The sequence below is a fragment of the Hypanus sabinus genome, chromosome 12, assembly GCF_030144855.1.
Source record: "Hypanus sabinus isolate sHypSab1 chromosome 12, sHypSab1.hap1, whole genome shotgun sequence".
Lineage (NCBI taxonomy): Eukaryota > Metazoa > Chordata > Chondrichthyes > Myliobatiformes > Dasyatidae > Hypanus > Hypanus sabinus.
In genome coordinates this window covers 19,480,506-19,624,684 of record NC_082717.1, presented here as the reverse complement: position 1 = coordinate 19,624,684, position 144,179 = coordinate 19,480,506, and the positions used below count along the sequence as shown (strand labels likewise).

Sequence of the window (144,179 nt, the reverse complement as noted above, 5' to 3'; positions counted from 1 at the left end):
AGAGGGCACATTTGTAAAGTAATGGGGGGAAAGCATAGGGAACGTCACAGGTAGGTTTCCTCCACATAGTGATAGGTGAATGGAAAGCCCTGCCTGGTGTGGTGGTAGAGACAGACACATTTAAGAGACTCTTAGATAGGCACATGGATGAATGAAAATTGGAGGGTTATGTGGGAGGGAAAGGTTAGGTTGGTCTTGAAGTAGGCTAAAAAGTTGGCACAACATTGTGGGCCAAGGGGCCTCAGTACTGGGCTGTTGTGTTCTATTTTCCATGTTCTATGTTCTGACCTCTGGTGCTGTCTGTGTGAAGTTTGCATGTTCTCCTTGTGATGATGTTGGTTTCTTCCCAAATTTCATGGGTTGGCAGGTTCATTGGCCAAGAAAATACCCCCGATGTGTGGTAGAATCTGAGGCAGCTGGTGGGAAATGAGGAGAATAAGATGAACTATTGTAACTGGTCTTTGTTACCAGAGAGCGCATGGCAATTACACTCCCTCAAATATTGCCTCATGTTAACAGAACTTTAGTGTTGCTGGTCTGACCCAGAGTTTGAAGCCCACCAGTCAATATCCTCAGGGATCAAACTTTTCCTGTGTGTTGTCTATGTGTTGCCCCAGCCCAGAGTACCTGCTGGTCTTTCCAGAAATAAAGTCCTGAACTCTGGCAATGGAGATTGTCCGTACCACAGCAACTGAGGAAGATGTCTGCTCACCAGGTTAGAACATAAGACCAGAAGCAATAGGAGCAACATTAGGCTATTCAGCCCATTGAATCTGTTCCCCCATTCCATCATGGCTGATTTATTAAGGCTTTGAGCCTCATTAAGCTGCTTTCTCCCCGTAACTTTTGCCGCTCTGACAAATCAAGAACCTATCAATTTCCACTTTAAATATACCCAATGACTTGGCCTCAACATCTATCTGTGGCAATAAGTTCTACAGATTCACACCCTCTGGCTGAAGAAATTCCTCCTTATCTATGTTCTAAAGGGATATCTTTCTATTCTGAGGCTGTGCCCTTTGGTCCTAAAAATCCCCCACTATAGGAAACATCCTCTGCACATCTGCTCTATCTAGGCTTTCCAATATTCGATATTTTCAATGAGATCATACCTCATTATTCTAAACTCCAGTGAGTACAGGCCCAGAGCCATCAAACGTTCCTCACACATTAACCCTTTCATTCCCAGGATCATTCTAGTGAACCTCTTCTGGACCCTCTCCAATGCCAGCACATCTTTTCTTAAATAAAGGTTGCAAAAATGCTCCAACTGCAGTCTGATCACACTTTAGGGAAGGTTAGGGAAGCAAGTGATGAGAAAGGCATGCTGGACAAACTGAGAACAGTTCTGAGTTTTAAAAAAGCCATCTACTCATCACTAGAGGTCTCATTTTTGAAGAGGGTTGAACTTATGGGCTTCTTCCCAGTTTGACATAAGACTCGTGAGAACTACAGAGGAACAGCAAAAATGGTAACCTCCCTGGTTCTTCTGCCAAAGTCTGGATAAGCAGGAGGTTTATCGGGGTGTTCCTGCTGCTGCAGCCAACCACTAGCTGAGTGTGCCAAGCCTATCTCCCATCTGTACCTCCTTCTTCCAGAGGCAGGAGGAATCAACCTTCATCTCTCCTTGGCTGTCTGGATACACAAACAACATCTTATTGAAAATTATATTTGTAATTGCGATGTATAAAAACAGAAAATAATTGAAGACATCAAATAAAAAATAATGTGAATAAAGAAGCTTGCTCTTGCTTTGCTTCTCATCTGGAGACCTGGGATCCCTACTACCCGGTGTGAGTCCTCAGGAGCTGAGGCTTGCCTGCCAGATCACCTGCCACTCAAACCAGTCCACTGATGATGTCGTAAGTTTGCACCTAGAAAACTCATACACCAGCATGTTGTTCATCTACTTTAGCTTGGCGTTTAATACAATCGTCCCTCAAAGGCTGCTGGGTAAATTGCCCTTGTTAGGAGTTAACACCACTCTCTTTGATGGGACTTGGAGTACAATGACCACAGTCAGTTCGAGTTGGCAGCAACATCTCAAGCTCCATCGCGCTGAGCCCTGGTGTCCCCAGGCTTGTGGTCTCAGCCCATTGCTGCTCACTCTGCTGACTCACGACTACACTGCCAGATCCAGCTCAAACCACATCACCAAGTACGCTGATGGTGGTTGGCCCCATCAGCAACTATGTTGAGTCAGCATACAGAGAGGCTTGTCAAATGGTGCAGGGAAATGCAATCTGACTCTTAAAGAGAACAAGGCAAAAGGGATGATTCAGGAAGTCGCAGGTCGGCCACTCTCCATTGGCTCAGTCGTGGAGAGAGTGAAGAACACAAAGTTCTTTGGTGTGCACGTAACAGGTGATCTAACCTGGACCTTCAACACTCTCTCCCTAGTCAAGAAGGTACAGCCGCTTTTAGACTTTCTGAGAAGATTGATGCTTATGAAGCTCTCCGCCTTCCCCCCCCCCCCCCACCCACATTTTAACAACTTCATATGGGCGCCCCTTCGGGCACGTCCTGACTGTGCATCGTTGTGTGCTACGGAAGCAGCATGGCATTGGACCGCAAGACACTCCAGAGGACAGTAAGACCCACCAAGAGGTTTATCGGGGTCTCCCTCCACTCATATTTGTGAAATCTACCGGGAGTGTTGCAGAGGAAAGGCCTGAAGCATTGATGAGGATCCCTACCACCCACGGGGTGGAGTTTGTTAGGTGTGTTCAGGAAGGTTTCCTGACACAATATGTAGATAAGCCTACAAGGCTGTACTTGATCTAGTATTGGGAAATAAACCTGATCAGGTGTCAGGTCTCTCAGTGGGAGAGCATTTTAGAGATAGTGATCACAATTCTATCTCCTTTACCACAGCATTGGAGAGGGATAGGAACAGACAAGTTAGGAAAACATTTAACTGGAGTAAGGGAAACATGAGGCTATCAGGCAGGAACTTGGAAGCATAAATTGGAAACAGATGTTCTCAGGAAAACGTATGGAAGAAATGTGGCAAACATTCAGGGGATATTTACGTGGGATTCTGCGTAGATACGTTCCAATGAAACACGGAAAGGATGGTAGGGTACAGGAACAATGGTATATAAAGGCTTTTGTAAATCTAGTCAAAAAGAAAAAAAGAGCTTACGGAAGGTTCAAAAAACTAGGCAATCATAAAGATCTAGAAGATTATAAGGCTGGCAGGAAGGAGCTTAAGAATGAAATTAGGAGAGCCAGAAGGGGCCATGAGAAGGCCTTGGCAAGCGGGATTAAGGAAAACCCCAAGGCATTCTACAAGTATGCGAAGAGCAAGAGGATAAGATGTGAGAGAATAGGACTAATCAAGTGTGACAGTTGAAAAGTGTGTATGGAACTGAAGAAGATAGCCGAGGTACTTAATGAATACTTTGCTTCAGTATTCACTACGGAAAAAGATCTTGGCAATTGTAGGGGTGACTTACAATGGACTGAAAAGTTTGAGTATGTAGTTATTAAGGAAGAGGATGTGCTGGAGGTTTTGGAAAGCATCAAGTTGGATAAGTCACTGGGACTGGATGGGATGTACACCAGGCTACTGTGGGAAGCAAGGGAGGAGATTGCTGAGCCTCTGGCGATGACCCTGGCATCATCAATGTGGACGGAAGAGGTTCCTGAGGAGTGGAGGTTTGTCGATGTTGTTCCCTTATTCAAGAAAGTGAGTAGGGATAGACCAGTGAGGCTTACTTCAGTGGTTGGTAAGTTGATGGAGAAGATCCTGGGAGGCAGGATTTATGTACATTTGGAGAGGTATAATATGATTAGGAATAGTCAGCATGGCTTTGTCAAGGGCAGGTCTTGCCTTATGAGCCTGATTGAATTTTTTGAGGATGTGACTAAACACATTGATAAAGGTAGAGCCATAGATGTAGTGTATATGGATTTTAGGTAACCCATGCAAGGCTTATTGAGAAAGTAAAGAGGCATGGGATCCAAGGGGACGTTGCTTTGTGGATCCCAAACTGGCTTGCCTACAGAAGGCAAAAAGTGGAGGCCAGTGACCAGTGGTGTGCCTCAGTGATCTGTACTCGAATCCCTACTCTTTGTGATTTTTATAAATGACCTGGATGAAGAAGTGGAGGGATGGGTTAGTAAATTTGCTGATGACATAAAGGTTGAGAGTGTTGTGCATAGTGTGGAGGGCTGTCAGAGGTTGCAGTGGGATATTGATAGGATGCAAAACTGGACTGAGAAGCTGCAGATGGAATTCAACCCAGATAAGTGTGAGGTGGTTCACTTTGGTAGATCAAATATGATGGCAGAATATAGTATTAATGGCAAAACTCTTGGCAGTGTGGAGGATCAGAGGGATCTTGGGGTCCGAGTCCATAGGACACTCAAAGCTGCTATGCAGGTTGATACTGTAGTTAAGTTGGCATATGGTGCATTGGCCTTCATTAATTGTGGCATTGAGTTTAAGAGCCGAGAGGTAATGTTGCAGCTATATAGGACCCTGGTCAGACCCCACTTGCCTCACCATAGGAAGGACGTGGAAAGCATAGAAAGGGTACAGAGGAGATTTATAAGAATGTTGCCTGGATTGGGGAGCATGCCTTATGAGAATAGGTTGAGTAAAATCAGCCTTTCCTCCTTGGAGCAACGGAGAATGAGAGGTGACCTAATAGAGGTGTATAAGATGATGAGAGGCATTGATCGTGTGGATAGTCAGAGGCTTTTTCCCAGGGCTGAAATGGGTAGCATGAGAGTGTATAGTTTTAAAATGCTGGAAGTATGTATAGAGGAGATGTCAGGGGTAAGTTTTTTTTTATGCAGAGTGTGGTGAATGCATGGAATGGGCTGCCGGCAGCGGTGATGGAGGTGGAAACAATAGGGTTTTTTAAGAGACTCCTGGATGGCTACATGGAGCTTTGAAAAATAGAGGGCTATGGGTAAAGCCTAGGTAGTTCTAAGGTAGGGACATGTTCGGCACAGCCTTGTGGGCTGAAAGGCCTGTATTGTACTGTAGGTTTTCTATGTTCTATGTTTCTATCCCACAATCTCTATGACCTGCTGTCATCAGGAGGGAGCCATAGGAGCAACAGAATTAGGACTGACAGCCTTCCATAGTAACTTCTGTGAGACTAATACCCTGCCACAACTGAGATCTTGTCACCAGGACAACAATCTGTTTACTGTTTAACTGTGCTGCTCTTCATGCATTTTGAATTATATTTTATGACCTTATTTAAGGTATAATATTTTGGTTTACGTGCTGTGTGTGATATATATTGTGTGGATACACTGTGGTCTGGAGTAACATTGTTTCATTTGCTTGTATATATGTACAATCAGATGACAATAAACTTGAACTTGAACTTGAGACAAGAAAAGATATAACGGGGTTAAATCTGGGAAATCCCTGCAAGACTGTGCCTGTCTGTTTCACTTCTGGTGACACAGGATGATGCAATAGATAAGTTGTCAGATGCTTAAACAGAGCCGGGGCCAACAATCCTGCAATGTGATTTCAAATACAAATTATATTAATAATTAGATGCATAAAAACAGAAAATAATTGAAAGCGTTAAATAAAAGTAAAATAATTTAAATAAAAAAAGTTTCCTCTCACTTTGCCTCTAGTCTGGAGACAGACCTGGGATATAAATTGTTCTTGTATCAGGACTCCCACCACCAGGTTGAGGAACAGTTATTACCCCACAACCAACTGGCTCTTGATCCGAAGGGGATAACTTCACTCAACTTCACATTCCCCATCATTGGAATGTCCCCACCACCAATGGACTCGCTCTCAAGGATTCTTCACCTCATGTTCTTGAAATTTATTGTCTATTTATTTATTATTGTTATCATTATTATTTTCACTTTTGTATTTGAAATTTGTTGTCTTTTGCAAATAGGGTGTTTGTCCATCCTGTTGGGTGCAGTCTTGCATTTATTCTATTATGTTTCTTGGATTTACTGAGTATGCCCACAAGAAAACAATAGTCGAGGTTGTATGTGGTAACGTATATGTACTTTGATAAATTTACTTTGAATTTTGCAATCCTGCTTAGGGCATTTACTAATTTAAAGAACCTGATTTTTATTTGGTATTTATCTGATTATTTATATTGAGTCCCGACGAAGGGTCTCGGCCCGAAACATTGACTGCTTCTTTCAATGGATGCTGCCCGACCTGCTGAGTTCATCCAGCTCTTTTGTACATCTTGATTCGACCACAGCATCAGCAGTGTACTTTGTGTTTGCCTGATTTTTATGATTTCCCCAAGGACTAGCAAGTAGCTAATGCTGTTCTTTTATGCAAGAAGGGAACCGGAGATAATCCTGGAAACTGAGTGGTAGGGAAGTTACTGAAGAGAATGCTTAGGGTTAGGATTTCTAAACATTTGGAAAACCATGGCCTACACCAAGACTCTGAGCAGTAACAGCAGTGTACTAACACTACACGACTGAAGACATATGGCATGCTTGAATTTATTCATTGAGTTATTGAGTTCAAAGATCTGGGAGTTATATTTCAGCATCCTAAAACTCTACTTAGGCCACATCTGGAGTATTGCATACTGCTCTGGTGGCCCCACAGGAAAGGATGTCAGGGCTTCAGAGGGGGTGCAGAAGAGGTTTTCCGGATTAGAGATTGGACAAACTTTGTTCTTTTTGTGGTGGCAGAGGCTGAGGGGAGATCTAATAGAGGTTTATAAGATTCTGATAGGCATAGATGGAGTAGACAGGCAGTACCTTTTTCCTAGGGTTGGAACGTCTAATACCAGAGGGCATGGAGTTAATGTGAGAGGGGGTAATTTCAAAGAAGACGTGAGAGGCAGATTTTCATGGGTGGTCTAGAGGTAGAGACTTTTAAGAGACATTTAGATAAGGACATGAATTTGAGGAGAATGGAAGGACATGGGCATTATGTAGCAGAAGGGATTAGTTTAGTTGGCTATTTGGTAACTATTTAATTGGTTTGGCACAGCATTGTGGGCTGAAGGGCCTGTTCCTGTACTGTACTGTTCTATGTCCTATGATCACAGGCTGATGGATATTGTTCAAAAACCCAGCTGGTTCATTGATGCTCTTCAAGTGAGGAAATCTTCCATCTTACTGCTTTGGTCTGTATGTGAGGCTCTAAGCAATGTGAATGATTATTAACTGACAACTATGCTACTAAATTGCCAGAAATATTCAAGAGGGTTCTTCACTGCCACCTGCTCAGAGGCAATTAGAGATGGACAGCAGTTACTGGTCTCAGCACTGATATCCACTCTCCGTAACTGCAATCAATATATTGAGATTCCAAGATCCAGAAGGGCAGCTTTGCCGAGATGAAGAAATGTTCTCCACCAGACAGCCACAGAGGGACAGTCACTGAATATGGTCAGGACTAGATTACTAGAGCTTTGGTTACTCAAGTGATCTAAGAACACAAGTTTTGGGCTGGAAAATGGTGAAGGGGTATGATTTTAGGAAGAGGCAAAGTGAGGGAGTGCACCTGCTTCTATTTATTATGTTGTTATATCAGACTAAACCTTTTAAAAAACCATTTTAATGATTTAATATAAGAACGTAACATAAGTATAACTGCCTATTTCAAACAAGACCCATGAAGAATGATATGATGCTGAACAGAATTATTTAAATCACAGACAAGACTTTGGTGTTGCATTTAAAATACCCCCTGTCTTGTTGAAAATGCTAAGGCTTTGTCTGTTTTCTTTCGAAACATTTCCTGCCTTTGCTACATAACCCAGGCAAAATGAAAAGAAATGTGTGGCAGTCCTATTTATAGTCATAGAAAGGAAAAAGGCTATGAATTCAGCAGGATGGACTAAGTTAGGAAAGAATAGGAGGAAGTGTGACAGCACTAAGCCAAGCAATCTGGAGCCAATACAGCCCACAACAGTTGGAAACAGTATGCAGAACCCTCTGTGGAGTTGTGATATGTGGGTCACCCTCTGGACCGAACTCTGACCAGACTGTGCAGGGGCTTCATGGTGAATTGGGACTTCAGGCTGACCTGAAGAGGTTGCCCCACTGTGCTGTGAAAAATTGGACTGAAACTTTGGAAAACTTCTGAATATTGGACTGGATCTTTTACCACCAGTGAACGAAGTAAGTCTCAGTTATATTGTGTTGTGTTATTTTGAAAAGTGAAGGTGGGGAAGTGTGCATTGTGAGTGGGAGTCTCGACTTAATACTTCTCAATGTATTCAAGTTACAAGTTTGCCATCAGGTACAACTGAGACCAACACACTCACACTCACATCCAGACATTTATACAAACACACACACACACAGACATACACACATGCATCATACACACATCTAGAAACACACACATACTGTATGTGAAGGCAATCACTGTCAAATTACAGAGCAACCCTTGATTTTGTTACGTTCTCTTGAATTTGTTTATGGAGGGAGGAGTTGATGGACAATCAGCACAAGGAAAATGTTAGCCTGATCTGTTTGAATAAGGTAGTTGATAAAGCGCACAGTTTGTCCTGTTGTTGTGTAACATCTTCCCCAACTAGACGTACAATGTTCACTCACACAGTGTGAAGTTGCACACTCAGCTGTGGTGGTATCCGGCTACTGAGGTCCCATATCCTGTAATTTTCACGGGCACCATTAACTGGAGCTAGAGAGCTTGGTACGAACTGTTGTTCTTCCTACAGCCCACAACAATTGGAAACAAGTGCACTTCATTGACTGTGAAAATCTCTAAGGTGCCCCAAAGCTGTGAAGGGCTTTGTATAAATGCAAGCCCCTCTTTGTTTTTTTGACATAAAAATCTATCCACGTCCCTTTGCCTGAGATTACACCCCACTAGTATATTCACGACTGTGTAGACAAGACAGCACAGCAGTGTCTGCTGATGCTTACGGCTCCTGGGAACTGAGTTCGATCCTGACTTTGTGTGCTATCCGTGTGGTGTTATTACATTCTCCTGTGAGTCTCTGGGTTTCTGCCGGGGGCTCCAGTTTCTTCCCAGCTCAGCCATGCTAATAGGGTAGCAGATTAATGTGAATTATCTCTTAGTGCAGGTAATAGGCCAAATGAAGCAAAGTGTACCTGAGAGACACAATGTGGGCACTATGGAGTGAGGAGGGGGGATGAGAGTGAGGGGGTGACTGTTGGCATGGACCCAAAGGGCCAAACAGCCCGCAAACACTACCTCACTACTTTTTAGTTTCTATTTTTGCACTACTTATTTAATTTAACTACAGTATTCAGCTTTTTCCCTCTGTTGTTATGTATTGCATTGTACTGCTGCCACAAAGTTAACAAATTTCACAACACATGCCGATGATATTAAATCTGATTCTACACTGCACTGTAGGAAGTAAAAGCTAGTTTACAGGAGAAAGGAAGTGATTTTGAAGTAGCATAATTAACAAAGAGAATTTTCCACTGGTCTACTTATTAGGGAGTCTGAGTGAGCCAATGGTCATTCCCCAGATTTAGGGATGGGTCTGTGGCCAATGTAACATCAATCCCTGTATCAATGGGCTATTTCTACTCCTATGTCTCACAGTTTAATGGCCTTATCAGGCCTCATTGTTTCTATTGCTATAAAGCTCTCACACAGAATGGCCTTCTGCCCTGGTGTGCATTAGTAAAGTGACCATCTACTTCCCTATAGTCTTTGTGACTAAATCTCCCCTGTCAGAGATAGCTTTGTTTACAACTGTTGATGGGACAAGTCTGGTTCCTGGTGCTCATGTGGGAGGAAGGGCTCTTAGATTAACACACAGCACGAAGGATCATGAGATTATGGAGAAGGTTCTGAGCCCTCTTCTTACACATAATGGGACAGTACCAGGGTAAAACCAACCCTTTAATTGGGGCAGCATACTGTAAGGTCAAACCAGGATTATAAGTGATTGTTGTGCTCACACAACACGATGATCAGCATCGTAGCTGTATACTGTCCATGTCTTCCATCTCGAGGAGGAAGTGACTACTACAAACTGTGAAACCTTTGAAGGAGGAAGTCGTTTTTTAACTCATAGACATTAAGTGCAAGTGAGATTGTCACCTGCAGGTTGCAAACGCGTTGATCTGATGTGAAAGAAGTGATTACATTCAGCAGCTGATAATCTTTCACGTTTAGTGTCAGTGGCAAGGATCATATTCCTCACTGGAGCTTCTTATTTTGGAGATTTAGAATCACTTTATATACCAAATTGAAAACAATGGTTGATTTGTTGAGAGATTGGTTTCAGAATGTAACAGTCAACAATAACAAGACCTTGGATTTCCGTAGCCCCTTTTACATAACAAAATGGCATTAAACACATCACAGGAATAGCTTTAAAGAAAAAAAAATCACAATGAGCCAGGGAAGGTGATAATGATGAAATGTTATTAAAGAATTGGTTGCCAAGGGAGATAATCAGAATCAGAATCAGAATCAGACTTTAATCACCAAGTACCTGTGCACATACAAGGAATTTACTTCCGGCAGATGTTGTCTCTCTGCTCATAACAATAATAATGATAAATATAAATGAAAATACAGATTATACATACAGGTAGTGCAATCCAAGTAATAGTTAGCCGACAGTTAACCGGTAGTTAACTGTTCAGCAAAGTGACCACAGTAGGGAAAAAACTTCTCCAGTGCCTATTAGTCTTAGTCTGGAGGGATCTGAAGCGCCTACCAGACGGAAGCAGTTCAAACAGTCCGTGCGCAGGATGGAAGGAGAGGAAGGAGGAGGAGTGGCTAGAGGTGGAGAAGAAAAGATGGAGGGATTTCTGACGAAGGGTCTTGGCCCGAAACGTCGACAGCACTTCTCCCTATCGATGCTGCCTGGCCTGCTGTGTTCCACCAGCATTTTGTGTGTGTTGCTTGAATTTCCAGCACCTGCAGATTTCCTCGTGTAGGGATTTCTGGACTGAGGTCCGGGCAGCTGAAAGTGTTAATTATAAACACAAGAGGTTCTGCAGATGCTGGAAATCTAGAACGACATGCATAAGGTGCTGAAGGAACTCAGCATATCAGGCAGCATCTATGGAAATGAAAAAGCTGTCGAAGTTTTGGGCTAAGTCTCTTCATCAGGACTGGAAAGACAGGTGGAAGATGCCGGAATAAGAAGTGGGTGAGGAGACAGAGTACAAGCTAGAAGGTGATAGGTGAAGCCAGATGGTTGGAGGAGGGTATATGAAGTAAGAAGCTGGGAAGTGATAGGTGGGAAAGGTAAAGGGCTATAGAAGAAGGAAGCTGATAGGTGAGGAGAGTGGATCATAGGAGAACGAAAAGGTGGAGGGGCACCAGAGGGAGGTGACAGGTAGGTGAGGAGAAGAGGTAAGAGGGGGAAGAGAGTGTGGAAATGAAGAAGAGGGAAGGAGCATGGAGAAATCAATATTCACACCATCAGGTTGGAGGCTACCCAGGTAGAATGTGAGGTGTTGCTCCTCCAAACTGAGAGATGCCTCATCAGGACAAAAGAGGAGGCCATGGACCAACATGTCAGAATGGGATTAGGTAAGTGGAATTGAAATGGTTGGACACTGGGAAGTCATGCTTTTGGCGAAACGAGTGAAGGTGTTCGAGAAAGTGGCACGATAGCGTATTGGTTAGCACAACACTTTACAGTACCAGTGACCTGGGTCCAATTCCCACTGCTGCCTGTAAAGAGTTTGTATGTCCTCCCCCCCCCCCCCCCCCCACCCCCGTGACCACATGGCTTTCCTCTGGATGTTCGGGTTTCCTCCCACAGTCCAAAGACATACTAGTTGGTAGGTTAATTGGTCACTGTAATTTGTCCCATGATTAGGCTAGCACTAAATCGCTGGGCTGTGGTGATTGAAGGACTGGAAGTGCCTGTTGCACACTGTATCTTAATGAATAAATAAATTAATTAATTAATAAATTCAGCAAGCATTCCCCACTCTACGCTGGGTCACACCATTATAGAGGAAGCTGCACTGGATACAGTGGACAACCCGTCAGATTCACGGGCGAAGTGTTGCCTCAGCTTGAGGCACTGTTTGGCATTTTGAGTGGAGGTGAGGGAGGAGGTGAATGGGCAGCTGCAGCATTTCTGCTGCCTGCAAGAGTAAGTGCTGGGAGGGAGATTACTGGGGAGGGACGTAAGTGTTAATTGCCGACAGAAGGGTAATATTGATTGGAGATTTACAGGAAACCAGAAATATGGCAGAAGATTGCAGAGAGGCAGAGAGCTAATGTAGAAGCAATGATGAACATAGAGTATCAAACAGTACCGTACAAACCTTTGGCCCATGATGTTGTGCTGATGTTTTAACTTACTCTACGATCAGCCTAAACTTTCCCTCCCACATAACCCTCCATTTTTCTTCCATCCATTAGCCCGTCTAAGAGTTTCTTAAATGTCCCTAACGTATCTGCCTCTACCACCATCCCTGGCAGTTTATTCCACGCAACTACCGCTCTCTGTTTAAAAAAAAATCTCTAATATTCCTCCTATTCTTTCCTCCCAACACCTTAAATATAAGCCTCCTTGAATTTGCTATTTGCCTCTGGACCATAGTGCATCCACAATGCATATATCACACACAACACATAAAGCAAAATATTGTCATAAATAAGTTAATTCAAAAAGCAGGTAGTGTACCACACGGGTAAACAGTAGACATCTCACTGTCCTAGTGATGAGACCTCGGTGGTATGCACTCGTCTCACAGCCAGAGGGAACAGAGTGTTACCCAGTCTGGCAATCCTAGTCCTGATGGTAAGTAGATCAAAGAGATTTTGTGATGGGTCATAGGGATACTCAACAATGCTTCAGGCCTCTCCTCTACAACACTCCCAGTAAATGTAAAATCAGGGCATGAGAATCCCTGGTGATCCAGGGTGATTTGTAACTGTCCTCTGTCAGGCCTTACAGGCTGATGCCTCACAGCTTCCGAACCCACACTGATGCAGCCAGACAGGATGCTCTGATGGTGCTCCTGTAGAATGAGGGTAGGGAGCCTTCCAAGCCTCAGTCTCCTCAGAAAATGTAGATGCTGCTGTGCCTTCTTGCCTAACGAGGAGTTGCCATGGGTTCAGGTTATGTGCACTCCAAGGAACTTTGTGCGCTTCGCTCTCTCCGAGGCAGAACCATGGAGAAGCAATGGAGAGTGGTCGACCTGCACCTTCTTGATGTCTGCAATCACCTCTTTTGTCTCATCCACGTCGAGTCATGGATTATTGTCTCAAACCATTTGACAAGCCCCTGCCTCCTCTCTGTATGTTGCTGATGAAGTCAACCACTATTGCATCATCAGTGAGCTTGATGATGTGGTTTGAGCTGGTTCTGGCATTGCAGTCATGAGTCAGCAGCATGTACACAGGCCCGGGGAGCACCAGTGAAATATTGCTGCCAACTCAGAGTGACTGGGGTCTTTCTGTTTAGATGCTCAGGACCCAGTTACAGATACAGGTGCTGAGTCCAGCTGAGGACAGTTTATTCACCAGCCTCTGAGGGATGATCGTGTTAAGTGCTGAGCAGAAGTCGATGAACAACAGCCTAGTGTATGAGGCATCATTATCTCTGTGGAACAGGGTGGAGCGGAGGGACAAAGCTCTGCCATCATCAGTGCACTGGTTTGAGCAGCAGGCAAACTGGTGTGGGTCCAATGCAGCTGGAAGCTGGGACTTGATACAATGCATTATCAGCAGATCAAAGCATTTTGTGATAGTTGAAGTCAATGCCACTGGTTGGTTCTCATTTAGGCCAGATACCGTTGCTCTTAAGAATATGTATTTTAAAACTGAATTACTGTGTCACCAATTGCATTTGTTGGTTCATGAGCATAGGGTAACAGGGATATTGGTGGCAGAGTTGAAGATTTGTTGGAGAGTGGAACGCTGTCGGTCAGCTGGGGTAAATTAGAATGTTAAGTATCAATAATGGTAGGGTTTGGATGAGGGATTCAAGAGCATCTGCTTAGGCTGAAGTAGAGTCAGTGATGTTCTGGCGTTGAAATAGCCAGGTCTCTGTTATGTTGAAGATAGCTTTATTCCAGATTCAAATATGATCCTGAGGCACTTCAGCCTCTGAGAATCAGCGGGTGAAGGAATAGGTGGAGGCCAAGTACAGACTGAGCACAATGGCTTTGATCTTCACAATTTTATGTTGGAAGAAATTCTGTCTTACCTAGTTCTAGATGTCTGGCAGATTAGAAGGAGCAGGTGGGGCAGGGATGGTGAGAAGACCGAAGAGGAAGCTGAGGTTTCTTTTGAACAGATTGCTGAAGGGCAGCAGGTATACAATTAAACACAGTGGATCATTGTGGGACTCTGGTGTGCAATAGTGGGAAGGGGAACTGTTAACAATGATCTTTTAGACATGACTGAATGTGACTGGTGTGGTCTCACACGTTTGGGCAATGGTGGGGATGTTGTTTGAAGAAGGCGCAGCCAACGATGTTAAGCACTGCATGGATGTAGCTATTTGTGCCTTCACGTTTGTGCCCTGATTCATAGCCTGACCACTTCCAGTAGGAACAGTAAAGGGGAAGCCTATTATCTGAATGGTCAAAGATTCCAGAGCTCTGTGAGGGAGAGGAGTCTGAGCGTCTTGTGTAAGGTTTGTGAAAGGAAAGTTAAACAGATAATCAGGAAATCTAACGGAATATAATTGCTCAATGCAGAAGAACTGAACACAAAATAATGAAGATGTGATATAGCGCATTGGGGAGATCTTATCTCTGTACACGTTTAGTCTCCCTGCAAAGGAGGGATATTGTTGCATTGAAAATGGTTCAGAGAGTGTTTCTAGACTGATATATAAACCATAAGATTATAGGATACAGGAGATGAATTTGGTTATTCAGCCCATCAAGTCTTCCCTGTTATTTGATTATGACTGATTTATTTTCCCTCTCAACCCCTTATATGGTTGTATAGCGTAGACTTGTATCAACCAGACTTTAGAAGGGTGAAAAATGACTTGCTTGGAAGATCCTAATGAGTCTTGATAGAGAAGATGTGGAGAGAATGTTTCCACTTATGAGAGAATCTAGAACTAGCAGTCACTATATTTTCAAAAAAGTATGGTATTGACCATTTATAACAGGGATGAGGTGCATTTTATTCTGCCATATCCCTACCATCCATGTACCCATCTAAACGTCTCATAAATGTTGAAATTGACCTCACATGGACCACTTGTGCTGGCAGCTCATTCCACACTCTCACGATTTCCGAGTGAAAAAGTTTCCCCTCAAGTCCCCCTTCAACTTTTCACCTTTCACCCTTAACTCATGACCTTTGGTGTATTTCCACCCAACCTCAATGGAAAAACAAACAAGTGAAAATCTACAGATGTTGGAAATCCAAGCAACATATACAAAATGCTGGAGGAACTCAGCAAACCAGACAGCATGGATTCAGTAAAGGCAGATCTTGTTTGACAAACTTACTGGAGCTCTTAGAGGATATAACAAGTGCAGTGAATAGAGGGAAACAGATGGACATTATTTACTTGGATTTCCAGAAGGCATCCGATAAGGTGCCAAATAAAAGACTTATCCATAAGATAAGGATACATAGAGTTGAGCATAATGTATTAGCATGGACAGAAGATTGGTTAACCAACAGAAAGCAGAGGGTTGTGATACATGGGTATTATTCTGATTGGCAATCAGTGGTGAGTGGGGTGCTGCAGGGTTTGGTGCTGGGCCCGCAACTGTTCACAATATACATTAACGATCTGGAAGAGGGGACTGTGTGCAGTGTATCTAAGTTTCTTAATGACACTAAATTGAATGGAAAAGCAAATTGTGCAGAAGATACGGAGAGAAGGGATATGGTCCATATGCAGGTCGATGGGAGTAGGCAATTTAAATAGTTTCAGCATGGACTAGATGGGCTGAAGGGCCTGTTTCTGTGCTGTACTTCTCTATGACTGTATATTATCAATGAAGATGGAAGGTTCCTAAAGATTGTCAATGAAAGGAGTTCAGAACCCTGAGTTGACTCAATTTCCTAACTAAGATGTTTATCCATGATGTGTATATATCTTCCAATTCCTTACTATGATTAGAATTGGAAAACTAAATTTGGAAGACCTAAACCAAGTAGCAAAGAATGTCCTAAATGTAAACTGCCAAGCTGACAGATAATATGTTGAATTAAGATGAGCTCAATCAGATGAGCAGATCCTTCCAGTTTAAATTAATCTCACTTTCCGCCAGGATTAAGATTCCATGTGTTTTTTTTATATAACACGATAGAAAATGGATTATACAGTTGTTAGTTGTTTGATGGCATGTTCAGATGTTGTGGATAGTGTCAACTGATTTTGTATCACATTAGAGCCATCTGAGTTGTAGAAATCCAGCCTTACAGAATTCATAACTTCCTACCCAGAAACATTAGATCAGGAATTTTTGTGAAAAAAGTGAATAAATCAAAATCTCTTAAACCAATAAAAATTCCTCTTTTTCAAATTGTTTCTAGATGTCGGCACAGATAATACAGCTTTGCATTATGCAAATTCACATTACACCCGTTCTCCTGGGATGCAACTCTCCCACAAAGCAAGGGCTCCTTGTAATGCGCTTTTCCTGAACTTCTCCATTCATATGTACTTCATTCAGGCTTCCTGATGGGGGGATAAAAGTTACTTTCCATTCTAGAAATTAATTAGTGACTCAACATGTGGGAAACATTATTTCCTTTCCTGCAAAAACCTTACCTCACTGGATAAGGCCTTCCCCATCACTGAGCTCGTCTACAGGGAGTGCTGTCGCAGGAAGGATATCATCAAGGACTCTCCATCCAGGCCAGAGTCGCTCCTTGCTGCAGCCATCAGGAAGGAGGTACAGGAGCCTCAAGACCCACACGACCAGTTTCAGGGACGGTTATTACTCCTCAGCCATAAAGCTCTTGAACCAGGGGGATAACTTCACTCACACCAGCACTGAACTGGGGTTCAATCTATGGACTCATCCTTAAGGTCTCTACAGCTCATCAACAATCTTCATGGATTTGGCTCTCTGGTCTCAAAGCTTTCCGGAAACGACTACCTCACAGCCCTTGGCACCGCTCTCCATGATGAAGCGGAGATCGCCATGGCAGGCTCTTCATTCAGCCAGTCCTCCCAGCAGCTTGTAGCTCAGAGATTCGGCCTGTGCAATGGCACCAAGCCCCTGAGTGGCAACCTTCTCAGCAGAGAGCTCAATACTTCCTTCAGGGAAAGCAAATCTCTTCTGAGTCTCGGAGTCAGCTCACGGATTCGGTGACCTTCCTCACCAAGCACATTCTGAGTTCTGGTGGCCGGGTTAGGGTGACACGCACCTCCACGCTGCAGTAGACATCCTTGGCCAACTCGCGGGTCAGGAACTCATTAAGTTCGGCCTTGAAAATCCCATCCACGATGAACTTCTGCTTCTTCGAGATCTGGGCCACCATCTTCCGTCAAGGATCCAAGGCAAAATTGTGCTCAATTCTGGTCGCCTCACTATAACAAGGACATGGAAGCCATAGAAAGGGTGAAGAGGAGATTTACAAGGATGTTGCCTGTATTGGGGAGCATGCCTTATGAGAATAGGTTGAGTGAACTTGGCCTTTTCTCCTTAGAGCGATGGAGGATGAGAGGTGACCTGGTAGAGGTATACAAGAAAATGAGAGGCATCGATGATGTGGATGGTCAGAGGCTTTTTCCCAGGCCTGAAATGGCTAGCATGAGAGGGAATAATTTTAAGGTGCTTGGAAGTAGGTACAGAGGAGATGTCAGGGGTATGTTTTTTACACAGAGAGTGGTGAGTGTGCGGAATGGGCTGCTGCCGTAGGTGGTGGAGGTGGAAACGATAGGGTCATCTAAGAGACTCCTGGATGGATACATGGAGCTTAGAAAAATAGAGGGCTATGGGTAAAGCCGAGGTAGTTCTAAGGTAGGGACATGTTCAGCACAGCTTTGTGAGCTGAAGGGTCTGTATTGTGCTGTAGGTTTTCTATGTTTCCAACTCATGTTCTCAATATTTGTTGCTTATTATTACTACTGTAATTTTTCTTGTTTTTTATTTTCAGCTTGTTGTCATTTGGTTGTTTGTCTTTTGTGCATTTTTTTCATCGATTCTATTGTGTTCCTTTGTATTTTTCTGTGATTGCCCACAAGAAAATGAATCTCAGGGCTCTATATATTGTGGTCGATATGTACTTTGATAAAAATTACTTTGATCTTTGAACTACAGAGTTTGTATTTGAGATTTTTAGCATGGGGGTGGGGGAGGGAAATGGTATGGTAGCATAATGGTTGGCACAATGCTTTACAGCATAGGTGACTCGGGTTCAATTCCCTCCACTGCCTGTAAGTAATTTGTATGTTCTGTCCATGACCACGTGGGTTTCCTCCCACAGTCCAAAGACGTACCAGTTAGTAGTTTAATTGGTCATTGTAAACCATCCCATGATTATTAGACAAGGATTAAATTGGGGGGATTGCTGGGCAGTGTGGCTCCAAGGGCCAGAAAAGCCTACAGTATTCCGCACTGCATTTCAATAAATAAACACACAAACAAGTAAATAAGCACTGGAAATTGAATGTTGCTTATTTCATGTTGAACATTATATGTTGAACGCTCCATTGAGTATTTAATATAGATTATTGAGTGTTGGTGTCTTTATGTTGAGCATTTATTTCTCGTTATGAAGTGTAGCTTCTGGTTTTGATCGCACAGTATTAGGTTTCCGTCAATGGGCATTGAAATCTGGTGGAATGAGATCATCCAAAAGTCCTAAGGCTAAAATCTACCCATTAATGCTGACTCGTACTAGCTTCTTAACCGAAAATGTGGAATTTAAAAACCCTGCTCTTATCTTCCAGCTCTGTCCTTGTTTTTGTTGGTTTCTGTGGCCTTTGACAGTCTCAGATGTTCTCTATAAGCTTCTATTCCTTTGCTTTCATTGGGTTATTTGTGCATCATGACTTTTCTTCACAACAACATTAGTGGTACAGATTTTCAAAGATTCAAAAGCACGGTACTTATGAAAGTGTTATATGTATGCAATATACAACCTTGAGATTCATCTTCCCCACAGGCAGCCACAAACAGAGAAACATCATGTCAAAGAAAACATAAAATGCCCAAGGTGCAAAAAATAAAAAGAACAAATCATGTAAATTGCAAAAAATGAACAAGAAACACACAGAATATCCATCCTCTTCTTGCAGTTTGCAGCTCCACTTCGCTCACCTTATGGAAAAATTCTCTGCAAATTCATAATCTGATCAAGTTCACTTTCTTCAAAGTTGCTCTTCTATTCCTTATTCATATTGACCAAATGTTTGTTACAGTATCTGCCTCCTATGGTTTATGGTGGTGAGCTTGGGGGAATTTTAGAGGAATCAAATTCAGGTTTAATATCACTGGCATATGTCATGAAACTTGTTATCTTTGCAGCAGCAGCACAATGCAATACATAATAATAGAGAAAAAACCGTGAATTACATTAATTATATATACAGTACATTAAATAGTTCAATTAAATAAGTAGTTCAAAAATAAAAATCAAAGAAGTTTTGAAGCCGTGCTCACGGGTTCAAAGTTCATTCAGAAATCGGATAGCAGTGGGGATAAATCATTGAGCATGTACTTCCTCCCTGATGGTAGCAATAAATAGAGGGCATGTCCTGGGTGATGGAGGTCCTTAATGAAGAATGCCAACTTTTTGAGGCATTTTTCCTTAGAGATATCCTGGATACTACAGAGGCTAGAGCCCATGATTGAGCTAAGTTCACAACTCCCTGCCATCTTATTTCAATTCTGTGCAGCAGACACCTGCCCCATACCATTAATGCAGCCAGTTGAAATGCTCTCCACAGTACATCTGTAGAGATCTGTGAGTGCCTTTGGTAACATACAAACTCTAAATGAGATATAGTCATGCCTTTGAAGCTGCATCGATATGTTGGGACCAGGATAGATCCTCAGAGGTACTGACACCCAGGAACTTGAAATTGCTCACTCTCTCTACTTCTGGTCCCTCGATGAGGTTTGGTGTGGGTTCCTTTGCTTACAGTTTCTGAAGTGCAGAATCAGTTCTTTGGTCTTACTGACGTTGTGTGCAATGGTCATTGTGTAAACTGGATATATTTGTTGCTGTAATGACGACCAGGTGTTTGATACAAGTTCAACATTTACAACTTGCTGACTGAGGAATGCTTGCTACTGTCTGTTTGATGTTTGGACATTTGGTACCAGCAACAAATTATTTTATGTGCTGCAGTGGATGTTTAAGGCAGATCATTGGATCTTTGTTGGATATATAATACCAGATGTTTGCAGCTGTAAATGAGACTTTCATTCTGTCTTATCCATCATTTGATTGGTATTAGATAACTGAAACCAAAAGAGAAATACTCAGCAGGTCAGGCAGTATTTATGGAAAGAGAAATAAGGATAACATTTTGGGTCATCCATGCTTCACCTGAAGCATCTTCAGCATCTTGAGGGTTTGGTTTGTAATTGGGCATTAATGCTCTTTACAGTTTGTTGGCTGCTATTTGTTCATTATACAATACATGTTTAGCAGAAATGGCTAATATGAGAGGCAATATTTTTAAGATGATTGGAGGAAGTTTAAGGGGAATGTCAGAGGAATGTTTTTTTTTATACAGAGCGGTGGTGCATATGGGTGGCGGGGTGAAGGCGGGGTCACCTTTGGTCAATGTGTAGCATCTGCTTAACCCTCTGGTCAGGGTCACAGGAAGCCATGGGAGCAGGTGGCGGACAGTCGGATGAGCAGCCGGTGCACATCACAAGTCCTGGTTATGCGACACTGACACCAGGCAGATAATCCCTGAAAAGCTTTGATCATGGCTGGGGTCACCCACATGGTAAAGACACTGTTCAGAAGAAGGCAATGGCAAACCTCTTCTGTAATATTTGCCAAGAACAATCATGGTCATGGAACCATGATCACCCACGTCATACGACACAGCACATAATGATGATAATGATGGTGACAATGGTGGGCACATGAAACATGTTGTCATGTATGGTGGTAGAAGTTGGTACATTAGGGACATTTCAGCGAGAGGCACATGGATGATAGATAGGTGGAGGACTATTGAAGAGAAGTGTAAATTGATCTTTTTGTAGGTTAAAAGGTAGGCACAACATTATGCACTGTACTGTACTCTTCCACATTCTATGCTCTACATTTCCTTCCTCTCAGCCAAAGGACTGATACACCTTTGATTCTCTGTAATTTTCCCATTGTCCCATTGCTCTGATAGTTCTGCAGTGCAGGACTGCTTTGATAATGCAAACTCGAGAATGTTCAGGGAGGCTGCTACCTATGGCAACTGCATTAACATCAAGGAAAAAGTGGATTCTGTGACCAGCTACATACGGAAGTCTACTGAGGATGTTACCATCATGAATCACAGCCAGTTGAGGGCAAATCAGAAGCCATGGGCTTACTGTGGAGATCCATGCCAGGCTGAGGGAACGCGGTGTTGCCTTTAGATTGGGGGAAGCAAGAACTGTGTTCTCCAGCTCCATCAGCAAGGTGAAATGGGAACATTCTCAGAGAACTTACAGCCACTTCTGCGATACCAGACACACGAGGCGCATGTTGCAGGGAATTCGGAGGATTACAGACAACAAGGCTATCCTGCGCCAGGGTGCTTCACTCCCTGAGAGGCAGAACGTCTTCTATGCTTGGTTTGGTGTGCAGAACAAAATGCTGGTGAGGAAGGCACCCTTCTCCTTAGAGGAGATGCACACCATTGTCTGAAGCTGAGGTGAGGAAGACATTGGCCTGAGTCAACCCATGCAAAGCTGCAGGGCTGGATAATATACCAGGTCAGGTTCTGAAAGACTGTTCTGCCCAGCTGATGGCTATATTCTGCATCTCTCTGCAACCTTCCATTATCCCCTCGGTTTTCAAGGCAGCAACCATCACTCCAGCACCAAAGAAGTTGACAGTAACCTGCCTAAATGTCCATTGTCCAGTGGCATTAACGTTCACCATTATGAACTGCTTTGAATGGCTAGTCATTACAGCCCATCTCCCGGCTAATGCCTATCACTCAGGTTGATCCACTGATGATGCAGTAGCCCCTGCCCTCCACTCTGAGGGGTTCACATATACCAGACTGTTGTTTATAGACTTCAACACCTTCATACCCCAGAGACTAGTGGGGAAACTGTCCTCGCTGGGTCTTAACACCCCTCCCTCTGTAACTGGATCCTGGACTTCTGAACAGAAAGGCCACAGTCAGCCCATGTGGGCAGCACGTCTCTCATCCCCACGACACCAAGCATTAGTGCCCCCCCACAAGGCTGTGTGCTCAACCCGCTGCTTTTCACACTGCTGACACACGACTGTGTCACAGGATCCAGCTCAAACCGTCTCATTGAGTTTGCGGATGACACAACAGTTGTTGGCCTTATCAAGAACGATGATGAGACGGAGTATACAGAGGAAGTGGAGTGACTGGTGGATTGGTGTGAAAAGATCAACCTAAGCCTGAACGTGGAGAAGACCAAAAAATCATTGTGGACTTCAGGAAGCTTCAGTCGAACTATTCCCCTCTGAGAAAACATAGCTCCTTTGTTGGGAGAGTTAAGTGCACCAAGTTCCTGGGAGTTCACATTATGGATGACCTCAAATGATCCCTTAATATCACCTCTCTGAACAAGAAGGCACAGCAACAAGAATACTGAGGCAAGCAAGGCTCCCACCCCCACCGTCACTGTGGTTTACAGGAAAACTATTAGCATCCTGATAAGTTCCATCTCCATCTGGTATGGGAGCAGTGGAGCATAAAAACAAGAATGGTCAGGATAAGAAACAGTTTCTTCTCCCAGGCCACTAGGCTTCTGAACTCCGGGCCACATCTTTTTTGAATTGTCATTAGTTAATCTGTTCCGTACCTTACAATATTTAATATTAATGCACTTTAGTTTGTTATTTACATGTGATTCAAATGTAGATTTTACCCTTAGCTTCATAAGTTATTGTGTGTTATGTGTACTACTGTGCTTTATACCCTGGTTTGAAGAAACATTTTGTTCTATATACATTATATGGTTATATAAGTTATATACATGTACATAGTTGAATGACAATAAATGTGACTTGACTTGGCTTGATTAGGAATTTGTGTCTGAATTCATAAAAGAATTTATAAGAAACCTTTCTGAATATTTGTAGGACAACAGGACCAAAGTGAGTGAGGAGCTGAGAGTGATTAGAATCAGTAAGAAACCAGCAATGGAGAAATTAATGGGACTGGAAGTCAGTAAATCCTCAGGACTAGGTGAAGTGCACCTCTAGATTTTGAAAGAAGCAGTTGATATACTGTCATCTACAAAAATTCGATGGAACCTGGAACCAAGTCACAGATGTAATCCCATAATTTAAGAAAGCAGGAAACTACAGATCTGTTTGCTTAACATCAGTAGCAGGCAAAATGTTAGAATTAATTGCTAATGAATTGGAATTAGAATTGGTTTATTGCCACATGTACTGAGATGCAGTGTAAAGCTTGTCTTGCATACTGTTCATACTGATCAAATGCATAATGCATTGAGGTAGAACAAGGTAAAACAATAATAATGCAGAATGAAGTGTAACAGCCTCAGAGAAAGTGTGGTGCTGGCAAGCAGAAAAATGCAAGATCATAATGAGGTCTATTGTGAGGTCAAGCGTCTATCTTATTGTACAAAGGAAGCATTTAAAAGTCTGATAATAGTGGGGTAGAAACAGTCATTGTGCCTCATGGTACGTGCTTTCAGGTTTGTATTTTCTACTCAGTGGGAGAGTGAAGAAGAAAAGTAAGGGCTCTGAGGTATTTCTAGGAGCATGCTGGAGAGTGTTGTAGATTAGAGGGACCTCGGAGTAGAAGGATGTGATTCAAGCTCAAATTTATTGCCATTCCACCATACACATGTATACAGCTAAACAGAATATTGTTCCTCTGGGGCAAAGGTGCAGAACATAGTACATACAGTCACACACAGCACAGATAGTTATGATCCACCACGGGCACTCACAAAATAATTTTTGCACGTCCCTGAGTGGTACGGCTTGAAAATTGATGGTGCATGGGATGTTGTCCTAGAGCCATGTTTCTGCAAGAACAAACATGAAGCAGTTCGTCATCTTGTGCTGGGTCAGCTGCAGAAGGAAATCTGATCTTGTCTTCCAGAGTGCGAATGCTGGAGAGCAGCACCATCAGGAGAGTTGGCCTGTAGGGGCCAATCCCAACCCAGCACGGATTCCAGCACATCTATAGTGCTTCTGTACGCTCCCACTCTGTCTTGGGAGGCTCTTCCCTGGGTGGCTGCTGCAGGCAAGGCCTTGCAACAATCGTGCAACAACCTAAGGCCACACAAACCCTCTGCCATCAGTATCACTAATGAACCAGACTTATAGTATTCTGTGTTACCAGAATACCATAAGGGTTTTGTGATCACAACATAAAACATTTAGGACAAACATTTGAACGAATCGTTGGACTGCACTAAATAGAATGTGCCCTGAAAGTGAACTCACAGTTAGACAGGTTGGAGAAGAAGACTTTTGGCCTTCATAAGTCAGGTCATTGAACGTAAAAGTTGGCAGATCGTATGTGGCACTCATGAGGCTGTACTTGGAGTATGGTATTCAGTTTTGTTCACTCTGCTAATTAAACTGAAAAGAGTTCAGAAAATATTTACAACAATTTTACTAGACTGAGAGAGGTTGGATAGGTTAGGTTTTCTTTGCAGAATAGGAGACAGAGAAGTGATCTTATAGAAATGTATAAAGTCGTGAGGAATATAGATAGGGTGAAGGTACTCAGTCTTTTTCTAAGGGCGGGGAATCAAGAACTAGAGAGGGAAGATTTAATTCTAGAGGCCACGATGACTAAGCGTGCTGTCATCTTACCGGAAGTTGCTCTGAAAGTGAATTCAAGTTAGACAGGGTGGGGAAGAAGGCTTTTTGGCATGCTGGCCTTCATAAGTCAGGTCATTGAGTATAAAAGTTAGCAGGTCATGTGTGGTTGTACAGGACACTCATGAGGGACTTCAGTAAAGGTTTATTCTGACACTTCAGTAAGATGCTGAAGGAATGCTGGACTGCTGGAGGATTTTTGTTTTGCTTGGTTCATCAAAGTAAAACCACTGTTAAGTGGAATTATCCCAGTATTTCGCCAATAGCTATTTCTCAAAATTGAAGATTGTCTGTTCATGGTAATGTAAGTTTTCATGGCATCTTGATGTGCGCAAAGTCAATGCAACTTTCTCTACATTGCGATAGTGTCCACACTTCATTGACTGTGAAGTGCTTTGGAATGAAATAAAATCTGTACTCCTCTTCAAGCTCGCCTTCTTTTTATTGTCCTCAGGGAGACTCTCCACTGAGCAACAGAGGGGTAGCCAATGTTCAGTAGCCATTGAGGGAAAATAATCTTTTTCTCTGTTTGAAAGTTTAATGTATTCTTGGAATAAGGAATGAAAACAATCTGCTAAATATTACTTATGATTGGTATTACCACATGTGCTGAGAAAAGGAGCCTGTGCCATAAAAAACAGTCAGTAGTAAACCTGTGATTAGAATGACGTATTCTGCCAGATTTGCTTCTCAGTACCCTTGTGCTAATTCAGCTGGAGAGAGATTTGTTGATCTGGCTTAATGGCAACCCACCATCTTCTGCAAGACAATTTATTACATTAATTTCAATTGTTTTCCATGAAAAGATTTCAGAGAAATACTCCAGCTAGAGTAGAGCCACGAGCTATCAACATATTTTACAACCATTATAAGAAAGTGATACTTAGAGTACATGTGCTGAAATATGACAAGATGTGAATTAAATTTGAACACTAGTAAATAGTTAATCCACAGCACAGACGCTTAAGTGAAGTTTGGGTAGGTATGTGGATGGTAGGGGTATGGAGAGCTATGGTCCCGGTGCAGGTCGATGAGAGAAGGCAGTTTAAATGGTTTTGGTGGGACTAGATGGGCCAAAGAGCCTGTTCTGTGCTGTACTTTTCAATGACTCTATGTGCCAAACAATGGGATGAATGGTGGCTCATTCTCCATCATTTTGATCTTGGGTTGCTTATTAGCCAGGACTCTGGATAAAAAGTTAAAGAATACATTGTGTTTCAAACCAGACATCACTGTGTTAGGAATAGGCAAAGTGTGTATTCTTCACACATTCAGGTACCGATTCAGATACATTTATTTACGTACATCAAAACATACAGTGAAAAGTGCGATTTGCGTTAACAACCAACACCACATAAGAACATGCTATGGGCCGACAGTTACTGAGTTTGAGGCATAGAGTCATAGGACATTATCATATAAAAGCAGGTCCTTTGGTCTATCTAGTCTGTTACAAAACATTAATCTGCCCACTCCCACCGATGTGCACCTGGAACCTCCACACCCCTCTCATCCTTGCACCTATCCAGATTTCTCTTAAATGTTGAAATTGAACCTGCATCTACCACTTCTGCAGGCAGCTCGTTCCACACTCTCACCACCCACTGAGTGAAGAAGTTCCCCTTTGAGTTCCCCTTAACCTTTTCACCTTAACACATAACTTCTAGTTGTAGCCTTACCCAACCTCAGTGCAAATGGTCTGTTTACATTTACCTAATCTCATCATTTTGTATACCTGCATCAATTCTACACTCTAGGAAATGAAGTCCTAACTTATTCAACCTTTCCTTATAACTCAGATCCTCATGTCTTGGCAATATCCTTGTAGATTTCCTCTGTACTCTTCCAATCAAATTGAAAGATTTCTTGTAGGTAGGTGACCAGAACTGCACAATACTCCAGATTCTGCCTCACCACCATCATGTACAACTTAAAGATAACACTCCAACTCCTGCACTCAATAATTTTATTTATGAAGACCAATTTGCCCAAAGCTTTCTTTACAACCTTACCAACCTATAACACCGCTTTCAAGGAGCTATGGACCTGTATTCCCAGATCCCTTTGTTCTCAGTGCCCTGCAGCTCACCATGTAGGTCCTGCTATTGTTTGCCCTTTTAAAGAGCAGCAGCTCATACCTGTCTGCATTAAATTCCATCTGCCATTTTAAGCCCATTTTTCCAGATGGTCCTGATCTCAATGCAAACTTTGATTGTCTTTATCATTGTCCACTACACCGCCAATCTTGTTGTCATCAGCAAATACGATGATTCAGTTTACCACATTATCACCCAGATCATTGATATTGATAACAAACAACAACAGACCCAGCACTGAACCCTGTGGCACTCCACTCTAGTCAGAGAGGCAACCACTTTCTACCACGGGCTGGTTTCTCCCACAAATCCAATATATACTACCTTATCTTGAATGCCAAGCAACTGAATCTTCTTGATTATAATCCCATGTTGGACCTTGTCAGAAATCTTGCTGAAGTCCATGTAGACAACATCCACTGTTTTGCAATCATCAGATTTCCTTGTAACATCCTCAAAAACCTCTAAGACTGATTAAACACAACCTACTGTGCATAATGCCATGTTGACTATCTCTAATCAGTCTCTGTCTATTCAATACTTACACAACTCTTAGACTACCTTCCTATAACTCATCCACTACTGATGTCAGGCTCACCAGCCTATAATTTAATGTCTTATTCTTAGAGATTTTCTTAAACAACAGAACAGCATTAGCTATCTTCCAATCCTCCAGCACCTCACTTGTGGCTAAGGACGTTTTAACAATCTCAGCTAGGGCCTTTGCAATTTCTGCACTAGCCTCCCACACAATCCAAAGAAACACCTTGTCAGGCCCTGATGAGTTATTAACACTAATCTTCCTCAAGACAGCAAACACCTCCTCCTCTGTAATCTGTATACTGTCCATGACCGCACTGTTGCTTTGCCTCAGTTCTCTAGATCCTGCGTCCATATCCCAAGTAAATACAGATACAGAAATTTTATTTAATATCTTCTCCATCTCTTATGGCTCCATGCATAGATAACCACTCTGATCTTCCACAGGATCAATTTTGCCCCTTGCTATCTTTTAGCGTTTTATATGTTTGTAGAGCTCTTGGGATTCTCCTTCATCTATTCTGCTATCTGTAACCTCATGTCTTCTTTTAGCCTTCCTAATTACCTGTTTACACGTTCTCTTGCATTTCTGACCCTCCTCAAGAACCTCATTTGTTCCTTTCTGCCTGTATCTGCTATACACCATCTTCTTTTTCTTAACCAGGCTGTCTATATCTCTAAGAAACCTGTTATCCTTGCTTTTTATTCTAACAGGGACATACAATCTCTGTACACTCAAAATTTCACTTTGAAGAGTATAGTCAACATTTTGGGCCGAAACCCTTCGGGCGAAAGGTCCTGCTTGAGGGTTTTGGTCCAAAACGTCGACTATACTCTTTTCCATAGACACTGCCTGCCCTGCTGAGTTCCTCAGGCATTTTATGTGTGTTGCTCGGTTTTCCAGCAACTGCAGATTTTCTCTTGTTTGTGACAGTTATTTGCTTGTGTGTTTGTGGGTCACCCTGACTGTAACTTGGGTGTGTAGTAAACACCTCCTCCGTCTTGTAAAATAGATTTACAAGGATGTTGCCGGGACTGAAGAGTTTGGGTTATGAAGAGAGATTCGATAGGCGGGTCTGTTTTCCGTTGGTTGAAGGATGCTGAGCTTTATAAACCTTATAAAGGTGTATAAAACTATGAGGGACATAGATAAGTTGGATGGTCGCAGTCTTTTTCCCTGGAAAAGGGAATGTGTAGATGGGAAAGATTTTAAAGAAGCATGCTTTCAACACGGTGCCAGAGAGAGTAGCAAAATTAATACAATAACATTTAAAAGCTAGTTGGACTGGTACATGGATAGAAAAGGTTCAGAGTGATATGGGCCAGACTTGCTTAGGAAGACATCTTGGTCTGCATGGTAGACTTATATTGTAGGGTCTGTTTCTGGGCTCCATGACTCTATATAACACATTGCCACCTTGCCTCATTTCATCAAAAGACTTGGATTATTGCACTTGATCTACTCACCCAAATCACTGATATTCAGGGAAATTTTCATGGCATGCTCAGACAGGACAGAGAGTGTGATACTAGATCTCCTATTAGGGAATGAGACGGGACAAATGGCTGAGGTTTGTGTAGGGGAACACTATACATCTAGTGATTATAATGCCATTAATTTCAAGGGAATTATAGAAAGTGATAGGTCTGGTCTTTGGGTTGAGATTCAAGTTAGAGCAAGGCCAATTTTGATAGTGTCAGAAAGGATCTGACAAGTGTGGATTGGGGCAGTTTATTTTCCAGCAAAGATATACTTGGTAAGAAGGAAGCCTTCAAAAGTGAAATTTTGTGAGTATGGAACCTGCATGTTCCTGTCAGAATAAAAGACAAGGCTAACAGGTTGAGGGAACCTTGTTTCTCGAGAGAGGTTGAGGCCCTTGTTAAGGAAAACAAAAGAAGATACATCCAGGTTTAGGCAGGAAGGAGCAAATAAGGTACTTTAAATGATTTGGTTTACTATCAGAGGATGTGTACAGTACACAACCTGAAATATTTGCCTTCGCAGACATCCATGACAAACAGAAGAATCCCTAAAGAATGAACAACAGAAAAATGTTAGAACATCAAAGCCCCCCCCCTCCCCTGCGCAAGCAGCAACAAGCATCAATGCAACAATCTCACCCCTCGCCACGGCCTGTTTCAGCAAGAAAACGTCAGTGCCCACCACCCACCCAGCTATAGAAAAGCCCCCAAAGAGAGACCATGATCTGCTATCAACAAAAACAATTGTTTACCCGACAATCTGAGATGCCACAGGTTTTCTCTCTCTCTCTCTCCCTCTCCCTCTCCCTCTCCCTCTCCCTCTCCCTCTCCCTCTCCCTCTCCCTCTCCCTCTCCCTCTCCCCCTCCCCCTCCCCCTCCCCCTCCCCCTCCCCCTCCCTCTCCCCCTCCCTCTCCCCCTCCCTCTCCCCCTCCCCCTCCCCCTCCCCCTCCCCCTCCCCCTCTCTCACTCACTCACTCACTCACTCACTCACTCACTCACTCACTCACTCACTCACTCACTCACTCACTCACTCACTCACTCACTCACTCACTCACTCACTCACTCACTCACTCACTCACTCACTCACTCACACACACACACACACACACACACACACACACACACACACACACACACACACACACACACACACACGGGACAGGGAGATGTCACCCATTTTGCAGCAAAAGAGGAGGCTAACAGTCACTGTGATGGTGTTACAGTCTGCTGTGTGGCTATTAATTCCGAGATTCTCCAACTTGAGTATTGGCAGCAAGCTCCCCCCACCATCAAGAGAAAGAGAAATTTTTGAAGTATTGTATACAGTTTTGGGCACCTACCTACAGATGTCACTAAGATTGAAAGAGTGCAGAGAAAATTTTCAAAAATGTTGCCGGGACTTGATGGCCTGAATCATCGGGAAAGGCTGAATAGATTAGGACTATATTCCCTAGAGCATAGGAGAAAGAGGGGAAATTTGATAGAGGTATACAAAATTATGAAGGTAAATGCAAGCAGGCATTTTCTTTTGAGGATGGGGGGATGCGAGAATTGAAGGTCATGTGTAAAGGGTGAAAAGTGAAATGTTTAAGGGGAACATAAGGGGGAATTTCTACACTCAGAGGGCGGTGAAAATGAGCTGTCAGTGGAAGTGGTGGCCACAGATTCAATTTCAACATTTAAGAGAAATTTAGATAGATACACAGTTGGGAGGGGTATGGAGGGCTCTGGTCACAGTGCAGGTGAGTGGGACAAGGCACATAAATAGATTACAACGGACTAGATGGGACGCAAGGGCTGTTTCTATTCTGTAGTCTCTATGTCTCTTTTTTCCTATCTGTGCATTACCCCGATCTCAGTCCCTATAAGTATATTATCCCAAACCAATGTGGTCTACTTTAGTTCAATAAAATGTCATACAAAAGGTTATTAAAGTTGAAGCACACTTCATCCATTGCTTCTCTTTTATTTAATCTACTAATTGCTAAAATAAAACTCAACCAATTTAGTGAAGCATAATTTCCCTTTCATACATCCATGTTGACTCTACTGTTCCTCTTTACCACTTCCTTAATAACTGATCGTAGGATTTTCCCCACCATTCATGAAAGGCTAAATGGTCTGTGATTTCCATTTTCTCAGTCTCTTCCTTTTAATTAGTGGCGCTATTCTGTATTTGCTGGCTTGAAATGTTTTACATCCAGTGCAGTAGTACTCTATGACACCATGATCCAGTTGAATGGACCACAGTTCACCTCCTCATGCAAAAGGGTGTTGTTAGGTTCCATTTTAAATGCTAGATAATTCGCACATAGCTTTGTGATTATTAGTAACTTTCAACTCAATAGCAGGAGAGAAAGCGGGGGAGAAATATGCCCGAGCATCACTGAGCAGTTGGCGCTTGGCAGTGACTGTGTGTGACCGTGGCACTGCTGTATGCCTTGTAGACGTCTCTGCCCCGTACTCTCCTCAGAGTGGGCACGTTACCAAGCCAGCTGCTGCAAGGTCAGCAGACTTATCCTTCACTGATATTTGAAGAGAAATTAGCCTTTTATTAATCGATACTGAAGCAACAAATTCTCAGACAGACTGACCTTTCCCGGGTGCCGTGTGTGCATTTTTTTGTAAGGCAGCTGGTTGCAACTTCTAATGAGCTCAAGAGTGTTTGTATTTTATATCACTGAAGTACTACTTTTTCTTTGCAGTGAACAAAGGTATTTTATACTCTCCTAATATTATATTAAATGCAACAGATTAATTTCTATTTTGAAGTTAATTTTTTCTGGCCTTGAACATAGTGTTTAACAGCTTACCCTAAGGGCACGATATGTAATGGTGCAGCACTTCCCCGGTGTTTCACTCCATGTTCAGTTCAGTTCAGCTTTTATGCTCAAGTCTTTGGGATGGGACTTGTCTGAGTAATGAGAGTGCAGCCCATCAGGGCACAGATAACCTCATAAAGTCATTGGGGTGGAGTTTCAGGGAGTGTTCAGGACAGGAAGAGGTGGAGAAGTTCAGGAAGAGAGCTCCAGGATTTAGCATCTTGTTGTTAAAGTCTGGCCATCATTGGTAGATTGATGTGAATCAGGAATGAGCAAAAGGGCAGAGGAAGAGAAGCCGAGAGATTACGGAGATTACAGAGACAGTGAGGAGACAGAGCATGTAATGACTTGTAAACAAAAACGAGATTTTCAAAGTCCATCTTGTCAGGCTAGAGCCAGCTTCAGGAGTTGAAGGTTGGGATCAGTTCAAATAAGGGTGAAGCTAGGAGAGTTATGGAGGATTTTAGTTTACAGAATCTCAGTGAATCTAGCAAAGTCACGAGTGAGAACTTCAGAAGCAAATCATATAGTCATTCACTGGGATGAAGTGTAAGATTTATAATGTACAATTTGGTATCTGTACTAGTGAGAGAAGGAGTGCAGCAAAAGTTCATCAGATTGATTTTTAAGATAGTGTGTTTTTCATATGAGAGCTTAAGCCTTTAACCCCTTCAGTTCGGAAGACTGCGGTGATCTCACTGAAATGTACAAAATTCATAAGTGGCTTCTAGGTGTTTTCACCAGCTGATAAAGGTGGAACAGGTATCATTCATCTCAAGATAAGGGGTTAACCATTCAAGACAGAGTTGAAAAGAAATTTTCTTAACACATCACTCTGGGATTTCTTTCCATGTTCCCATTTTTGCCACTGTGATTACTCTGCAATAGAATGTTTGTATTGTACTTTGGGATTACCCAGGATTGCCAACAGCACCATATCGAAACAAGTCCCATCTTTGATAATGATTGTCTTTCAGATCAATCTTAAGTTCCAAGTCCACGTGGAGGTGGGTCCTTGTCATACCCTAAAGCAGTGTAATGCTGACAAATTTTGTTTGGATTATGGTACGCTTTCATCGGGAGATTAGAGTTTGCATTTGCTTGACTTGAGTTGAGACAGTTCTGCTGAAGGAATTTATTATCATTAGAATCTCCAACAATATGGGAAGGCTCTATAACAGGCAGCCAAAACTGTCCAACGCATCACCAGCACCAGCCCACCTGCTATCAAGGGCATACATACAGAAAGGTGCCAGAAAAGAGCCAGCAACGTCATGAAGGATCCCACCCACCCTGCTCATGGACTGTTGGTTCCACTCCCATCTGGGAGGAGGCTACGTAGCATCCAGGCCAGGACCACCAGACTCAAAAACAAATACTTTCCCGATGCAGGAAGGCTGATCAACACCTCCACCTATGAACTCAACCTTTCACACCCCCCCACCACCACTACTTCATGATTTCCGTGTCTGAGTCACCTTACATACAGACACTCTTATGCCTAACATCAATTTCTAGGCATACATAAACTATCTTATGTATTTATATTTATTGTGATTTTTTTATTATTACGTTTTCTATCTTACACGTATTTTGGGTTGCATCAGATACAGTGTAACAATTATTTTGTCCTCTTTTATACTTGTGTACTGGAAATGACATTAAACAATCCTGAATGCAGAATAGTGAATATTGAATATGGAATGGCATTTAAAATTCATGTGGAGCAGTCTGGATAATGCTTAGAAAACTAGGATGAAGGAATCTGACCAACACAAATAAATCTGAAATTCAGAGAAGTTGGAAGAAGAAATGTATGAAATTCAGTTAGATCAAAAATGGGAGAGATAAAATTACCCTCCAAGTTAAATGAGTCATTCAAGGACTTCCTCTGGGGAAGTTGTGCAGATGAAAACTTCATGTTTCAGTCTATCACTTGATAGTCAACATTTGCCAGTTTCTATCCTTGTAATTGCTCATCAGTAATGTATCCTGTTCCGTTCAAAGTAAATTTATTATTAAAGTACATATATGTCACCATATGCGACCCTGAGAATTGTTTTCTTGTGGGCATACTCAATAAACTCAATTTCCATAATAGAATCAATGAAGGACTGCATCAACAGGGCAGACAGCCACTGTGCAAATAAAAAAGGGAGAAAGATAAAGAACAAATAGATAAATAAACAAACAATTAAGTAAGTAAGCAAGGAATAAATATCAAGTACATGAGACGAAGAGTCCTTGAGGATGACTCCACAGGTTGTGGGAACATTTCAATTAAGTTATCCCCTCTGGTTCAAGAGCCTGATGGTTGAAGGGTAGTAACAGTTCCTGAACCTGGTGGAGTGAGTCCTGATTTTCCTGTAGCTTCTTCCTGATGGCAGCGGTGAGAAGAGAGAGATAATAACTGCTCCTGCACTTGATGATGTGAGTCCTGAGTCTCCTGTACTTTCTTCCATAAGACATAAGAGCAGAATTAGGCCCTTTGGCCCATCAAGTCCACCTCACTATTTCATCATTGCTGACCCCTGATCCCATTCAAACCCATACACCTGCCCTCTCACCTTGATGCCCCGACCAAACAGGAATCCATCAACTTCTGCTTTAAATATACCCACAGAATTGGCCTCAACTGTAGTCTGTGGCAGAGCATTCCACAGATTCAACACTCTTTGGCTAAAAAAAAAATTCCTCCTTGCTTCTGTTCTGAAAGATCACCCCTCAGTTTTGAGGTTGTGCCATTTAGTTCTGGATACCCGCACCAGAGGGACTATCCTCCCCACATCCACCTTATTTAGTCCTTTCAACACTCGGTAGGTTTCAATGAGATCCCCATGCATTCTTCTACATTCTGGTGAGTACAGGCCCAAAGCTGCCAAACATTCCTCATATGTTAACCCCTTCATTCCTGGACTTATCTTCACGAACCTCCACTAGATTCTCTCCAATGACAACACATCCTTTCTGAGATATGGGGCCCAAAACTGTTGACAATACTCCAAGTGCAGCCTGACTAGTGTCTTATAAAGCCTCAGCATTATCTTGTTTTTAGATCCTACTCCCTTTGAAATAAATGTCAACATTGCATTTGCCTTCTTTACTACCAACTCAAAATGTAAATTAACCTTCTGGGAGTCTTGCACAAGGACTCTTAAGTCCCTTTGCTCCTCTAATGTTTGAATTTTCTCCCCATTTAGATAATAGTCCACACTATTGTTCCTTTTACCAAAATGCATTATTATACATTTCCCAACACTGTGTTCCATCTGCCATTTTTTTGCACATTTTTTCCTATTTGTCTAAATCCTGCTGCAATCGCATTGCTTCCTCAGCACTACCAACCCCTCCATCTATCTTGGTATCAACCGCAAACTTTGCCACAAAGCCATCAATTCAACTATCATTGACAAACGATGTGAAAAGTAGCAGTCCCAATACTGACCCCTGAGGAACACCATTAGTCACTGGTAGCCAACCAGAAAAAGCCCCCTTTATTCCCCCACTCACTGCCTCCTGCTTATCAGCCATTCCTCTACCCATGCCAGTATATTTCCTGTAATGCCATAGGATTTTATCTTGTTAAGCAGCCTCATGTGGGGCACCTTATCAAATACTGTGGTAAACTATGTATACCTGTCTGGACATGCCCCTCTGCTGACTGCTCCCGTGGCTCCTCCCACAGACCCCTGTATAAAGGTGATTGGGGCACTGCTCCTCCCTTGGTCTTCGAGATGTCGTGCTCCCTTTTCGCTGTTAGTAAAAGCCTATCGTTCACTTCCAGTCTCCTAGAGTTATTGATGGTGCATCAAATACCTTCTGAAAATCTAAGTGAATGACATCCACAGCCTCTCCTTTGTCCACCCTGTTTGTTACTCCTTCGAAGAACTCCAGCAGATTTGTCAGGCAAGATTTCCCTTTACAGAAACCATGATGACTCTGATTTATCGTATCATTAGTCTCCAAATATTCCAAAACCTCATCCTTAATAATGGACTCCAATGCTTTCCCAACCACTGAGGTTAAGCTAACTGGCTGATAATTTCTTTTATTTTGTCTTCCTCCCTTCTTAAAGAGTGGAGTGCCATTTGTAATGTTCCAGTCCTCTGGAGCCATGCCTGACTCAAGTGATTCTTGAAAGATCAATGACCAGTCCTTTATCTCTTCAGCAACCTCTTTCTAGACTCTGTGATGCAGTTCATCTGGTCCAGATGACTTATCCACCTGAAGAACTTTGAGCTTGCCTAGCACTTTTTCCTTTGTAATAGCAATGGCACACACCACTGCTCCTTGACACTCACAGACCTCTGGCATACAGCTCATGTCTTCCACAGTAAAGACTAAAGCAAAGTGCTTATTAAATTCATCTGCTTTTTCTTTGTCCCCCATTACTATCTCACTAACATACTGAATCTTTGCAAACACATGAAGAGTAGAGGCCTCACTATGCTTCCTTCGCCGCTTAGGCTGATAGCAGTAACTATATGCTGCTAATACCCTTTCTGCATAGAGAATGTTGTTTCAAAGCTGCAGTTGGGCTTATTTCAAATCATTCAAGGTCAGACCTAAGTTGTTTACTAACTTTCAGGCGAGTGGGCATTGCATAACGTGTAGGGTTAGAAAAATGCGAGTTGCCTCAAATAAAGCTCTGCGTATTCTTCCAAACTAACCATAAGCCACTGATTTACACATGTGACCTCACAATCTCTGTGCCATCAAATCGTATTAAGTTTTTAGTAAGTTTTTGCAAGCCCTGGAATGAACGGGTTCCTCCTGCCTTGTAGGTAAGATTGTAGCAAATGCTGAAAATGCTTTGAAACACAGAGAGCATTGTTAAGACTCACAAGATTTCCTTGAGAAAGAGCATTAAAGGATGTAGCCACTGGTCACCAGCAAGAGCTTACACAGAAGCTAATCCAGGTGTTTACTGAGTTTGGGGTGCTTACTGGAAGTCAACCCTTCACTTGTTGTAAGCAATCTGCAGCTATGAGTAATTGTAACTTCTCGAAGTTTGCCATCCACTTAGCCGCCTACAGTTCAATACCCTGGTGCCCACTGGATGGAATACATCTTACTCTTCTCCACTTCCTTAGGGCTCCTGTGCAGTCCACATGCCACAGTATTCACTCCCCTGATAACCAGTTCTAAGTCAACTGTTGTCATAAACCGAAGTTCACATATGCACAAATGTATTGAAAAATCTATTGCACAGCATCGCAGGTACATAATATCATATAAGCAACACTCAGAAGAAAAACATAAATTAAACACAGTGTCTGCAAGCGAAAGCACAGTTAGAATTTTTAAAAAAATGCATTTTTCTGCAAAGAGATCGAAGATGTCATGGTTTTGCTAATCTGTAGATTCCACCATTACTGTAACTAACAAATCCCGCAGCAAGTGTGATGAGCAACTTCTTCAAAAGCACCAGGCTGTCTTTAACTATTGCTGCCTACATTTGTTTCATTTTTATCTTATTGAGATACAGCATTGCCCTTCTGGCCCTTTGAGCTGTGCTGCCCAGCATTTCCTGGATTTAACTCTTGCCTAATCATGAGACAATTTACCAATTAACCTACCAGCCAGAACGTCTTTGGACTTTGGGAGGAATCCGGAGCACCTGGAGGAAACCCATGTCGTCACGGAGAAAATGTACAAACTCCTTACAGGAGGCAGGCAGGAAATTTAACTGGTGTGACGTGCTCATGGTATGCTGACAGAAATATCCATGGTTTCAGTCTGTCCAATCTAACCTTCTGTGATTTCACAACTCTACCCTTTGCTGAGGATTCCGAAAGTAGAAGGTAAAAACTCATTCTTCAGCTGGCGTATTAAACAGCCAAATTAGGAATCATCGTTGGGGATGCTTTTCATGGAGGCATGGTATTAAGCCTATTGTGGTTTACATGGTTGAGATGAACAGATTTGTGGACACTAAGAGAATCTGAGGCTTAGGTGATTGGTCAATGAAACTTAAAGGACCAGGTGCCTATTTCTGCCTCAGTTTCTCTCCTAACTGACCTGTTTACTAGAGCCGAAAAATGATTCTAGTTTACCTGTGCCCAGCTGTGTTAGGAATACAGGAAAAGCAGTGGGCCATTGTCACCTCCGGCTTCTTCCACCATTTCACTAAGTGAAAGCAGTAAATGACTGGGATCATGGCTGAACAATGGCCAGCTGGTGTGATTATGGTAAAGATAACGATCTTTAAATATTCCCTTTATTTGTCACATGTACTTCAAAACATCTAAACATACAATGAAACGTGTCAGTGACCAACATAGTTCGAAGACTGTGCCGTGGCAGGGGGTACAGTCCACGGGTTTTGCCATGCTTCTGGCACCAGCATAGCTGGCCCACAACTTATTAATCCTAACCATATGTCTTCCAAATGTGGACGGATACCAGAACAACTGGAGAAAACCCACACAGTCCCAGGAAGGACGGATAAATTCCTTATGGGCAGCGATAGGAATCAAATCCCAATCAGTGATCACTGGTGTAAAGCGATTCCCCTAACTGCTAGTCTATGCATAGAAAGCAATATCACATCAAAGACAAGAGGGCAGCTTGGAGAAATATCATATCAGTTGTGTAGAGGGTTAATACATGGATGTGTATTATGTCAAGACTAATGACACTGGGCTTACAGGGCCTGCTGCTGAAGGGTTAACTTTCTATTGAAGAGAAAGCATAATCTGATAGTCAACAAAACGATGATGCCATTTCAATGACAGGGGGACTTCCACAGTTCTGAAGTTCTAGGAAGCAGGAATATCAGGAATGAATGAATCCTCTAACCGGAATGCAGTTTTACTTTCGTAAACAACTGCCGAAGCCTTCTGTCCCTTGACATCTCCTCCCATTGTTTTTAGTCTAAGGTGGCACATTTGACTGAGCAAGAAATTCTGTCAGTGGCCATGTGATCTGCCTTGAGAGAGACTGAGAACCAGCTCAACTGTCTGTGGCACTGCCAAGGAGAGCAATATCCCAGCAAAGCTTCAGAAACAGAGGGTAATATTTATTATGTAAAAATGATAAAATGTGAACAAAATGAAATACAATGTTGTATTTTCCCATGCCAGGAAATAGCTCATTTACTAACTAGCTGAGTGGATACTTATTTACCTATACGTGATTTTAGTTCTTAGTGTCAATAAAGGTAAAATGCCTATTTGACAAGTAATTACAGTATGTGTATGGGATTGTGTGTGTGTGTATATGTTTCCTTGTGAATTTGAGTGTGTGTGTGTGTGTGTGTCCATCTGTTAATTTCTATCATGAATTTTCTTGTGTCAGAGATACGTTTACTTCTCTGAGCCCCCACCTTCCTCCCACTCCACTTTTGCTGAACATCATAACCCTCCTCGATCCTCTGACCCCTAAAAATCTCTACCATCTCAGCTCCCAGCCTTGCCATGCCTACACCAAACCCCTTTCTGAAGGTTTTGTTCTCAGCAGGGGCCGCACCCTGATTCTTAGCTCTTCTTCTCTTGCCTCTGTCTCCGAGCCCATTTCTTCAGCAAGCATTCCCCACTCCCCACTGAGGACCTCTTCTCCTCTATTCAATCCTCCTCCTTTTTTTGGGCACCCCATCCTGGCCCTCTGCCACTCTGGATCTTTTCATCTCTAACTGGTAGTGGGACTTGAACTGTTTAGACATTTCCACTCCATGCTCCTTTTCTTACCTCATGGCCCTCCACTCTGCACACAGTCACACCAGCTTCAAGCTCTCCAAATCAGGAAAGAGCAGTGGAGTTTACCTCAGTAAATATATTTAAGACAAGGTTGGATAGATTTTTACATAGTAAGGGAATTAAGGGTTATGGGGAAAAGGCTGGTAGGTGGAGATGAGTCCATGGTCAGATCAGCCATGATCTTACTGAATGGTGGAGCAGGCTTATCGGTCCAGATGGCCGACTCCTGCTCCTGTTTCTTATGTTCTTATGTTCTACGATATAATCAACAGGAACTTCTGAATACTTAAATGTCATTTTAAATTATTTTAAATTTAATCATTGTGCCTTTTGTAATTTAATTATCAGTACGCTGTGTTGTACTGAATGGAATAGCACTGCCAGTTCATTGTCCTCAGCAACGACAATAGAGCTCTGAACTTCTCTGAGGTCTGATGCTCTCTGACTCTGACTCCATCTATATTGAGCTGAAATGAACATGAGCCCTACTGAAGGGTCTCAGCCTGAAATATCGACTTCTTATTCCCCTCCATAGAAGCTGACTGACTTGCTGAAATCTTTTCAGCATTTTGTGTGTGGTGCTCATGGGTTAACATCTGCCGAATGCTTATGGATCTGTATGCATATCTGTATATTGCTCAGACTATATGCGTGTGTGTGAGTGAGCATGTGAATGTATGTTTATATGTTTGTGTGTGTTCTAACAAATTGAATATGCTTGAGTCATCTATTCAGAGCACATAGAAGCACTATGTAAACAACAGAAGGAGTATGTCATCTCAACAACTACTGCCTGTCGGGCACCTTGTGCCCCATCTCTGTTAGAATCTATGATTCCTGCACTGCCACGGGGACCGGAGTTTAAGCATATCATTCTTAAACCCAAGGGGCACTTTAAGTGGAGAAAAAGAATGTGTCTACAAGTATGTGTGTGTGTGTCTACGAGTGTGTGTGTGTAGTAAGAATGCATGCATATATATTAGTGAATGTGTTTGTGTATGAGCATGTCTGTATGCAGAGGGTTTGATAATGAAATGTAATGACATTTAGTCTTGTGATGTTAAAAACAAGACACGAATTGCCGTTAAACATTTACTATTTGTAGCCTATTGCTTCATGTGTTCTAAAATTGTGAAGCTGAATAAATGCAGCACTGGTTATAATTAACATAACAAGCTCCCCCACTGTAATAGGAGTTCTTTAACTGGCCTTTGCATAATGTACCTCTCATTAAAGGGACAACTTCACATTTTTATTTATGTGTGTGTAATTTTTTAGAGTGGCTTTAGAGGTGTGTTTGTGTGTGTGTGTGTTGGGGAGGGAAGATGTAGATTGATGATCAGCCATGAGACGATGTGGGAATTAAACCTGTTGTTCAGACCACAGGCGCGCCTGATATTTCTTGAGTGTGTAAGTTTATAAATAACTTTGGTTTCTGACTGCTATTTGCATGCAGCAGAAAGATTAATCATTTACGAATCGACTAAGAAACTCATTGTTCTTTGGAAGAGCCCCGCACTGCTGTTGGTTGTCAGGAATACACACAATTTTCTCTTCCACTCCCCCCCCCCCCCCTCCTCTCATGCCCCTTCTCTGTGTGTCTCTTTTGCTCATGGGATGTCAATACGCCTGAGCCAGCCCGTGTCTTTCTCCTTCAAACTATTTCGGGCATAAATGAAGTCTTCTTTTACTCATTCCGCTTACATGCCTAGATCATGACATCACATGATGCAGCAGCTTAGCAACAACCATAAGGAGTTTAAGGTCTATTGCTTTCTGCATATCAATATTACTGAGTGTGTTTGGAATATGTTTCTGCGTGAGGCAGTAGAGTGGAAGTGAAACAGTGCCTTACACTCGGTAAGTGTTTATTTTCTGAACTATTGGCATTTCCTTATGATCACTCAGAAAGTACCAGTTCAGGAGTATCGAGGGAAAAATTAGTAATTGTTTTCAGCTTGTTAAAGATTTATAGGTCAGTGTTAAATAAATAATCTTTTGTTTACAGTATCAGCTTTGGCTCTGCCGATGGTATCTGTGTCTCTGGGTCAGAAGTCTCTGGGTTCAAGTCTGGGTTCAGGCATCTGAGCATAAAAGACCTTTGCAGTGCTAAAGTGATATTGCGCTGACAGAGCGGCTGTCTTTGACTCTTCATTTTAACTGTAAAGGTGTGATTTGTTGTCCTTCAGATGAGATTGAAGTTAATGCTCTGACTTTTGGTGGTAAAAGATGCCTCAGTTCATTTTTTTAAATATAGTTTTTTACTTTTTTTCAACAAAAAAAACAAACAACAAGAACAAAATACAGCACATTTCAACAAAACAAGGGGCAACTTGGTCTCCCTGGAGTCCTGTACAGTACTCAAAGTCAAAGTAACTTTATTATCAAAGCACGTACTGTAGTCATTTTCTTATAGGCATTCACAGGAAAATTTAAAAATGTAATAGTATTTATTAAAATCTATACATTAATAAAGATTGACAAATAACCTACGTACAAATAATTCTGGGAATATGAGTTGTAGAACCCTTGGAAGTGAGTACAGAGGTTGTGGAGTCAGAGTTGTGGTGAGTGAAGCAGGAGGTATTTATACCTTAATCAGGATTACTCTCAGCTATTGCTTGTGTGGGAGCTGACTGTAACTCTCGTGTCTTCTAGATTACAACCATGACCACACACCAGAAATATCTCATTGGTTTGAAAGGCAGCATATAATAAGACTTCTTTTCAAGATCTTGCTCTTTAAGGCTCTGAGATCAGATAATACATTAAAGCCGAAGCTGCTGCATGTCAAGTTGATGGTACAGGCTGAAAACATTACCTGCAGCCAAGCTCACCTAACCTTGCAAAGAGAATGAGAGCTGGCTCTCAGATACGTATGTAATTACTTTCTGGAGCATTGAATGCTGGTGGGATTCGTGTTGTTCTAGGGAAAGCATTTTTGAGATGTAATCCACAAAGCCCCTTAAAATTGGTGCTCTGCTTGGCTGGATTAAGACCCTTCCATCTGTAAACCAATTTCTGAAGGTCAGTAATTGGGCAAGTTTCTTACTTCAACCTTGAAAATGGTCAGAGGTTGTCTTAAGGAACATCCTGGTCTATCAAGTGCTATCACAAGACATGATATGACAGTTTTGAAGCAAAACCAGCAGGCTCAATATTTAGTTTAGGAACCTGGGGCACAAAGACATCTGTCCCTTCCCGAAATCCCTCCAGTGTCTCCCCCTTCCTGCTCCCTCTCCCTCTCCATCTACATCTGATCCTTCTCCAGTCCTACTATTTTGTCTCCTTACCTAAAACCCTCTCTCTCCTGGTTCCAAGGAGCCTCTACCCACCAGCTGCCCCCAATCTCCCATATGGTTCAGTTAGCATGTGCCCTTCACCTCTCCTCTAATGGTTCCCATTATTACCTTCCTTTCTTTAGATTCCAGGACCGGGAGCCTCATTGTTGCTGCTTACAGCCACCTTAGGTGTCTTCACCTTCACTCTCTCCATCCCTCCACCATCCTCTGTCTCCCAGTTCTTGCCTCCCTCTCCCTTACTTGGTTTAAACTGCTTATCACCCTTCACCAACCTCAGAATCCATAATCATCTCTGTCCCCTGTCTCACCAATTCCCTCCCCTGTTTATATTGGTTATCTCCCCTCTCCACACTTGGTCCTGATGCAGAATTTCAACCCAAAACATTGACAACCCCTTTCCTGCATCAGATACTGGTTGACCTACTGATTATAGACAGGCGGGTTATTTGTTGGTCGAGATGCCAGCATCTGCAGTCTCCCGCATCTCCATCTCCACATCTCTTCCATTAACATCTTCCTGCCCTGCCCCTCCCATCACTCCACAGATTTTGAATCTGCATTGGGGTTGGACGTTTGACTGCTCTGGTTATGCCCAGTTAACTTTGGTAGAGGTGTGGAAGAGCCTTGGGGGAGAGGTGATGGAGCACAAGCTGGTTGCTGGGTTTGCATTAACAGTACTGTGTGCAGGGGACATCATGTGCTGAGCACATGTCACAACTGTGGGCAAAATGGATCACAGAAGGAAGCATCGCTGACAAAGAAAATCCATTCACTGCTTGCCAAAGCAGGATATTATTGTTTTAATATCGCAGAAGAAAAGTTCAGGAATTCAAGGTCATTGAGTACCCGAGTCACTCCAGGCTCAGGAATGTTTTGCTTAAATGGAACATTCCCTCAGTTAATCTAAACTAAGGTGAAGAAAAGTCATAATGAAGCAATGAGTTCTTTCTCAGTAATATGAAAGCTACAAGTCCAAAACCTGCAGATGAAGATGCTAGAAGTTCTCATTGAGCCTTCCAGCATCTGTAATGGGTACCTACAGAAAGTCCAAGCCAGATGGGCTGGCCATGTCATCAGGATATCTGACAGTCGACTACCAAAACAGCTGCTGTATGGAGAGCTGAGCCAGGGCAAGCGCTCAGTTGGAGGGCAGAAGAAACGTTTCAAAGACTGCCACAAAGTGTCCCTCAAAGACCTCAGCATCAATCCCAGTAGCTGGGAATCGCTTGCTCTGGACCGCCCAACCTGGTGGAGCAGGACCAATAAAGGAGCGTATGCAGCAGAAATCAGACACACCGCAGAGGCTCAGAGGAAACGCGCCGCGCACAAGGCTCAAGCTACCTCCACTTCCACTGCAGCACCTACCCTCGTGTGTCCCACATGTGGGCGAGTTTTCAGGGCCCGGATTGGCCTCACCAGTCACCTCCGGACCCACAGTCACAAACCCTCCACCTGACAGAAGTCGTGGTCGTCTTCGACTCCGAAGGACGTACAACAACAATCAGTAATGGGTGAAATCGAGTCAATGACATTGTCGTCAGGCCAGTGGTGTGAGCATCCTCATATCAGTCATTAATCTCTGGTTTGGTGCAACATCCTCTCACAAGATTCAGAAACTGCAGTGAACTCTCAGGTCAGCAGAATTGGCTGCACTCTGCCATTACTACAGGACTTGTTTGCGTCCAGGTCAAAAAAGCAGACAGAAATAATTGTAGCAGCATTTCCTATCCAGCAAACTGCCTCTTCCAAAAGTTCCCTTCTGGAAAGCACTGTAGGGCTATTAAAACAAAAACTTCACACATCTTAAAAGTTTCTTCCCCAGGAGGTTAATCTGTTGAACCATTCTAGTTAGCTCCCCCCTCCCCCCATCTTTATCCCAGTCACCACACTGCACTGTAAGCACTTTAAACGACTTTATATAATGTCATTTACACTGTACATGCATGCTGCTATTTATGTATTTAAGCACATTCTATCCCATATTAGTACATCTAACTTTATTTTTATCGAATTCTTTGTTCAGTATAATTGTTAAATGTTGTTGTTTATTGTTGCATGCCATGCCAACACACCACAACGATTTCCAGATATATATAAATGCATGTGGTGAATGAAGTCGATCCTTGGCTATTGCCAGACTTGCTGACCAACTCCAGCATTTTATGATTTTATTTCAATTTATTCTCCATTGTTGAACAACTCTCACATGCAATTCTTCCATTTACTGTCTGTCTGCCTCTTCATAAACAATAGAGGTAGGGATCTCTGGGTCCTTGCCTTTCACTCCACCATCCTCCACATCCAATATTTCATCCTTCACCATTTCTACTATCCCTAAATGATCTTCCACAGGTCTCATCCTCCCCTGCCCCCCACAATCTATGGACCACTCTCTATGACTTCCTAGACCACTCCCCTCTTCTCATTGCTTGGCACTTCCCTCTGCAATCATAGGAGGTGTAACCCCTATCCCTCCACCCCTTCTCTCACCCTCATCTGGAGACCTTAACAGTCCTTCCAAGTGAAGCGGAGGTTTGCCAGCACCTCCTCCAACGTGGTCTGCTGCATTTGCTTCTCATGATATAGCCTCTTTCACATTTGGAAACTGAGCCCAATTTCGGTGCTCTGTCCATGATGGCCATCTCATGCTTCCAGTTGCATGTCATTTTAACTCTCTTTCCCACTCCCATGTCCAACCATATGATTGCAGACTACACTATTTCTACGAGCAGGCCAAAAGCAAACTGGAAGAACAATATCTCATGTTCCGCTTGGGTAGCTTCCAATGCATTGATATGAACATTGAATTTTCCAGTATCAAATAACACGTGCCTCAGGTGTTCTCCTCCAACGTACATTCACCAATACACCTAGGTTTCTTATCCCATTGTTTGCCTTCCCACCTTCTTCCCCTCCATTATGTTGTTTAATGTGCTGAAAGATATTTCACCTTTACAAATAGGAAGCTGAAACAGGTAGCTAATATGTTGTTTCAGGAAAATGACGTTTTATGCTTTGCACTCTTTCTTTTCCCAGTTGGTTACGAAGTGGTTCTGACAGAAATCTTCTCCTGAGTGCCAATGAGACCTATTTGCAAGTTGAGATGCTGCTCTGGAAAGCGCAAATGACCCACAATCTTTGAAACCTTCAGTGGGACCATGGGATCAATAAACATTGGAAAGGCTGCGACGCTGAACGAACTGCTACATGCCAGCATTGATACAATTGGTAAGTGTACCGAATAGTACTCCTTGCCCGTAACAGGTAAGATGTAAATGGATTGTTATTTTCTGAGAAGGCCCAATCTTGAAAAGCATGTCTTTCACAAGTGCCAATGTTTTTCCGGCCAGTCATGCTCTGTTGTATCCTGCCTTCTTAAATCTACATGTTACACAGCATATCCTTCCAAGTATTTATTTTACTCCGAGTGACCAGGTGCAAAAGTATAAAAGCTGCCTATGTAATCATCTTAATGTGTGCTCCATGCTGACAACGGAATGATGCTGAAATCCCTTCTGTTAGCTTTCGGTAACGCAAACTGATGCAGAGGCAGAAGTCTGGGAAAAGGAGCATTGAAGGGAGATGGTGACTTATTGGAGTCTCGACCCTTGTGGGCGGCTGTAGCACATCCTTGGATGTATTGGTTGTTAGCGCAAACAACACATATCACTTTATGCGTCAATGTACACATGACAAGTAAACATGAATCTTTGGTCTTGATTTTGATCTTGAGTACAAAATTCCTAATGCCTAAATTAATGATAAGAATCAACTCTCCTTGATTTTTAAACATTTGCAAGACTTTCTTTTCCATACTTTCAAACTTAATCCATAATTCACTTGAAAGTGCATCGGGTAACATTGCAAATAAAGGGATATGACACATCTCAGAGACACGTAGGTAGATTAAATGACCACTGCCAAGGTATTCATGAGGGAATCTGCAGATGCTGGAAATTCAAGCAACACACATAAAATGCTGCTGGAACACAGCAGGCCAGGCAACATCTATAGGAAAAAGCACTGTCGATGTTTCAGGCTGAGACACTTCGTCAGGACTAACTGAAATAAAAGATAGTAAGAGATTTGAAAGTAGGAGGGGTAGGGGGAAATCCAAAATGATAGGAGAAAACAGGAGGGGGTGGGGTGAAGACAAGAGCTGGATAGGTTATTGGCAAAAGGGATACAGAGCTAGAGAAGGGAAAGGGTCATGGGATGGGAGGCCGAGGGAGAAAGAATGGGGGGGAGGGGAGCACCAGAGGTAGATGGAGAGCAGGCAAGGAAGATTGTGAGAGGAGCAGAGAGAGAAAAAAAAGGGGGGGGGAATAAATAAATCAGGGATGGAGTAAGAAGGGGAGGAGGGGCATTAACTGAAGTTAGAAAAGTCAATGTTCATGCCATGCCAATACTATCAAAGTATTTCTCAGTGTGGGCAAGTGGCAAAAGAATCAAAGGGGAGCTGGTGGGTATGTGAAAGACAATAAATCATAGTGGTACAGAAGAAATGAGGAGGAGTTATTGGGGATATTGGCTCAGCTCTCTGAGAATAGATATGAAACTGAAGATACAGATATGAAACTGAAGGGCCAAATGGTTTCCACCTACATCTTGGCAATTAAATACATTACTTGGCACTTTATCCTCACCCTCAATTTGAAGAAGTTTCCTTCTAATAGTTGGAGGAACATTTGCTCATTTCACAACTATGATATGAAACTATCACTTGGTGTTGTGGCGTAGTGTCCATGTCATAGTGTGGGCACTCCAGACAGAGCCCATGTTTAAGGATCAGTATGTCCTGGTGATTGTATCTGTAATGTGTACTGGTGCTGCTGTGTTATTTGTTGCCTGTGTTATAGATTCAGTCATCTGGGAGGCGGTGCTGAGGAAGCCTCTACATCCTCAGGAGGCTAAAGAAATTTGGCATGTGGCTGTTGACTCTTGCCAATTTTTATCAATATAAAGCAGTCTATCCAAACACACAATGGCTTGGTATGGCAACTGCTTCTCCGCGTGAGCCGCAGAGAGCTGGGCACACAGCTCAGCACTTCGAGGAAACCAGCCTCTCCTCCATGAACTCTGTCTATACTTCTCTCTGCCTCAGTAAATCAGCCAGCAGAATCAAACCCATCCCCCCGCCATCACCAACCCCCCACATTCTCTCTTCTTCCCTCTTCCATTGGCCAGAAGATACGAAAGCCTGAAAAGCCTAGCAGGCTGAAGGATAGCTTCTACCCTGCTGCTTTCAGGCTAATAAATTGTTCCCGAGCAAAGCAATCGGACTCCTGACCTCACAATCTTTCTTGATATGATCTTGCATCTTATTGTTTACCTACACTTTCCTTTCTCTGTAAAGGTTGTGCTTTATTCTGCACTTTACCTTGCTCTACCTCAACGCACTGTGTAATGATTTGATCTGTATGAACAGTATACAAGTCAAGATTTTCACTGCATCTTAGTACATGTCACAGTAATAAATCATTTCCATTTCTATTTACATATCTATCTAACTATCTATCTATCTATTTATTGAGATACAGTGCATAATAGGCATTTATGGCCCATTAAACCATGGTGTCCAGCAATCTCTGATTTAATCCTAGCCCAATCATGGAGCAATTTACAATGACTAATTAACCTACCAACCAGTGTGTCAATGGACTGTGGGAGGAACCCAGAGCACCCAGAGGAAACAGTCATGAGATCTGTAATCCAGATGGTGCCCCTGTTATCGGATCAGTAATCCAGATGTTGCCCATTTTATTAAATCAGTAATCCAGGTGGAATAAAAAACTTAAATAGTAATTAATAACAGTTCTTTAATAGCCAATTTTATGTCATAATTCTTATGTCATCATGTCCCTGAATTTGTTTGGAGTCAAAGTTGATCTTATTGTCATATGCACATGTAAGCATAGAACAAGGACCAAACTTGCTTGCAGTAGCATCACAATCATCAAGCAATCACAAGGACAACATAAGACAACCATAAATGATACACAATTTTTCAAGAGTTTTTTTGAAGCGATATTCACGAGAAAATCATTAGTTAATCATAAATTTTAATCAAGAATTTTTTGTTCTATTTTGTTTGATCTAGTTCAGTTTTTCTAATTATTTTGTTCTAGTTTTTGTTATAATTAGAACCAAAAATAAACCATAGTAGTGAAAATTGATTAAAATATTCATATTGTTCCTTTGAATCTGCTTCATCATTCACCTAGCAAATCCCCTACCTCGGCATCATTTTCTGGCACTGTTTGCATTTCCCTCAGATCCCCTTAATGCTCAGAAATCTATTGATACCTGTTTTGAATACATTCAAAGACTAACCATTCAGTCTACTTTGGTTGGTCCAAAGGCTGACTTCCCTCTTTCTGAAGAAATTTTTCCCCTTCACCGTCCTAAGTGGCCTAACACTTCTACTGGGCTGCAAATAAAACTGAAGACATTGGTGCAGAATTGGGCCATTCAGTCCACTGAGTCTGCTCCAATATTCCATCATGGCTGATTTATAATCCCCCTCAACCCTATTCTCCTGACTTTTCCCTGTGACCTTTGACACCCTAACTAATCAAGAAACTATGAATCTCCACATTAAATATACTCATTGACTTGGCCTCTGCAGTCATGAATTTCTCAGTCATCCTCTGGCTAAAGAAATTCCTCCTATTCTCTGTTCTAAATGGATGTCCCTCTATCCTGAGGCTGTGCCCCCGTTCCTAGATTTACTGACTATAGGAGACATCCTCTCCACATCCACTCTATTTAGGGCTTTCAACATTTGATTGGTTTCAATAAGATCTCCCTTCATTCTTCTAAACTCCAGTAAATACAGGACCAGAGCCATCAAGCACATGTCATATATTAACTATTACATTCCCAGAATCATTCTCATAGATCTCTCTGAACCCTCACCGATGCCAGTATATCTGTTCTTAGATAAAGGACTCAAAACTGTTCTCAATACTCCAAGTGAGGCCTCATCAGTGCCTTATAGAACTTCAGCATAACATTCTTGCTTTTATATTCTAGTCCTCTTGAAATGAATGTTAACATTGCATTTGCCTTCCTCACCACTGATGTAACCTGTAAGTTAACTTCTAGTGAATCCTGCACAAGGACTCCCAAGTCCCTTTGCAGCTCTGGTTGTTTTGCTCCACGTTTTGAAGATAGTTTACGCCTTTATTCTTTCTACCAAAGTGCATGACCACACACATTCCTACACTATATTCCATCTGCCACTTCTTTGTCCATTCTCCCAATCTAAGTCTTTCTGCAGACTCTGCTTCTTCAACACTACCTGCCTCTCCACCTATCTTTGTATCATCTGCCATCACTTTTATCATCCAATCCTTTACATAGTAATGTAAATACAAACAGTCTCAATACTGACCACTGCAAAACACCTCAATTCACTGGAAGTCAGCTAGAATAGGCCCCCTTTTCCCCACTGTTTTCCTACTGCGAGTCAACCAATCTTCTTTCCATGCTGGTATCTTTCCTGTAATGACATGGACTCTTGACTTATTAAGCAGCCTCATGTACAATACCTTGTCAAAGGCCTTCTGAAATTCTAAGTAAGAAACATCTACTGACTCTCCTTTGTCTATTTTGCTTACTACAGTCAGCCCTCCTTATCCGTGAGGGATTGGCTCCGGGACCCCTCGCAGATACCAAAAAACGCAGATGTTCAAGTCCCTTATTTAACCTGTCTCAGTGCGGTGGGCTTTAGGACCCAGTGGAACCCTGGTCCTAATTTAACCTGTCTCAGTGTGGCAGACATTAGGACCCAGTGGTGCAGCTCTGAATCTGCAGTGTTTACGTTCATGAAAATAATGACAATCACGATTGAAAATAAAGTGGAAGTAATAAAGTGATCAGAAAGAGGTGAAACACCATTGGTCATTGGAAAAGCGTTTGGCTATAGTCGGTCAGCGATCAGAACAATTTTAATGGAGCATGTGAAAGGCCCTGCCCGGATGAAAGCTACAATTATTACTAAGCAAAGCAGTAGTTTAATTATTGAAATACATACGTTTCTTAAGTGTTTCATATGCATAGAAAGGTAAAATATATACTACATACTAAGACAAACGTTTGACTAACTGATGCTAAATAATACCGGATATACCTGTTCCGACTTCAGATGCGAGGAAGCTGGACTCAGGAACGGTACTTGTTCATAACCCGGGGACTGCTTGTACTTGAAAATCATCTCTAGATTACTTATAATACCCAATACAATGTAAATGCTATGTAAATAGTTGCTATGCTGTATTGTTTAGGGAATAATGACAAGAAAAAAATAGTCTGTACATGCTCAAACAACAAGTACTGGAGAGAGAACTTCCGGGTTTTCCCAATCCGCAGTTGGTTGAATCTGTGCATGCGGAATCCGCGGATAAGAAGGGCCGACTGTATTTCCTCAAAGAATTCCAAAGGATTTGTCAGGCAAGATTTCGCCTAAAGAAAGCCATGCTGATTTTAGCCTACATCATCTGCCTCCAAGTACCCCGAAACCCCATCCTTAATAATGGATTCAACATATGCTTCTAAACCTCTCAACCAGTAGAAACATCCTTCATGTTTCCAGCTTTCCAACCTTAAGTTATAATGAGATTGCCTCTCATTAGGCTTGATGTACTCCGTCTCTCTTCAAATAGCAAATGTGCTTTCTCTAAAATGATTCTAGTGAATCTTTGCTGCACTCCCTCTACTGAAGTATATTCATTAAGCTAAAGATGACCAAAACTGTAAACATTACTCCATTTTGGATTATATCAATAATCTGTATAATTGCAGCAAATCTTCTTCACTCATGTTCTCAAAACTTCTTGTGATAGAACCACATACCATTTGTCTTCCTAATGGCTTGGCTTTTCTCTCTGACCTAAGTTAGCGTGCCATTCAGTTTAGAGCTAATAAGAGCATTGAGTTTCCATATTAAAGCACAAGTAAAAGGAGAGACAGCCAATGATTTTCCAAACCATGCCCAGCAATACATTTTGCATGAGACAACTTTTTGTCAACAGTGATTCCCAAGTGTTAAATCAAACATGTTTGGCTGAGTTTTTCCTGTATATTTGGGAGTCAAATTAACTTACTTAAAGAGGCACTTCAAACTAATATGTAAAAATATCCCCCCTATTTGTGATCTTTACTAGGAATGGTACAGATGAAGGGCCCAAAACATTGCTGAGATTCCACTACTGTCAGGAATGAGGTACAGGAACATTAGGACTAGGACTGACAGACTGGGTAACAGCTTCTTCCCTCAGGCTGTGAGACTAATGAATACCCTGCCACCACTAAGATCTCGTTACCAGGACAGCGAGCTGTTTACTGTTTATTGTTTACTACTTACTAGAGCTACAAATGCATTTTGAATTCAGTTTTATTAACTTACTTATTTTGTTTTATGTGCTGTGTGTGATATATGCTTTGTGGGTGCACAGTGGTCCATAAGAACATTATCTCATTTAGTTGTATATATGTACAGTCGGTTGATGATAAATTTGAGCTTTGTTCTCGGGAGCTCGGGAATTGTACTATGAGGAGACATGAAGCAGAGCAGGCTTTTACACTCCTTAATTAAAAAAAAACGAGAGATGACCTCTTTGAATGAGGCAAAATTATTTCAGGATTTGATAGGGAAATTAGAAAGCAAATTCTTCATCCAAAAGGCATTGATTTTTGGAATTCTCAGTCCAATAGTGCTGGAAAGATTCAGTTGCTGAGTATATTCAAGAAGGGGGTCTTTCTGGATATTGAGAGATTCAAAGAATTTGGGAACTTTGCAAAAAGAGCTGTAAGAGGGCAAATGGGTTTTTACCCATCTATTTCTTATGTTCTTGTATTCCTGATTTTTGTGATTTCTATAGGTTCACCTAATTAACATAAGAGCCAAAAACAACCTTGGGTTTCTATTTTGATCCATTCTTTGATTTGACATTGGGTCTCCGTTAAACAGAAATACTGCCTCTTTTTCTTTTTATTCCAATGTTAAGTGGAATCCCATTTTGAACAGAGGAAATATTAAATTCTCCTTCAGCTTTATTCCAAACATCTGGAGTAGAGGCATTTTAGTTAATCCATGGAAATTCTAGAAATGTTTTTCCTACAAAAGTGAAAAGTCTGTGTCCCAGATACTAGGAAGGTACAAGCAGAAGAAACAAAATATCCGCATCTCCACGCCATTACAGAAACACCGTTCAAAGGTTCAAAGGTCAGTTATTATCAAGGTATACAACTCTGAAATTCTTCAGTCTTCTGGGTAGCCATGAAACCAAGATCATCATCCCAAAATCTCACCTCCCAACAAAAAAAACAAATGAACAAAAACGGAACAGGCACATCAATCCCCAAATCCATCCTCCCACACAAAAAAAATAGATCAGGCACAATGACCTTGCCCCCAAATCCCTCTTTCCGCACAAAAATATGAACAAATCAAATTAGGCACATCAACCTTCAAGTCCCCTCCTCCTGCACAAAAACGAACAAACAAACAAAATGGATCAACCACATCAAACCCCCAAAACCCCTTCCCCGCACAAAAAAATGAGAAGTTAGGGGGGAAAAAAACAGAATATAAAAACTGAAAGAGTGAAAAAAAAAGTCTATAGTCCAAAGTCCAAATCCAAAACGCAGTAAAAACTCTCCACAGTGGCAGGCTCTCCCCTCTCCAGTACAGAACTACTAATCAAAAGGCAAGCTGCCAGTGTTCACCCTCTGCACTCGCTTCGATTCCTCAATGTCCCTTGTTGCTTTAATAGGTGAACGATGGGAGTTTTAATCAGCGAGACGGAGCCAAACATACTTTTGCGCCCCGTCCTGCAAACTGCCCACTGTGAGGTTCATACATGCTGCCTCCCAGAACCTTCTCAGAGTGCTAGAGCATCCAAACAATCTGCGAACTTCCCCACCCCCCTCAATGTTTCAATCACCCCTGTTTTTTCTAAATTGGTGAACAATGGAAGCTTTAGTCGGTGAAATGGGCTCAAACATCGGCTCATGTGCCACCCCACAGCCTCCTCACCATGAGGTTTGTTCAGGCTGTCTCTGCCTCCCGGAATCCTCTCGGAGACTGCGGAGCATTGAAACACTCAAATCACAGACTCCAACTTCCAGAATCACATTCGAAATAAGAAGTAAACATAAAATAAATAGAGAAGTGAAAAAGCTGGTTTCATGATCTATCCAGAATATGTTGACCAAGGGACTGTTATACCCAGGCCCCATCTTGACAGGAACATTTAGCGACTAACCATCCACAAATGTTATTGAATCTTAGAAGTGTGTGGATTGTTGTGATGACATGGGCTGTGATGTTACCAGATTTAAAATAGCTTTAACTAGTGGATGCTAAGCTCAGTTGTAGAAAATCACAAGTCAAGTCACTTTTTATTGTCATTTCAACCATAACTGCTGGTACAGTACACAGTAAAAACAAGACAATGTTTTTCAGGACCATGGTGCTACATGAAACAGTACAAAAACTACACTGAACTACGTAAAAACAACACAAAAAAAACTACACCAGACTACAGACCTACCCAGGACCGCATAAAGTGCACAAAACAGTGCAGGCATTACAATAAATAATAAACAAGACAATAGGCACAGCAGAGGACAGTAAGTTGGTGTCAGTCCAGGCTCTGGGTATTGAGGAGTCTGATGGCTTGTGGGAAGAAACTGTTACATAGTCTGGTTGTGAGAGCCCGAATGCTTTGGTGCCTTTTCCCTGATAGCAGGAGGGAGAAGAGTTTGTATGAGGGGTGTGTGGGGTCCTTCATAATGCTGTTTGCTTTGCGGATGCAGCGTGTAGTCTGTAATGGTGGGAAGATACCCCAATGATCTTCTCAGCTGACCTTACTATCCGCTGCAGGGCCTTGTGATCCGAGATGGTGCAATTTCCAAACCAGACAGTGATGCAGCTGCTCAGGATGCTCTCAATACAACCCCTGTAGAATGTGGTGAGGATGGGGGGTGGGAGATGGACTTTCCTCAGCCTTTACAGAAAGTAGAGATGCCACCGGGCTTTCTTTGCTATGGAGCTGGTGTTGAGGGACCAGGTGAGATTCTCCGCCAGGCGAACACCAAGAAATTTGGTTCTCTTAATGATCTGTACCGAGGAGCCGTTGATGTTCAGCAGGGTATGGTCGCTCCATGCCCTCCTGAAGTCAACAACCATCTCTTTTGTTCACATTCTGAGACAGGTTGTTGGCTCTGCAGCAGTCCATTAGCCACTGCACCACCCCTCTGTATGCTGACTCGTCATTCTTGCTGATGAGACCCATCACGGTCGTGTCATAGGTGAACTTGATGATATGGTTCGAACTGTGTGTTGCAGCACAGTCGTGAGTCAGCAGAGTGAACAGCAGTGGACTGAGCACACAGCCCTGGGGGGGCCCCCGTGCTCATTGTGATGGTGTTGGAGATGCTGCTTCTGATCTGGACTGATAAAGAATGTCTATTTGATTTTTTCACACAGAGAGATCTCAGTACAAACCAGAGTGAAACTGATCACATTGTTTAATATAGCTAACAACAGCATATCCCATTTAGGAAAGCACTACCCTGTTTCTTCTGAGCAATCAGCATTTCCAAGTAAAGTGCCGATAATCACTCAACCCAGCCCTCATTTCCAGTGGGATGTTCTCGTTCCAGAACAATCGCCTATATGTTAGCATATTTGTTGTACTTTCATTTTTTAGTTTTCATCTATCTATTTCTAATAAAATAAAATGCCTTTTCAGTGTTAGGATAGCCAAAGAACTTCATAAAACCAGTGAGGTGGTCTTGAAATGCAGGAAACAAATTTGTGTACAGCAAGATCTCTCCTGCAGCCACACTTTGCACCTCGTGGTCTAAGGATAGAATCGCAGAATTAGTGTGGCCTTTATTCCATTGCAGTCTGTGGGAGCAGTCACGTTCCTCAGAATACTACGTAATGTCTCTTCAGAGCATCACTGGCTGTACTTTGCCTCGGCACCCCTTCCAGGTTGTGGAAGGTGCAATAAAATGGGAAGCTTCTAAATAATGAGGTTCAACAGACAAGAACACAAGGAAACAGGAGCCAGACTACATTAGCTGGTTCCTCACATCTGTCCTGCCATTAGATATGATCATTGTTGATCTGCCCTAGATCTCAAGACCCTTCTCTGTGTTAGGTCCCCATAACCCTCAATCCCTTGATCTTTCATAAAATTTATACCTCAATTTCATATATTTCTGGAGCCAGCTTCCACATCTCTGAGGATGGGAATTCCATAGATTCACCACTGTCTATGAGAAAAGATATCTGGCCACCTCAGTTTTAAAAGGTCGGGCCCTCGTCTTGAATCTATGCCATTGATTTGAGATTCTCTCACAAGTGAAAATATCTCAATGTCTACCCTGTCATATTCCCTTGGGATCCTGTATTTTTCAATATGATTACTCCAAATTCTTCTCAAGTGATGCAGATCCTATCCATTTAGATTCTATTCCTATTCTTGACAGGGCAATTGGTGAGAATGCGAAAATATTAGGCTGGTGGTGCTGTTTGGAGGTTAAAAAAATTGATGAGCTTGTCATATGAGGAATGTTTGATGGCTCTGGGTCTGTACTCACTGGAATTCAGAAGAATGAGGGGTGATCACATTGAAACCTATCAAATGTTGATGAAGGGTTTCGGCCCGAAACGTCGTCACTACCTCCTCCCATAGATGCTGTCTGGCCTGCTGAGTTCTGCCAGCATTTTGTGTTTTTATTTATTTCCAGCATCTGCAGATTCACTCGTGTTGCAAATGTTGAAAAGCATTAATAGAGTGGATGTGGAGAGGATGTTTCCTGTGGCGTGGGGGCGGGGGGGGTCTAAAACCAGAGTGCACAGCCTTAGAATGGAGGGGGATCCTTTTAGAATGGAGGTGAGGAGGAATTGTGGGCCAAGTCATTGGGTATATTTAAGGCAGAGGTTGATAGATTCTTGATTGGTCAGGATATGAAGGGATATGTGGAGAAGGCAGGAGATTGGGGCTGAGGGAAAATGGATCAGCCATAATGAAATGGCAAAGCAGACTCGATGGGCCCAATGGCCTAATTCTAGCCTGATATCTTATGGTCTTGCTTGATGCCACTTTGCACTGAGTTGGGCCTGCTGTAGACACCCTAGATAAAATGTCATGGCTCATGTCATCATGTAGCAGAAATAGGTTGGGAATGAATTTCTGAGAAGGTTTAACGAATAAGTAAAAGTTTGAACATTAGTCAACAAGCTGCAGTATGCTGATAATGTTTGTACATACACACTCTTGGAGGCTGGACTCCAAGTCATCACTGATTCAAAGTTTGAAAGGGTTATATACTAAACATCTATACCAAAATGTCCTTAGCTAAACTTCCTCACTGCATGAACACCATCATAACATGGTGGATCATAGCTCTCCATGGATACAATCTTGCTGTGCTACACATTTATGTTCAATATAAAAGTGTGACAAAGTAAAGGACTGACTGTAATGCGCGCGCGTGTGTGTGTGTGTGTGTGTGTGTGTGTGTGTGTGTGTGTGAACACACTTGTGCATATACTGTTGTAGACACAAATCTTTTCTACTTGTCAATGTGGAGTAGAGAACGACTTTGTAAATCTGGTGGGACCAAGGGATGTGGGGGATGGTGAATGGTTGGGAATGGGAGTGTGGGACAGGTGGCAGAGAAGGAGTGCCAGGATGTGGGGTGGCGCAGGTGAAGACTCACCCATCCCTGAGACACCAGGCAAGGTAATTTGATTCCAAACAATTGGCTTATTGGTCATTACAGAATGTCTCTCTGATGCTTCCCGCTCCCTCCCCTCTCCTTTTCTTTCTTCCCAACAATGATTCCCATCTCTCTGCCCCTTCCCACTCTCAGTCCACAATAGGGACCCACATCAGAATCAGGCTTATCATCACTCACGTATGTCACAAAAATAGTCTTTTTTTGCGGCAGCAGTACAGTGCAATACATAAAAGTACCGTGCAAAAGTCTTAGGCACCCTAGCTATATATACTGTATGTGCTGAAGACTTTTGTGGAACTGTACAGTGTATGCATGTGTGAATGTGTAGGTGGGTACATGTGCATGCATGAGTCTTTGCATGCATGTGCACACGTGTTTGTGCAAAGTACATTTAGTGTTATGTATTTACACATGTCTATGTGTGTGTGTACTTGTGCGCATTCACCCATGTTTGACCACTTATATGTACAGATACATCATGAATTTGGGTTTTGTCTGTGTGGAACTTGCTTATTCTTCCACAGTCATGTACATTCCTCTTGGTGCTCCAGTTTCCCAGCATATCCTGAAGATCTGCTCATAGGTTAAGTGGCCAATGTAAATTGCCCCATAGGTCAGATACAAAAAACTTGAAAGAAAAAGTTGGACAGCATATGAGAGATTGATTTGCCGAGATGCAGGGCACTTGGTCTGGTGAGATTGATCTGCTGGAAGTTGGTAGTGGGACAAATAGTCTGCTTCTATTTCATAGGTATGTCAACTCACCAAAGCTGTACAACAGAGTAATATCGAAGTGTGTGTGTGTGCCCACATGCACGGGAGTTTGTGCAAGCTTTTATGTGCACGTGCACTGTATCGAAGTTCAATTTATCGTTATATGTATAAATACACGTACCCACAGGTGTAATGAAAAGAAATATTTATTTATTGAGACACAGCACAGAATAATCCCTTCTGGCCCTTTGAGTTGCTCCACCCAGCAGCCCCCAGTTTAGCCCTTGCCTAATCATGGGACAATTTTCAATGACCAAACCTGTAGAAGCATCAAAGGCACGTAGCATCTTACAAGCAGCAATCATAAGAAAAAAATAAACATAAAATGCATGAGTTTTATAAGAAGAATCTTATAGACAATAGACAGTAGGTGCAGGAGTAGGCCATTCAGCCCTTCTAGCCAGCTCTGCCATTCACTATGATCATGGCTGATCATACACAATCAGTACCCCGTTCCTGCCCTCTCCCCATATCCCTTGACCCTGCTAACTATAAGAGCTCTATCTAACTCTCTCCTGAATGCATCCAGAGACTTGTCCTCCACCGCCTTCTGGGGCAGAGCATTTCACATATCCACCACTCTCTGGGTGAAAAAGTTTTTCCACATCAATGTTCTAAATGGCCTACCCCTTATTCTTAAACTGTGGCCTCTAGTTCTGGACTCACCCATCAGCGTGAACATGCTTCCTGCCTCCAGCATGTCCAATCCCTTAACAATCTTATTAAAACTTATTAATAATCTTATAAAAACTTATTACAACAAAAAATACAGTCTATTTTAGTGCAAAATGATCAAAGTGACCATAGTGTTGCTGATGTTGATGAGGAATGTGCCAATTGCTTTGGGGACTGAATGGCTGCACTTATTTGCTTACTGCCCGTTATGCCCCATTTTAGGGCAGCAAACGTCCCTCTTCTCTGTCTGCCCTTGACCATCCTCTCTATTATGCCCAGGTGTGGTTCAGAATGGTGGATTTCAGGGCTTTCTTCATCGATCCAGCAGCTTCCTCTCAGTTTTCACTGCTGTCAGTCATGCAAGTCCCGGGTGAAGACTCAGGATATGTCACACACAGATGTAGAAGGATTCTTCATTGCTGTTTCTGTTAACAATTCTGTTTGGCCAGTCAGGGTTGCTAGTCTGAGCTAGACCCCAAACTTGGAGGGGAGGAGGACCACTCTTGGTCTGGCCTCTGTCCTTTGACCTGTTCAGTATAAGTATCCTCTGACTCTAGCCAGCAGAGCTCCCCAGGTCATTGAGGTATGCTAGTCTCCAATCCACGACAAGGTTGTGGTCCTCTTGGAGGTGAATGGCTGAAGGGAAGCAGCTATTCTTAAACATGATGGTGAGGGATATCAGGCTTCTGTACCCCGGCCTGATGGTAGCCGTGAGAAGATGCCTAGGCCGGGATGGTGGGTATCTTCGATGATGGATACAAGAAATTCTGCAGATGCTGGAAATCCAGAGCAACAGAGTGCTGCAGGAACTCATCAGATAGGCAGCAGCTATGATGGATGTTGCCTTCTTGAGGTAGTGCCTCCTGTAGATACTACCAGTAGTAGGTAGGAAATAACCTGTGATCGATTGGGAGAGTCCATTACACTCCACGGCTTCTTACATTCCTGCATCTTTGTATTGCTTCGCCAGTCCATGATGCAACCAGTCATGGTACAAGTGTGGCCACGCTGATCGTTGGAATAATGTAATATATAGTTGTATTCCACTTGAAAAAATTACATATAATCTAAGAAATGAATATGATATATTTTTGAAAATTTGGCTCCCATACATACAAAAGATGGGATTAAATATATAGGTCCTTTGAAGATAAAATTATAAAGTAATCGGGGAAAGTAAAAATAAATATTAAAATTATTTTGAACTCCATGGAGCATGTGGGGATCCTCCGATATCCAGGCAATCTTTCTCCTTCTTTCTTCTTTCTTTTTTTTCTTTCTTTAGATAAGGGTTAAGGGAGGGAGGGTTAAGGGGAGGGGGGAGGATCAATATTATTTTTTTTCATTACATTTATTCTTTGTAATTTTCTAAAAAATTAATAAATAAAAAAGTGTGGCCACGCTTGCGTGTTTGTTCACCTGTGTGTTCTCACGTGTGCGGGTACACATACCTGTGAGCATGTGTGTGTGTGCCTGCATTTGTGTGATTTTGTACACGTGCATGGGTGCATCTATGCAAGAGTGCTCACATAAGTGCTTGTGTGTACTTACGGTGTATGTATGGTTTTAACAAGTTCAAGCTTATTGTCATTCAACCGTACACATGTATACCACCAAACGAGACAACATTCCTCCGGACCAAGGTGCACAACACAGTACATATAACTCGCATACACAGCAGATAAAGTAATATTGCCACAAATAAATTAACAATTAATAAGGTGCATTTATGATACAAGTTATAAAGTAAATAGTATGACACTACAGGCACTTCATACGTGATGAAGCGTGGATGGTGACAAAGAGTTCAGTGGTCTTACAGCCTGTGGGAAGAGGCTGCTTCCCATCCTAGCGGATCTTGTCTTAATTCTACGGTACCTCCTGCCTGGTGGTTGGTGGTCAAAAAGATTGCTGAACAGATGGAGGAGATCACTAAGGACCCGGCATACTCAGCACTCCTGACAAACATCGCTAAGGTGGGGAAGAGACGCTGATGATCCCCTCAGCAGTCCTCACAATCCTTTGTACATGTGTGCCTCCAAGGAACCTTATATAAATTACCATCAGCTTCATTTTTCCAGCTCTCTTCCTTGTCTGCAGCCCTACACACTGTTCTTCCTGCTCCTTGCACAGCCGCTGTTTTAAACACTTGCTGCCAGCGACTGCTCCTTCAGCTGCTCACGCCCTGAATTCTGGACTTCTCTCCCTAACATTCCCCAGCCTGCTCTTTCTTCCAGACACATCTCAATCTTCCTCTTTGACCATGCTTTTGGCCGCCTGCTCTGGGTGAAAATTGAAAATATGCTTTGTCTGGTGGTGTTCCTGCATTTAAAAGCATCCTTCTGCCCATGCGGTGTTATATTGCATTGACAACACTATATAAACAAAGATGATTTAAGAATAGTTCTGCATGTTGGAGAAGCTTCTCTGCCAATAGTTGGCTCTGTCTGACTGAGTTAATAATTTGGCCCCTGGCAAGGTACGTGACAGCTGCTGTTTTATGTGACAGAAAATGCACGGCTGTACTCTACGTAAGGGGCTCGGCTGGCAATCTCTTTGAGTCTGGAATACTCCAGAAACCTCAGCAGAGGCCTGCTGGGATCAGTTTGCTCTCTCTTCTGGTGACATTAACAAACATTTTTTTTTATCACTCTCTCCCTCCCCTTCTGCTGAAGGTTCATGGAGCCTGCTAGGCCTCTGTGCCTTCTGATCTTGTGCTTTCTGTAGCCAGGAAAGAGGACTAATGTTAGTCCTATGGGTGCGCAAGGGCACATTGGCACTTGGCTTTGCTGGCACTGGATTTTCAGCCTCATACAGATTGGAAGCTTGAAGCATTTATGACCATTTTAGCACTGGTAGCCCAACATTGATCTACTGGAAACGTGACGAGACTCCAATTCTGTTCTGCTTCCTTTCACATTCCCAGCTGAATGGGCTTTACAGCACCTAATAATGTCTTTGTCACTACCTTCAGAAACAGCTGTGACTCGGAATCAATATGAATCCGCTAGTGGGAATTACTAAACTACACTCCAGAATAGGCTGTCTAAGGGGCTGAGTTTAAATGCTTTGCTTTCCATTTACATGCAATCAGGCATGTGAGCATTCAGCCTTTGTCTATTTGACGACCCCTGAAGTGCCTTGAAGTGCACAACACATCATTATTTTCACCAGAGCAAGTGGAATTGGAGGCAGAGTCTTGTTTGTTCCTTTCCCTTCATACAAGTGTGGTCAAGCTCTTCGAGAGCTTATCAGAATCACTTCACAACCTTTATAAATTGGCTTCTGTAGATGGTATCTGTTCATTGCAGTAAAGTCCAGTCCAGGCAGTTTAGTGCTGACCTTCGTGAAAGGGGGAATGGGATCATCAGTGAGTTGACCAATGTGTTAAAGATAAGCACTGGTGTTAAGTTCAGCCTCCAATCGAAGTCCTCACATCCGATCATAAAAGAAGTATATGCAGGCCACGAGGGCATCCCATTAATATACAGAAGTAACCATGCGTGAAAATGGTTTTGTACATAGCTGAGCTCAGCCATTGATGAGGTCATTTCCAAGGACATTACATTTCTGAGTGGTGCCATTAGGTGGAATTGCTTCCAGTCTGAGGAAATAGGAAATACTGATCTTGACATAATCAGGTCAACGTGCTTCAGATTCTTTATCTCCTTTCAGTGATGAACCTTCTCAGTGAAGAATGACAAGCATTTCTCGAGTGTGTGTGTGTGTGTGTTTCTGAGGAGGAGGGCAGTGTTGGGGATGTATTTGTAGTTTGAAGGGTGCTGCAGGATCTAGTGCAAAAAGATGAACGACTGGAAGAACACAGCAGGTCAAACAACATTGGTGTTTCGTGTTTTCTTTTGTGCTGCATCAGCTTTGGCGGATTGAAGTTTTGCAGAGCACCCACACTCTGTCCACAATGGGCACCCTGAGCACTTCGGCCGCATGTCATATCAGCTGTCCTTGACATTCTCACATTAACCTGTCTGATCTTGGCCTCTGCCACTGCCACAGACCAACCTCACACTAGACGAACCATCCTTCATCTTCTACTTCATTGGTAAGAATATTAAATGCTCCAGTTCCTGGTGCCTCTTTCCCACTCCCACCAGAACACCCAGGTTTGCTCTCCTTGTGCGACACACACAATGTGCTAGAGGAACTCAGCAAACTAGGCTGCCTCTATGGAGGGGAATAATCAGTCAATGCTTCGGGCCGAAGCCCTTCATCAGAACCTGAACGTCAATTGTTTACTTCTTCCTATTGTGTTCAGTTCTGGTTGCCTCACTATAGGGAGGATGCAGAGGAGATTTACCAGGATGATGCCTGGATTGGAGAGCATGCCTTATGAGGAAAGGCATGCCTTTAGAGAACTAGGGCAGGAGGAGAAGAGGTGACTTGCTAGAGGTTTGCTTGATGGACAGCTAGAGACTCACTCTCTCTCCCTCTCCCTCTCCCTCTCCCTCTCCCTCCCTTCCTCTCTTCCTCTCTTCCTCTCCCTCTCCCCCTCCCTCCCTCCCTCCTCCCACATTCCGTTATGGTTGATCCCAGATCCCACTCTACCTATACACCTGCCTTCTCGCCGTATCCTTTGATGCCCTTACCAATCAGGAAACTGATCAACTTCCACCTTAAGTAGACACACAGACTTGGCCACCACCGCAGTCCGTGGCAGAGCATTCCACAGATTCACTACTTGGCTAATCTTATGTATTTATATTCATTGTTTTTTTTAAATTATTGTGTTCTTTATCTTTTGTGCTGCATCAGCTTTGGAGTAACATTATTTCATTCTCCTTTATACTTGTGTACTGGAAACAGCATTAAACAATCTTGATCTTAAATAATATATTAATATCTTTCCAACCCTTCGCAAACTAAGTTAACATTATTTAACCAAATCATTCTCTGCAGAATTACAGAATATTTTGCTATCCACTGTCTAATTTGCACATTACTCACTGTCAAAATGTCCAAAGGATTCAACATCAACACTTGCACCCTATTCCCACAACCTGCATTCCTTCATTAGCAGTTCATTCTGGGTTCTGAAGGTAATTTTGAATAGTGAAGTGAGATCCATGAATGTACTTAACCACACTAATCCAGACACGATGGCTAACCCTTCCACATACAGTCAAGAGTACTTTCCAAAGCTATTGTAACCATTCTGATCTTACATCCTGTCAGCTTTTCAAGCATAGTGACCATCTTGTTAGGTTTTCAGAGGCACCCTTCATCTGATGAGACAGCATAAGGACAATACCCATATGATAATCTGGCACACAACTCTCTAGCTGTTGAGTAATGCACTGATTGCAGGTTGTGGCAATTGTTTAGAATTTCCCAAGGCCTCTCCTTAACAAACTACGCCTGAGAAAAAGTTCACCTCTCCACAACCACCATGTCATCTCATAACAATTGAACTACAGGCATCGCAGGACTGGAGGCAATTTATCATAAAACCCAATAATCCTAGACATGCCTTCAGCTCAGTTACGTTAGGATTTCATTTCTTTTGAGTGGGATGAAGTTCTTTAGCACCCACACAATGTCCCAAATTCTTCAGTGGTTACGCATGCCTGCTTTTTCTGGTCTGCTCATCTCGTCTCCCAGCTTCGGTAGATATTGGTTGCTAATGGCTCCCATAATCAGGATACAGCCACCCTGGGAACATCCTGAAAGAACCCCTCTGTAAAATGGATCTAGGGTGCTCCTGGTGCATAGAATGAATAAAACTCGAAGAAAAGAATTTTACCAAAGGTCTTGCTCTAAGTAAGAACTGGAATTCGATTGCAAACAACGTCGGACAGCGGAAACCTGATTGGATGAGGCCTAACCAATCAGGTGGGATGGATAACGGGGGTGGGGCGGGGGTATAAGTACCACTGAATCAGATGGGTCCAGGCATCATCCCTGATGAAGATGGCACGGTTTCTCATCAAAACATAGGTTAAAATCGATACCTGTTCCCAGCTGGAAGCCTGAGAAGAGCTTAACCCTCTGTAGTTCTGCAAGAGGTGGCAGGTGTAGACAAAGCTTTGGATGGTAGTTTTTTTTGGTTAATAACACTTGATAAAAAAAATGCCTGAGACTGATACTTCAATAGCATCCATTGGTATGAATAATTCATATTTCCAGACAAAGCAGCAAATAACTGTTCCATTCTTAGAACGGAGTATTCTTTCAGGGCCAAAATTTGCTTATAAATCATCTTAAAATCTGTAAGTTTTTGCTATGAGGATCTCTGATGATTTATCCTGTACCCAATATAGTCATCATGGTTTCCTGAAAGGAAAATCCTTCTTGACTAACCTACTAAAACTTTTTGAGGAAATTACAAGCAGGGTAGACAAGGGAGATGCAGTAGATGTGGTGTACTTGGATTTTCAAAAGGCCTTTGACAGGATGCCGGACATGAGGCTGCTTAGCAAGATAAGAGCCTATGGAATTACAGAAGAGTTACTAGCATGGGTGGAACATTGGCTGATCAGCAGAAAACAGAGAGTGGGAATAAAGGGATCCTATTCTGGATGGTTGCTGGTTGCCGCCGGAGTTCCATAGGGGCTGGTGTTGGGACTGCTGCTTTTTACAATGTATGTCAATGATTTGGACTATGGGATTAATGGATTTGTGGCTAAATTTGTCAATGATACAAAGATAGGTGGAGGAGCAGGTAGTGTTGAGGAAACAGAGACTGCAGAGAGACTTAGAAAGTTTAGGGGAATGGGCAAAGAAGTGGCAAATGAAATACAATGTTGGAAAGTGAATGGTCATGCACTTTGGTTGAAGAAATAAACTGACAATTATTTAGAGGGGGAGAGAATTCAAAATGCAGAGTTATAAACGGACTTGGGAGTCCTTGTGCAGGATACCCTAAAGGTTAACCTCCAGGTTGAGTCAGTGGTGAAGAAGGCGAATGCAATGTTGGAATTCATTTCTAGAGGTATAGAATATAAGAGCTGGGATGTGATGTTGAGGCTCTATAAGGCACTCGTGAGAGCTCACTTGGAGTATTGTGCGCAGTTTTAGGTCCTTATTTTACAAAGGAAATACTGACATTGGAGACAGTTCAGAGAAGGTTCACGAGAATGATTCCAGGAATGAAAAGGTTACTATATGAGGAACTTCTGGCAGCTCTTGGGCTGTATTCAGTGGAGTTCAGCAGAGTGAGCGGGGATCTCATAGTCCAAAACAGATTAGATATGGCAAAGTTATTTCCCATGGTAGGGGAGTCTAGGACAAGAGGGCACAACTTCAGGATTGAAGGACATATGTTTAGAACAGAGATGCGGAGAAATTACTTCAGTCAGTGGGTGGTAAATCTGTGGAATTTGTTGACATGAGCAGCTGTGGAGGCCAAGTCATTTGAGTGTATTTAAGGCAGAGATAGATAGGTTGTTGATTAGCCTGGGCATCAAAGGGAATGGAGAGAAGGCAAGGGAGTGGGGATGACTGGAAGAATTGGATCAGCCCATGATTGAATGGTGGAGCAGACATGATGGGTCGAATGGCCTACTTCTGCTCCTATATCCTATGGTTTTATGGTCTTATATTGATGCAGCTACAAAGAAGGCACAACAGTGGCTATATTTTATTAGGAGTTTGAAGAGGTTTGGTATGTCACCAAAGACACTCATAAATCCTAACTGGCTGCATCACCATCTGGTACGGGGTTGGTGGGGGAAAGGATGGCTACTGCAGATGATCAAAATAAGCTGCAGAGAGTTGTAACCTTAGTCTGGTCTGTTATGGGCAATAGTCTCCGTAGTATCCAGGATATCTTCAAGAAGCGGTGCCTCAAACCGGTGGCATCCATCATTAAGGATCTCCAGCACCCAGGTCATGCCTTACTCTCATTGCCTCCATCAGGAAGGAGGTACAGAAGCCTGAGGGCACACTCTCAGCAATTCAGGAACAGCTTCTTCCCCTCTACCTTCTGATTTCTGAATGGACATTGAACCCATGAACACCACCTCACTACTTTATTATTTCTCTTTTTGCACTACTTACTCTCTTTAACTACTTAATGTATATATTTACTGCAATTCATTTTTTATTATTATGTGTTGCATAGCATTGCTGCTGTAAAGACAACAAATTTCAGAACATATGCTGGTGATATCGAATCTGATTCTAATTCTGAAGGTCCATGAATTCTCATTTTGAAATAACAACTAATGATTAGGTTTTCCCGTGCCTTTGGCATTTCATTAATCCCATCCACTTTGATTTTTTCAGATTTGTAAATTCAGATATAGTGTTTTCTGGGGAGCCAGTTGAATACCCAGACTGGTTCAGCAGTGTCAAGTTCAAATGTCGCTTGTCTGCCATTCTCGTTCAAAACCAATAATCAGCACTTTATTTTTGTTAAGTCATCCTGTTCGTCATACTTTTTCTGTATTTCCGTCTTGCTTGGAAATTTTGAGCCTTCTTTTAATGTTTCACTTTCATTTAATTTACTCAATGCTTATGTCTGTAAGTTCTGTAATGTGCCTTTAAGACATATAATAGATAGAGATAGACATTTTCCTGGATAAAAATGGCATTAGGGGATACGGTGAGCGAGCAGGTAAGTGGACATGAGGCTAGATTTAGATCAGCCATGTGATCTCCTGGACCAGTTTTCGATAGCCTGGATGGGTCGGAGAGGAATTTTCCAGATTTTTTCTCCTCAATTGGCAAATCGTTTTTTTTCCCCCGGGTGATCACATGGGTTTGGGCGGGATGAATAATAAAATAAAATGGGCGGCATGGTGCCCTGTTGGTTGGCACTGTTGCCTTGTGGGATTCGGTGAAAACTAGAGTTAAGATTGGATCAGCCATGATCTTGTTGAATGGCGGAGCAGGCTTGAGGGGCCGATTGGCCTACTCCTGCTCCTATCTCTTATGTTCTTATAATATGTGGGGTAATTTTCCTGTCTGAACCATCATTCAGACAGTGTGTCGCCTTCCATAATTTTTGTCATCTTTGAAAATAATTCTTAGCTTGCTTTTAAATAGTGTGTGTTGACACATTTCCTCAGTGTACATGAAACAGGCAGAATTATATGGAACTCCTTGTTCTCATTTGCCATTTCCAACTACACTATGCTTCAGAGGTCAGATTCACCTCTGTATCCAATAATCCCCTGATTCAGAATATTAATCTGTCCCTTAGAGAAAGCATTGCCAAAATTACAGTCTTGCAATCACTTCTTCAATCTGGCAAAGAATTACAACATGATTTTGCAATATCTATTTTTATGTCTGTGTTTGAGGCAAATATACCAAACACACTCCATGACTCCCTGACTATGATCAATATCATGACTGGAACCTTAGGCAAATTTCTGTAATGTCTACAACACAAGCAGTATGTGTCAACGGCAAACTTATTCTTTTAAACAAAGCATTCTTCCTACATTCATGTCTAAGTGAGGCCTCACTTTGAGTATTGTGAACAGTTCTAGGCTCCTCACCTAAGAAAAGATGTGCTAGCATTGGAGATGGTTCAGAGGAGGTTCACAAGGATGACTCTGGGAATGAAAGGGCTATCATACAAGGAAAGTTTGATGGTTCTGGGTCTGTATTTGCTGGAATTTATAAAAATGAGTGGGGATCTAATTGAAACCTTTTGAATGACAGAGTAGGTGTGGAAAGGTTTCCTATGGTGGGTGAGTCTAGGACAAGAGGGCGCAGCCTCAGGATAGTGGGGCGTCCATTTAAAACAGAGATGTGGAGAAATTTCTTTAGTCAGAGGGTGGTGAATTTGTGGAATTTATTACCATAGGCAGCTGTAGAGGCTAGGTTGTTGGGTGTATTTAAGGCAGAGAGTGATAGGTTCTTGATTGAACAGGGCATCAAAGGTTACGGGGAGAAGGCTGGGGAGTGGGGCCGAGGAGTGAATAAAAAATGATCCACCATGATGGAATGGCGGAGCAGACTCAATGGGCAAAATGGCCTAATTCTACTCTTATGGTCTAAAAGTCATTAAATATACAGTACAACCAATGGCAAGAGCTCAGTCTCAATCCCTGTAGCATACCAATGGTCATCCTTCCAATACCATCCTCTGCTTCTATCACCAAGTCAGTTTGGATCCAATTAATCTGCTCACCTTAAATCTCAAGTGTTATCATGAGCCTACTATATGGGACTTTGTTAAACACCTGACTAAACTCCATAAAGACAATATCCACCATCCTGCTGTTACTACCTTGGCTACCTCCTCAAAAAACTTGATTAAATCAGTGAGATAGCATTTCCCGCTCCCAAAGCCATGTAGACTATTCTTGATCAGCCCTTCCCTTTCTAAATAAACATAAATCCTATTCCTTAGAACTTCCCTACCACTGATGTATGGTTTAGCAGCCAGTAGTAATTTGTCCAATCTTGCTGCCCTCCTTAAATAAAAGAACAATGTTAGCTATCATCCAGTCATTTGGTTCCTGGCTGACGGTTAATAAAGTTACAACGTTCCTGGTCTGAGCCTTGGAAATACTCTCTCATTCGTCCCATAATATTAGATCTCACCAGAATTAGAATTTTATCAACCTTTAATATTCCCATGAACTTTGTTGTACATGTATCTCTCATGAATTCCATGTAGTTCTCCTTTTTTGAAGACAGATGAGAGTATTTATTAGGGTTTTGTCCATACCCTTTACCTCCTTGCATAGGTGGCCCCTTTGGTCCCATAGGAGACTTACTCTTTTTCTCTCTTCCCTCTTACTTGTGATATGGAAATACTTCATATTTTCCGTAGCACTACTTGCCAAAGGTATTTACATGAACTCTTTCTGCCTCCTTACTGCCCTTTTAGAGGGCAGTTGGGAGTCAACCACTTTGACTCTGGAGTCACATAGGCCAGGCTTGACCAGGTCCATAGATTCCTTTCCATGAAAAATGTTCATGGACAGGGTGGGCTTTTATGACAATCCATTTTTTCTGACTGATGTTCAACATTAACCAAAATTGAACTCCATCAATGCCATGGTGACTTTCTGGATGTATAAATCCAGGGATCTATGCTAACCTACTCTGGATGGTTAGTATAAATCGCTGGATTTTAAATGGGGTAATTTAACTGCTGCAATAGCACTGTACCTCAAGGTTACATGGAGAGGCTTAGAGCAATAAGTTTAAATTCTGCTATTACAACCAAATGAGTGCCTGGTATTAAAATGTAGTCTTTGTAATTGTGACATTGAAATTGCTGGATTAATTTAAAATTCACCTTGCTCACTAACATTATCAGATCTTGCCTGGTCTGACCTATCACGGCTTCTCTTGGTGCAATTAGTAGTTCTTAGCTCCAGAGATCCAGGTTCAGTCCTGACCTTTATTGTCTGTGTGGAGATTACAGGTTCTCCCTGTGAACATGTAGTTTCCTCTACGTTCTTCGTTTTCTCCTCATTTACTGAAGATCTACAATACACATCCCAAAGATGGGTGGGTTGCGAGCTGACTAAGCCCCTACTGGCTAAGTGAATGATTAATTCTAGAGTTTGTGAAAATGTGAGAAGGAATTTTAAAAATATGGGTTTGTGTAAAGGGGTTGTTAACTAAGCACAGATTCAGTAGACCAAAGAAACTGTTCACATCCTATCTCTCTCTCTCTCTCTCTCTTTACAACTCCTTGATTTTCCTTCACAGGTAACCTGGAAGTACTGCGAGTGATCGAGGAAGATATGAGTCGGAGTCAGGGGGTGGGTGTGGAAGGGTGTTGTTCAGGCCTGTGACCAGCAGTGTATCAAAGGGATGGGTGTTGGGTCCACCACTGCTTGTCATTAAAATTAATGATTTGGAAGACTATGCTGTGGACATGTTCAGTAAGCTTTTGGGTGACCCCAAAGTTGGTGGTGTTTAGTGGAGAGTGTAGAAGTTTGTCTAAGATTACAGCAGGTTCTAGGAGAAATAGACCAAAGAAGAGCTTTGTCAGTGGTGTTCACATTGAGATGGAAACAAAATACACATTTATTTGTGTTGCCTTTACATCTCCAAGTTGTAATGTTCAATCCATGCTTTATTTTTCAGATAATGAAGGGGTGTTTAGTAACAGCCAAGTGCCAAGGATGGTTCTCCTCATGCATCGATGGTACCTCCCATCCACTGAATTGGCAGGAAAGCTTCTACTGATATATCCTTCCAGACCTCCTCAGCTGCACTTTGACAATGATCATATTGAAAAGCCAGGGCTTGTCTCCTTTCCAGTTTGGTCCTTCACACAACTACATCCGGTCTTACTACTGATGAACATGTAACTGCAGAGCAGTAGAGCAGGTCCTAAACCAGAGCTATCTGTGAAAACATACTGGGATTGAACCTACGCAAGGATAGGGAAAGAAAATCTTTGACCAGACATGTTAAACTGGCCCTGATATTAGTGGAATTGATTGTGCAGTAGTGAATACAACCAGTGACTGATACTTTTGCACAAGTTTCAGATGAATGAACGAGGAGGAACTTCTTCCAAAACTGCTCCAATGTTAATGAACAACAAAAATAAGAATCAGATAGGGACTAATTGATCCGACGCAATGTTCTTTGGGGACTATAGTGCATCCGAAATAAATGAGGATGTGCTGGAAGTGCTGAATGAGACATTCAGTATTCAGCATGTGAAAAAAGTGAGAGTTAAGTTTTCAGAATAATTTTGTCAAAATGGGAAAAGCGAGAGCTAAGGTTATAGGGAGCAGTTGAATGAGTAGGGCAGGGGATTGGATCAGGGGCTCAGAGTGGAAGACAGAGAGAACAGAAGGAAGATATTTATTTATTGAGATACAGTGCACTTCTCTTATGGCCCTTCAAGCTATGCCAGTAAACCCTAATTTAACCCTAGTCTAATCATGGGACAATTAACCTACCATCCAGTTGGTTTTTGACCTGTGGGAAGAAACAGTATCACCCGGAGGAAACCCATGTGGTCATGGGGAGGGCATACAAACTTCTTACAGGCTGTGGCAGGGATTGACCTGGGTCACTGGTACAGTAGCCAAACACAATGCTAACGTGTCGCTCCATATGTTGACAACAGAGTGATTAAAAAAGGTAGTGAGGGAGGTGTCTGTGGTAAACTATGTGTATACCTGTCTGGACACGCCCCTCTGCTGACTGCTCCTGTGGCTCCTCCCACAGACCCCTGTATAAAGGCGATTGGAGGCTCTGCTCCTCCCTCAGTCTCCGAGATGCCATGCTCCCTTTTGCTGCTAATAAAAGCCTATCCTTCACCTCCCGTCTCCGAGAGTTATTGATGGTGTATCAGTGCCTCAAAGAGGCAAGTGTAGAACAAAAGATAGATGATGGGAAATGAAACATGAACTTACATAGGATGTAGAACATCACAAGAACAGATCCCTCAGCCCACAATGTTGTGCTGAACTAATTAAATTATTAATCAAATGCTGTGATCTCATTGAATGTTGCCATGGATTCAAGGGACTGAATGGCCTATTCCTTTTCCTCTTTTTCTGTGGTTTTTCAAAGTATGTAAATGTTTCCCTTGACTTTCAAACGTATCGGGAAGCATGCGGTGAGGATTGCAATGATTTCCGACTCAAAATCTGTCACTTAATGAGGTAAGAAATTGCACCAAACAGATCATTAATGAAATGAATTACAGAAAAATGAACCACGTAATTGGAGATCGGATATCACTGCACGCACTCATACTCCCTACACGATCAGCTTCATATGGGAGAGTCGGATGTGCGGAATTTTAATTCTAAATTGCACTGAGGATAAAGCCTCACGCCTGCAGTAGCGTTCATGTGCAGACTGAAGTTATAAAGACTGCTGGGTAATTTGATATTGAGCAGTTTCAATGCCAAACAGAATCCTGTCCTCAATGGTTCAATGGCTCAGTGGTTCAGAGAATATAAACAACCATACAACCTGAGATTCTTATTCCTCGCAGACGTCCATGAGACATGAAGAAAATCTCAAAGATTGAATGACAGAAAACATCAGAGTGCTAAGGCCCCCACCCCTTCCACGCACAATCAGCAGTAAAAGCAACAACCTTCCCCTCTACCCCTACCCCCGCATCAACCTCTCACCATACACCATGCAAGCAATAACAAAGCCCCCGAAGAGGCCATTATCGAGGGTCCATCAAAAAACTACAGTCCATCCCAGCACTTCGGTATCTCAGTCTCTCTCCCATTAAGTGAGGGAGAAAAAGATATCACTCCTGCAACAAAGCCTGAAATGCACCTAGTGAGCAGGAGCATGCTGGTCTACCTATTGCAAAAGGGCCCGATGGTTAAATAACTAAGTTAAATAACTGAGAATTAACCAGAGATCTGATTATTGGTCTCCTGTTGCCACTTTATGCAACCCTGTGTCTAGATTTCTCATTGGTACTGTGTGCTTGGAATGTACTTGAGTAGTGAGCCTGCTACTAATATCCACAGTCCATGAACAAACTAAAATAAAAGGGATAATGGCAACCAGAATCAGGTTTATTATCACCGGCATGTGACATGAAATTTGTTAACTTAGCAGCAGCAGTTTAATGCAATACATAATCTAGCAGAGAGAGAAAAATGATAAATAACATTTTAAAAATAATAGTAAATAAATAAGTAAATCCATTACGATATACGTACTTTGTACATTGAAAAGACTTAAAAATGCAAAAATAGAAAGACTGTATATTAAAAAATAGTGAGGTAGTGTCCAAAGATATAATGTCCATTTAGGAATCAGATAGCAGAGGGGAAGAAGCTGTTCCTGAATCGCTGAGTGTGTGCCTTCAGGCTTCTGTATCTCCTACCTGATGGTAACAGTGAGAAAAGGGCATGCCGTGGGTGCTGAAAGTCCTTAATAATGGACGCTGTCTTTCTGAGACACTGCTCCCCAAAGATGTCCTTGGTACTTTGTAGGCTAGCATGCAAGATAGAGCTGACTAGATTTACAACCCTCTGCAGCTTCTTTCAGTCCTGTGCAGTAACCCTTCCATTCCAGACAGTGATGCAGCCTGTCAGAATGCTCTCTACGGTACAACTGTAGAAGTTTTTGGGTGTATTTGTTCAAACTTCTAATAAAGTATAGCTGCTCTCTTGCCTTCTTTATAACTACATCAATATGTTGGGACCAGGTTAGATCCTCAGAGATCTTGACACCCAGGAACTTGAAGCTGCTCACTCTCTCCACTTCTGATCCCTCTATGAGTATTGGGTATGTGTTCCTTGTATGTGAATTTTCTCCACGGTCTTGAGCTTTCCATGACCTTGATCTCTTACAGAACATTGAACATGAAAACATTACAGCACAGGAAGAGGCCCTTTAGCCCACAATGTTGTGCCAGGCTAATTAAACTGATCCCTTCCATCTATGACAGAATGTCCATGTTCCTCCATTCTCTGCACAATTTGCCAATCTTTGCTGCTAACATCTGAGGACCTTGTGAAAAATTGACTAGAGAATCCCTCATCAAATTCCTAAAATGGAAAGCAGCCCAAAAGAATGAAGTTTTATTTGTCTCATGTGCATTGAAACATGCAGTGAAGTGAGTCACTTGCTTCAATGACCAACACAGTCCAATGAAGTGCTGGGAGCAGCCTGCAAATGTCTCTACACTTCCGATGCCAACATAGAATGCCCACAACTTAGTAACCCTAACTCATACATCTTTCAGAATGTGGGAGGAAGCTCACACAGTCATCGGGAGAACACACAAACTCCTTACAGATAGGGGTGGGAACTGAACTCCAATCTTGCAGCCATGCTGCTCATAATGCCCAAGGGATGCGTCCTTTGCATTAAGTATAATGCAGTCTTTTGTCAAACAGAGCCATTAACTGTCCTCTCTTTCTGCATGTGCATGTGCAGGTACTGGATCTCTGAGTTCCCTGCTGAGTTTAACTTGGACCTCGGTTTGGTTCATCTGACTGAGCAATTTCAGGAACTGGCTAGCCAGCTAGGGTATGAAGAACACAGTAAACTCATCGACATCTCCAGCATGTAAGTGAACTCCTTTACTTAATGACCTGAAATAGATTTCAACAATCCACATTGAGTGGTGCCGCTGACTGGTTGTGTTGATTGATGGTATTGGCTACTGGGAGGTATTGATTGGTGATAGAAACATTGGCCCTAGCAGGGTAGCGACTGATTGCATTGAATGATAGTGAACCAAAATTGTTATTTTATGGCAGCACTCCATTGCAACACATAAGAAATTGCTAAAATAAGAAATATATTAGAAATAGAGCAAGATAGTAGTTCATGGACTGTTCGGAAATCTTATGGTGGAAGGGATGAAGCTGTTCCTAAAATGTTGAGTGTGGATCTTTTGGTTCCTGTACATTGTCCCTGATGGCAGTAATGAAAAAAGGCATGAACTGGAAGGTGAGTAATTTACTAGATTCATTGGTGAGATACCAAATCTCTTGAAACTCCTATTAATTGTCACACAGTGATGACTGTTGGCACTGACAGGAAACAACCCCATGGCACTGATTAATGATGCTGACTGATGGCAAGGTTTGCTGACGATGCCAGATGGGTTCAGCTGGTAGTGGCATCTAATGATGGCATTTACTGTGCTGTTGAACAGAGGTACTGAGGGGTGGCATTGGCTGATGCAGCTAGCAGATGGCAATGATTGGTGGCACTGAACGCTGGCTCCTTCTGGCACAAACCCATGGCACTGGCTAACAACCCAGAGGGTGGTGCGAGTGTGGAATGAGCAGCTGGTGGAAGTGGTGGATGCAGGTTCAATTGCAATGTGGAAGAGAGGTTTGGATAAGTACACAAATGGGAGCGGTAGGGAAGGCGAATGGTCCAGGAGAAGGACGATGGGACTCAGGTCGGCACAGAGTAGGTGGGCTGAAGGACCTGGTCCTGCGCTGTAGTGCCCTAAGACTCTGTGACACTGGATTATTAATGGCGCCAGTGGATGGCACCTGACTCTGCAGTTTGACTGACTGGAGAGACTATTGTTTGTGTATGAATAGTCACATTATCATCATTACTTTCAGTGCACGTATTATAAATGCTTCCCTCAATAGCAGTAAAGACTAAACTTCAAAAATCTTCTTAATTTGCTAGAAGTAATTTGAGGTTTTGGGAAATATAAAATAATAATTAAGGAAATTAGAGTAATTAAAGTAATTGATTACAATTTAATCATAGTTTTGAATCACATGAAACTCCATGTCGAACCTAGGTTTTTAAACAAACCAATCGTTAATTCTACTATTACTTTTCCACCAGTCCGTCCTACGACTGGATGAGACGCGTCACTCAGCGTAAGAAAGTCTCCCAGAAGAAGGGGAAAGCTTCTCTGTTGTTTGATCATTTGGAGCCGCTGGAATTGGCGGAGCACCTCACCTTCCTGGAATACAAGTCCTTCCGCCGGATATCGGTCAGTGATTCCCCGTCTCCTTGCAGTTGTGATTTCTGTGTTTAATTGCCACATGTTTTTTTTTCCAATTTCCACACTCACCGCTTCTAAAAGCACCATTGCCACTCTCACACTCCGCTGCCTGCTCCCCACACAGCCTCTTGCCCCTAGTTCACAGGGGCTGTCTGTAATACTTCCAAACCTCCCTGACAGACTCAGTCCTTGAAAGGACTGATTTTGTTCCCTGGAGAACTGAACCACATCATTCACTGTCAGCTGGTGCTCACAAGTTGTCCCATTCACCTCATAGAGAACTCTCAGAGCTGATCAACGGCCTTGAGTGGAGTAAAACCCATATATCATGTTAATACAAGTCTGGAAAGAAACTCACACAAAATGTTGGAGGAACTCAGCAGGCCAGGCAGCATCTATAGAAAAGAGTAAACAGTCAACGTTTTGGGCTGAGACCCTACAGCAAGACTGGAAATGAAGGGGAGAAGTCAGTAATTTTGGAGCCTGGGGAAACATGCATATGCAGGACAAATACTTCTTCAGGTCTTAAATTCCTTTATCTCTTTTAGGTGTTTTAATGCAGAAAGAGAGTATCAAAATATACAAACCCAATATGGTAGTGGTAATTTTTAGCACACTCGTGCTTAATTTCCAAACACATATAGGCTAGACCCTGAATCGAGTTCTCCTCGCTCATGCTACAACGCTGATAAGGAACTTCGCACAACAGAAAATCTGTGAAAACCACTCAACGCTCTTTCTAGAACCTTGCAACTCTTCTTTCTACTCATCACCATTTTCTCTTAAAGGCACAGGCAGCTATTTTAGCATTACCAAGGTGAATACGTAAGTGCACTTGAAGAATAAAAAATGATATTCAATGGTCACCTGGTTATTGTAAGAAGGTGGAGGGAGAGGAGGAAGAAGTACAAGGTAGTAGGTGGTGGGTGAAACCAGGAGAGGGGGAGGGGTTGAAATAAAGAGCTAAGAAGTTGATTGGTGAAAAGCTGGAGAAGGGAGAATCTAATAAGAGAGGACAGAAGACCATGGAAGATAGGGAAGGGGAGAAGCACCAGAGGGAGGTGATGGGCAGGGAAGGAGAGAAGGTGAGCGAAGGAAACAGGAATTTGGAATGGTGCAGGGGAGGAGGGTATAATTACCAGAAGTTCATGAAATCGTTGTTCATGCTATCAGGTTGGTGGCTTCTCTGATGGAATATGAGGTGTTGCTCCTCCAAACTGAGTGTGCCCTCTTCGTGGCAGTAGAGGAGGCCATGGATTGACATGTCGGAATGGCAATGGGAAGTAGAATCAAAATGGGTGGTCACCGGGAGATCCCGCTTGTGGTGGTGGACAGAGCTAAGGTGCTCGGTGAAGTGGTCTTCTAATCTACAGGATACACAGGAGGCCACTCCAGGAGCACTAGGTACGGTAGATGACCCCCAACAGACTCGCAGGTGAAGTGCCACCTCAGCTGGAAGAACTATTTGTGACCCTGGATGGTAGTGAGGGAGGAGGTGGAAGGGCAGGTGTTGTGCTTGTTCTGCTTGCAAGAACCTGGATGGAGATCAGTGGGGAGGGATAAGTGGACAAGGGGGTCATGTAGGGAGCAATCTCTATGGAAAGTTGGATAGTGGGGGGGGAAGGGATTGATGTGATTGGTAGTTGGAAATCCCCACCCCTACCTTCTTACTCTGACATCTCCCCTTTCTTTTCAGTCCTGATGAAGGTTCTCAGCTCGAAACATCGACTTCTTAACTCCTTTCCATTGATGCAGTTTGACCGGCTGAGTTCCTCTAGCACTTTTTGTATGTTGCTTTGGATTTCCAGCATCTGCAGACTTTTTTGTGTTTGCAATAAAAAGCTGGAAGAAGATCATTGTGATCAAGTGATTTAATACATGTTTGAACACCCTTTCCCCCTTTAAAAAGAGTGCTTTCATGAACTAAAAACACAAAATGCTGGCAGAACTCAGCAGGCCAGACAGACCCAAAGCTCCAGACAGAGGAGGTAGTGATGACGTTTCGGGCTGAAACCCTTCATCTGCAGATTCACTCGTGTTGCCTCTTTCATGAACTGTTCACATCAATGCATCTGAGACTACTGTGGCTTCGGACATGCACCTAATGATGCCAGTGCCCATGTTACACCCATCTCTGCCCTTGGGGCATAAATCGGAGCTTTTAGATACAATACACAATCATTAACCACTGTGCTGTGACGCTTGTTGCTCCAATCCATTATTTAATGGGATATCTGGCTGAAATCAAAAGACTTCTCTGGGCAGCTTCAGAAGTGACTGCAGGCTATCCGAACTCATCCCGAAGCTCACAAGTGCTTCCTGCAGCAGTTAGCTGCCAAAATTTGCCATTCAGTGGGTGCACAGTGATCTCATCCCTGGTAACGGTCTGGTAGCCCCACTAGAGGCATCAACAAGGAAGTGACTGACCACACAGGCTGAAATTAGTCAGTCTGCACACAGAGCTTTGAGAGACAGCACATCCAGCCTAAATCTCTTTGATGATCAATGTAATTGGAGGTTTTCTATGGCTGTCATCATTAAGAAATCATTGAGTTCTTCAGCCATGCCCTTGTCCTTCATCTACACTTGCCGTTAGAAGCCCTCTCTACCTTTGCTACATGTTCCAACCTGCTGCCCGCAGCCACACCTGACGTCTCCGGTGCTCTGTGCACATATGGAGGTGGTGATGTATTATTCAGCCTGCTCCAAAAACCTGATCTCGTTTGACACTGTGCACTGTTTGAATAGGGTCTTCATGATGGCGCAGGTTTCCACTGGGTGCTCCGGTTTTCTCCCACAAGACAGAACAAACATAAGCAACACGGCTCATTCGGGAAGTAGCACGATAGTGTAGTGGTTAGCACAAAGCTTCACAGCGGCAGCGACCGGGGTTCCATTCCCACCGCTGTAAGGAGTTTGTACGTTCTCCCCGTGACCACATGGGTTTCTTCCGGGTGCTCTGGTGTCCACCCACAGTGCAAAGATCTGCTTGATGGTAGGTTAATTGGTCACTGTAAATTTTCCTATCGTTAAGGGTTAAATCAGGGGTTATGTACACAACTCTGGAAGAACTCAGCAGGTTAGGCAACATCCGTGAGAAAAGAGTAGCCAACGTTTCGGGCCGAGACCCTTCATCAGGAATGGGGGGGGGTGGAATGAGAGGGCCGAAGCCCAGTAATAGAGATAGGGGAGGAGGTAGTGCCTAGAGGCGCCAGGTGGAAAACCAATCAGAGGAAAGATAAAGGGGGGAGGAGGAGGGGATAAGCATGAAAGAACTGTAGAGATAAAGAAGCAGAAAGTTGAAAGGGGAGAGAGGCAGAGAGGGACCTGGGATAGGGGAAGGGGGAGGGGGAGGGAATTACTGGAAATTGGAGAATTCAATGTTCATACCACCAGGCTGGAGGCTACTCAGACGGTAGATGAGGTGTTGCTCCTCCAACCTGAGTTTGGCCTCATCATGGCAGTAGAGGAGACCATGTATGGACATATCTAGATGAGAATGAGAGGCGGAGTTGAAGTGGGTGGCAACCGGGAGGTCCTGTCTATTGTGACGGACGGAGCGTAGGTGCTCGACGAAGCGGTCCCCCAATCTGCGTCGGGTCTCTCCGATGTAGGGGAGGCCTCACTGGGAACACCGGATGCAATAGATTACCCCAACAGACTCACAGGTGAAGTGTTACCACCATTCCGGGCCGCAGACAGTCCTTCCAGGTGAGGCACCACTTCACCTGTGAGTCTGCTGGAGTCGTCTATTGCATCCGGTGTTCCCAGTGAGGCCTCCTCTACATCGACGAGACCCGACGCAGATTGGGGGACCGCTTTGTCGAGCACATCCGCTCCGTCCGTCACAATAGACAGGACCTCCCAGTTGCCACCCACTTCAACTCTGCCTCTCATTCCCATCTAGATATGTCCATACATGGTCTCCTCTACTGCCATGATGAGGCCAAACTCAGGTTGGAGGAGCAACACCTCATCTACCATCTGAGTAGCCTCCAGCCTGGTGGTATGAACATTGAATTCTCCCATTTCTGGTAATTCCCTCCCCCTCCCCCTTCCCCTATCCCAGGTCCCTCTCTGTCTCTCTCCCCTTTCAACTTTCTGCTTCATTATCTCTACAGTTCTTTCATGCTTATCCCCTCCCACTCCCGCCTTTATCTTTTCTCTGATTGGTTTTCCACCTGGCGCCTCTCGGCAGTACCCCCTCCCCTATCTCTATTACTGGGCTTCGGCCCTCTCTTTCCCCCCATTCCCGATGAAGGGTCTCAGCCCGAAACGTTGGCTACTCTTTTCTCACGGATGCTGCCTGATCTGCTGAATTCTTCCAGCGTTGTGTACGTATTCTTTGATCCACAGCATCTGCAGCTGTATTTTTGTGTTTTAAATCAGGGGTTGCTGGGTGGTGTGGCTCGAAGGGCCGGAAGGGTCTATTCTGTATCTCAATGACTAAATAAATAAATAAAGCACAAACAGCTACAATGTCAGACATGATTCATGGAAACACTCTAAGGTAGACCTAACCCCACCCCCAACGTCTCCCCGTGACTCAGGAAATAAGTGATATAAGTGAAATAGCTCGGACTGGCTCATCCCCCTCCCATCCTGCCTCTGAAATCAGCATGAGGCTGATCTGCTCACAGGGTTGCAGCAGTGCAGAGCTGCTGACTCAAAGCTCCAAGGAGAGGTATGACTATTCTGTCCCAAGCTTGGTTCACACTAGACAAGCCAAAACAGAAGGGATTGGTGGATAAAACATGAGCAGCCAAAGAAAATATAACAAATCTCAGCTTTAATGCATTTGTACAAGGAATGTATTGACACCTGACCTTTAATTAACTTTTGATATGGTGATTTCCTCCAGTTTACAGACTATCAGAGTTATGTCACGCATCGCAGCCTAATGGATAACCCAACCCTTGAGAGATCCATCGCTCTCTTCAATGGCATTTCCCAGTGGCTCCAGCTGATGGTTCTTAGCAAGCAGACACCTGTGCAAAGGGCAGAGGTTATCACCAAGTTCATTAATGTGGCTCAGGTGAGTAATGTCTTCAGAAATGCTGGTGGCTTTCCTGGTGGGGATCCATCAGCAACCGGGTGTTTCCTTGGTGGTTTGTGCTCATGAGGTAACAAAGCCACAGATATTGGTCACGACCATACTGCAAATCTTCAAACGCTTTGTAGAATACAGGGGCATAGAGCAAGCAAGGCTCTTCAAGGCACCTATCTTCAAATTAGTCTGTCAAAGAACTAGGAAAAGACAACAGGTTTAAAATGTTCCTATTATATGAAAACTGTTACCTTCACTTGTTCAGGATGCGATGTTTGTTTACAATGCCCGCATTTATTACCTATTTTTAATTGCCCTTTGAACTGAAAGGCTACTTCAAGATTCAAGATTAATTTATTATCAAAGAATTTTATAAACTATACAACCTTGAGACTTGCTTGTTCATGGGAAGCCACAAAGCAAGAAACCCAAAGGAACCTAATTAAAGAAAAAAAAATAAGAATAAAAATTAAAAGACCAACACTTGTGGTGCAAGAGAAAGCAAAAAAAACCAGCAACAACAACATCAGAGACAGTTAAGAGTCAAGTTGCAAAAAGCCAAGTTATGTTAAATTATACAGATTTCCTTCCCTAAGGGCTACCATTCTGTTTCGCTGTCATCATTACATAGATTTTTGTTCACAATTTATTGAATTGTTAATTATAAATTCTCAAGACGGCAGTCAATCCCATGTCTCTGGCTCAGCAGATCAGGCCTCTGAACCCTAGTTCACCATGCTCCTGCTCCTTCCAGTGGGACTCTTGACTGTGAGAACTTAACACGAGAGGGAACTGCGGAAGCTTTAGAAGTAGCAGAAGCCCTCCTCACATTTAAAAGGTAATTGGACATACATCTGAAGGGCCAAATATATAGAGGTGAAAGCCAATAGCTGGAAGTACTGAATTTGGTTGGTCATCTTGAACATGATGGGCCAAGTGTGTCCTAAACTTCAGTGATTTTTGTGACAGGACAAGAGGGGGGATTGTGGTGGGCTAAGCTAAGACTTTGGAAAGATTTGTAGGGAATGTTGAAAGTTATGAATTCAGTGTACTTGGGAGTCAGAGGAGGTGAACAAGGACAGGTGATTGAGATTTGGGATGGAAGCGATAGAGTTATGGATGATCTGGTGCTCTCTGAGTTCAGATAGAAAGAGAAGCTGATGTTGGGTTGGGTGAAATGAATTAGGGCTGAAGGTGGAAATAGGTGATTGATGAATGTGAGGTCTGAGATTCATCATAGCTTTCAGGAGGATCTCTGTGGTTCCATGTGATCCAAGTACAAAACTGTTCTTCTCTTCTATTTGTTGGTCAAGGCTCATGATAAATGAACCTATTGGCTTACCAAAGTATCTTCAATGATTCACAGTAACTTTTTCCCACTCCCAAATTATTTGGTGTTCCTCTGGCAAATGTGCTTTGTTTACGTTAAACCTTAGCTACCAAAGATACTCACTTATCCTGGGATTAAAACATTGTTAGAACTTTGGGTATAATTGCAGGCAGAATAGACTGGATAAATGCTTCCTCTCAGTAATGTTCAGAGCAATGTTACAACAATTATGTGAATTACAGTTTGTTTTTTGCTCTTTGCATTTTTTCTAAGTTCATAAGCAGTCCATTATCAATGAAAAGCCTCTTTGGAAGTTGAAACCTATGTCCTTGGTCACATTTGAGTACCAGTTAGGTTGTTCAATATAAACAAGGAGATAATGTCCGACCTGTGACCAACTCCAGTTCTCACCTTCATCAAAATTCCTCGTCATCTTTGGTTTATAAAATCTGTTATTCCCAGGCGTAAAACTAACAATTGATGCAGCATCAGTAGAAGAGGTTCCCATCTTCCCACCATTCTTAAAGTGCACCAGTGCTTTCCTACCTTACAAAACCTTGCTCTATTTTTTAAACTTCGTACCTGAACCCTAGGCTACCCATTTAGCAATATTGCCTCATCATTTATGTGTCCAATCTTGAAAACTGTAATCCCATCACACTTTCCTAAATCCAAGAACTGAATGGTTTTGATATACCAGATGATCTTCTGGCATGGACTTCTAACACATAAGCAGCCAGTTGTTTTGTTATGCCTCACCTCTCGCTGTGAAAGGGGGCACCTCTTTTTCCTTTTATTAGGAAGGGAGAGCCTGTGGCATGTCAAATTGTCAGGTGAGCAATTGATTTGTGTTGTACTTCAGATCATGGTCTTTCTTGGGGGCTTTGCTATTGCTTGCTCGGTGGGTGGAGGGTGCAGATGCTTTTTTTGCAGAAATGGGTGGGGATGGTGGAGGGTCGGTGCTTTGCTGCCTCTTGCGTGTGGGGGAGCGTTGGGGGGGGGCTTTAGGTTTCTAATTTTTTGAATGTCACTCATTCTTTGGCCACTCTTCTGTTCTCACGGATGAAGAAAAAGAATTTCAGGATGTATATTGCATACATTTCTCTGCTATTAAGAGGAGCTATTGAACTCGTAAATGGCCAATTATTTTGATATGACAGTGTTACAATAAAAATGGCATGTCAACATTTGAAGGGAGAGTTCCCAAGTTAGACTATAACACATTGGAACAGAAGAAGACGTAGGACCATCATGCCCCTGAAACTGGTGGGGAAACTGTCCCCGCTAGGTCTCAACAGCTCCCTTTGCAACTGGATCTTAACAGAAAGGCCACAGTCAGTCCATGTCTCTGGCAATGTCTCTAGTTCCACTGCGCTGTGTGTTTAGCCTGTTACTGTTCACACTGCTGACGCATCATTGTGTTGCACGATTAAGCTCAAACTGCGACTTTAAGTTTCCCGATGACATAACAGCAGTTGGCCTCATCAACAACAAAGAGTACAAAGTGGAAGTGGAGCAGCTAGTGGACTGGTGTGTGATCAACAACCTAAGACAGAACGTGGAGAGGACCAGGGAAATGATTGTGGACTTAAGGAAAGTGCGGACAGACTATCCCCCTCTGCAAATACATGTCTCCTTCGTAGAGAGAGTTAAGAGCATCAAGTTTCTGGGATTTCACATCAAGGATGACCTCACCTGGTTCCTTAACACCACCTCCCTGAACAAGAAGGCACAGCAGCTCCTCCACTTCCTAAGGAGATTGAGGCAAGTGAGGCTTACTCCCTCCATCTTAGCTGTGTTTTATAGGAGAACCACTGACAGCATTCTGACCATTTGCATTTCCATCGAGTATGGGAGCAGCTGAGCACTGGACCAGAAGTCCCTACAAAGGTCTGTGAGAACAGCTGAGCGGATCATAGGGGCCATCTCCCTAATATCCAGCAGGGACATTTACCAGGAGCGCTGCATACGCAGGGCCCTTAGTATTATTAAGGATCCCACCTATCCATTCAGCATCTTCTTTGACTTTCTACCATTAGGTAGGAGACTCCAATGCATAAAAACAAGAACGATCAGGATGAGAAACAGTTTCTTCCCCCAGGCCATTAGGCTTCTGAACACCCTGCCATATCACATTTGAGGTGTCACCGGTTAACCTGTTCTGTACTTGACAATATTTAATTTATGCACTTTTCTTTGTTTATTTATGTATAATTCATCTGTAGAATTGGTCCTAAATTTCAATAGTTATAGTGTGTTATGTGTACTACTGTGTTACTGTGCTGGAGAAATGTTGTCTCGCTTGACAATATATTTATAAATATTTAAATGGCAATAAGCTTGACTTGAATTTATCTATTTGGTCTATTGAGTCTGCTCTGCTATTCCATCATGGCTCCCCCCAACCAATGGGGAGGGAGCTTCTGAAACATGCCCCTCATATTGGCCAGGAAGTTGGCAGGCCTGTCCCATATTGAGGTTGTAATACTGCTGGAGTTCATCGTAAAGCAGAGGAGACTGCACTCCAAAAATTATCAGCCTTTATTTCTCTTCAACATTTGGATTATTAAAGGACAGGAGTGAGATATCTGTGGTTGCTGCTGACTATGTGGTAAGTATAAACTTACCACCATTGTGAATTTACCACTTTGTCTTACTTTGGGTAGTTAAACCTTGTTTGGTGGCAGGAACTTGACTGACATCATACCCAGAGCCTAAATGCGCTGCAGAAAAAAGTCTTGTGCAGCCTGCTACTGCGCTTTATCCCTGGGCTTTGCCAGCTGTCAAACCAGTCACCTGCGTTCCACCAGCATTTTGTGTGTGTTGTTTGAATTTCCAGCATCTGCAGATTTCCTCGTGTTTGCTCTTTAAATTAGCTTGATGTAACTTTCAAAATTCTAAGTAAACTTATTATCATGGTATGTAGACTATGTGTCACCATATACTACCTTGAGATTTGTTTCTATGCTGGTACTTTTGGGAAAATAAAGAAATACAATAGAGTCTGTAATGAAAACTGGACATAACAACGACTGACAAACATCCAATTTGTGAAAGAGCACAAATTGTGCCAGTAATCAATAAAAAGTTAAATAAATAATATGAAGCTAAGAGCTGGAAAGTTGATTGGCGAAAGTGATACAGAGCTGGAGAAGGGAAAGGATCATGGGACGGGAGGCCTTGGGAGAAAGAAAGGTGGGGAAGCACCAGAGGGAGATGGAGAACAGGCAAACAACTAAATATGTCAGGGATGGGGTAAGAAGGGGAGGAGGGGCATTAACAGAAGTTAAAGAAGTTCTCCAGCTCTGTATCACTTTCACCAATCACCTTTCCAGCTCTTAGCTTCATCCCACCTCCTCCGGTCTTCTCCTATCATTTCGCATTTCCCCCTCCCCCTACTACTTTCAAATCTCTTACTACCTTTCCTTTCGGTTAGTCCTGACGAAGGGTCTCGGTCTGAAACGTCGACAGCGCTTCTCCCTATAGATGCTGCCTAGCCTGCTGTGTTCCACCAGCATTTTTTGTGTGTTATTGACTAGATTGTTCTGCTAAGAGCCAGCATGAACCCAAAAGGCAAAAAGGACCCTTTCTCTATAGCAATAGGTAAGTAAAGTCGGTTCTGTGTCTCGTGTCCTGCATTTATTGCATTGATTATATTGTATTTCTTTGTTCTACTGTGAATGCCCACAAGAAAATAAATCTCAGGTCAGTATATGGTGACATAAACATACTTCGATAATAAATTGACTTTGAGCTGCCATGTGGAGGGCCAGAGTTGGTAACTTTAAAAATAACTTCAATGTTCATTGAGGCGTCACAACCTTGTTGTAATATACCATAATGTGCAAGTAGGAAACGCAGAGTACGTGGTCATGATATTCATGATATTGCAGAACAGAGTGTTCATTATGAAGTAGATTGTGACTCAGCAAGCAGTACAACTGGATGACCCAATACTGTGGCTTCTTAACTGAACCCCCCAAATGTATCAATGTCTGAACACTCAACGGAGTGTTCCTCTCTTTATCAGAGTGTGGTTCTGTTCCCTGTCATTTCCTCTGTTTTTTCCTCTGCTTTGTGCTATGCGTTAGTTGCAGGAAACCAGTCACATGAAAGGAAATGAGTAGAAGTAACAGAGAAAGAGAGAGAGAGAGAGAGTGGCATAAATCATGATCTGGATTGACAGTTCTGGAATTAAGCATCCCTACTCAGGAAGGGGATCGATGGAAGAATGCTGATGACTCATAAACAGCTGCCCCCCCCCCCCCAATTCCCAAGTAAAACTAATGCTTGGCTGGGGAAGGTAAAGTTTCTAAGCTCTGGGTTATCGAATCCCACAAGCAATTGGCCAGCAGCACCTGTCAAGGAAACAAGTGCACTCATAATGATCAAAATAACCTATTCATAATAACACAGTTTGGAAGGGTAGATATTTTTGATTACCAAGACCTTTCCACAATTGGAATAAATTGGTTTTTATTAGATATCCTAATGAAAATAGACCACAAGACGCGAGAACAGAATTAGGCCTTTCAGCCCATCGAGTCTGCTCCACCATTCAATCATGGTTGATTTACTACCCTCTCAATCCTGTTCCTCTGATTCTCTCTGTAAAAGATGAGGTTCACTTGAATGATTCGGGAATAAAAGTCTTATTGTATGAGGAGCTATTGATGGCTCTCAGCTTTTACTTGCTGGAATTTAGAGTTGTGGGTGGGGGGCGGGGGTTCTTATTGAAACCTATTGAATGTTGAAAGGCCAAGATAGAGTGGATGTGGAGAAGATGTTTCCTATGGTGGGGGAGTCTAGGACCAAGGGCACAGCCTCAGAGTAGAGGGACGTCCATTTAGAGTGGTAATGAGGAGGAATTTCTGTAGCCAGAGGTTGGGGATTCTGTCAAATTTGTTGCCACAGGCAGTTACGGAACTCAGGTCACAGGATGTATTTAAGACAGAGGTTGACTGGTTCCTGATTAGTCAGGGCATTAAAGGTTACGGGAAGAAGGCAGAAGAATGGAAGAATGGGGTTGAGAGGGAAATGGATCAGTGACAAAGAAATGGCGGAGGATACTTGATAGGCAGAACGGCTTAATTCTGCTCCTAGGTCTTATGGTTTTATTATGGAAATGTTTGATGCCTTTACTTACCATGAAAAATGTTAGGAAGCTTCAGGAAGACCATAAGACATAGGAGCAGAATTGGGCTATTCATCCCTACATCATTAGTTCAGCAGTAATCACCAATTTGTTACCTTGACTGGGCTTTATTAAAACCATAAAAGCATCCTAAATTGGAAGATTAATTTTATTGAAAATTCAGAGTTTGCAACACTCCAAAGAGTGAACCTAAGATGGAAGATTGCTCTGCAGAGCAGGGAAATACGCAATAGTTGACTGGTGAAGCAAGCAGCACAAACGATACTCCGAATGTAATCAACAAGTTCAAAATTAAATTTGACACACAGCTGGAAGAGGTATGTCTTTAATTATATATTTAACAAAGCACAGAGACAGAGAACAAGTCCAGGTTTAACTGTAATTCCAAGACATATCCTCTCCATAGAGTCATAGAAGGACATTGCACAGGAAGCCACACATGGAGTATAAGAAATAGGACCAGGAAGAGGTAATTTGCCCTTCAGACTTTCTCTGATCATAGCTGATATTTTATTTCAAACATTATTTCCTTGTCCTATCCTTTCATCTTTGATTATTTTAATATACAGTTATCAATCAGTCTTTAGAGTCATGGAAAATAGAGCCCAGAAACAGGGACTTTCATCCCAACTAGTCTGAGTTGGTGTAGATGAGAAACGACAATGGACCCAGCACCGATCCTGGGCACTCCACTAGTCACAGGTCTCCAGTCAGAGAATTCCATCTCCCACAAAGTCGGTGCCTACTGCAAGTTCCTACATCATCTTGAATGCCAAGTGATTGAATCTCCTTGACCAACTTCCACTGCCTTGCCTGCATCAACTTTCCTAGTAACTTCCTAGATAAATTCTATAAGATTGGTTAGACATGACCTGTTAGCCATGCTGACTATTCCTGATCAGTCTCTGTCTATCCAAATACTCATATATCTGGTTCCTTAGAATACTTTCCAATAACTTTCCCACTACTGATGTCGGGCTTACTGGTCTATAGTTTCCTGGTTTATTTTTAGAGCCTTCCTTCAACCATGATACAACATTAGTTGTCCTCCCATCCTCCTGAACTTCACCTGCCACTAAGGATGATTAAAATATCTCTGTTAGGACATCTGCAATTTCTGCACTTGCCTCCCACAGGGTCCGAGGAAACACTTTGTTAGTTCCTGATTAATTATTTGCCCAAGACTGCGAATACAATCTGTTCTGTAACCTGTATAGAGTCCAGGACCTCACTGCTGCTTTGCCTCACTTCTGTAGACTCTGTACTCATCTCCCGAGCTAACACGGATGCAAAAGATCCACTTACGATCTCTCCTATCTATTTTGGCTCCACGCATTGACCACCATTCTGATCTTCCAGAAGACTAATTTTGACCCTTGCAGTCTTTTGCTCCTAACATATCTGTAGAATCCTTTAGGATTCTCCTTCACCTTGTCTGCTGCGGCAACCTTGTGCCTTCTTTTTGCCTTAGTGATTTCTTTTTTGAGTGTTCTCTTGCATTTCTTATATTCTATAAGCACGTCATTTGTTCCTTTCTGCTATGCACATCCTTTTATTTTCTTAACCAAGGCCTCAATATCTCATGAAAACCAAGGTTCCCTAAATCTGATATCTTTATCTTTTATTCTGACAGGAACATTTAAGCTTTGTACTCTAAATATTTCATTTCTGAAGGCCTCCCACTTACCAAGTACACCTTTGCCAGGAAACAGCCTATCTCAAACCACACCTGCCAGATCCTTTCTGATATCATCAAAATTGGTCTTTCTCCACTTTAGAGTCTCAGCCTGCTGACTTGACTCATCTTTTTCCATACTTAATTTGAAACTAATGGCATTATGATTACTAGGCACTATTCACACACTCTACACAAACTCATTTCCCTGCCTTATTTCCTAATAGGAGATCAAGTATCACACACTCTCTCACTGGGACATCTGTGCACTGATTGAGGAAATTTTCCTGCACACATTTGACAAACTCTATTCCGTCTAATCCTTTTACAGAATTGGGTCCTTTGATTTTGAATGTAATCATAATTTGATCTCCCACAGTCTTTCAGGCTAGAGAATACCAATTTAGAAAATTTCGAAACAATGTATTTGTGCTCTCTCCACCACATTGTGGACTTGGATTGTGAATAGTTGTAGCCCAGACATCGATCTCTTTGGTACCTCACTTGTCACAGCTGTTAAGCTGTGAGGACCTATTCCTGTCCTTTTGTTTACTATTTGTTAACCAACCTTCAATCCGTCAATCCACTCAGCTCATTATGGCTACTCCAGCTTTAATCTTATTACAAGTGTGGTCATGATGGATTTAAACATATAAAAATGAAATGTAAGCTCTGAAGGCATGGAATATGTTTGAGTGTTAAAGTGTTGATATTTGCCACCTGATTGGCTCTCACCTGTGGCAGCAAGGAGCTGATTGTAGGTGACAGCAGCCACACCCCAGTACACCACTTTGAGAGCAGGCTAAATCAGATGAGGGCTTCATACCTCAATGGGACAGAGACACTCAAGCTCCTACCACGTGAAGTCTTCTCTGGTGGATCGGGTGGATGGGATCAGCAATGAGTTCCAGTGACCCCGTTCTGCAAAGGGCATGACAAGGCACAAAGGAAGTCATGGTCACCCACAGCCACCAAGGAAGACCCCAGTTGTGACGACTACTCATAACATCGGAGCCGGACTTCCGAGGTTGAGAGAGTGGAACTGCCTCAGAGCAGCGGCTTTTCCCCACAGGTTTCTGCGTGTGCACAACGTAACTGTCACCATCGGATACAACAGACAGCCAATCATCAATCACTATTTAATACTTAACGTCTAATTTAAATTTAAGGGTAAATGTTAATATATTTTTTCACAAATTACATAAAATGTAAAAGTGTTCCCACCCAGCTTCCTATTTCCATTGCTGCTGCTGCTTCTTCTTTTGACTTTTAATGGCAGTTGGCAGTCCAACTTAAAGGTGCATTACTGCTCATCAACTGGACTGGAGTCTGGTGCAGAGAGTTAGGAAATAAAACCCCTCCTATTTCTTTATCAATTACCCCAAAGGGACCTATAGATTGTAAATAATGAAAGATAATATTGTGGCAAGCATTTGGTCTGTAATGACAGACGAGGAAGCTCTTTAACTCAACAACAGTTTATTTTTTTTATTTAAACAAAATATACTTTATTCAAAAATAAAATTATATACAATAAACCATTCAATGACACTCAATCCTGTACAAATGTTTCCATTGCACTCTTTACATTTCCACACTTTTTGCCATCCAGGTGGCACTCCGTTATTCCATATTTACATACCCTTTTTGAGGGGGATACACCCCAGCCCTCTACCCCTCAACTCCCACAGGAGAAGATCCCTAAACTGTGGTCCTTCCCCACCAGGACCTTGTGGTGGCTGCACCAAGTTTGAGTGCGTCCCTCAGCACGTACTCCTGCAGCCGAGAATGTGCCAGTCGGCAGCATTCCCCCACGGACATCTCCATGTGCTGGTAGACCATCAAGTTTTGGGCCGACCAAAGAGCGTCTTTCACTGAGTTGATGATCTGCCAGCAGCACCGGATGTTGGTCTCTGTGTGCGTCTAGACACAAACAGACCAAGGCCCAAAGAGTAAACCCAACCAGTCTCATGCAGACAGGGGAGGTGACCATCACACACTCCGGTTACAGTTAGGGTGACCCACAAATACACAAGAAAATAACTGTATAACCCAAGCTAAAATGTAACAATAAACAAACTGGAACTTCCCACCATAATCTCACAAGTGCAATAAACAGTACTGGTTATTAGAAATGCAGGGGCGGGCTGTTGACCACGCCCCACCCAGAGCGTCTCAATATTGTGAATTAAATTAAAGTCACTTCCATAATTTAGTAAAGTTTTTAAATGAAAACTATCAACACCAAAAGATAGTAGTGACGCCTGCATTTGATCTCTTTCAACCTTATATGCTTCACATTGTAATAGAATGCATTCAACTGTTTCATAATGATGACAAAACCTACACATCCCAGAGTGATGTTTCCAAACAATATGAGGAATAATTAAACATAGTATGACCAATTCAAAGTCGAGTCAATAAATTCCTTCCTTTCTTGTTGTACTCCTTTCTCCCATAAAACCAACAGTTTTATGTATTCCTTAAAGGTGTCTCCCCTTATGCCTATCATCCTACACGTCTTGCCATAATCCCCTAATTCTTAACCCCAACAACCCCTTAGCTTCTGATTTGTTAAGTGGAAGGTTTATGTTCACAGGTGAGCTCTTAACAGCTTTTTGGCCAATCAACCCACTCATTCCCCTCAACACCTCCATGTGCAGGGACTCATAAGAAGATGACATGTAAACCAATACTTTGAATATAAAATAAAGTTTAAAGAGCTTCCAGAAGTAAATCTGACCTACTGCTAGAATGACCTGTTGTAAGACAAATCAAACTGGAAAAGAATCTGAACAAATTACAACTTTACAAGGTTAAGTTTCCTCCATCTACTGTAAGCCCAAAATGATGGCAACCAATTCTGCTGCATGTACTGATAAATGGTTAGTAAGATGTTTCTTTACTGTGACCTGTAATTCAGGTACAAAAACATTCCCAGTTAAATTACCTTTTGATCCATCAATAAAAATGGTTAGCATATCAGAATAATTTTCCTTAACATATTGATGAGCCAACAGACTCACAGTCACATCAGAATCCTTGGACTTCATTAAATCAATTAAAGTAATTGGGAAAAAAACAAGACGGAGTTACCAAGAAAGCCACAGTGGGACATACTGCGTAATCCAGCAAACTCAAATTCCTAAAGTGATGAGAACCCAGCCACCCAAAACTAAAGACATTCTTCTTGTGATGTTCCCAACAGTCTTCCAACACACTTTTAACAGAATGGTCATTCCTCTGCCCCCTCAAATTAATCCAATATGTTAACAACAACTTAAACCTCCACAATTCTAAGGGTAATCGTCCCATATCAACCAGTAAAGCTGAAACAGGAAACAGTCTTACTGCATCACAACCCAGTATTAAAGCCTATGGTTGCATCACATCCAAACATTTTAAATTTGAAGTTGAAGCCACTTGGCCATAATTAAGTACAGATCGAATTAAACAAATATAAATGGTCAAAAAAGATTTTTGTGTAGCACCCCAAGAATACCCAGTTACTTGAGGATATTTAATGATCCTTTACATTGATTAATTAGTTTACCGACAGCTTTTTATCCAGCCATATGCCGAGAGATCACACATACCACTGACACTTCAAGAGTTTGACCATTTAATTTCAAATCAAGTGAAGGTCTATTAATCCTCTTTGTAAAACACATAACTTGTGTTTTAGCTACTGAAAGATTAAAACCCTGTCTATTTGCCCACTGTTCAACTTTATTAATTGCTAATTGTATCCTATATACAGTTAATTTAAAATTCCCATGAAGGAGGGAAGATGGCCTAAACTCCAAAAATGATTCAAAAATTTTAATATTATCTGAAGAGAGTTGTCAGCCATATGTTTAAACACACAATAACATATATCATCTTTTGCTGGAGCTGCCTGACATGAACTATTAATAGCTTTCTTAAATTCACAAAAGAAACTAATACTGTCATTGCTGCAGCTGGCTTCCAATACATCAAGGTATTCACTTAGAGCCTTATCCCTACATTGTTTAGCCTCTTCACTTAAATTATAAAGATTATCAATTGCAGTAAATGACTGAGCCAGTAACTCAACCTTCTCTATTTCAGTAACAATCATATTCCCTTCTTTAATCAATGTTATTAACCCTATGAATCTACCTCATTTTCTTAATCATTCTCCAAACACCTCAAAGTTTAATCTCTCTTCCAATACTATCACAATATGATCTCCAGTAAACCTCTTTTGCCATTTTCCTCACCACAGCCTGTGCCCTTTTATGCTTAATAAGGTCACTTGAAGAGTGATACTTCTTAAATTTCCTAAATGTCTTATTTCTCTCACTAATTGCCTCTGCACTCTCCTCAGTCCATGGTACAGACTTTCTCTGTTAATGCCCTTTTAAATAGCAATCATTTCCACTGTAGTTTGATGAATAATGTGACATAACCTTTCACTGCAGAAATCCACATCATCCTGATATTCAGCCCTGACAGATGTTTAACACATAAAACTTTAAAGTTCTCCCAATTTGCTTTACCACAATTCCAACTCCTAAAGGTGGCCAATTGTCCTCCTGTCCCCTATATAAATCCACACCCAAGATTATAAATATAGGAAAATGATCACTCCCCAATGTTTCATCTCCCATGATATCCCATTCGCTCACTCCAGCCAGAATGTTTGAAACTTAAGTTAAATCTATAGCAGTGTCCAAACTATTGTGAACATTGAATCTTGTACCCCTCCCATCATTAACACACACAAGATGGGAAATACCTAAAAATTTAGCAATCGAGCCATTCCCATCATTCTGTGAAGTATGTGCATTAAAATCCCCATGCCATACAACCTTCAGTGAGCTAGAACTACATAAGCTTTCCAACAAATCAATTAAAAGCTTTTCACAAAGGCTGTAATATACCACTTTAATACCCCTACCTGCTGAATCAAATATCTCTACTACAAGTCCCTCATACACTTCATTAACGTCCTCAACTCTACAGTATATCCTATCCCTTTCTTTATAAAACTTGCAAAACCACCTTCTATAACAACTAACCTATCATGCCTAATTACAACATAATCCTGCAAAGAAAAGCTTAAATATGGTAACAACCAGATTTCCGGAATACATATAATATTGGGTGAATTTGATAATTCAGAAATATACTTCTTAAAGTCCTGACCGTTAGAAATCAGGCTTCTTGCATTCAACTGTAATATTCTTAATCCCATAATGTACCTTCACAAAGAGACTGAAATACAGGTACCACACACATCAGAGCTTCATTTACAGATTCCCACATAACACCACTTATACCAAGATATTTTTCAGGAGCTTTCACAATAATTTTTTAATTTTCTCAGGACAACTATATGCATGAGCAGTACAATTCAGCACATTGGTTATAAACATCACAAACTTCATTTTGTCAACTAGTAAAGTATCTTTAGTAAGAGACATGTGATGCTGACACATAGCCACTGACTTTACATTCTTTTCTTTAACTGGTAATACTTTATTAACATTCGATTTAACTTTTTGCAAGGCTTCTGCATAAGACACACCTAACTGTACTTTAACCTGTTGAACTTTCGCTGCCTTTAGCACTTCATATCCTTTATAAGCTGGACATGTTCTCCTCTGCAATTACAGTCATTAAACTTTACACCTTCACAAAAGGCGTAGAGGAAGGATATAAGTAAGGCTGAAAGAGTGCAAAGAAAATTTGCAAGGATGTTGTTGGGACTAGGGAACCCGAGTTATAGGAAAAAATTGAAAAGGTTAGGACTTTATTCCTTGGAACAGAGAAGATTAAGGGGAGATTTGATAGAGATATACAAAATTATGAGGAGTATAGATAGGGTAAATGCAAACAGGCTTTTTCCACTGAAGTTGGTTGGGATTCCAACTGGAGGTCATGGGTTAAAGGTGAAAGGTGAAAAGTTGAAGGGGAACATAAGGGGAAATATCTTCATGCAGAGCATCATTAGAGTGTCGAATAAGCTGCTTGCGCAAGTCATGCATGCAAGCTCCATTTCAATGTTTAAGAGTAGTTTGGATAGGCACTTAGACAAAAATGACAGGTTTTGAAGAGCATGTTAAGGAGGCTGAGAGGTATCAAGGTTGAGATAGTTAGAACAGGTATTTCATACCTTCTCATCTGTGGGACTGGAGGAGTGATTTCTTTTGTTTATTAATTTTTGTGATGTGGATGTCGCCAGCTAAGCCAGCATCTATCACCTATCCCTAGTTGCCCTCAAGAATAGTGTAGAAATTAAAACAGCTCAGAATTCAAAGAATATACAGAGTTGTAGAGCTGGAGGAGATGACTGAGACTGAGAAAGATGAACCATAACAGGGTTTGAAAGTAAGTGTATGAGTTTTAAAATTGAAACTTTTACCTAGACAGGATTCACAGCTGTTCAGCACAAACAAGGATGTCAGGTGACCAAGACATGATGTGAATTAGGATTCAAGGAACTAAGTTTTGCTAAGTAGGCAGTTTAATGGACTAGATGGGCCAAAGGGTGTATGTGCTGTATTGTTCTGAGGCTCTATGAGTATGAGTCTAACACATATCCCAGCCATTTTGCTGTGGGGGTATTAACTGGAGTGGGGGACAAGTGCAGGTCCTGGTTGCTTGATCTTGTATAGTATTGGACCTTGCGTCTCATTTACATGTGACCAGTTAACCATGGGGACCTGCTGCAAAGGGGCAGGATCAATTTGTCTGGAACAAAGCATCCAGATCCTTTTTTCTGAATATAACATAAAACAAAGAAGAGTACAGCACTGGAACAGGCTTTTCAGCCCACAATGTTGTGCCAAAACAATTAAATTAGTCATCAAATGGCAAACTAAATTAATCTCTCCTATCTACACGATGTCCATATCTTTCCATTTTTCTTACATTCAAATGCCTATCTAAACATCTCTTAAGTCCTTAATATATCTGCCTCTACCCCCAATCCAGGCAGTGCATTCCAGGCATTCACCAATCTCTCTACAGAAAACTTGCCTCTCACATCTCCTTTGAAATTATTCCCTCTCACATTAAGTGCATGTCCTCTGATATTAAACATTTCAACCCTGGGAACAAACTCTGGACAACTTTTATCCCATAACATTGGTGAGGGTGTGCTTCCTTCCCAGCTACGTTGGAGAGTTAAGCACTCACTTCAAACCTTTGGAGCAGAGTGTGCCATTGAATGCCTGAGCCAGTGAGGGTGCACTGTTGGCTTTATATTCAATTCAGCTCAGTTTTTTTTCCAAGCTGTGAGCAAAATGGAATCCTGATGAAATTTCCCTGGAGCTATAAACCATTTCTATGGAAGACGCAAGCAGCTGCATGTTCTTGTTCTCAACTTGCAAGGTTTTACTGCTGTAATTTCCCACCGTTAGTGGTAAAGGAGCTGATGAGTGAATCTGTCAGATGTCAACAGGGCTGTAATTTTCCAAATTGGAATTGCTGCCTCACTTAATTTATTGTTGATTGGATAGCAGACAGAATAATTAAAACCTGAATCATTTTTTTTCCCAGCAATCAAATGTTGCTTCAGACTCATGAGCAGCAGCAGGTTTATTATCATTGACACATGTTGTGAAATTTGTTGCTTTTTGGCAGCAGTACAACGGAAACCTAAAAAAATTAGAGCAAAAAGAAGCGATATACTGAGGTAGTGGTCAGGAATTCATGGACTGTTCAGAAATCTGGTGGCAGAGGGGAAGAAGCTGTTCCTAAAAAGTTGAGTGTGAGTGTTCAGGCTCCGGTTCCTCCTCTGTGATGGTTGTAATGAGAGGAAGGCATGTCCTGGATGGCGAGATTCCTTAATAATAGATGCTGCATTCTTGGTAGATCACTTTTTAAAGATCTCCTTGATTGTGGGGAGGTTTGTGTCCATGCTGGAGCTAGCTGAGTCTACAACCCTTTGTATCCTCTTTTGGTCCTGTGTATTGGACCCTCCAGAAGATAATGGAACCAGTCAAAATATTCTCCATGGTACTTAGAAATTTGCTAGAGTCTTTGGCAACATAGTAAATCTCAAAATCCTAATGAAGTATAGCTGCTGGCATGCCTTGTTCATGCTTGCATCAATATGTTGGGCCAAAGAGAGATCCTCTGAGATGTTGAAGCCTAGAAACTTGAAAGCCGTTTCCACCCCTGACCTCTCAATGAGGACTGACATGTGTTCTCCTAACGTCCCCTTCCTGAAGTCCACCATCAATTCCTTGGTCTTACTAACGTTGAGTGCAAGGTTATTTCTTTAATTTATGGTCAGATAGACTTTGAGACTTGAGTGTCTGTTTTTATATATTATTTCATTCATATTACTTCAATAATGTAACCCGAAACCAACTCCATCAACTTTGTTTGTGGTGCTGGGGAGCAGTTCGAATCTCTGTTTCCTCAGTTGAAACATTATCAACACAAATTAGTTCTGGCTGAATCTGACTAAAATTCTGTAGGAAGTGTGTGGGGTCCTTCAGTTATTAGTTGTCCTCTTCTCTCACTCATCATATCAGCAATCCTGTGTTCTGCTCTGCGATAGGCTCTCCTGTAACACATAAAACAGAACAACACATGAATGGGCCCTTCGGACCACAATGTTATGTTGAATCATTTAAATTAGTAACCAAGTGTCCAACCAAACTAATCACTTCTGCTTCCACATTCCCATATTATTTCATTTCCTGTACGTTTGCTGGACATACCTGTCTAAAGGTCCACTTGCCTCCACCACCATCCCAGGCCAAGCATTCTAGGTACCCACCACTCTCCGTGTGTGAAAATAAAATTCTTGTTTGAACATGATCGTTATGGCTTACACTTTATTGTTGACCCCTGCACTGCACTTTTTCAGTAGCTTTTACACGTTAATCTTCATTCTTCTGTTTTACGTTCTTCTCACTCAAGGCACTGTGCAACGACTTGATCTGTATAGACAGCAGGCAAGACAAGCTTTTCACTGCATCTTGGTACATGTGACAATAATACACCAATACCAATACTAATTAAAGTTAATGCTTGCATTATTTTAGAAAATAACAATTCTACTTAATTCCATTCCTCAGCGTTTTCAGTTCCATTCAGAGAAAGGGATTTTAGTTCTGTTGCATCAAGATATCGTGGTGTGAGGAACTTCCATGTGTTGCAAAACATTCTATATTTTGTATTGCATTCCATCCATATGAGGCTGTTACAGGGAGAGATAAGTGAGTCTTAGACAGACATCATTATCATCATTACGTGCTGTGTCATACGACATAGAAGATTATGGCCTCATGATCATGATTGTTCTTGGCAAATTTCTCTACAGAAGTGATTTGCCAATGCTTTCTTCTGGGCAGAGTCTTTACATAACAGATGACCCCAGCCAATATCAAAACTCCTCAGAGATTGCCTGGTGTCAGTGGTCACATAACTAGGACTTGTTGCACAGCCTCAGTATAGATGGATGTCCTTTTAGAACAGAGATGAGGAGGAATTTCTTTAGCCAGCGAGTGTTGAATCTGAGGAATTTGTTGCCGCAGGTCATTGGGTTTATTTAAGGTGGGGCTTGATAGGTTCTTGATTAGTCAGGGCATGACCATGAAGGGATATGGGGAGAAGGCAGGGGATCGGGGCTGAGAGGGAAAATAGATCAGCCATGTTGAAGAGGTGAAGCAGACTCAATGGGCCGAATGGCCTAATTTATCTAATGGTCTTATGGTCTTAAATGCAGCCCTGCTCCCATGGCTTCATGTGACCATGATCAAGGGGTAAGCAAATGCCACACCTTGCCCAAGGGTGACCTGCAAGCTAGCAGAGGAAAAGAGTGCCTTAAACCTCCTTTGGTAGAGACGTATCTCCATCCTGTCACCCACTTAGATAGGCACATGGATGAAAAAGAATTGTAGGGTAATGGGCTGTGTAGGAAGGAAGGATGAGACTGATGATTTAGATATGTCAGCAAAACATAGCATGTTGAAGAGTCCATGCTGTTCTGTACTGTTCTACTTTGAAAATATAAGTGCATCGAAGGAGTACAAGGGAGAAGCGATAACAGGATGCAGAGTAAAATATTGCAGTTACAGTGAAAGTGCAGTGCAGACAGACAATAAGGTACAAGGGCCATGTGAATTAAATTGTGAGGTCAAGAGTTAAACTTTATCATGCAAGAGGTTCAGGCAGTAGGAAGGATGGAGGGGTAGTCTGGTCTTCCTGACTGTGATGTGGAGATGTCATTACGTGGTTCCATCTTTCGCACCTGACCCTGTGCTCACCACATCTATTTCAGAAGTTGCTCCAGCTCCAGAACTTCAACACATTGATGGCCGTGGTAGGAGGCTTAAGCCATAGCGCAATATCGCGCTTGAAGGAAACCTTCTCTCATCTTGCTCCGGAAGTTACAAAGGTAAGGTTGTGTGGATCCTAATAGTATCATCAAGGATGGATAGGGAAGGACCACATGGCCTATTCCATGTTCAGACTGTGTACCTTCTAGGCTAGAATGGATAGCATTATTTTAGTTTTCTAATTGTCCTTCAGGATGAAAGCTTTAGATAGTGATTTGGATTTTAGAGAAAAGGAACGGTTTTTGTAAGCATGATAAACTGTGTTGTCTGCAGTGTTGGATCTCTGTTTATTTTCTGATCCTTAGGGAGTCAGGAATAACGAGCAGACTTATTTCAGTTTATTTTAGAGTACAATCATTCGTATGAGTACTAAATAAATAAATAAAGAGCTGAGAAATGATGCTAAGAGATAGTGCTCAGTGGACAAAGGGATAAAGAAAGCAAGGTAGCACCTCTGAAAAATCTATCACTTTTATAATAAGGAAAATTCCTTAGCTAAGAATGAATTAGTTAATACATTACATAACTAAAACAATTATGTTGCCTTTGGAAATATGCTAATACTTAGCCAATGGAAAATGAGAAAAGTGAGCAGCTTTTCCACCTTCTCCCATTGAGTGAATAATAACAGGTTTGTTAAAAAGTAGAAAAATTATTAAAAAGTAGTATTTTAAAAAAAGTGGTTTCCAACAACAGATAAGATCATAAAACATGGAAGAGTTAGGCCGTTCAGCCTATACAGTCTATCTCCATCACGCTGATCCTGGATCCCACTCAAACCCATACACCTGCCCACTAACTATATCCTATGGTGCCCTGACCAATCAAGAGATTATCAACTTCCGCCTTAAATATACACCACAGTCTGTGACAGAGCATTCCACAGAGTCACTACTCTCTGGCTAAAAAAATTCCTCCTTACCTCTGTTCTAAAAGGTCTCCCCTTGATTTTGAGGCTGTGTCCACTCATTCTGGACACCCCCACCACAGAGAACGTCCTCTCTACATCCACCCTATCTAGTTCAACGTTCAGTGGGTTTCAATGAGCTCCCCATGCGTTCTTCTAAATTCAAGTGAGTACAGGTCCAAAGCCGCCAAGCGTTCCTCATATGTTAACCCCTTCATTCCCAGAATCATCCTCGTGAGCCTCCTCTGGACTCCAATGACAACACAACCTTTCTGAGATATGGAGCCCAAAACTGTTGATAACACTCCAAGTGCTGCCTGACAGTGTCTTATAAAGCCTCAGCATTATCTCCTTGTTTTTATATTCTATTTCCCTTGAAATAAATGCCAACATTGCATTTGCTTTCTTTATTAGCTTATATTAATTAGCTATTTAATTAGATATTAGCTTATTTAATGAATCTGTAATTTAATTTGGGAGACTGCTAAATGCATCACACATCCTGATTTTATTCTCCTGTATCATCCTCCAACTTTGAGACTGATTCACACTTTAATAAGAGGCAGTTTTATTTAGAAATTTTTCAGCAGACGAGGATTAACATTTGAACTTGAGTTCTCAACGCAGTGCATCCTGATTTTGCAGACCCTTTCTTATCAACTGCAATAAATTAATCTACTTTGTTGCTTTTTATTACATGACGAACAACATATTTTTCATGGAAAGTCCCTGATCTCTGACACCTGTAACTGTTAAGGTTGGGCTGGCTTTCAACATAAGGAACATTTAACTCCTCCTTGCCTCACTCAACAGCCTTTGTGAAAATTCATCCAGAGAAATTAGTTTCAATTGAATTATTTTGCATCTGAGTGCAGGAAGCCAAAGAGCATGTGTCATGGGATTCACCAGGAGGGTTGTCTATTAAAATGGCTGCTCGTGTGGGTGTAGGGGCCTAGCCACATTGCCTAATATCATGTACATATGAAATTGTTTACCGGTTTATCATTTAAACTAATTAGAATGTGTTCAGTTCTCTTATATGTGAATTCCCACCGTAGGCATTGAGATGAATTTGTAAATCTCAAATCAAGGTTACAATGTCCAGAAACTGTGCTGATTAATATCACTGAAGAATCAATTTTATGGTCTAATTTATTCTTTTGTTATGGGATCCAGCATCGCTATAGGACCAGAATTTACGGCCTATCTCTAATACTCTTGTGAGCAGGGTAGCAGCCAATGCCTAGGATTACTGCAGTGAGTCTGGTGAAGAAGGTCTCACAGTAAGGGAGTTCCAGGATTAATATTCTGTGGTGATGATGAGAAAGTAATTTATTTCAAAGTCAGGATTCTGCATGAGTTGAAAGGGGTTGCACAGAACACCAATGTCATATGTATGCTGCCTTGCCCGACCAGGCAGTAAAGGTACCATCGAGTGGGGAATGCTGGGATTTTTCTTTTCGATAATGAATCCCCGCCATGCTGTTTCAGATATACAAGTCTCATTTCTTTTAATTTCAGATTCTGTATTTAAGAAATATTTGACTTGCTATCTGATTTATGTTTTTCTGTTTCTTCTGCGAGGTTTGGAATGAAATGACCGAGCTGGTCTCTTCCAATGGAAACTACTGCAGCTATCGAAAAGCTTTTGCCGACTGCGAGGGATTTAAGATTCCAATTCTGGGAGTTCACCTGAAGGACCTGATCGCGGTTCATGTAGCCTTCCCAGACTATGCAGACGATAATAAAGTGAACATTGTCAAAATGCAGCAACTGTACGTTACCTTTAATGAACTGGTTTCACTTCAGGATGCAAATCCTCACTTAGAACCAAATATGGATTTAATACACCTTTTAACAGTAAGTTTGGTTCAGTTGTCATGTATATGTATGTAGGTGTGCCTGTGTGTGTGTGTGCATGTGTGTGTGTGAGCTATAGTGTATGTGTGCACGTTTGTGTACATGATGTACACATTGTATGACCACCTCACCAGCACTGCAGTAATGTTAATATGAAACAGCTAGAAAAAGACTCATTAATCGTTAATCATTCTCCATGGGAAGTCTGTGTCTTTACATCAAAACTGTTCGGTTCTGGTCGCCTCATTATGGGAACAATGTGGAAGCCTGAGAGAGGACGCAGAGGAGATTTACCAGGGTGCTGTCTGTTTTGGACAACTTGTCTTGTGAGGAGAGGTTGAGTGAGTTTAGGGCTTTTCTCTTTGGAGCAAAAGTGGATTAAGAAATGACTTGATTGAGGTGTACAAGATTATAAGAAGCATGGCTAGATTGGACAGCCTTTGTTTCAGGCTAATGTGAGAGGGCACAATTTTAAGGTGATTAGAGAAAAGTGTAGGGGGAATGTCAGAGGTAAGTCTTTTACACAGGGAGATAACTTCCTGGAGCACACTGCCAGGGGTGGCAGTGGAGGCAGATACATTATGGACATTTAAGAGACTCTCAAAATTCAAATTAAACTTTGTTATCAAAGTACATACTGTATCTGTCACCATGCACAACCCTGAGATTCATTTTCTTGTGGGCATACTTAATAAATCTATAGAATAATAACAGAATCAATGAAAGACTGCCCAACTAGGGCGCTCAACTAGACGGCAGGAAACAACAAACTGTGCAAGTACAAAAGGAAGAAATAATAGTAATAAATGAATAAGCAAAAAAATAAGGGATTGAGAACGTGAGATGGATTGTCCTTGAAAGTGAGTCCATTGGTTGTAGGAACATTTCAATGAGGGTGCAAGTGAAGAGACTCTTAGATGGGCACATGGATGAAAGGAAAATGGAGAGCTATGTGTGACGGAAATGTTGGATTGATCTTGGAGTAGGTTAAAAGGTCAGCATGACCACCGATCGAAGGGCTTGTACTGTTCTATATGTGAGCTGTCGGAAAGTGGAACAGCATTTAAGGGCATGTGGAAGCTGAAGATGTTGAAATGGATGTTAGCAGCCCCAGCTGTGCAGGGTAGGAGACTGGCATTGCATAGCTCATAGATCTCATATTCCAGATCCATCACCACCATTGGGTAGTCCTACCCAGGACTAAACTGGAGTTGATAATTACTGTGTGCAGCCAATGCATGTTAAAGACCTTATTAACTGTGTGTGCATTTTTTGCAGCTGTCCCTGGATTTATATTACACAGAGGATGAAATCTATGAACTGTCATTACTCCGTGAACCAAGAAATCCAAAATCAATGGTAGGTGCAGACCTCAGTTTCCTGTTGCTAACTTTTGTGGGTATTGTTGCCATTGAGCTGAGTGCATAGACACATCCCAGAACTTGTCAGCACATGAATCTGCCCCACAATAGACGTAGGGTGTCTTCTCCCCATTCCTGACCCTCCATGGAATGCACAGTGAGAAGATGGTACCAAATTCGCTTGGAGCAGGCAGGCTTGAGAGACACAGTGCAAGTTTTTCTCCTTGCTTTTCCTAGTCCCGTATCAGGAGGTTAGAGTGCAAAACTAAAGCACAGGGTATTAGGTTAATGCACAGACGTAGAGAGAGCACTGGTCACCATACAGGAAACAAGGAGAGAGAGGAAACACTCTTTCTCCATAGGCTGAGCCAAAATGCCAGCAGTTCCTTTCTTCGCCTGGGTGCTGCTCCACTCACTGAGTTCCTACAGCAGATTGTTGCTCCTGGCTGGGTTGAGTTGTTCTCCGCTCTTGGCTATTTGTTTACAATCGTTTTGTCACTTTGTGAGGAGACATCGACAGTGAGAGCACTGTTCATTGTGGAGTGTACTCTGTATGCTTGGCCTTCATATACTTTCCAATCAACTGATCTTTCACCATTTTGGAAACTCAGCTGTGATGCAGGGAGGAAATCTCGTCACTGATTGGTTGCTTGGCAAACTCTGTGGCTGTGGTCTGGAATTCTGCCCATGTTGGCTCATAAATAGGATCGCCGTATACACATTTGTTTATGGAAGTGTTCATGGAAAGCCATGCTTCTGGGAACACTCTTGCATGTCACATGTGCACTTGTGCCATGACTTTATAACCATATAACCATACAACTATTACAGCATGGAAATAGGCCATCTCAGCTCTTCTAGTCCGTGCTGAACACTTACTCTCACCTAGTCCCACCGACCTGCACTCAGTCCATAACCCTCCATTCCTTTCCTGCCCATATACCTATCCAATTTTTTTTTAAATGACAATGTTGAACCTGCCTCTACCACTCCTACTGAAAGTTCATTCCACACAGCTACCACTCTCTGAGTAAAGAATTTACCCCTCATGCCGCTTTCACTAATGCCCGGTCAAATTTGTGCTTCTCTTGATCTTCATGGGCAGAGATTAGGGAGAGTTGGTCATGCCACTTACAGCCAGGTGATGTTCATGGATCCTTGTGGATGGTTTTCTCCCAGTTTGGTCGAAGTAATATTTGCAACCATCAACCACCCAAGCTACGTATTTTCCAAATTATTTCCATTGTTTCTCCTTTTCAACATGGCTGGCTGTGAAAAGTGGGATAATGCAGGGCCGGTGCTCGGATCTTAATTGTTTACAATATGTATTACCAATTTGGTTGAGGGAATATTCCCAGCTTCGCAGATGAAGCAAAGCTGGAGGAGTGTGTGAGCAGGGAGGAGGATGCTTGTAACTTGGACAGGTCGGGGAAGGCAGATTCATGACAATGCGGATAAATGTGAGGTTACCAACTCTGGTGGACAAATGGGATGTTAGTCTTGGAGAGAGACTGGATGACTCACTTTGTTCTCCCTGGAGAAACGAGGCTGAGGGGAGATCTTGCAGAGTTATATTAAATTATTAGAGGTGTGGCTACAGGAGATAGAATCATTTTCCAATGGTAGGAGTGTGCAAGACAGGAGGGCAGAATTTAAGATAAAGATGATGATTGAGGTTTAAAGGTGATTTGAAGGGAAAGTTTTCTTCCCCCCCCCCCCCAAATAGTTAATATTTGGAACTTGCCACCAGATGAAGGTGGTGGTATCAGATATAATCACTACATAAATCAGCAAGGCACAAGAAGAATATGGACAGTGCAGGCAAACGGGGTTGTAATGATGGGCAAAAAAGTTAGTGTGGGCACAATGGGCTGAAGGCTGTACCACTTTGACTCTGAGGTGCCTCGAGACAACCCTTGTCCTGAGTAGGATCTACAAAGCAGAATTTATGTTTAAGGACCATTTCTGCCTGGCCATCTCAGAATCTCTTCACCATGAGCTTTGGTACACAAGAACACCAAAAATAAGAACAGGAGTAGGACCCCAGTCCCCTCAAGCCCCAGCATTTAGTATGATCATGGCTCAACTCTGCCGGCTTTCACTGCCCTTCGCCGTTCATTCTGGATGGATACGTGGAGCTTAAAAAAACAGAGGGCTATGGGTGAGCCTTGGCAGTGGGCTGAAGGGCCTGTATTGTGCTGTAGGTTTTCTATGTTTCTATTCCCCATTATCCTTAATTCCTTGATCTTTCTTTTATTTAAGTTCAAAGCTGAAAGTAAATTGATGATCATACTCAATAAGCCTATAGAATAATAACCGTAAGAGAGTCAATGGAAGACTGCCCAACTAGGGCATTCAACCAGAGTGCAGAAAACAACCAACTGGGCAAATACAAAAAGAAGAAATAGTAATAATAAATAAATAAGCAATAAATATTGAGAACATGAGATGAACAGTCCTTGAAAGTGAGACCATTGGTTGTGGGAGTATTTCAATGATAGGGCAAGTAAAGTTGAGTGAAGTTATAGAACCACAGAACACTGCAGCACAGTACAGACCCTTCAGCCCTCCATGTTGTGCCGACCCATATAGTCCTTAAAAAAAAGTACTAAACCCACACTACCCTATAACCCTCCATTTTTCTTTCATCCATGTGCCTGTCCAAGAGGCTCTTAAATACCCCTAATGTTTTCACCTCCACCACCATCCCTGGCAAGTCATTCCAGGCACTCACAACCTTCTGTGTAAAAAACTTACCCCTGATGTCTCCCCTAAACTTCCCTCCCTTAATTTTGTACATATGCCCTTTGGTGTTTGCTATTGGTGCCCTGGGAAACAGGTACTGACTATCCACTCTATCTATGCCTCTCATAATCTTGTAGACCTCTATCAAGTCTCCTCTAATTCTTCTACGCTCCAAGGAGAAAAGTCCCAGCTCTGCTAATCTTGCTTCATATGACTTGTTCTCCAAACCAGGCAACATCCTGGTAAATCTTCTCTGCACCCTTTCCATAGCTTCTACATCCCCTTTGGTTCAAGTGCCAGATGGCTGAGGGTTAATAATTGTTCCTAAACCTGGTGGTGTGAGTCCTAAAGCACCTGTACCTTTTTCCTGATGGCAGGAGGGAGAAAAGAATATGGCTGGGTGGTGGGATTTATCTATCTCCAACTTAAATATATTTGATATATTTACTAACCTTGGCAGAAAATTCCAAGAAATTCACTACCCTCTGAGAAATGATGCTTCAATGTACTTCAGTTTTAAGTGACTGACACTTTACTTTGTAGCTATGTCCTCATGTTCTTAAGCCCCATTAGAATCTTGTATGTCTGAATAAGGTTACCGCTCATTCTTCTCAACTCCAAGGAACACAGACCCAAATTGTCCAGTTTCTCTTGGTCAGACCTAATCTACAGATGACAGAACACACACAAAATATTGGAGGAATTCATCAAATCAGGCAGCAACTACAGAGGGGAATAAGCAGTCGACTTTTTGGGCCAAGACCCTTCATCGGGACTGGAGAGGATGGGGTCACGAGCCAGAATAGGAAGATGGGGGAGAGGGGAAGGGGTACAAGCTGGCAATTGATAGGTGAAACCAGGTGAGGGGGAAGGTGGGTGGTTGGGGGAGAGATATGAAGTAAGAAGCCGGGAGGTGGACGAGGTAAAGGGCTGAAGATGAAGGAATCTGAGAGGAAAGTTCAGTGGAATATGGGGGGTGTGGGGAGGAGGAAGGAGGAGGAGCACCAGAGGGAGGTGATTGGGTAGGTGAGAAATGGGAAGGAGTCAGAGGGCAACCAGAGGAGGGAATGGAAAAAGAGAGAAGGGGAAAGGGGGTAGAAGTTATCAGAAGCTAGTGAAATCAATGTTCATGCCATCATGTCAGAGGCTACCCAGAAGGAATATGAGGTGCTGCTCCTCTGACCACATCATGACAGTAGAGAAGGCTGTGGTTAGACATGTCAATTTGAAATTGCAGGCAGCCAGGAGATCCTGCCTTTTACGGTGGGTGGTGCAAATTGCTTGACGAAGCGGTCCCCCGACAGGTCTCACCGATGTGGAGGATGCCACATCGCATGCAAAGGTTACAATACATGACCCTGGCAGACTGGGGTTCTGAGGTGAACCTTTCCATCACACATGGTTAATCTCCTTTGGACTGGATCCAATGGTAAGGCAAGTTGAAACGCTTCTGTCTGGCACCTTTGGAACCTGACTGGTGCCAGACCTCAGAAATTCCCCATGGTTACCTTCCCAATGAGTAAGAGAACAGTTCTCTTTCAGCATTTACACTCAGTGAGTTGTGTAATTTTATGTGAATAGGCTATAGCCTGGAGTTTCCCTCAAATGGAAATGATGTTGGTTATGGTGGCAAAACTGCATTGTAGGCTAATTAGCAACCAATTAGAATCAGAATCAGAATCAGGTTTATTGTCACCGGCATGTGATGTGAAATTTGTTAACACAGACCTAAATTAATCTTAGATCTTAGTTAAAATTAGTTAATTAATATAGCTCAGATTCTAAACATACTGGACTAGAGACCTTCTACATGCACATCCTTTTTAACATCAAGGGTGCAGTATTCGAGCTGAAGCCTCACCAGCACCCTGTGCAACGGCAGCAAAGCTTCCATATTCATTAACTCCAGTACCTTTGCAATAAAGGCCAACGTGCCACTTGCATTCCTAATCCCTTGTTCCTGCTTGTTAAACTTTTGTGATTTATGGGTGTGACAGAGCAGGTTGGCAAGGCTAATTGCCCCGCTAACCTTTCTCCTTTACCCAGTTAGTCACTCTTCCTCGTCCTGTCCCTGGTGTAGTTTCCCCAGTAGTTCACAAACTTTGCACACCCCAACAGTAAAACAATTGCTGGCTTGGCTAATCAAAATAATCCCTCCAGTTAATGTGCTCTACTGGTTTATAACTCTTAAAAATAAGGATTCTAGACACATTCATCCCAAACAGTTTCATTTATTTTTACTGACACTGTACATTGGATTATAGACAGCAGAATGTCCCCAAAAGACGTGAGGAACAGTTTGAGGTATCCTAAAATAATGTCTGGGTTAGTGGGAGCAGGTGCCCTAAACCCTACACAGGCAGATTTAAACCCTCAGTTTGGCTTTGCTGAGGGGTGTGGAGGCTGGATTTGACAGTTGGTGAATAGTTATATTGGGAAGTTAATGACAAAATGGAGGAAGCCTCTGAATATTTGTAAATTTTTGTACAAGTTTGTTTTCATTTGCCTATTTGTAAATACTTCTTTTCTTCACAGCTATTGGGCAGCTTTTGCTTTTTTTTCCACCTGGAACTAAATAAAACCCCTCGCATTAGCGTGCTGTTGCGGCTTACCATCTGTTCTTTTCTTTAACTGGTGACCCTCGTCAAGCACGCTTAGCCGCAATGGGCTAGCACACCTTGATTCCCCTGAGCTGCCCTCAAGTGCGGTCGCTCTACATTTAGATAATAATCTGCCTGTTGACTCTGCTTAATGAAGTGCATCACCTTCCACTTCCCCACTTCCAGTTGCCAGGTTTTTACCCAATCATTTTATCAATTTAAATCTTTTTGCAGAATCACAATATTCCCATCACACCATGTCCTTCTACCCAGAATTCATATCATTGGAAACCTTACATTTCTCTCACTCCTCCAGGTCATTAATGTAAATAGTAGACAACTGAGGGCCAAGAAAAGTATCCCTTGGTGCTCCTAGTTACATCTCTCCAGCCTGAAAAGGACAAACGTATTCTGAATCTGTTCTCTATGTGACCGGCAGTTTTCATTCCATGCTAACACTCCCACTCCAGTACTTTGGCCTCTTAAGTTATGCACCACCTTCAAATATAGCACCTTGTCGAAGATCTTTTGGAAATCTAAATACACAACATCTACAGGATTCTGATGAAGGGTCTTGGCCTGAAAGGCTGACTCTTTATTCCTTTCCATGGATGACTATAAAAAGGGAAAAGACATAGGATCAGCCCATCAAGTCTGACTTCTGTCATTTGGTCATGGCTGATTTATCTTCCTTCTCAATCCCATTCTCCTGCCTTCTTCCCATAACCTTTGACACATTTACTAATCAAGAACCTATCAACCTACACTTTCAATATACCCAGTGAATTGGCCTCCACAGGCATATATGGCATTGAATTCCATAGATCCACAATCCTCTGGCTGAAGAATTTCCTCCTTATCTCTGTTTTAAAGGGACATCCTTCTATTCTGAGGCTGTGGTCTCTGGTCCCAGACTCCACCACTATGGGAAACATCCACTCTATCTAGACATTTCAATATTCAGTACATTTCAATGAGATTCCCCACTCATTGTTCTAAACTCCACCCAGCACATGCCCAGGGCTCCTCATATGTTAACACTTTCATTCCCTGGATCATTTCTGTAAACCTCCTCTGGTCCCTTTCCAATACTAGCACATTCATTCCTAGACATTGGGCCCAAAACTGCCTCGAATACTCCAAATGTGGTCTGACCAATGCACCTGCAAGTCTCAACCTTACACCCCAGCAGAGTCCTCTTGAAATGAATGCTAACGTTGCTTTACAGAATGCTGCACTTGGACCACCCCCCCCAAGTCCGTTTGCACCTCTAATTTCAAAATCAGCTGCCCACTTAGAAAGTAGTCTATGCCTTTATTTTTTTCTACCAAAGCGCTTGTGAGTACACTTCTTATACGGTATTCCATCTGCCACTTCTTTGGCCATCCTCCCGGTCCTTCTGTAGACTCCCTGCTTCCTAATCACCACCTGCCCCTCCACCCACCTTTGTATCATCTGCAAATCTGGCCACAAAGCTATCAATTCCCTCATTAACAAGTAAGGTGAAAAGTAGCAGCCCTGATACTGATGCCTGCAGAACACCACTAGTCACTGGCTGCCAAACGGGAAAGGCCTCCTTTATTTCCTCTCTTTGCTTTCTGCCAGTCACCCAATCTTCAGTCCATGCTATAACATGGAAACAGGCTCTTCAGTCTGATGTCTGCACCAACCAGCAGGCACTCATCTACACTAATCCCATTTTCTCCTTCCCAGAATCTTTTCAGCTGCCCAGAGGTTGCCCTGCTTACCTAGTTGCTGCCTGACCTGCTGAGATCCTCGTGCACTTGTGTGTGCTACCACAGGTGTCACGGTGGAGATACGACTCTACCAGAGGAGTTGTGATGCCTTCTTTCCCACCACTAGGCTGCAGGTCGCCTGTGGGCAAGGTGTAGCACCCGCTTAGCCCCCCGATCCAGGTCATGTGAAGTCATGGGAGCAGGTGGTGGATGGTCATATGAGCAGCTGGTACAGATCACAAGTCCTGGTTATGCAACCACTGAAGCCAGGCAGACAATCTCTGATAATGGCTGGGGTCACCCATCTTGTAAAGGCACTGCCTAGAAGGAAGAAATGGCAAAGCCCTTTTGTAGAGAAATTTGCCAAGAACAATCATGGTCATGAGACCATGATCGCCCATGTCATATGACACGGCTCATAACGATGATGGTAATGATAATATCTCCAGGGTCCCCTCTGTCAACTTTTCCTGAGCAGCAGAAATCAGCTGTGTTGCTCTCATTCCCCGATAGGGAGTCTGTAACATTGTGGTTAAAACAGTGCAAAAATAGCAAAGGTCCTTCTGCAGGAAGAGGTGCGAAGGGATGGAATTCTCCTCACTGTCAGAGTGTACTGTTCATTGAGTGCTGTTTGACAGGATTGCAGTGCAAAAGGGAACTCAGGTGGGTAACTACAAGCCAAAGGAACAGAAGAATGTGAGATTGTGGGAAAGGCTCATGTCGAACATTGATCAAATGACTTCCACCTGTGATTGTATGATGTGAAATGTAATACGTGAAGTGTAATGACTTGCACATGGACCTGTGTCTCCACAGCCCAGCACCCCGACCACTCCAAACAAAACAGTAGCGCTTGTGGATTGGGAACCTGGACTGACACCAAAGCCAGATCCCACCATCATTAACAAACATATCCGGAAGACTGTTGACGTAAGTACACTTAAATCAAAGCCAGTTATCTTCCAGTCCTGTGCATTGTAGAATGCAGCACTGTGCAGGGGTCCTGGGCTTGTTTATATGGCTTGGGTGCCTAAGACGTCTGCACAGTCCGTAGTAATTCTCTGCATTGCACTGTATGGCTGCCACTAAAAAAACAAACTTCATTACAAACCTGATTCTGATATGGGTCTGTATTGCGGACTGAGAGTGGGAAGGGGTGGGGGGGGGGGGGAAATCATGGTTGGGGAAAGGGGAGAGAGTGGGAAGCATCAGAGAGACACTCTGTATTGGTCAATAGACCAATTGTTTGGAATCAAGTGACCTTGCCTGGTGTCTCGGGGCTGTGTGTGTCTCTAGCCACGCCACTCCTGCCCCAGCACTCCTTCTCTGCCACCTGTCCCACACCCCTCCCTCAGTGCTCAACCCTCACTATTCCCAACATTCTTTGTTCCAGCCAGATTCACAAACTCGCTCTTCGCTCCACATTGACAAAAACAGTATTGTTCATAAGTCTTAGGCACCCTGGCTATTTAGACATTTAGCCCATGACTTTTGCACAGTAGTGTATGTCTAAAGTTTTAGTGCCAGTGGTATGCCAGACTCTGTGTAAGAGTAAACATTCCTGCTTGGGGTAAAAGCATGTTGAAGTAGCAGAGATCCTGCTGCGAGTTTGAAGGATTACTTCACAGGGCTGCTACTCATACCCAGAATCAGAATCAGGTTTATAATCACTGACATATGTTGTGAAATTTGTTGTTTTGCAGCAGCAGGACAATGCAATACATAAAAAAAAACACTAAGTAATAATAGAGAACTGCAACAAGAGTGAAAATAGTGAGGTTAATGGACCATTCAGAAATTTGTTTCTGAAACTTGGTGTGTTCACCTTCAGTCTCCTGTACCTCCTCCTTGATGGTAGTAATGAGAAGAGGGCATGCCCAGGATGGTGAGGGTCCTTTATGATTGGTGCCACCTTCTTGAGGAATTGTCTTTTGAAGATGTCCTCAGTGGTGGAGAAGTTAGTGCCCATGATGGAGCTGGCTGAGTTTACAAACCTCTGCAGCTTTTATCAATCCTATGCATTGGCGCCTCTATACCAGGCAGTAAGGGAAACCTGTCAAAATGCTCCCCACAGTACATCTGTGGAAATTTGCTGGAATTTTTGGTGACTCACCAAAACTCCTGAAACTCCTAATGGAGTATCCTTCTTCATGATTGTGTCAATCAGGCCTGACTTAGTCAACTGGGCTTCTGAAGGTGTTGACACATCTGGAGTCATTGGACCATAGCTTTCCAGGGAATATATTTTTATGTGAGTGGAAAGAATAGTGTTGGTATAGTAAAGCTGGAAGGAAGCATCAGGGGTTGGTGTGGTAGGACAACAGGACAGCAAAACCCTGAACTCAAACCTGAGCTCACCTGATAGAACAACCTTCATTTATTTCATATATTTATGGAATGGCATCAAATACAATTTGATGTCAAGCCACAGAAGCAGTTGACCAAAAGCTATTGAATATTGGAAGGCTTAAATGGGGTGGATGTGGAGAGGATGTCTCCTAAGGTGGGAAAGACAAGGAGCAGAAGACACAACCTCAGAATACAAAGACGTCCCTTTAGAACAGAGATTAGGGGAAATTTCTTTAGCCTGAGGGTGGTCCATCTGTGGAATTCATTGCCACAGATGCCTCGGCAGGCCAAGTCATTAGACATTGGGCGTATTTAATGCGTACTTTGATAGATTGTCGATTAGTAAGGGTGTCAAAGGCTAAAGGGAGAAGGCAGGGTATGGGGTTGAGAGGGATAGTAAGTGGATGGAACAGTGGGGCAGATTCAATAGACAATAGACAATAGCTGCAGAAGTAGACCATTTGGCCCTTCGAGCCTGCACCGCCATTTTGAGATCATGGCTGATCAACTACTATCAATACCCGGTTCCTGCCTTGTCCCCATATCCCTTGATTCCCCTATCCATAAGATACCTAACTAGCTCCTTCTTGAAAGCATCCAGAGAATTGGCCTCCACTACCTTCCGAGGCAGTGCATTCCAGACCCCCACAACTCTCTGGGAGAAGAAGTTTTTCCTTAACTCTGTCCTAAATGACCTACCCCTTATTCTCAAACCATGCCCTCTGGTACTGGACTCTCCCAGCATCTGGAACATATTTCCTGCCTCTATCTTGTCCAATCCCTTAATAATCTTTATTGTTTCAATCAGATCCCCTCTCAATTTCCTTAATTCCAGCGTGTACAAGCCCAGTTTCTCTAACCTCTGTGGTGAACTATGTGCCTGTCGGGACATGCCCTGCTGACTGCTCCTGTGGCTCCTCCCACAGGCCCCTGTATAAAGGAGATCTGCGGCCTGACGCTCGGTCTCAGTCTCCAAGACCTTGTATGATAGACACTCACTCCTGGTTCCTTCTTCCAGTCAATAAAAGCCGATATCTCACCTTACGTCTCAGTGTGAGTTATTGATGGTCCAGACATCCCAGGAATTAACCTCGTGAATCTACGCTGCACTCCCTCTACAGCCAGGATGTCCTTCCTTAACCCTGGAGACCAAAACTGTACACAATACTCGATCGGTCAAATGACCTAATTTTGCTCCTATGTCTTATGGCCTTATGGTCTATAAAAACTCAGTTTTTATGGGTTGGTGTCTTAAGGGAAGAAACTGAAAGGAAGCAGAGACATTGAAGGAAGAGGTCCCACAGAGCACCCACACTTCTTGGCTGTTTTTGACCTCAGATTTGTAGCCTCGACTCCAGAGTATTTTGATGAATTACTTAATAAGTTAAGTGGATGAATCCTAATTATTGAACAGTCCCCCCTATTTCTAGATTATCCCACAAATGGAAACAGCACATCCACCCTGTCAGGATTCCTTTATTTGTGAAATTGTTAGCCACTTTCTTCCTGTGGATCCTGTGATTTTGTGAGCAATAATTCAGAGTTTCCTCTCTTCAGCTCCTCATGGTTGTGGGAGAGAATTGGAAAGAGAGACCATCTCATTAATGGCTTGATTTTCCAATTTGATGGTACAATATCCTCTTCAAACCCACTTTTTTCATCTGAAGGCTTCACTATCTTGTATTTCAGTCTTGATCTCCTGGGGGGGGGGGGGGGAAGTTGGGGGGAAATTTCTTTGGAAATCCCAGAGGAGTGTTGGTAGTGGTGCATCTTGACACAGTGCTGAGACCAGTCTTGTGACAAAGGTTCTCTGCTGCCAATCAAACACTCCTTAGGACTCTTCACAGGATGTTTGTGTTCCTGAACATTGCTTCACCTTTTCTTAGGTGCTTTGTCATTTACTTCAGCCAAGTGGCTGGTGCATTATCACAGTGAAATTGTTTTGCCTTGTTTATTCTGTCTCCGCTGAAAGCTCATTTTAGTTTTTAGTCTGTATTTAGGAACTATGATCATGATCACGATGGTTACATCTCCCAAGAAGACTTTGAAAGCATAACTGCCAACTTCCCATTCTTGGACTCCTTCTGCGTTTTGGACAAAGACCAGTAAGTGTACAAGAAATTACATTCTTCTCTTTGCTTGGTTTTTAGATAAATTGCTCATAGTTAAAATGTGAAAATTTTCGCAAGGAGACAACCTTATGCGGTCACAATCACATAATCAAAGGAAGTTTCCTCCCAAGAGTGCTTCACCTTTTCAACTTTACTTCAAAAGCATCTAGACAAGAATTTGAATGTCCAAGACATTGAGTGGGCATGGATCTAGTGTGGGTAAATGGGATTTGTGTAATAATGGTAAATGTATAGTAATTATACATTAGTATGGTATAATGGTAGATGACGATATAATGGGCTGAAGGCCCTGTTGACTATTGCAGTCAGAACCAATACTCACTTGGAAAGGGTTTCCCATTCTATCTCAACCTGAGGTAGAAAAGTAGCACACCAAAGAGTATATATACCTTTGGTCAACAGTCCTTGAGAGAATAATAACCACTGACTATACTCAATAACCACACAGCCCACCTGTGGGATCAATACCATCAAAGTTATTACCCTTCAACCATCAGGCTATTGAATCAAACACGAGGAAATCTGCATTTGCTGGAAATTCAAGCAACACACACAAAATGCTGGTGGAACGCAGCAGGCCAGGCAGCATCTACAGGAAGAAGCACAGTCGACATTTCGGGCCGAGACCCTTCGTCAGGACTCCCGAAACGTCGACTGTACTCCCTATAGATGCTGCCTGGCCTGCCGCGTTCCACCAGCATTTTGTGTGTGAGGCTTCTGAACCAGCCTGGATAACTTCACTCACTTTAACACTGAACTGATTCCACAAACTGGAGACTCACTTTCAAGGACTCTACAACTCATGTTCAGCAGTATTTATTTAGTTGTTTGTTTGGTTTATATTTGCAGTTTGTCTTCTTTGTACATTGATTGTTTGTCAGTTTTAGTGTGTAGTTTTACTTTGATTCTGTTGTATTTCCTTTTCTACAGTGAATGCTTACAAAAAGTTGAATCTCCGATGATGTTATATATGTACTTTGATAATACATTTATTCTGAACTTTGATGTTTTTGAGCTTTAAAAGAATGTAGGTGAAAACAAATAGTAGTACATTACCTTGTCAGTGCACTGGCCATAATAGATTTTTCACCTTCAGCTCTTGTTTAAGTAATGCCCCAGAAGGCAGTGGAGGCCAAGTCTCTCGATGCATTCAAGAGAGAGTTAGATAGAGCTCTTATAGATAGCAGGGTCAAGGGATATGGGGAGAGGGCAGGAACGGGGTACTGATTGTGTATGATCAGCCATGATCACAGTGAATGGCAGTGCTGGCTAGAAGGGCCAAATGGCCTACTCCTGCACCTACTGTCTATTGTCTATTGACATGTGATATGCACCAGCTGCTCGTACAATCATCCACCAACTGTTCCCATGGCTTCATGTGACCCTAAGCATGTGGTATACTTTGCCAAGGTTGACCTGTAGACTAGCGGAGGGAAGGAGACGTATCTTGAACATGCCACCCAGCCTGAACAGCTCCATAATCATAAGTTTTTATCTAATTTTCATTTTTGCATAATCCTATGCAAAAACTTAACAAATGCTTTCTGGAAATCTGTACAGATGACACCCTTAGACATTCCAAGATTGACCACAATGATGATTATCAACCAGATGAGTTGCACATGATCTGTCCTTCCTGATTCTTTGGCCATCTGATAGCTCAGTCACAATCACCTGGCCTGCTGAGTTCCGCCAGTATTTTGTTTGTGTTGCTCTGGTAGCTAAATCAGACAACTTCTGACAAATTTCAGTGAAGGCTTAAATTCTTATGGAGTAATTGCCTGAACATTTCTTTCCTCATTTCTGAATAACTGAGTGATATGTATAATTTTCTAAAGCTCTTGGAACATTGCTAGTGATCCTTGGAATATTATGATTCAAGCAACCGCAATTTCTTCCCCAGGCACATTGATACCCTGGGACATTCAATCTTAGAGAGAGCAACTGTGTGCTATTTCTGTTAGCAGCATGACATACATGTGACGCTTTGCTTGTAAACAGAGAGAATGATTTTTCCCAAGGAGCCAGTGCCCCTCTAAGCCTCATGAGCTACATTTACATATTTTTCTGCTTTTGGGATTATTCTGGGGCTGTATGATTGTTATCAGTTGCAGGAGGAGAGAAGTAAAATACTTTATCATTTGATCTCACTGTTGGGTTTAACTCCAAATTCAAAGTTCAAAGTAAGTTTTATTATCAAAGTACATATATGTCTCCACATACAAGCCTGAGATTAATTTTTCTGTGGGCATGCTCAACAAGTCTATAGAATAGTAACTATAACAGGATCAATGGAAGGTCAACCAGAGTGCAGAAGACAACAACCGATGCACATGCAAATATAAATAACTAACAATAAATAACGAGAATATGAGATAACAAGATAAAGAGTTCTTAAAGTAAGATCGTTGGTTGTGGAAACATTTGAATGGAAGGGCAAATGAGTGTAGTTTAGCCCTTTTTATTCAAAAGCATGATGGTTGAGGGGTAGTAACTGTTCCTGAACTTGGTGGTACTGAAATTCTTGTACCTTCTACCTGATGGCAGCAGTGAGAAAAGTTGTTGTGAATCTCCAGTTGTTGTGAATCTCTGATGATGGTTGCTGCTTTCCTACGACAGTGTTTCATGTAGATGTGCTCAATGATTGGGAAGGCTCTACCCGTGATGTACTGGGCCAAATCCACTACCTTTTGTAGGATTTTCCATTCAAAGGTATTGGTGTTCCCACACCAGGCTGTGATGCTGCCAGTCAATGGACTGTCCACAATGCACCTCTAAAGGCTTGTTGAGGTTTTAGATGTCATGGTGAATCTCTGCAGACTCCAAGGGAAGTTGAGGCACTGCCGTGCTTTCTTCATAATTACACTTACATGCTGGGTCCAGGATGGATCCTCTGAAATAGTAACACGCAGAAATCTCAAATGTCTAACCTTCTTCACCTCTAATCCTCCGATGAGGACTAGCACATAGACCTCTGGTTTTCCTCTCCTGAAGTCTCTAACTCAGTTCCTTGGTCTTTCTGACATTGGGAGAGAGGTTGTTGTTATGACCCAACTCAGTCAAACTTTCAATTTTCCTCCTGTATGCTGATTCAAACACACCACCTTTGATTTGGCCCACAACAGTGGTGTAATCAGCAAACTTGAATGTTATCCCATCAAAAAGGAAAGTACGGAAGGTTCTGTGGGAGTGTAAGGAGTGGCAGATCTAGCTCCACTACCAGTCCATCAACCAGTTCAAGAATTTTTATAAAATCAAGTTCTTGTGTTATGAGAAAGAGTTAGTGTTGATAAAGTACATGTTGTGGAGCTCTTTCTCCCTCCGATCCTACTCGACACGCGGAAGTTCCGCATCCCTGCTATAGATAGGGTCAACGCAAATAGGCTTTTTTTCATTGAGGTCGGGCGGGAATACAACCAGAGGTCATGGGTTAAGGGTGAAAGGTGAGAAGTTTAAGGGGCACGTGTGGGGAAACTTCTTCACTCAGAGGGTTGTGAGAGTGTGGAGTGAGCTGCCAGCGCAAGTGGTGTGTGCGAGCTCGATTTCAATGTTTAGAAGAAATGTGGATAGATACACAGGTGTAGAGGTGTGTGGGATTAGGCAGTTAAAATGTTTTTAGCATGGACTAGATGGAGCAAAGGGCCTGTTTTTGTGCTGTGCTTTTCTATGACTCTATGGCTACTCCATACTGATATCACTGTTAAAGTTTGGTACGATTGTCGAGGCTTTTTGGGGGTGTTTTGGACTAGAAATCTCCCTATCCGTGTTTGCAGCTGATGCAAAGATAGGCACATTGTAAACAGTGTGATTGGCAGTGTCGAATAATCAATGGATACAGATAACTAAGGGATATCAGGAGACTGAGAACATGAGGAACACTCTGGCACGCGGCTTTCAGCATAAGGTGAGGCGAGTCCGTTAAGTTGTGACCTTGGGGCATACAACAGTGTACCTTCCAAGTAGAATCAATGAATTCCAAGTAATCTTGGTGGCCCACTTCACAAATACAACAGAATAGAGGCAGGAAGCACTGCATCAGGCCTTTCAGCCCATCATGACCAAATTAAACATTGAAGACCCATCCCACTTTCCAGCACTCAGTCCATCTCCTTCAGCTAGAGGGTGGTGAAACTGTGGAACTCATTGCCACAGGTGGCTGTGAAGGTCAATCATTGGGTATATTTAGGGCGGAAGTTGATAGATTCTTGATTAGTCAGGGCATAAAGGGATACCATGAGAAGGCAGGAGATTGAGGCTGAGAGAGAAATCGATCAGCATGATAAAATGGTGGAGCAGACACGATGTGCCAAATGGCCTAATTCTTCTTCTATATCTTATGGTCTTCTTGTCTTCTGTGTTCTGCTGTTTCAAATGTTCATCCAGTCACCTAAGTGTGCAGTCATTCCTCATAACTGAACTGGTCTCTTCCAGGCAATCTCCTCTCTACATCTCTATTCACCAACCTAGCAATCTCCACTTTAAATATACCCAGTAACGTGGCATCTACAGCTGTCTATCGTAATTAGTTCCACTGATTCACCATTTTCTGGCTGAGGAAATTCATCTTCATCTCCTCCTCTGGGTTAGAACAGTTCAATGTTATGTTAGGCTAAGTTATGTAGATGACTGTACATTTGTGCGATAATTAAGTCTTTGTTCCCCCTTATCTTTGACAGGGACGGGCGAATCAGTAAAGATGAAATGATGGCCTATTTCCTGAGGGCTAAATCGCAGCTCCAGTGCAAAATGGGACCGGGCTTTATTCACAATTTTCAAGAGATGACGTACCTCAAGCCCACTTTCTGTGAGCACTGTGCAGGATTTGTAAGTACATCCACTGAAATGATGGTGTTGCAGTGACTCTCCCTGAACTTTCTCCAATGTGCTTGAGTCTAGATGTCTTCCCTCGGAAACTCTATAGTAAAATAATCACCATAAACCCACACTTAAGTTTTGCTAAATCCCTGGCTGACCACGTCTAAATGCCCAGGCACAACTCTGGGCAAAACCAGAGAGCAGTAGCACACTATATATGTGAGAACACCCCAGGTAGATAAATCCACTACGTTTCTCTTCCCCCATTCCCTCATTAGCCACGTTGCCTTCTGCAGCAAATACATTACGTGTACGTTAGTTGTCTTTTTGCTGCTGTTGCCCATCATTTCAGGTTTAAAATGTTGTGAATTCAGAGACGCTCTTCTGCACACCACTGTTGTAATGTTATTTGAGTTACTGTCACTTTCCCATCAGCTTGAACCTGTTCGACTGTTCTCTTCTGACCTCTCTCATTAATAAGGTACTTTCTCCCACAGAACTGCCACTCACCAGATATTTAATATTTTTCACACCAATCCCTGTAACCTCCACAGTTGTGCATGAAAAGCCCAAGAGATCAGCCGTTTCTGAGATACGCAAACCACGCCATCTGGTATTAACAATCATTCCATGGTCAAAGTCACTTAGATCATATTTCTTCCCCATTCTGATCTTTGGTCTGAACAATGACTGAACCCTTGACCATGTCTACATGCTTTTATGCATTCAGTTGTTACCACATGACTGGCTGATTGGATGTTTGCATCAATGAGCAGGTGTGCAGGTGTACCTAATAAAGTGGCCACTGAGTGTATATCGATTTAATCAGAACATTAACAATATTTCCGATCTGTGGCTCATATATAGTGTGCGAGGTAATTCTTAAATACCTACTAGAAATATCACATAGATCTGCCTCATTAGCTATCTTACCAACATGATATTCCACTCTGTCATAGAATCAAAGTATTGATTCAAGTGATAAATGTCATTAATCTACAGACTTTTGCACTAAATGTTCTCTTTCTTTGTGCAAAGAGCTACCAAAGCTCAATTGTACTGGAGAATATTACAAAAGGCTTTAGAAGTCCTGACTGTGCGACTGGAGGAATCTCTAATGCTTCTTCGAGGATCATCAGCTTGTCATGGAGGGAGGAGAGGCTTGAGAGTTCCTGAGATACTGCGAGTGATGTCATTTGACACTTATCTCCTGCTAGGGTCACCCATTGCGGTAAGGTCAAGGGAGAGGTTCCAGACAAAGAACGATCCAAGCCCTCAATGGTGGAGCTGGCAGAAGGTGACGACACAGTGAGATTGGAGGGAGGCTGCAGCAGTGAAGGTCCCCAGTCCTCGTGTGTTCCATGCCACTGGACGCTGATCCCAATCTGTCAATGTGCTTCAGTCTACCCACATTAAACAAATCCATGCAAAGGTGTTCTCCAATAAGGGAGTTCACCCGAATATGTGTATCCTGGAGTGGCCTTTACAGACAGCTGAGGACCCATCAATAGACAGCCTCTTAAGAGAACATCAAACTTGACTCGAGAGAATGCACTACTAATTTCCACATCATCGTCATCATTACATGTCATGTCATACGATATGGGCCATTATGGTCCCATGACCATGATTGTTCTTGGCAAATTTTTCTACAGAAGTGGCTTGCCATTGCCTTCTTCTGGGCAGTGTCTTTACAAGACAGGAGACCCCAGCCATTATCAATACTCTTCAGAGATATCCTGCCTGGCGTCAGTGGTCACATAACCAGGACTTGTGATGAGCACCAGCTGCTCATACGACCATCCACCACCTGCTCCCGTGGATCATTGTAACCCTGGATGGGTGGGGGCGGGTGGTGCTTCACATTGCCCAAGGGTGGTCCACAGGCTCGTGGAGGGTAGGAGCACCTTACACCTCCTTTGGTAGGGACGTATCTCCACCATGCCACCCTAATCTTGAAGCAGGTGTCCCAAAGACTAATTCAGAATACTGAACACGGCACTGCTCTGAATGGAATCCCAGGGCCTGCGTGGGAGGGTCCTGACGGCGTTGTTTCCTCTTGAGTTTGCAATCAAGAAGTTTACGTGGCGCACCCCCCGCCCCCACTCCTGTGGCCACCAATGTGTTTTAGATCAGGAATTTCATGAAGTTAGTCATTCATTCAATTTCCCTGCCCCATGTGCTTGAATGTTCTCATCACTGAATCTCCTCCATGGAATTCTGGGTTATTCTGGATTGACCAATGCTAATGAGTGACACTAGAGGGTAAGAATTAAGCAGCCCATGCTAGAGGAAGTGAAACAATGAACAAAAGGGCAAGAGTTGGCCAAAAGGCCCTTCAAACCTGGCCTGCCTTTCAATAGCTAGTCTTTGCTGGCCTCAACTTCTCTTTCTACCACTTCTACATGGTCTTCAATTTCTCAATCTTTCAAATATTTATCTATTCAAAGACATTCAAAGGACATTTGTTATCAAAGTATGTCTGCAGTATACAAGCCTGAAATTCATCTTCCCCACAGGCCGTCACAAAACAAAGAACCAGGGACCCAACCTGTTCAAAGAAAACCATCAAACAAACTCCCTGCCCCCCCTCACATGCAAAAAAAAAGAGAAAATCATGCAAACAGCAACAGAGCAAAAACACAGAATATAAAACACAGAATCAAAAAGCATATTTCCATACAGTTCAGCTCAGTGTTCGTTATCTGCAGGCTGTCCCAATTCAAAAGTCACCCAAAGCAGAGACAAAAAAGAGCAACCAGAACTTTAACTGGAAACCAGGACACATCATAATCCTGAATTAGAATCCAAATCTACAATTTCCGTCGATTAAACCTTGTTCCGGCTTCATCCACTGAGAGCATCAAGGGAGAGAGAGATCACTCAAATGCAAGGACCTTCCCTCATGGGCAACGAGGGAGAGAGAGAGAGACCGTAACGCACAGACTCCTTCTCCAGCAGCAGCGAGCGAGAGACTGGTAGACGGCGCTGGACACTCACTCTCCTTCCGTGATAAAATTTAAAGATTAGCTTTAATGGTCACACGCACATTGAAACAGACAGTGAAATGGTTTGCTTGAATGCTGGGTAGCCCAGAAGTGTCGCCATGGTTCCAGGCACTAACAGAACATACCCATAACTGTCCAATCTTACCATTCAACTTTGATCTTTGAAATCCTTGAAACCCTCTTCCCCCGAGAGTTACAAAGATTCACTTCTTCTTCTTTCTTCTTCGACTGTCCATTGATTTTGATGTTGATTGCGCTGAGAGTCTAGTCTCAGCAGGCATGTTTGTGGGCCACAAGACCAGCATTGGATCGGCACTGTCTCCCACATTGGTTGCATTTGTGATTTGACTGGTCTAGCACCGAATGTCTGCATACATGACCTGCTTCATATTTCTTCTGCCTTTTCTCCTCGATAGCTGGGATTGACTTCTTGACAATGCAGCGCCAACTTCTTCTGTCCAAAGCATCTTTCTCCCAGGTGTTGACATTCATGTCAGTGTTCTTCATATGGCGTTTGAGCACATCTTTGCAGCACAGCTTCTGACCACCATGCTTCCTCTTTGTTGGCGTGTTGGCAAGTGGCCAAGTGGTTAAGGTGTTGGTCTCGTGATCTGAAGGCCGCTAGTTCGAGCCTCAGCTAAGGCAATGTGTTGTGTCCCTGAGCAAACCACACTTTGCTCTGTGACGACACCGGTGCCAAGCTGTATCAGCCCTTGCCCAACATGGGTGGCGTGGAGTGGGGAGACAGCATGGGCAACTGCCGGTCTCCCATACAACCCTGCCCAGGCCTGTGCCCTGGAAACTTTCCAAGGCACAAATCCATGGTCTCTCAAGACTAACAGATGCCTAGTAAAGATTCACTACCCTAAAAGGAAAGAAGTCAAGTCTCTTTTTAAAGTCAAATTAAGTCACCTTTTATTGTCATTTCAACCATAACTGCTGGTATGTTAACACAGTAAAAATGAGACAGCATTTTTCAGGACCATGGTGCTACATGAAACAGTACAAAAACTACACTGAACTACGTAAAAACAACACAGAAAAAAAACTACGCTGGACCTACAGACCTACCCAGGACTGCATAAAGTGCACAAAACAGTGCAGGCATTACAATAAATAATAAACAAGACAATAGGCACAGTAGAGGGCAGTAAGTTGGTGTCAGTCCAGGCTCTGGGTATTGAGGAGTCTGATGGCTTGGGGGAAGAAACTGTTACACAGTCTGGTCATGAGAGCCCGAATGCTTCAGAGCCTTTTCCCAGATGGCAGGAATGAGAAGTTTTTATGAAGGGTGCGTGGGGTCCTTCATAATGCTGTTTGCTTTGCGGATGCAGCGTGTGGTGTAAATGTCCGTGATGGCGGAAAAAGAGACCCCGATGATCTTCTCAGCTGACCTCACTATCCGCTGCAGGGTCTTGCAATCCAAGATGGTGCAATTTCCGAACCAGGCAGTGATGCAGCTGCTCAGGATGCTCTCAAAAGAATGTGATGGGGGGGGGGGGGGAGTTGGACTTTCCTCAGCCTTCGCAGAAAGTAGAGATGCTGCTGGGCTTTCTTTGCTATGGAGCTGGTGTTGAGGGACCAGGTGAGATTCTCCGCCAGATGAACACCAAGAAATTTGGTGCTCTTAACGATCTCTACCGAGGAGCCATCCATGTTCAGTGGGGAGTGGTCGCTCCGTGCCCTCCTGAAGCCAACAACCATTTCTTTTGTTTTGTTCATGTTCAGAGACAGGTTGTTGGCTCTGCACCAGTCCGTTAGCCACTGCACCTCCTCTCTGTAAGTTGACTCGTCGTTCTTGCTGATGAGACCCACCACAGTCGTGTCATCAGCAAACTTTATGATGTGGTTTGAGCTGTGTGTTGGTCAGCAGAGTGAACAGCAGTGGACTGAGCACGCAGCCCTGGGGGGGGGGGGGGGGGGGGAGGGGGGGTGGCAGCCCATGCTCAGTTTGAAGTTTCTATCCACATCTTGCCAGGGATTTCTTCATGCCTGCTGTTTCTGAAAAGTTGTGATCAAAACCATTTGTGAAGGGAAATCAGTTGATACTCATTCTGTCACTCTGGGACAATTTCATTTCTGCTACATTACACGGTAGCATAGTGGTTAGCACAATACCTTACAGTACCGGAGACACAGGTTCAATTCCCGCCATCGTCTGTAAGGAGTTTGGACGTTCTCCTTGTGACCGCATGGATTTCCTCCGGGTTCTCCAGTTTCCTCCCAGAGTTCAGAGATGTGTTATTGGTAGGTTAATTGGTCATTGTAAGTTGTCCTGTGTCTAGGCTAGAGTTAAATTAGGGGGAGGGGTTACTCAAAGGATCGGAAGGGCCTATTCCACATTTACCTCAATAAATGAAATTATAAAACTTTGAGACAAAGATGATTTGTCTGTGCAGGTCTCTGACACTTGGCTCCCTGCCAGTCGAAGCTGGCTGCCTTTAGCCTTGGCTGTGGCGTTCCCTGCAGCTGCTTTTACATCTCCCACAACACTATTTGCTTTGTTTCATCCCAGCTTCACACCCCTCCTTAAGCTTTTGCTCCACTGTTGGAGAGAAGTAAACAGTAATCGTAGTGAATGGAAACGGCAGCAATGGAGCAGATTAGGGTGTTAATCGTGACCCTACCATGTCAGCCCATCACTCCCAGCCTGACATGGTTCATTTGTCAGGTTCCTTTTAAATGTCATTGATAAATGTCACCCCGTTCTGAGAGAAGTTAGCGAGCAATGGAGCAGACAGCGCAGGCCTGAAACAACGATTCCCAACTCCATGTGTCAGGAAGGGTGTTGTGAGCAGCTCCATCCTGTTTGTGTTGCTGCAGGCCACAGCTCCTTCCTCTTTCATTACTTCACCTTCCTTCCGGTTCCCCTACCAACTCACTAACATTCTTCTGCTCTCTTTGCAGCTCTGGGGTATAATCAAACAGGGACACAAGTGTAAAGGTAAATAAGAACTCTCTCTTTTTTTTCCTCAGATGGCTATTGTATTAATGTTGGCAGAGGAAGTTTTAGGGATATGCAGCTGAGGGATCTGGGGCCTTGTAAAGCAGGGCCCAGAAGGCAGTAACATCTATAGTCCGATAAAATTGGGCAAAAAGGCCAATTTGCTTCTGCAGGAGCCACAATGGGTTTTTAACCTTCCCTGTGGAAACTAGAGGGGATGTGGTGACATTGTTAAAGCAGCAGAGAATATCTTGAGCACCTTTCCCATCCTGGACGGCTTCTCAGTCTTGAGGATATCTTCCTTGTCCCCTAATTTTTTGGTTTCTAAGGTGGTAACCATGGACTCTCCCACAGACGGAATGGGCCAGTGTGTACTTTGGGAGGTGTTATACTCCCTCTGTTTTCTGCACTGGGCTTCTGTGTGTGCCTGAAGAGGGAGATTCGCCATTCTACCTACCTTCGCAAATGCTCCTCCATTTTGAATTTGTGGGCCAGAAGCTGTGGTGAATTAGTGAAGATGTTGTGCATTCTCAAGGGGGCTTTGAGAACTTTCCTGAACCCTTGTGCCATCACAGACCTCAGTGTCCTGAGTGTCTGTGAAGCTTGGTGTCGGGCAAATGAACATTGCGGACCAATCATTGGTCCTGATTAGAGCTTGGAGATGTTGAGGCGGGAGGGAATGCTGGAGTGTATAATGGGTACTCAGTGGTTTACTCTTCTTATCAAGAGTTGGAAGTGACGACGTTTCAGGCCGAAACCCTTTATCAGGAGACTCCTGGTGAAGGGTTTCGGCCCGAAACGTCGTCACTACCTCCTCCCGTAGATGCTGTCTGGCCTGCTGAGTTCTGCCAGCATTTTGTGTTTTTATACAGACCCTTAGGTTCAGTGAGTCTGTACTGACCTTCAACCACCTTCTTGTCTTTAATACCATTTTTTATTCTGCATAGTAGTGGTGAGATTTTGTGAGCATTAAATGTTAAATACTGAGAGACGTTGGCACTGGGTGCTGAGGCTCTGCCATTAATCGCACTGTCTCAATTCCGCTTCCTTGTTTGACAGACTGCGGTGTCAACTGCCATAAGCAATGCAAAGACCTGCTGGTGTTGGCGTGTCGGAAACTGCGAAAGAGCACCTCTCTAGAGAGTCCTTCTCCACCTTCGCACAGCCATGGCTCCCTGCCCAGCAGCCCAGCAATCCTCTCCTGTGGAAACGGTAAGGGCTGCCGATGTGATCAAAGGAACCTTGTTAGTTGGGGAGCTCCCTTGTGATTTACCCCTCCATTTCATCCTCAACCCAATGGAAAATATGCCCTCTCTTTGCTAAATGGTGTGGTTAGAAGTGTGACATAAGAGCGTATCACTGCTTGCTATTGAAAAGCAGTTATTGTGTTTAGAGTAATTATATTTATGAGGATTTCCATTGGTCAGGGTTGACCACGGATATCATGTCGTACCTGCCTTCGTGATACACAAGCTGGTACACAAGCCACGGCAGTGCAATTGAAGAGGAAGCTGCTGCCCGTGCAGCAGGCTCCTTCTCTCCACACATCTGATGAATCCAAAGGGACGGCAGAGACCGATACAGTTGGTACCAACGATGTCGTTGGAGTTGCCAGTCAGCATTGGACACAATACAGGTCTGCCTTAGGGAGTACAGCTCCAGATCTTTCCCTCGGGGTTTACTCCCTCAGCCTTCCTTATGAGTGGGTATAGCCCGAGGGCAGTGGTGATTTGAGATCAGAGTTTTCCTTCTGCTAGGTGAACTGCCAACTATGACTGACGAGCCCCATCTGCAGTATTTATATTACTGTAACTATTAATATAGGAGAGAGTCAAAATCCCATTCCTGTTGAGTCACTGATTAACTATATTAGTTACCTTTAATAACTAACAGATAAGCAAGTCATGTTTAAGTGTCAGCCGTGGCTCAAAAGCAGCTGGGCGCCTCATCAACCAAGAGTGATGAGGTTTAAGTCCCATTCTGGAGAGATGATTTCGAAGATCTGGGCTGGTGACCCAGCTGCCACACGAGAAGGTCACAGCAACTGCAGTGGAGAGCCTGCTGGCCCACTCAGGGTATTGTTTTAAAGTCAATTTATTATCAAACTTATATATGGCACCACAGACCACCCTGAGATTCATTTTCTTGCGGGACTACTCAATAAGTCCATAATAGAATAATAGCCATAATAGAAACATTGAAAGGCCGCACCAGGAAGAGGCAAGTTACCCCAGGAATTTGTCCAACGTTCATCAGTATGAACGTTCCTGCTTTGCTGGTCACGGACCCTGCCACACCACTGCAAACATACCTAGTTGTCTGCAAAGTGCTGTGGGACATTGAACGGCAAGTACTACAGAAATGCCAGTTACTTTCTTTTTCCCTGTGCCTGATCTTTTCATGAATAGCACACGTAGAAAACTGCAAGTGATATGCCATCCATGCACCCCCCCCCCCCCCCCACCATGGCCGGCAGTACAGTCAGAGACGCAAGAGTCATTTTGGAGTGAACGTTCATCATAACTCCATCCGGATCTCCCATTCATCCCTGAAGTACCTGCCATAGGAATCCAGGCCGTGAATAGAGTGAAGGCAAGGGCCATGGAACAATAGTTTAAACAGGGTTAGCTTACAGCACGCCATGGCTTATGATCCCTGTTTGGATTCCTTTATTAATAAAATGCAACTGAAATGATCTAAGTTCCCCTTTGAAAGCAGCTCGTTGTTATTTATCCCTATGGTTTTCCTTCACTTCGATGGGTCCTCGAGCCCATTCTCGGAAAGGATTAACACTGTTTGGAATAAGCTCAATTTTGAAGCACCAATTTAGTCTGGAGTACTAATCCACAACGGGCATTTCTTTCCTATGGCATCACAGAACTCGATATCAGCTCGATTGGACGGGCTCCAAAATCCATCCAAGGAAGCAATCTTTAAAATTCAAGGAAATTAGATCATTTCAGTATTTTTTTAAATGATATTAGGCCAGTAAGGTTTTCCATTAGCAGATTAATTGCAAAAATGATACAGTGGCTTATCATGGCTATCACATATCCTCCACAAGGCCAACTTTCGGCAAACAGTTCCTGCTCCACAATTCACTCTCTGTGTGAATTATTAGCTTCTTCGAACATAATAGTACAGAATAGGCCATTCGGCCCACAGTGTTGTGCCAACTTTTAAACCTAACCCTTCAACATAACTCTTTGCTCCTACATAGCTCTCCATTTCTCTGTCATCCGTGTATTTGCCACTACCACCATCCCCGTCAGGGTGTTCTACACACCCAGCACTCTCAGTGAAAATAGTCCCTCTGACGCTTCGGCCCCACCCCCTCATAATTCCCTTCGATTGCCCTAGCATAATGCCCCCTAGATTTAGCCAGTTCCGCCTGGGAACACGCCTCTGGCCGTCCTATCAATTTCTCCCTCTTATCATTCTTCTTCTTGTCTTCTGCCTTTTATCATCTTGCTTCTTGTTCAGTGACGTTATTGTTGTTGACTCAACCAGGGCATCCTACAGTAAAACAAAATGTCCTCTTTCTTCAATGACTTGCATCCATTCTAAACAGCTTGCTTGCTGTTTACCATGAGACAAATAGTGTGAAACAATAACGCTATTGTGCTATGTGCCTCATGTTTATACAGTTCATTTGCAGTCAGAAGCGACCTGCGATCCTGAAGTGCTGCCTTGTACCCTCAGTGCAAAGCTCCTGAGCTGGTCATCGCAGTTGTACCAAATCAAATTCAATTGACTTTATTACTTTCATCCTTCATATGCATGAGGAGTAAAACTCATTACGTTACATCTCTGCCCAAATGTGCAATATGCAATTATAATAATTTATAATAAATGTTATGCACAACAGGATAGTCAATACAATATAGAAATACAGTTGAGTCAACCTGAGTTAAACAGTCTGATGGCCTGGTGGATGAAGTTGTCCCGGAGTCTGTTGGTCCTGGCTTTTATGCTGTGCTACCATTTCCCGGATGGTAGCAGCTGGAGCAGTTTGTGGTTGGGGTGACTCGGGTCCCCAATGATCCTACAGGCTCTTTTTACACACATCTTTGTAAGTGTCCTGAATCATGGGACGTTCACGACTACAGATGTGCCGGGCTTGTCCGCACCACTCTCTGCAGAGTCCTGCGATTGAGGGAAGTACAGTTCTCATACCAGGCAGTGATGCAGCCAGTCAGGATGCTCTCAGTTGTGCCCCTAAAGAAAGTTCTTAGAATTTGGGGAGCCATACCAAACTTTTTCAACCCTCTGAGGTGAACGGCGCAGTTGTGCCTTTTTCACCACACAGCTGGCATGTACAGGCCACGTGAGGTCCTGGGTGATGTGTATACCGAGGAACTTAAAGCTGTTCACCCTCTCAACTCCAGATCCATTGATGTCAATGGGGATTAGCCTGTCTCCATTCCTCCTGTAGTCCACAACCAGCTCCTTTGTATTTGTGACATTGAGGGAGAGGTTGTTTTCTTGACACCACTGTGTCAGGGTGATGACTTCTTCTCTGTAGGCCACCTTGTAATTATTTGAGATTAGGCCAATCAGCGTAGTGTCGGCAGCCCACTTGTGCAAGGCAGCACCAGCAGACAGCAGCTTGCACTGTTCTGCTGCCGCAAAGGAGCAAATTTCGCCTCATGTTAGACAGCCATAATAAACCTGGTTTGGATTCCATCCCGATCTTCTGTGCTGTCTATGTGCAGTTCACATGTTCTCTCTGTAACATGAATGCTTCCGCTGGGTGCTCTGGTTTGCTCCTATAAGATAATTAGTTATTGTAGATCAGCCCTGGTGTAGGTGAGTGGTGGGAAACTCGGTGGGGATGGATGGTTTTGTTAGAACAACATGGTAGCTCAGCGATTAGCGTGACGCTGTTACAGCTTGGGCTATCAATGTTCAGGGTACAGTCTCAGAGTGATCCGTATGTCCTCCCCGTGGAATGCATGGGTTATCTCCGGGTTCTCCAGTTTCCTCCCACAGTCCAAAATCATAACGTTTAGTAGGTTAATTGGTCGTTGTAAATTGCCCCATAATCAGGCTAGCGAGAAGTCGGAGGTTGCCTGTCAGCTCAAGGAGCTGAAGGTCTTTTGCACTCTGTATCTCTAAATAAAAATAAAATGAAAGAGAAAATAGGTGACTGGGCAGAAGGGGGCATGGGATTGTTCTGAGAGCTAGCATAAACTTTATGGATTGAACAACCTCCTCCATCATGAGAAGAGGTGGGGGGGGGGGGGAATGAAAACAACTGAGCCAGACTGATAACTCTGTATATTATTTAAAAGGAGAAAATTTCCTTAATTTCCCCTAATCCAGAAACACATTCAATTTGCCGTTCAACTATAATGAGCCTATGTTTTTTTGACTGGGTGGGTGGTCTGTTACGTGCCTGCTATAACAATTGTGAGAACATCAGTTGCTGGGCTCTGTCTCCGTGGGGGCTGATGTGTCCCCTGCTGAAGCTGCAGCAGGAAATGCAAATGAATCAGTGTCGACATAACTGTTAAAAATCCCTGCTAATGATGCTGTTGTAATACTGGACATATCCAAAGGTCTTGAAGGGTTAGCATTCATATCCAGACGATTAGAATATAAAAACAAGGAGGCTCTATAAGGCATTGGTCAGACCACACTTAGACAATAAGATATAGGTGCAAAATTAGGCTATTTGGCCCATCGAGTCTTTTCTGCCTTTTCATCCTGGCTGAACCATTGCCCTCTCAGATGCATTCTCCTGCCTTCTACCTGTAACCTTCCATACCCTGACTAATCAAGAAACTGTCAACCACTTATTTAAGTTTACCCAAAGACTTGGCCTCCACAGCTCCCAGTGGGGACTACTTCCACAGATTCACCACCCTCTAGCTAAAGAAATTCCCGTTTATCTCATTTCTAAATGGACACCCCTCTATTTGACAATATATTTCAGTGATAATAAACCTAATTCTGATTCTATTAGTTCCAAGACATTCCACACAAAACGTTTTGTGCAGCATCTTGGAAATGGTGGAATCAGAATGTTGTGCTTGCACAAAGTTTTGTGAACTTCACTTGAGTAACAAATGAATTTTCTCCCTGCTGTATATGAGAATAAACAAATCTCATGTAAAAACACTGCATATTTGTAAGTATTGCTGACGCACACTCCAGTTTCTACATGATGGCCGGGGTCCAGATGAAGCTGAGTGACCCTCAGTTAGACAGCTCACACCAAGCTGTCCAAACTGTAGTGTAGAATTATGCAATCACTTGACATCAGAACACAATCAATTGGCATCAAGAAACAGGACCTTTGGGCCTCTGCTAAATATAAATTTGTATAGTGTATTGGCAGTGATACCTTCAAGAATTACTGCTAAGAAGTAACTCTTGGAGAAACCAGCTTTACTTTGTGAAATGGTTGCCCTGCCTCAGTATGGTTCACTGCATGCTAATCAGTGCTTACAGGGTCTCCTTTCATCTCAGTTGCTGAGCTATTTTGTGAATGAACCCATCGATTGAGGCAGGAATCTCAATATTTGTTGAAAGATGGTTCATATTTTTACTGAAAGGGAGAAGTTGTGCTTGTCTGTGCCAGGTTATTAAAAACCTAACCTTGCTTCTCATTTTGATCTTGTATCCTCGAGCTTGGGCTAAATAAATTCCTTGGCTTTTCCTGCCTTTTGATGTTCTGAATCCGGCTCTATGCTTAAGCTTTGATTGTACAGCTTGTTTTTGATGAGTCCTCCCTCGCAATTTGAAATCAGTTTTTTTTCATTCTCTCCCCCTGCAGTTCAAGATGGAGCTATGTTCAACTTCCCCCAGAGCACCAGTAACCAGGCCATTGATGGCCGCTCGATTACCCTAATGACAGGCTCAGCTCAGAAGATCTCGGTGCGCTTACAGAGGGCCACCGCCAGCCAGGCCACACAGACGGAGCCACTGTGGCAGGAAAGTGGGTGGGCCGGCGCCGACTCAGGGTCACACACCTTCCCAAAAATGAAGTCGAAAGGCGGGAAGAGCAGGGGCTTTGCAAAGTGGGAAAATGAGAAGCCCAGCAGATGTGCTAAGACAGAAGAGGAGCGTGAACCACTGCAGAATGGGACCGAGGTGAATGAGGAAGATGAGTGAGGGTGCGTCCCTCAAGGCAAACTCCAAGAGTGCACAATGCATCATCAAATTTTATGGGAATTACAAGAAATTGGATATGTGCTCAGGGTTAATATTAACAGGATATTTATTCATTGACTGCCTTGTGTGTTTGACTATTTGTCATTTTTCATCTTGTACAAATTGTTCAAACCAGCTTCTGCCAAGTGTCAAAGTGACAAAGATCTTGTATAAATCTGTGGCTCCTTCATGGCTTCTCTTATCAATCAAAATCTTCCAGGCCTCGAACACCCACACCCATCATGTCCCAGCCATCACCCTTCACAAGCAAATCGCATATCGAGCTCACTAGTTGGAAGATGAAAAATCGGCCATGGGAGATCAAACCTCAGGACTGAAAAAGCACCAAATACACGAAGTGAGTGTGCAGATGGAACGCTTTTGACAGGAAGCCACAAGCAAGCTGTTGCGTACTATAAACGCTCATCGTCAATGCACACATGGCCAGTAGTAACAAGGTCAGACAGGGAAATGCCTCCAGTTTGCTGGAAAGTCAAGTCTGGAGGTTGCCTGGAATGGAATTTCCATTTCTAAGGCTTTGATACTGACAAAATTCTTTATAAAACTCAAAATCCATGCCACAGACTTCTGAGATTATTCAGCTGGGACAAACAATAGAGACTACTTTTTATTCAAGTGAATGAAACTCTTCACTTTCCACACACAAGGTCAGGTAAAGGTGAGAATGAAAAGGAACAATAAAGCTGGATGCCACCGTCATAGTTGGAGCCTAAAGGTTATCTCCCGCCATCTAGGATACTAAACCTTTCAAATCAATAGTTGAGATTCAGCAGATGCTGGAAATACAATGTAACATACAGAAAATGCTGGAGGAACTCAGAAGGTCAGTCAGCATCAATGGAGAAAGGAGTAAACAGTCGATGTTCCAGCCCATCAGGACACCATTGGGATTGTGTGTGTGTGTGTTAATCCTTTTACATGTATTTTGTCCAAAACTAATTGAGTTTCTTTGAAGATGTGGGAGCAGAGATACCCCTTCGCTATGGAAACATGAAGTCATGTGAGAAGCTGATCTTTGTTTCCGCTGTAATGAAATGTGGTATCATTGAGATGTTGTCCCTGGTGGGGAGGAGGAAAGATTGCTCTGTAATTGGATAAAAAGAATGTTATGTGGGGATTTCTTGCTTTACCTAGTGCTTGTCCTTAGTGCCTGAATGTCCTTTGACCAAAGACATAGGGTAAGCATCCCTATCGCTAAGACAGCCTTATAAGATGGGATGGTTGCTCCCACGTTTCCAAGGTACAAAACTTGGAAAATACAAGGTGTGTGACACACACATATACGGCACACTCCCCTGAGCATATCGGGTGATTGTGAATTGTCAGATCCTTTCATGCAGTGTGCGATTCTTTTCCATTGCTTCCATTGGTATCGGTTCCAGGGAGAATTCCAGCAATGCAGACCTGGAGGGAAAATCCTCGACATGACCCTCCTTTGCTGTCCCACCCAGCTTTCAGAGGCTCACTGGTGTAATTGAAAAGCGGGGTTCTGCCCTCAAACTGGGTCCTCACTGAGCCAGGTTGTGGCATCGCGGAAAGGGGCTGCATTATTGATTGCACTCAGACAGACTGTCTGAGGGAAAATGACGGGCCAAGTGCTTTAAACAAGAAACACGTCATGGAGAAATTAATCAATGTCACTTTCTGCTCAGCACAATTCCCCGGTGTGGACAGCGCCTGTCACCACCCCAAATCAAGAGGCTTCCACATGCCTTTGTGTTAGAGAGCTAATCCTCCTGGCTGGCTGGTTCTCCCTTTCTGTCTCAAATCTCAAGCGTTGTAAATCAGGCAGGAGATAACCTGACACAGAATAAGGCCTTATTCCATGTTGCGCTGTAGCCCTACTGGACTAGAGCGTCACCTGCTGCACCATTGTGGTATTGTTTCTAATAACCTCAACTGCCATTTTGTGTCCCCTCAAATATTACACATTGTGATATTTAGATTTTGCTTTACGTTTAAAGGCAAATAACTGAATTTAAACAATTTTAAGACTTAAAAACAGCAGAGATGTGTATTAGAGCAATCTCGCCAAGTCAGATCTTCAAATGAAAGATGCAGAAAATCAGATTTCCTCTAAACTGGATCCATTTGATATACATTTCTGTTTGGTGTTACCTTTTGATGAAGTTGCTGCAGACTCTCAGGCAAAACTCTTTCCAAGAAAGTTCATATGGGACAAATCAATAGATACCAACACGATGAATCATGCTCTCACTGAACTGAGATGTCCATTCAAACCTTTTGTTAAATGGCTCATGATTACTTTATATTAATAACCAACAGCTTCAGTGTCTGGCAAGGCACAAGTCTCACGTTAAAGCCAATTTGCCCTGAAAGGGGAACCTGGAATTAATGAACGAGTGGAAGAAGGTTTAGGGGAGATGTTTTTGTTTTACACAGAGTGGTAAGTGCATGGGATGAACTGCCAAGTTGATGCTCGGGGCAGATACATTAGGAATATTTAAAGGACACGTGGATGAAAGTAAGATGGGGGATTACGAGCTATGTAAGAGAGAAGGGTTAGGTAGATCGTGGAGGTGGTTGAAAAGCTGGTACAATGTGGACCAAAGGGGAGTGTACTGTGACTTACTGTTCTATATTCTCTGCGATGGGTAGAGGTTCGGGAGAAGAAATCACCGACTGAAGGTAGCTCCCTGAGACCATGAATCTCTGTGCTTCTCTGCACCACACAACAGTGGAAGCTGAGCATCCCTCAGACTGGATTAGAAATCATTTTGTATTTGTTTGGTGGATCAAAGCATCTCGTAATTGCCAAACAACACAAACTGAAACTTTAGAAGCTGGTAAGTACATGGCATAATTAGAGCCAGACTTCCATTTTCAATGCCTGGTGCACAATGTGTAGTAACAACTGAACAGTATACAGTGCTGTGCCAAAGTCTTAGGCACATACACATACATAGGTTGCCTAAGACCTTTACACAGTACTATAGTAATTTTATGTATTGCACTGTATGGCTGCCGCTAAAAATAAAACAAATTTCATGACATATGAGAGCGATGATAACCTGATTCTTATATGGGCCTCTATTGTGGACTGAGAGCAGGAAGGGGGCAGGGAGAGGAGAATCATGGTTGGGAGAGGGGAGGGAGTGAAAAGAACCAGAGAGACATTCTGTAATGTTCAATAAATAAGTTGTTTGGAATCAAAATACCTTGCCTGATGTCTCAGTTCTGGGTGTGTCTGCAGCCACACCAGCCGCACTCCTGGCACTCATTCTCTGCCACCTGTCCCACGTCCTCCTGCGGCGCTCCACCCTCGCCATTCCCAACGTCCTTTGCTGCCGCCAGACTTACAAACTCGCTATCTGCTCCATGTTGACAGAAACACTACTGTGCAAAAGTCTTGGCACCCTTGCTAAGGTAATGTGCCCAAGGCTTTTGCACAGTCCCATACCTCAGACCTACGTACTGTTTCTGAGGACGTAAGAGCACAGTTAATTGAGGGGGGGAGCCAGTCGATGTAGTGCATTTGGATTTTCAGAAGACTTTCAATAAGGTCCCAAACAAGGTACCAGGTTTTACAGAGAAAGGTTGAACAAATTAGGTCTTTATTCTTTGGAGCATAGAAGGTTGAGGGGGGACTTGATAGAGGTATTTAAAATTATGAGGGGGATAGATAGAGTTGACGTGGATAGGTTTTTTCCATTGAGAGTAGGGGAGGTTCAAACAAGAGGACATGAGTTGAGAGTTAAGGGGCAAAAGTTTCGGGGTAACACGAGGGGGAACTTCTTTACTCAGAGAGTGGTAGCTGTGTGGAACAAGCTTCCGGTAGAAGTGGTAGAGGCAGTTTGGATATTGTCATTTAAAAAAAAATTGGATAGGTATATGGACAGGAAAGGAATGGAGGGTTATGGGCTGAGTGCAGGTAGCTGGGACTAGGTGAGAGTAAGCGTTCAGCACGGACTAGAAAGGCCGAGACAGCCTGTTTCTGTGCTGTAATTGTTACATGGTTATATGGTAACTGATCCAGAAGGTTCCAGCTTATGGATTTGGTTAACAGAGAGAAAATATAAACTAGAATAAAATGGTTGCCAGGTTCTGATGAATGGGGAAATGCAGGAATGGATGATTGCCCCAACCACCAACCACAATCCACACAAAATATGGCTGAGGAACTAAATACTTCTCGAGTTTGCTGATGATATAAAACCTGGTGTGATTATGAGCATGGTGGAGGAGGTAGGGAGTATCCAGGGGACATGGACAAGTGTGGTGCACAAAATAGGAAGGCGGAGTCACCTCTTGGTGAGAGATTTGCTGGTTTTCATGTTCCATGAGACCAATGTGTCCAGGCGTGCTTGCACAGAAGTAATTGAAAGCCAACATGCAGGTGTAAGAAAAGATTTGACTGGAGGAGTAAAGAAGCCTAACTGCAGTCACAATGGGTGGCTCCAAGTATTGTGCACAGTTTTGTTCTCCCCAGCTAAGAGCGAAGCAATTTGCTATTGAGAGAGCCCAATGCATTCTGAAAACTGATTTCAGGCAGGGCAGATTTGTCAAATGAAGAAATGCCCATTAGATGAGATGTGTAATCCCTAAAGCTGAGAAACATGAGATCTCAGTGAAGCTTGGGAGGCTTCATGGTGGATCAGGGAGGTTGCTTCTCTGATTATGGAGTCTAGAACTAGGGACCATGTTCTCAGAATAAGGGGTAAAATGTTTCAAAGGTACATTTAGTGTCAGAGAATTTAGTGTGCATTTAGTGTATACGATATACGTTCTGAAATTCATTTTCCTTGCAAACATGGACGAAAACAGAGTCCCCCAATGAATGAATGAGAGTTAAATGTAAGAACCCCAAAGTCACCCCCAGAGCTCCCCCACAAGCGTAAGCAGCAGCAAAGCAATGATCCCACCTTCCCCACCAGCAAAAAAAAAGCATCAGCACCCACCACTGAGCACTCAGGTGTGCAGCAAAGCATCAGTAAAGACAGAAACTTGCAGTACCCCAAAGACGGTAATTCGATATACCGCAGGCTCCCTCTCTCTCTCTCTCTAATAGAGGAAAAAGTGGTGACCCTGTTTCGGGAACATAACAAAGCAGCTTGCTGGTTTATGATGTTAGAAGTCTGTTGCGCCACTTCTTCTGAGCTCTGGGTGGCTGGGCACACAGCCAGCAGGCAGCTCGCTGCTGTCAATCTTCAGTCTCCCACGACGCACCACGATGGCACCGACCTCGAGACTGCCCGCCTCTCAAGCCGTGAAATCCCAGAACCCTGAAGGTGCGCTAGTCTTCTAGGCCGCATCCTTGGCATAGGGTTTAGATGAAGAGAGGTTTTGAAGGAATCTCAGACACTGAGTTCATTCATAAGGGACTAATAGATGTCTGGATATTATGGATAGGCCAGCCACGATCTTAAAGAATGACTGAAAGATCAAACTCTTATTATTTTGGGGGATGGGGTGGGGGGTGTTGCTTGATGACTACATACTGCAATTATGTTGCCCCATGTGAAGACACCTTGGTCTTTCATTGGTACTGCTGTAAAATAAAATTATTGGGTTGTCGGAAGACGCTTGAGTTTTCTTTTGAACTCTTCAACACCTGCAGTATTTTGCTTTCTCAGATGTTTATTCTCCAAGAGGAACCCACCTCAATGGGTATGCTCGAGCCTGCTCGAAGGGTCACATGGCTTACTGCAGTTGTATGTGGTGTACAGTTGTTGAAATGCTACACACACACGACCTTATACTAATGTGTTCGATATTTCATATCGTCCGGTGTTTTGTAAATATATATTGATTTTTTTTTTGTAGAATGTAGTTGGCAACTGAGCCATTTCTTGTGAGCTGACAATAAACAAAACCCCTTCTTTGCATCATTATCCATCTACTTCTTTCAGTTTTACTGACTGAATGGTCAGATCAGAGAGGCGTATATTCTCCCCGTCATCGTGCAGGTTTGTCTCCAAAAGATATATTGGTTAGGGATTGGTAAGTTGTGGGCACGCTATGTTAGTGCTGGAAGCTTGGCAACACTTGCAGGCTGACCCAGCACATTTTTGGGCTGTGCTGATCATTGACATAAATGAAATATTTGACTGTGCACTTCCATGAACATCTGACAAGTCAAGCTAATCTTTAAAAGTTGACGATCACTGGAAACTTGCCATACTTTAACAAAGCTTCATATAAATATTTTAGCTAGTGTAAAGTTACTGGCAAGTTTACAACTGTCTAAAATTCAGTAAAAGATACAATGGCCTGATTAACCAATTGTACAGTTTAAGGTATCCATGGAATGTATAGTATACAAATTTTGATAATATATGTACTTTGAACTTTTGCAGCAGTATCTGCATTTAACATGATTGTCAGTTGTTGAGGTAAAACTGCAAGATGACAGTTTTGGTTCTTGGATTATTGGATCACAGAAGGATATAGATGCAATAATTGAAATCAAAAGGTTACCGTCCTTGCTTCATTACGCCTAGGATCAGGGCAAGATCTTGATAGTGCCCTCTGCTGATAAGTGCAGGATTTGCAAGTAGAACAGCTTAGTTACTTAATGCAGATTCAAACTTGTTGGTGTCCACCATCTTCTTTAGAGCAATGTTCTCCACTATTGTTTGCTGTGTTGCAGGATGGAAAGTAATGGTGTCCACCTGTTGTATTAAGAGATGCAGGTTGCTTGTCCGCATGAGACAAAAGGGTCATTAAGCTCATTGTTATTTCTCTTCATTAGTCTCCACACATAAGGTAACAGGAACTTTCCTCCTCAACTGACATCATAGTGTTGCATTGAAGTCGGCAATGCATTTTTGGAAGTGGTGCTGTAAAAGGATAAGTACACTGCTGGAAGCTGCTCTAAATTCAGCATTAACAAATGGTATGCAATATCACTAAACCAATATGTGTAATCAGTATCGGTAGTGTAGTGGTTAGCACAACAACTTACAGTACCAGTACCCTGGGATCAATTCCGTCCACTGCCTGTAAGGAGTTCTTACATTCTCCCTGTGACTGCCCGGGCTTCCTTGGGGCACCACAATCCAAATACGTACTAGTTAGTATGTTAATTGGTTGTTGTAAATTGTACCACACTGTATCTCAATAAATAAATAAAAATTAATTATTAATCTTCTGACCTTTGGTGAAGCACCAAAACAACAAACAAAATCACAGATCCAACTTCTCTAAGAAGAGAGCTTTCACACCTGAATGTGTGCATATGACGCAGGTGTAAATGGTCCCAGCGAGAAGCACAAACACATAGCAACTGCTGATGCTATTACTATTCTGTCCTTACTGAATCTGTGAACAAAGTTATATACCATCATTGCTAATCAGGTGTATTGTAACAAGAAGCCAGGAAAACGGAGACCCAGGCTGAGCGTATCTAATGCCCACAGGGATCTAAGTGCAGAAACCACTGGAATCACAAATTAGTCAACCAGGGAGGAGGATTCATTTGCAGGAGTTTAAGCAGAGGGCATCGACCTGACAGAGAGTTTCTTGAGTTGCTCCATTCACACAATAACCACATTTCTGGTCAGACTCCTCAAAGGAGAACTTGTCTGCGGAGGAAACAATGAATAAAAAAATTCTCCCCCCAGATTTAAAATTGCATCATTGTAGTTGTCTAAATTAGTAACAAAACACTTGCGTGTGAAATAATGGCATGACTATAATATTTTCATCATAATCCCATTAATGGGCAAAACAAATTCAATAAAACCACAGTCGTAAAAGTTCAAAGCTCAAAGTTCAAAACTTCAGAAGCTGAAGTTTCTAAGTGGATCATTTTACATCATTGTCACCAATTGATGATGGAGGAACAAATTTATCTCCCTTCCATTCACTGAGCAGAACAAAATCAGTCATATTGACTTGCGGAGAATCAGTAAGTGAAAATTCAGAACCTGAATCAGAATTGGGTTTAATATCACCAGCATAAGCCTTGAGATTTGTTAACCTTGTGGCTACAGTGCAATGCAATACATGATAATAGAGAGAAAAATAAAACTCTGATTTACGATAAATAAATAAATATAGTTAAATTAAATAAGTAGAGCAAAAAAAAAAGGGGAAAAAAAAGTAGTGAGGTAGTGTTCACAGATGCAATGTCCATTCAGAAATCGGATGACGGAGGAGAGGGAGCTGATCCTGAATTGCTGAGTGTGTGTCTTCCGGTTCCTGTACCTTCTCCCTGAAGTATATAATCATATAATGTATATAGCAATGAGACAACATTTCTCTGAACCATAGAGAGGGATTGCTCGAGTGCAGAAGCCGTTTTCCGACAGTGGTACACACTGCCTGCTGCCCCAATGTTTCACTCCCCCATGACGCTTCAATCGGTGACATCGGCCAAGAACCAAGTTGTCCACCCCAGAGGTGCACATCTTCCGAGAACAGGAACCTCCCACTCATGGAGAGCTGTAGTTTGAGCTGCAGCTATAGATCACAGACTTCGACAGGACCCCAGCTACCTTCCCTAAACTAATTCCCGTATGTTCTCTTCTCCGGTTGGGCTCTGTACATAATATTTCAAACTCTCCTCGGATTCACTGAAGAAATCTTGCACATCTAAGTATTGAGAAAGATCTAATTAATTCTAGGGAAAATAAAGTCCCCCACTATGACAACCCTGGTTGGCACCTCTCCATAAACATAAAAGTCTCCGTTCCTCCACCTCCCAGTGGATATTGGGGGCCAATACGATAATCCCATCGGTGTAACTGTAGATTGCCTCTGCAGGCAACTGACAATGGTTTTGTTTGGCCACTTGGGTCAGCATGGATGTGTTGGGCTGAAGGGACTGTTTCTGTGCTGTATAACTCAGTGACTATCTTGAAAAGGAAAGAGACATATGAGAAAAGAAGAATAAGTTGTTTCGAGAATGAACTGGAAGAAGTTGTGTGGGTCTGCAGAATCCTTTGGTGCCATCTTTTTGGAGGGTTCAGACACTGAGTCCATTTTGGTAGAACTCAGGAATAGGAAGGGTGTAATCTCATTGATGAGATTGCACTACAGACCCCTAAATAACCACTGGCACATTGGAGAACAGATTTATAAACAGATGAAGGAAATGTGTAAAAATAGTAGGGTTGTCATGGGAGATTTCAATTTTCCTAATATAAACTGGGACCTTCCTAGTGCAAGAGGTTTAGTTGGGGCAGAGTTTGTTAAGTGTATCTGGCAGACTTTATTACATCAATAGGTGGATGGTCCAATGAGAGGAGGGGCTGTACTGGGCCTGGAGTTGGATAATGAGCCTATCCAGGTTACTGACCTTTCAGTGGGTGAGCAATTAGGGAACAGTGACAACAACTCCTTAACTTTCAGGATAGTTATAGATAGGGTAGGTATGGTACTTGTGGGAGAGTTTTAAATTGGAGTAGGGCAAATTACAATGGCATTAAGCAGGAACTAAGAAGAGTTAATTGGAAACACCTTTTTTTTCTGGCAAGTCCACATCAGACATGCAGAGGGTCCTTAAAGATCAATTGCAACAGCATCAATTAACAAGAAAGGTGTGTTCCTGTTAGAAAGAAGAACAGGGATGGAAAGAATAGAGAACTTTGGATGTCTAGAGAGGTGATGAATTTAGTCAAGAAGTAAAAGGAAAATTATATAAGACTTCGGAAGTTAGGATCAAACAGAGCACATGAAGCCAGAAAAGAGCTGAAGGAGGGAATTAGGAAAGGCTGGAGAGTTGTATTTGTTACTCAGGGACAGAGCAGAGATCACACCAGGAGACCAGTATTGCAGGATATCCAACTGAACTTTATTGAACTCCTCCCATGTGGCAGTGACGAGCTGAATGACACTACCACAGCATCTCCCTTTCTCGGGGAAAAAAAGAAAAACTAGGTATGTACTTCTTGTCCATAAAACTACTTTGAAATTATAGTCACTGAAATTGCATGATTCAGTTCAGTTCACCCATAGCACAAAACTTATCCTTCTTACATAGACGTAAAAATAGAATTGCCAATACTGTAACTGTCTTTCTCTTTGTTTTAATGGTCTCACTCTCTTTGTATTCCTCCTTTTTTTTTACCAATTCCTTTATTAATATCAGTCTCATTCTGTGAAATGTTTTCAACATTAGAACTCTTTTAAAAAAAAAACACTAATGGAGGTCAGGGTACCTGAAAACTCCAGCAAAGTGAGATGACCATTCTGCCTCTTTAGTCACTTGCCCTAAGATATTAGGCTATGGAGTATATCTCTGTGGTGCAACAGATAAAGAGACATATCTGCGTGTAGGTACTCAAAGTGTTGGAGCGGATGGAGTTTCTTGAACAGGTGTGTGCACCTCAGGTAGGTGGTCCTTTTATGAGGATCAGGCCACTCTATTTTTCCCTCTACCTTTGAAGGCGCACCCTCATTCCATCTGATTTCACCTTGTGATGTTCTGATCACAGTTGTGGTGCATGCTGCTGGACTACTGTTCCTTTGGTGGAATGGTTTGAAACCAAACTGGTTCACCACTCTCAAGCGGCAACAAAGATTTTGCTCTGTGTCTAAGATCGTGCATGCTTTTTGTTTTCTTACGCTGTGTTGTCCCAATATTTCTCACTTTCACCGTGTCCGGTAAGTGAGGTTGGAGCAGGGAAGGAAGAACAGGCAGGCTTGTTCTCAGTCTCCTGCCCATTGACA

The 144,179-nt window shown here is 42.8% G+C and overlaps 1 protein-coding gene and 1 pseudogene across 1 annotated transcript; one reads left to right on the top strand and one right to left on the bottom strand.

The window, feature by feature from the left end:
* Positions 1-16,929: 16,929 nt before the first annotated feature.
* LOC132403315 (small ribosomal subunit protein uS3B-like) lies at positions 16,930-17,664 on the bottom strand (annotated as a pseudogene).
* Positions 17,665-41,058: 23,394 nt separating this feature from the next.
* rasgrp3 (RAS guanyl releasing protein 3 (calcium and DAG-regulated)) lies at positions 41,059-139,390 on the top strand. Its single transcript, XM_059985623.1, has 16 exons — positions 41,059-41,357; positions 45,836-46,027; positions 71,030-71,132; positions 72,508-72,570; positions 74,828-74,959; positions 76,214-76,364; positions 81,238-81,411; positions 99,851-99,967; positions 102,400-102,675; positions 103,954-104,034; positions 111,934-112,047; positions 115,456-115,571; positions 120,275-120,422; positions 126,329-126,365; positions 127,425-127,577; positions 133,147-139,390. Exons 2-16 carry the CDS (start codon positions 45,958-45,960, stop codon positions 133,482-133,484), a joined length of 2,073 nt encoding a protein of 690 aa, XP_059841606.1. The 5' UTR covers positions 41,059-41,357; positions 45,836-45,957; the 3' UTR covers positions 133,485-139,390.
* The last annotated feature ends 4,789 nt before the right edge of the window (positions 139,391-144,179 follow it).

Bases quoted from the DNA above. Each gene is read 5' to 3' on its own strand.
- rasgrp3 (XM_059985623.1), top strand. From the start codon at position 45,958: ATGGGATCAATAAACATTGGAAAGGCTGCGACGCTGAACGAACTGCTA. The intron at 81,412-99,850 runs GTGAGTAATGTC...CATCTATTTCAG, and splicing joins AGTTCATTAATGTGGCTCAG to AAGTTGCTCCAGCTCCAGAA. The intron at 120,423-126,328 runs GTAAGTACATCC...CTCTCTTTGCAG, and splicing joins GTGAGCACTGTGCAGGATTT to CTCTGGGGTATAATCAAACA.